Source organism: Diadema setosum, chromosome 19 (genome assembly GCF_964275005.1).
Source record: "Diadema setosum chromosome 19, eeDiaSeto1, whole genome shotgun sequence".
In the NCBI taxonomy this organism is placed as follows: Eukaryota; Metazoa; Echinodermata; class Echinoidea; order Diadematoida; family Diadematidae; genus Diadema; species Diadema setosum.
The window spans coordinates 30585117-30707012 of NC_092703.1; the positions used below are offsets into that span (position 1 = coordinate 30585117).

The 121896-nt window shown below is 38.6% G+C and overlaps 4 protein-coding genes across 5 annotated transcripts; all 4 read right to left on the reverse strand.

Annotated features, from left to right (window-relative positions):
* Positions 1-11200: 11200 nt before the first annotated feature.
* LOC140242417 (myophilin-like) lies at positions 11201-17805 on the reverse strand. The gene is made up of 4 exons (XM_072322154.1): positions 17792-17805; positions 13996-14062; positions 13105-13242; positions 11201-12468 (listed from the first exon to the last, which is right to left on the reverse strand). Exons 1-4 carry the CDS (start codon positions 17803-17805, stop codon positions 12274-12276), a joined length of 414 nt encoding a protein of 137 aa, XP_072178255.1. The 3' UTR covers positions 11201-12273.
* LOC140242600 (myophilin-like) lies at positions 17742-38141 on the reverse strand. 2 transcript variants are annotated; one of them, XM_072322351.1, is made up of 5 exons: positions 37888-38141; positions 24399-24514; positions 23120-23189; positions 19416-19553; positions 17742-19050 (listed from the first exon to the last, which is right to left on the reverse strand). In XM_072322351.1, exons 1-5 carry the CDS (start codon positions 37936-37938, stop codon positions 18856-18858), a joined length of 570 nt encoding a protein of 189 aa, XP_072178452.1. In that variant the 5' UTR covers positions 37939-38141; the 3' UTR covers positions 17742-18855. The 2 variants fall into 2 exon arrangements, with proteins under 2 accessions (XP_072178452.1, XP_072178453.1); XM_072322352.1 differs by lacking the exon at positions 23120-23189 and adding an exon at positions 21572-21638 and having other exon boundaries at positions 37888-38126.
* Positions 38142-77576: 39435 nt separating this feature from the next.
* On the reverse strand, positions 77577-79145 carry LOC140243021 (high-affinity lysophosphatidic acid receptor-like). Its single transcript, XM_072322762.1, has one exon. It carries the CDS (start codon positions 78798-78800, stop codon positions 77577-77579), a length of 1224 nt encoding a protein of 407 aa, XP_072178863.1. The 5' UTR covers positions 78801-79145.
* Positions 79146-98550: 19405 nt separating this feature from the next.
* Positions 98551-121464, reverse strand: LOC140242804 (T-complex protein 1 subunit theta-like). Its single transcript, XM_072322560.1, has 14 exons — positions 121402-121464; positions 113824-113994; positions 112892-113023; positions 112239-112308; positions 111141-111269; positions 110523-110584; positions 109960-110097; positions 109321-109392; positions 107180-107353; positions 105867-105954; positions 105130-105245; positions 104432-104668; positions 103212-103331; positions 98551-102583 (listed from the first exon to the last, which is right to left on the reverse strand). Exons 1-14 carry the CDS (start codon positions 121459-121461, stop codon positions 102512-102514), a joined length of 1641 nt encoding a protein of 546 aa, XP_072178661.1. The 5' UTR covers positions 121462-121464; the 3' UTR covers positions 98551-102511.
* Between the last annotated feature and the right edge of the window lie 432 nt (positions 121465-121896).

A 121896-nucleotide genomic window follows, 5' to 3' on the forward strand; every position in this document is an offset into this window, starting at 1 on the left:
AAAATGTGGAATTGTGCCTAATTTGTACACATATATTTTTACACTCCAGCGACAACACCTGTCAAGTTGGGTGAAAATCTGAGCAGATGTTTTCAAGAAGAAAATGAAAAAAGAGAAAACTAGGCCCCAACAAAGAACCTTTATTTATTTATTTATTTATTATTATTATTTTTTTGGGGGGACACGACTTTGTTATTTTTTTTTGTGAAATTTTACGTCGCAGTAACGTTACAACTGACCCCATTTCCATTCATTCATTCATTCATTCATTCATTCATTCATTCAGTCAGTCAGTCAGTCATTTGTTTCCATTTAAAGCAGAAACATATAGATAATAAATACAGGAATTGAATACTTAATTACATCACAATACATAATAAAATAAAAAAAGTTTACAGAATATAAGTCTGCGGAAATGCTGGAAATAGGAAGAAATGCTAAAAAGCGATGCTTGTAGGGTGCACCCCCCCCCCCCCCCACACACACGTTAATACAACAAATCATATGATTGATATACATGGGAAGCAGAATTACAAAATGTATTTACAAAATGTTTATGTATACACATGAATATGCATGTACAACCCGAAAAAAAAAAAAAAAACACCCTAGACAAATCCCTGGATCGTGTTCAATAGATTGTAAATTTGTTTGGAAATGTCTTACGATCTTTTTTTCTCCAATAATTATGAAGTCACTCATACCATAAGTCCAATAACAGCAATAAGTTGGGGGCAAACACGATGCGAGTACGTGCAAGGTTATATCCCTTTGATACTATATAAGCAGCTACATGATTAAACAAGGAATTATGAATACTTCCTTTTAATATAAGAAACACTTTTGTTTTTTGTGGTCAATTATCTATGGGTATGAAACAGGAATACTCTAAAGTCATGATTTTTCCCAGGTACTGATATTAAAAAAGGGTCTATTTGTCTGTGAATGTACTGCAACATGATTTATCATTCACATTATTCGCTTTTCGCAATATTGAATTTAGGAGATTCCTCATATCAACTGATTTACCGAAATTCATGCACAATAAAAGTCTGTTAAAGTTCACTTCTAACTCTTTACCAGCTATTATGAGAGATTGTCGTATTGTCTCTCCTCTTTACATAGTAATCTCTTTTGACTCGTATGTGTTATCGAATCAAAGGGCCCCTGAAATCCAAATGCATGTTGGTTTGTGTTGATTTATGATACCGTCAACATCACTTTTGTGCTGAAACGAATATCTAGAAGCATTCCCTTTATTTTTAACGATTTTTTTTTCATATATTTTTCTTCAGATTACTTGGGAACGCCCACAAAGAATCCTTCCAAACCAATATTCCTCAGATGACCTCATCTGTCAATCATTGCTATAGTGCTGAAATGTTTAACAAAAGATATTGGAATGCACCTTCCCCTCGACTAAACATAGCTTGCATGTTTCTGTGATATTAATGTGACTAACAAAAGACATGGTGAGGGAACATGCAAGTTATGCTGAGTCGAGGGGAAGGTGCATTCCAGTGTCTTTTGTTAAACATTTTAGTACTTTAGCAATGATTGACAGATGAGGTCATCTGAGGAATATTGGTTTGGAAGGATTTTTTTGTTGTTGTTTTGTTTGTGGGCGTTCCCAAGTAATCTGAAGAAAAATAGAAGAAAAAAACATCGTAAAAAATATATGGAATGTTTCTAGATATTCGTTTCACCGCATAAGTGATGTTGAGAGTATAACAAATCAACACAAATCAACATGCATTTGGATTTCAGGGCCCCTTTAAACTTTAAAGGACAAGTTCACCTTCATAAACATAAGGATTGAGAGAATGCAGCAATATCAGTAGAACACATCAGTGAAAGTTTGAGGAAAATTGCACAATCGATGCAAAAGTTATGAATTTTTAAAATGTTTGTGTTGGAACTGCTGGATGAGGAGACTACTACAGCTTGTGATGTCATATGCGTACAACAGTATAAAGAAAATGTAAAGACAATTCAACATATTTTCACTTTTTTTGCATAATAAAAGAGCACTTGACTTGCCTCTTTCTAAAGGCAGGGGGAATAATATTACCAATAACATAATGTCAGTAACAAGTCAAGGGAATGTGTGCTTTTTTCAAAAGATGAAATTTTGTGAAATTCTCTTTATATTTTCCTTATATTGTTGTACTCAAGTGACATCATACGCTGCAGTAGTCTTCTCATCCAGCGGTGACTGCATAAAAACTTCAAAAATTCATAATTTTTGAACGGATTGTCTGATTTTCCTCAAACTTTCAATGATATGTTCTACTAATATGTTGAATATTGCTACATTCTCTCAATCCTTATGTTTATGAAGGTGAACTTAAAAAGTGCGTGCATTAGTGCTATCGCTGGCTTTCAGGAGGTTCATGCACATTTTCAGGCACTATGCAATCGGTTGAAAACCGACAGTCAAAATGGACAGAAAGAGTTTCTATAAACGGTGTAAAACGCACTATCGAAACCTTCTACTTCCAAGCTTCATGAAAAATAGCCAAAACAGAACATGAACATTACTGGACCCAGAACACACATTTTAGATAAAATAGCTCATGGTTCTGATCATTAATCACAATCCATAGGTAATAAACTATATATTCTTAAACCTTTCGCTGACAGAAAGCAATTCTGACCATGCATCTTAAAAAAATCAGCGACTTTATGTAATTTTTTAAGATGCATGGTCAGAATTTCTTTCTGTCAACAGGGCAGATCCTGAACCAAAATCAAAACAAACCAAATCAAAAGGGGTGCACGTCACGAGACCGACAACCACGAGCCATACAGCTCAGAAGTCATACAGCCCATGAGCTATACAACTCACGAGTCATACAGCCCATTAGTTCGACACTAAGCTAACAAGGCCCACGAGACCGACACATTAAGCCCCGTGCTTTATCTGTCGAACTCGTGGGCTGTTTTTACCTAGTGTCGAACTCATGGGCTTTATTTGCCTAGCGTCGAATTAATGGGCTGTATGACTCGTGAGCTGTATGACTAATGGACCTGTTTTCAATGTCGAACTCGTGGGCTGTATGACTCGTGGGTGTCGGTCTAGCCGGATGACCCCATCAAAAGGCATGTGACATTTTGTTCTTAAAAGAAGTTATAACACGATGACAAAACAAACAGTAAATTTAAGAACTTTTGAATTAAAGATGGGAACAATGATTATTATCTCTCGTGCATAGTCGAGTAGATCGATGATTGGACAGTAAGAAAAAAAATGATCATGTGCCAATAATACTTGGTAAAAATTATCATCAGAAATCAAGATTTTATGTTTGGTTAATCACGACTTTATTCAAGTTCAAGGCAATGTGAGTGGAACATAATATACAAAAACCAGGTCCAACGTAATTCATTCAAAACGAATGGCAGGCTAAAACACGAATGCAAGTACTGTCCGTGCTATGCTTTCAGCAAAGACATATTTTTTAACAATAACAAGGATACTATTCATTGTGCGTTAAATGAAGCATCTTTTTTGAATACAGTATTCTTTGATTTTTTATCATGAAGAAACTACTCACCGACACAGGGCATAAAAAGCGAGGAACACAACGCAGTAAACGTGATAAAGGTGACACAGGACGTCCATCGTCCACTTTCTGCCAAGCTCACGGATTCGAAAGCCGGCATTTTGAAAAACTTTGATGCTGGTATTATTTTCAATCGAAAGAGCAACGATCCAACAAGTGACGCGCGCAACGAAAGGCAATATGTCTGAAGAGTTTGACCATTTGTTTTCAGTTTTATATCCTTGTTTTGTAATAAACAATGTTCGTCAGCTTCAAGTTCGAAGCAGAGAGTGCGAGTATTTTTTTTTTTAATGAGGAAAGATATTGAGAGCTCACTACTCACAAAGAAGAGTAGGCTGAGGAAAAGGGCTTTGCGATAGCATTAAAGGCATAATTCACCATTTGCAGGTGAAACAAAAACCCAGATTTAGTGCTTCAAAATAGTTCTAAAATGTGAGATAGACATAGAAAAAACATTGTAAAAATATTAATCAGGATAATAAATGTTCAGTATGGTTAAATATACAAAATGTGATCAATAGTAATAATAAAATTGTTTCTAGACGAAACCATCTACAGTATGGTTTAATAAGCAACACAGTAATATCTCCCTACATTTTAGGGTTTCTTGCAAAATTTGTATATAATAGGATTTTTGTGTTACAACTCGGATATTTCAGTTTACCTTTGGGAACAGTGATTTTAAAAAAATTCAAGTTATCACATTTGATGCATATATGTAGGTCAGTTGTATCACAGAACATCCTATCATATAAAAAATTTGCAATAAAACCTAAAATATAGGGAGATATCCCTGTGTTTCTCATCAAACCATAACTGTAGACGGTTTAGTCTAGAAACAATTTTATTATAACTATTGTTCACATTTAGTATATTTAACTATAATTAACATTGATTATACTGCTTCAAATTTTTACATTGGTTGTTTCTATCCCTAATGCACATTTACGAACTATTTTGAAGCACTAAAGCTGGGTTTTTGTTTCATCTGCAAAAGGTAAATTATGCCTTTAAGTGTATGTAGTCTTTGAAAGAAATGTTTAGTGAAAGAAGACCCTTAGAAAGAGGAGAGTGAAGGGCCTAGCCTTTTGACAAGGCTCGTGGCTGAAAAAAGACTGACTTCGAGGAAATGTCGCGTTCACTGTTGCTGCTGTTGTTGTTGTTGTTGCCTCAAACACAACAACAACATCAACAACAGTGAATGCGATATGGCAAGCCAAACGGTTCACAGCGTCAGGACACGTTAAGTGCTTTAAAATGCCTATACGTACGCTATCTATAGCCTGACTCGGCGTAATGCGCGCCCATAGGTAACGTAACTTCACGCTTTGACTGTAACGGCTTGGCATAGTATCACGAAACCTCACGTCACGTAACGTAAAATAACGTAACGTAACGTGGCGTGTGGGAACCCGTTACGCCCGTCAGGCTCGTGTATTCGTCATCGAGTACTGCGAGGAATGGGTGAAAGCGAGACCGAGTTGCGTATAGCCACGAGGCCTTTTCAAACTTTTTTTTTTTTCCTGCCACTTCGCAACGTACGCTAGCATGATTGTTTATGTACTCATGAGTCAATCCGCCTCGGTTCAAATTCAATTCATGTCAGGTCAAAAAGATTGATCTTAGTTTGCAGGCACAAAAACCCGAGTCGGTCGTAAAGGAGTCTGCGCTGAAAAGACTACATTCACCACGAACACTGTCTCATAGGCCGTGTACTGTAGCTGCTACGGGAGAGTGCTCTGGCACAGACTCTTTCACGATCGACAAGGGTTTGTGCCCAGCAGCGCCGAAACAGCCCAAAGCTGGGCTACTTTGAATGAATGAATGAATGAATGAATGAATGAATGAATGAACGAACGAATGAATGAATGAATGAATGAATGAATTTGTATTTATTATCCAGTGCAATGTCATAGTCATAGAACATGTTTACGTCACATGTACGTGACTAATGCAGTCAAATGGAATAAAGCAATGATAATAAGGAACCAGAAAATAGCATAACTGCTAATCGAGTCTGGCCCCTTGCAGTTAAGGAAGTTACAGAGTAGTATTATTTTTTTTAAACTGTGCAGTAATATGTTACCACGGTTACTAGTTATCAGTAAGATATTCTAGTGCTATTAAAAGGAAAATTATAAAATGAATAATTCATTACGTGATGAATAAAGGCATATTGATAAATGTAATATAAGTTTGTCATACACGATGTCTCGTTGTAGCTTTAGTTTTTTTTTTTCTAATAATGTTTAATATTTTGTATTATTATCCATACAGAGGATTTTGGAGCCCGAATACAAGTGTTATTTTGTCGACCCACCTCATAACCTCCGACCCACTTAGAAAGTTTGTTGAACTCGACCAATATTTTTTTGCCGAGGCGACCAATATTTAAAATATTGGACGGCAAGAGGGGGATTCCCCAAAGTTTTTATAAACTGCACCGTGATTGGCTGAGATATATACGAGATGACCTGAAATATGAAGTAAAAACGTCTCTGATTGGTCAATCACGAATTAACTAGAATATCGTTTCTTCTAAAATTCTGTGTTTATACAAACAAATTTCATATATCAATTAGTTAAAATTGTTTTGCATACAATTTTTCAAAATTTCACTTTCATACCAGGAAATAAGATTTAGGTTTGATGAAAACAAGTTGCATTTTTTTTTTGTGCAGGCCGGCGACGATTGATCAGCTCAGCGCTACTGCTAGATAGCCCGCGCGCGATATACAAATACATGTAGCCGGCCGCCGCCGCTTGCATTTACATGCATAATGTGTTATTACTAAGTACAGTAGGCCATAGAACTACAGTACTACTGAAGTAAATCTTTCACGATCTACGGTAGATGTGACGTGAATTGTGTCTCAGATCTCGGATACAAGAACATCTAATTCTGGTCTAAATTAGCTATTGATAGATCTCGGCCTAACAGTAACATGACGACTACCATGGATACATATAGATCACTGTTTTATCAGGGAATGAAGTAGAAGAGTGTACCGGTACCATACCCCATGTCAAGATCAAGTACAGTAGGAGACCATACAGCACTCGGAGACAGAAAGGGTAAGTGAAAATATCCTTTGCTAAAATCCTCTGTAGGATAATAATGATAATATTGGATGTCCTATTTTCGATTAATACAAGGAAATATTGGACTCGCTAAGCAAAATATTGGACTCGTCTTCGACTCGTCCAATATTTGTGCATAGCTCGTCCACTATTTCCTTGTATTAATCTCAAGGCCATCCAATATTATATAAATATTGTTTTTTTTTTCCTATTCTGTTGCCAGATACGCGTGTTGTCATTTTTCAGTATATGATTTCCTTGGGGAAAAAAAAATGTAGCAATAAAATCGAACTGAACTGAACTGAACTGAACAAAAACAGAAAGTATTCACATTAAAGGAAAAATATAGTATTATGTCAACGATATCTCATGACCATGTATACTTTCTGTTTAAAAAAAAATTCTACGACAGCTTTATGAAAACTTGATCTTAATATTTTCTTCCTAATTTTGACTGGCAGGTCATTCCAAGATGTTGTACCTTGGTAACAAAAACACCTCCCCCCAGCTCGTCTTAAACTTTTGGTATAAAAAGATTCTCATCTTCTTTTTTGCCTTTCATAAACTAAAACTTTTACGACTTAGCTCGGTCCTGGCCCTCACCAGTGAGTTACTGAAAGGGAGTATAAGATACTCGGACACTAGTCTGGACAAAGGGTTCGTACTCAGATTAGAGACTTGGTCGAGATTGGTCCAGTCCGCTCAAGAACCAGTTGAACCAGGAGTCGTATTATAAGAGCGTAGCATGAATCGTTGTGTCTTTTAAAGACATAATTCACCATTTGCAGATGAAACAAAAACCCAGCATTAGTGCTTTAAAATGGTTCTAAAATGTGAGTTAGGGATAGAAACTACCACTGTAAAAATTTGAATCCATGTAATCGACGTTAAGTAACGTTAAATACACAAAATGTAAACAATAGTTATAATAAGAATGCTTCTACACTAAACCGTCTATACAGTTATGGTTTATTGAGAAAAATACTGATATCTCCTTATATTTAGGCTTTATTGCAAAACGTTTATATGTAGGATGTTTTGTGATACAACAGACCTACACATATGCATCATATGCGATATCTTGAACATGTTTAAAATCACTGCTCCCAAAGGTAAACTGGACCTTTAAGTGTCGCGATGTAAAGACCGAACTCTCTGAGGAATAAAGTGCTGCTTCAACCTGAACTGAATCCTTGTCCGTGATTTTTCTTCGCCACGCTACCCGAGAACGACTGCATGAGAATGTTGATGATTGAATGTTGTGACACTGTATTGTAGGTCCCAATCACCCATATAATGACGTATAATTAGCATAAAATCATATCAAGATTTATCATAATATCTTTATGTATGAATAAATACTAATGACACGTTTGTAGTATCACTACATTAGAGTTGCAAAATATCTATTCGGTAAATGTTTCAGTACACACAGGGATCAAGGTGCCTAGAGAACAAATAACAGCCTAGGAAGAAAAGAGGGTCATCCCACGAGACCGACACCCACGAGTCATACGAAAAGTACTAAACTCCTCTGACTTGCTGTCATCATTCCTTTCTCCCTCCCTCTCTCTCTCTCTTTCACACACACACACACACACACACACACACACAAACACACACACACTGTTTTGGTTTGTTTTTTTTATTGTCTGTCGATTTTATATATACTTGTACGTCAAGATATTTAGGCTTCTACCAATAATGGTACAAGAGTTCGGAAAATAAAACACAGTGAAAAATCCAAAAGATCTGATGCCTCATCAATGTCCCATCAATAAAATTTGCTCCGTAAGTTGCAACTTTAGATCTTATCTACTGAAGTCTATTTAAATGACTATCATAACATGTACAAGTATATCTGCTTATCGTGTTTTAAGCGTGTAAATCACTATTTTTGTGGATGATAGCAAAATTTCACTACTGTTTCCTCCTGCATTTTCTGCATCGGACAGTTGATATAACCTGTGATATTGATATTTCACTATGTTTATACTCACAGTTTTCTAAATCAAAATTACAATAAACAGTTATTTGTAATATTTCGTCTATTATTTTCTAAGAAGAATAATGTGTATGAGGTTTATTTTTTACTGTTTATGATAATCGTCAACATTCTATTCTAAAATACTGTGATTTTGGGAGTGTGTGTGTGTGTGTTTGTTTGTTTGTGTGTGTCTGTGTGTGTGTGTGTGTGTTAAATTCTAGATTTGACAATGAGGACAGTAGGCGTGAATGGTTGCAGTGTTCCACGACCTACAAGCTTGGCTTTTTAGTGGAACACTCTTTTCCATCATGATTACTTTTTTTATTTGTTACCATGACATCAAACTTCATATTGTACAAACATTTTAAAAATTTTACACAGACATACCAACCCACTCACACACAAGCACTTTTCGACAGTTTACAACGAAATGAAAATTAATACATGAACAGGTTATATCAAAAAATGTAGTAAAATGTATAAACATCAGCGACATGATAACAACACAATAAAAAATTTCTCTTCCCAAATTCACATTTTGTTAAATATTTCCCTTTTACATAATACTTTGAAACTTGACAAATTTGAGCATGCTCTTACATTCTCCCAGTCACTCCATATGTTTATTCCTGGGTAGCGTAATGATTTCAGTGCTTGAGTTGTATGTACTATTAGTTTATGTAACAATATTTTCTGCCTTGTATTATAAGTATGAAGAGATGAGTTACACTTAAATGTGTTATAGAATTATAAAGTAATCTTAAAATATTTCGAGGAAGTGTATATTCGATTATGGACAATGCTCCGATACTTCTTGAAATCTTCAATGATATGTTTGTTTGATATGGGCCTTCCAGCCAATGATTTCATCTATTGCAACACCAAGAAATTGAATTGTCTTCACACACTGGAGAATTATATTATTTTATTTATATCATTAAGACTGGACATGTCTTTTTCCTCATGCTCTTCCAAGTGAAACGAAATGGAAAATTTCAGGATCATTGAGGCTACGATTCGGTTTATCTGTTATACATATCAAACATGAAACATATCGAAATCCTGCGGCTGCTGTACTGGTTTTATAATGTGTGTTTTTCTTTGAGAAAAAAAAAGTATGTTTTTATAAAACCTTTGTCACACGTATCTATGGGAAATTATATACAGAAGAAAGATCATAAATTCGGATACATATAAAAGCATGAAATAATACTCGCAAACGCACAGAACCACAACACAGATACACACGCTCACACACACACACACACACACATACACACAAAGCGACTCCTTCATACGAGTGAAAACAGAGCTCCAGATCATTTGATTCTTCACACACACTTTTCATGCAATATCCGTAAATCTATCCAGATTCTTCTTGCTTGCCCCATACTTTTAATAAAATTGAACTTTAATTTAACTATCTAAGCCCACTATTACTACCTGTAATTATGCATTCATGTAGTACCTCATGTAACCTCATCTTTATTGCGCAGAATAGTACCTCGTTTTCACTAAGATGACATTCGAGAATATTGTAGTGATGAAAATGTATCGCAAGACATAATTTCATTGTAAGCTGCAGGTGTTTCAGAAAAGTGGTGTCTGTTAGAAACGAGTTTTATTGACATGTGATGTTATGATGTTCAGAGGCACGACAGTTCAGTTGCTGAAAATGGGATGTTAAGACGTGTATTTGTTTGGACAAATGTTTTACGCATATGCCTGTGATATTGAATAATAGATATTTCAGTGGGAGATATGCCAGTGGATAGTTATTCCAGTGGGAGAGGAAAAAAAATATGCACAATGTGATACACTCAAATGTAACAATCCATCCTTTCTTATTAGCAGTACATTCAACAACGATTTCAAACTAAGATGACGTGATTTTGTTATCACCAAACAAGTCTCGCATTGACACAACTTTTCATGATTTCTTTTAACATGAATAAAAATCATGAATTTTATCAACTGTGTAGTTTGATTGTAAAGTTGGAAACCGTCCGAAATCGTCTACAGCAGGCGCCTAGACTGAGGACCCTGTAAGTGGTTTGCAGCTCATGTTGTAAGTGTCAAAAATAATGGGAATAGTTAAATCGTCACGAATTTGACGAGCAATTCGGGGAAATAGAAATTAAAATCTCGATCCTCTTTCTTATTGCCTGCTTCTTGTATTCTACATTAGTTCTATGATGACATGAATCCCTACCCATAAATGTACTTGCTCCAAGACCATGAGGTACAAATGAAGTGAGTGTCTTTGAGGGATGATTTGGAAGGTATTTTCAAATGGAGTTTACCTGAGTATACTCGAGAAGACCAAAATAGTAAGGCTTTGTGAAAGAGCACTACCAAACAAGATGTTCCATTTTCCTATCAACATGCCTCCACCCATCATTCAACTCACACCCCATCTCAACAGCCAAAGGTTAGGTTGACCAGAAGAAAACGATGACCTCAGAAGTGGAATAGAGGAGTGTGACGTTTATTCATGATCAATGCTATGGTGATAAACGAACATTCAGTTACAGCATTATGCCCTTTAACGGCGTACTTTCACTGCGCATGCTCCCTCCCATCTCTCGCTATCACTGAGCTGATGAACAACAGCAAAAGGCCACAGAATGTTCAATTTCGATGTAATTTGTGCAAACGATAGTCATTACCTCTGTCATCAGTGTACCGTGCTGTAGTTCAACCCATTTTGTTACATTCCTTAGCTTTATTCTGGGGGTGACAGTAGAAACTCGGACCATTTTTAAAAAACGACAAGTTTTTCGAAGAGTAAAGTTATAGAACACACGAACCGTGCCAATGAGTAAAGTTTGAAGATGGAGATTCAAAGTGAATTAACATTACGGCCTATCTCGTCTTCGATGAGACCTTACGGATGGATGTTTCTTTTTTGATGGCGCTGGGATCTTTAGTACTACCAAAATATGTCACACTTTTAGCTCATGAAACAATGTTGTAAATCGTCATACGTTACCATGGTTACTATTACGAAATAGTAGTAGTATGGCATGGTTACATAACATCATGTAAGCAAAGAAAAATAATCCTGCCCAAAAACCAAAAAACAAAACTAAGAATATCAAAAGCTTGGATAATGCAAACTACATTGGAATACCTCAATGGAGAGGCAAAAGGTATGTAGAAATAAGATTACAAATCATGTTCGCCCTAAGATAAAACCCGAAGTACTTTTTTTTTTCTCCTGCCTTAGATGAATGGTGCTCCTTCTCCGTTTTTTACAACCATGCACTTAGGTAAAATAATGACTAAATACAACGCGATAAATGTGTGTTTTTTCCTCTCACGTCTGCGCCGATGGCCACAGGGGGAATCCTTCGTTTCTCTAGCTCCATGTCCGTCAAGACGTTGATGGTAAGAAATATTTAACAAGCAAATTTGTCAAAAAATCAGAAAAAAAAACCCAAAATAGTCAGAACTAATGATATCTGCGAATTGTCATGTGAAAATTTTCTCAAGCAGAAGAAAATATGGATGATAAGTCACTTTGCTTTCCCCAGCTACACTGTGTCCCAGCACTCCTTCCCTGTCAACCACCGAGGTCGCAGACGATGATCAGCGTGTCGTTCCGCCTGTCGTCGTCGTCTTGGTCGACGTCGCTGTTTATTTGAAGTCCTGGTGGACCTGGCGGGGTCTGCCGAAGTCGCCGCCGGCCTGTGAGGCGCCCTTGTTGGAACCCATCTGGAGACCGATCATGTGTTTGCCGGCGTCGAGCTGGTCTTGGGTGAACTCTCGGACGTTCCCTTCCGACTGCTTGGGTCCGAGGATGGGGCCGTTGTAGTCGGGCTGTGATTGGGCCTGATGATAGACACGGAGTTCACATGTAGTTCAGGGCGATGTTGAAGGAAGAAAGGGGGGGGGGGGTAGAGAAATTATGTTTATTAATAGGGAAGACAAAAATGCAAGCAATTAGTCATTAGGCTTTTTATAGCAACATGCTCCCCGTCACACGGACGCTGACAGCACAGAACATTGGTAGTAAAGTATGCCATATACAGCTCGCGAGAGTCATTTTCATACAAAAAAAAAATAATAATCGCATTAAAGATGTTTAAACACGTGTGGCAAAATGAATCTAGAAAAAAATTAGCATTTGTATTGAAGATTTTATTGCAGAATCAATGTAGATTGATAGATTGATAACTTATGCACAAAATGTCTTCGCTCATTGTATTATTTTGTAATGTGTGAAAATTGGGTCCCTCCGTTTTTCACACAATGCATACTGATAATTATTTCAATTTCGTTACCTCAGCAACCATTTTGTAATGTATTCCTACTGTAAGTTTTCAATTATTGTTTTCTTTGTACAAATTTACATGCATTATTTTTGTGTCACTGAAGAAAATGAGATTTATGTTTATATGTTATTCTAGTTTGAAAATCGAAATAAATTTGAACTGAACTGAACTGAAGATGACGTCGTATACTTACATAGCGGGCAAGGGCGATGATACACTGGGTGAACTGTGGCAGGTTCTTGGTTTCGAAAAGGTCGTTGACCTGGAAGACTTCCTGGTCCTTGAGCCCGAATGTCTTGCATCCTTGGATGAAGGACTCGAGGTTCGCCCTCTGACCGCAGTCACGTGAACGCGAGAAAGAAGAAGAAGAAGAAGGAGAGGAAGAAGAAGAAAAAGAAGAAAAAGAAGAAGAAAGAAAGACAGAAAGAAAGAAAAATTCAATTTTCAGTTCATATGATTTTATTTCCAAGATTACAAAGTAATACAAGGTAATAAATATAACGCTCACATGAGTAAAGAAAGTAAGAACACAAAGAAGAAGAAGAAAAATAAGAGGAGGAGGAGGATGAGGAGGATAATGAGAAGATTGTGAATTAGCATTACAACGTGATGGTACGGAAATCATAGAACCGCAAATTGATAATAACATATGATGAACACTTAGCCACAAGAGGGTACTCGATAAGGGTTCACGAGTCATACAGCCCACGAGTCATAAAGCCCACGAGTCATGCAGCCCATGAGTTTGACACTAAGAAACGAGGCCCATGGGACCGGCACATTGAGCCTCGTACTGTAATGTCGAATATGGGTTGTTTTACCTAGTGTCAAACTTTTAGGCCTTATTTACCTAGCGTCGAACTCATGGGCTGTATGATTCGTGGGCTGTATGACTCATGGACAATTTTTCATTGTTAAACTCATGGGTTGTATGACTCGTGGGTGTCGGTTTCGTGTAAAAGAAAAGTGCAATATAGTATACATGATTCAAGTCGTTGTTACAACTTTAAACGATAATGACGACGAAAATACATGTCCTGAGAAGTAAAGGTGTACAGAGAAAAAATTCAGTCTCCTCCTCTACCTGTTTGAATACTGCGGATGATGTTTCGATCTTCCTTACGGCTCCTTCACAGAATTTGTTGACGAGTCTAAAGTGGAATAAAAGCAGTCAAAACAACAACGTTTCAAGGATAGGGTCCAAATCAGAGTTTAACTGGTTGAACTACATTTGAACTACTAAATTATCATACATTCCGTCCAATTCCGATGTTCCGGTGAGTAAAGGAAGTACTGACAGGTGTATATTGAAGACGTCACAGTGGATACAAGAGACGTCATAATAAAAGGAAGAAGACTTCTGTCTTCTCATGGTCATGCTGATTTTTTTTTCCCTGCCCATATAATATAGTATAACTATCATAGATGCGGTTAATAACAGTCACAACGATCAGAAAGCAATCGTCAGGAGTGGCTGCATGGTATAGTACTCATGGCCGGCGCCGCGTTTTCAAAAGAGGCTGGTGCCACTTCCGGCTTTCACCAGCTAACAAGCAACAAACAAACAAACAAACAAACGATCATATATGCTGTAAAAAAGTCATAACGATCAGCAAGCAATCGTCAGGCGTGGCTGGGAGTACTTATTTACGATTGGAAATCGGACAGGTCGACTGAGGGCCACCGCACACTATACGACTTTCGGTCGCACGACTAAGCGACCTTGGATCTGAAATAAACAAGCGTGTTTATTCTAAGACTGATGTGTTTTATTTCGGATCCATAGTCTGTCAGTCGTGCGACCGAGAGCAGCATAGTGTGCGGGAGCTTCACATGCGTACTGGAGTCCTTCGGGAAACTTCCCAAAGGAACCTTGTCCCTACAAAGACATGATGCACAAACATAATTGTCTTCTGACACTAACCACTAGATATCCTGTACTCTTACAGTTTTATGACAACCAGCCTTCTAACGGAAAGTCGTCAGAAGTCGATTGTAAATTGACGAATGGCAGTCACCAGCAGGCGAATTAAGTACACCTTTTTGATTTTAGAAGAACAAATAAATCTCATTTCTTCTGAAATGGATGACGGCAAACATGAATGCATGGACGACCGTATCAACATTTCGGATTTTGTGAACAGTGATAGATTTGGATGTAATGCCGTGACAGCTATGTGGCCACGATTCTGTGAAAGATATGAAAAAGGTACGACATATGAACACGAAGTTTGAATGAACGCTGCATGATTCTTTCATTTTTAAATAGATCACACAGTGAAAATGAAGTTTGTTGCACCAACATGCACCTTGGGAATGCGTCATTAGTGGATAAAACGTTGACTTGAAATTCATATGTCATGATAATCTATCTATCGCTGGCATTTTCACCTTCAAAAACTTTTTCCAAGAAAATAAAATTTAATGTGCAAGTTGAAAAGTAACTTGATAGAATAATCATGCAAACCCAGTATTGAAGATAAAGGGAAATGAATAGGACTTACACCTGCTAAGATCTGATTCTATCGAGAAAAAAACAATGAAAGACAAACAAACCACGAAGGACAACCGATGAAAAGAGATGAAAAGAAGAGGGCAGTCACAACGATGAATAGCTGGGTCATGTTTCGCAGAGACGATGTAGATGAAGAAGTGGAAGGGGGCGTGGCTTGATCCGTATAGGCGTGATCCGCGGACCTCTCGTTGTTCAGGAACAGTCCAGGGGAGGGACTTTCATCGGCGTGCCGTCAGGGGGGCGTGTCGGAAGAGTGGTAGTTATGCTTGTCGCATGACATGAGTCTTAGATGGCGTAAATTCTAAACCTGCGTGACCTTTGACCCAACTTTCATGCCATCCATGTACGTGTATTCATGTGAAACGCCAAGTTTTCGTGAGAAACACTAAAAAAATGATTGCTTTCAATGATTTTCATAACAGTGATATTACTCAGATTTCGTGGATGATTTTTGCGTTTAATGCGATGGATGCATGTCTTCGCTCATGTCAAAATGACTAAATTGAAGATGGGTGACATTTCTCTAAGTGACAAGCAGCAATTTCTTTGACAAGTGGATCTCCCTTCCTCTCCCTCCTCTCTGAGCTCCATCTCCATCTTTCTTTCTCTCTCTCTCTCTCTCTCTCTCACTCTGTCTGTACCTTGTGAGGAAATCACACAAAAGTGAATCTATGGCAAATATGCTATACAGTGCACTCCCGTCGGTTACTACAAACTAAAAATGCGGGCCGTATCATATAATCCGCGCTTTTTTTTTTCGTGTTTTTGTTCGGTTATAACGAAATTTCGATATAAATGAAAGAAAACTGTCGGTCCCGAGGACTTCGTTGTAACGGGAGTCCACTGTAATTTGTGATAAAGTAAAAAGAACATACTTGCATGACTGGAAAATTGATCGCATGATGAGACATGACTGCGCTTATGGCCGGTGACTAATGAAAATCTTTAAAAAAAAAAGGATGTCAGAATTGTCATTGGTGGTTTTTTTTTTTCTAACAGACAGATCAGAGTGCTACAGGCAATGCAGTAACATGCAAATGATGTTCAACCAGTCTTACGATTCTTTGACATTGCTGTATCATTGCAGTCACACGTCATGCCCGTGATTCATTTTATAAGAACAGCAACAGCATCAAAACGATAAATTTACTGAGACCTACGACACAAGAGAATCTTTCAGAGCAGACTGAATTTGTTGTGGTGGTGATCAAGTCAGCACCATGGACAGTACGTGTAGCGCGTGGGCGCGCGAAAAGGCCGTCTCTTTTCATCTCCGTCGAGCAATAATATTAGCGTAAGTCCCATAGCTTGCAAATTTTAGTGTGTTCTACGTAGGCCTATGTATTAATTTCTTTTGTGTGAATACACAACTTCTTCGCTCTCAGTCTCGTTCTCATTTTCACACGATATAACCTTCACAGGGTTGCTGTCAAAGTACTGATGTCAAAACTATGTGCTGCCATGAATGCAATTAATACATGTGTATTTCATTAGATGAATGTGTGAGTGTGTGTGTATGTGTGTGTGGGTTTGTGGGACACTCAAAGAAAGCATTGTGAATTTTTGATTTCCAAGTGCCGAAATGCTCCATGCTAAAGGCACTCTTCCTTTTGTGGACGATGTACAGTAATACCAAATTGACTGCTGTTTCCTTATTGTTTGAACTGAAGTGAATAAATACACGTGCTATGTGAAAAAAAAAAATGTGATTTCAGTCTTATGAGACACTAACATGACGAGATGACTCAATTCTTAAGACATGCAATTATTATGCTATCATACATCGATGATATAAAATAATATGTCGAACTCTACTGACTGAGTGGCAAACTTAAGCTTCTAGAGAATCAACAGTTAAGCATACAAAGGTTTTGAAAAGCTATCAAGACATTTATAAACACACATGTCCGTTTCCCAACACCATTTATCTTTGGAAAAGTGTCTATTGTGATAAGCAGATCATTCATGTGTATTTTTGCTTATTTGAAGCATTTTAAGATCAGTTTCAAACACATCATTATTTTATATTCAAGTAGCTTCTTTTTACACAATATCAGAGATTTTGATTACTGTAGAAATAATGCATTCATATACCGCAGATTTGTCAAACCTGTAATACGTCGAGAATTTCACCCGGCAAGTTTGCAAGAAAAGTAAAAAATGTAATTCTGAGTTTCCCTTATAATTTAACTGCAGGTGCTTGTGTGTGAGCGTGTGTGTGTGTTTGGGCGTGTGGTGTGTTTATCATTTTTCTTTCTTTCTTTTTTGACAATTTGACACGAAGTACGTCACAAAGAAGGGCATACACTGCTTGATTTGATCTAAACACTTTATTCGCTTCTGCGCTATGCAGCTAGAAACTCACATAAAACCCGACATAGCCCGTTAGCACAAGGGAAGATTAAAAAGTAGTACTTTCAGGATCGGAAGACCATGTCAAAAAGGGGGGTAGAGATCATTCTAGAGTGAAAACAGATAGTCGACACAACCCTTCTCTATTTCTTTTTTCTTCTTCAGAACGTGCCCAGCAGGAAAGGAAAGAAAAATACCTTTACAAATATACATGCAAGTATATAAAATTATGAACAATGGAAATATTGCAAATTATAATCGTACATATTTTTTTTTTCTACCTCATAGCTTCCCTACATTCCTTTAACGGCAGAGTCAACCAAGCATAACCACAGACGCAACAAAGAAGAATAGACCATTCATGTGCGTATGCAGTCCCCCTTTTTTAAGAGTGTTCAATGTGCAACGAATGCAAATAGATTGTAATAGCATAAAGCGCATTTTATGATACATTATGTTCAGCATGATAGATTTATCCTCTTTGAAAAGTGTGTTTGCTTGTTTTATCGCTGTATCACTGTCCCCTAATTCCCGCAAAGATCACAATAAGTTGCAGAGAAATGTAGTATGCACATAAACATCCGAATCTAACGCAGTACAATATCAAAACATAGAATTCTTAACGAAAGAGCTACACTACGATGATTGAGATAAACATTATTCGACCGGTACTACACCTGCTTACAGACGTCTAATTAACTCGTAAAAGTAGGTGGAAAATTTTTTTATCCATATATTACAATTCTTAGCATTTTTTTCAAAGTCTTTGAACGATTAAACACCGTCAGATTGAGTAGCGTAAAGTATAATTGTATGGAACAATGTAAGCAGAATGCTTTTTTTTATTATAGCTTTGACTGTGTTACAAACGATATGAGCGTATGATATCGAAGGCAATGAAATGGTGGTAAATATAAACTTCTGAAAGGATAGTATATCACGCTATTGGTGAAATTCGTTCCCCCTCATTGGTTTTGCGTTCTTCTTCCTCTTTCTCTCCCCTATCTCTCCTTTATACATTCTTGCGATTACAAACGATGACGGACGAGTCGTGGTGTGCGTCGTCGACGTCGTCGTCTATTTGAATTCCTGGTGGACCTGGCGGGGTCTGCCGAAGTCGCCGCCGGCCTGTGAGGCGCCCTTGTTGGAACCCATCTGGAGACCGATCATGTGTTTGCCGGCGTCGAGCTGGTCTTGGGTGAACTCTCGGATGTTCTCTTCCGACTGTTTGGGTCCGAGGATGGGGCCGTTGTAGCCGGGTTGTGATTGGGCCTGTCATGAACACACACATACATACACGGATGACGTAATCTTGAACAGATTTTTCTAGAAATAGTAAAAGACATCTCTCCAAAATCTGTAAAATGACTAAATATTTTTTCGGAGAAATTTCCGCCTCAAAGTTGGTGAACTTAAGGGGAGATCAGACCGGTAGGAAGAAAAATAAAACTTCAGAGAAAATACTGAAATACTGTAAAATAAGAACGCTTTTAACTCCCTACGATGTCGTGCCCTGCACGAGAGGTTACAGTCCTCCATGTACACGCATTAAAACTCGGTACAACTTGTTCGTTTATTGCATTAAGTGTGACGTGTTAGGTGTAACGTGTAACGTGTAATGTGTAATGTGTACTCACATAGCGGGCAAGGGCGATGATACACTGGGTGAACTGTGGCAGGTTCTTGCTCTCGAAAAGGTCGTTGACCTGGAAGACTTCCTGGTCCTTGAGGCCGAAAACCTTACACCCGTTGATGAAAGCTTCTAAGTTTGCTCTCTGTTATGAACACATTGAGAAGAGATGGGGGACAGATGAAAATAAAACAACAACAGAAATTAACTAAATAAGAAAACCTTGAGCACATGAGCATGAAGTTCGAAGGCAATATCATAATTTGTATTTAGCTGTTAAGTATGCGATAAACATAATCATTTAGTTGAAAATTATTATCTGCATCCTATTAAACATTGGAAAATGAAGGCCATAACAACTTCTTCAGATAGTGGTTTGTTTATTTATCAATTTATCAATCTATTTATTTATTTATTCATTCATTCATTTATTCATTCTAGATTTGACTCACCATGTTATTGTGCTATACTCAGGAAAATGCTCTAAACAAAATCACTTTTCCTATAGTACATGTGTAGTGATGTTTAAGTCGGGAAGCCGATCAAAATTGCAAAACGGTACATGCATTTTGCGCGTTTGTGAAGAAATAAACATTTCCCTAAGTTTACGTTGCCGAACGATCTCAGGACAGAAAAGATCTGCTTGATGATTTATCTAAATTGTTATCATGGCATCTGAGAATAATAGATATGCTGACATCATTTACTATGTTTATTGATAAATCAAATTCATCCCAGTTTTACAATAACTTTAGATAAATCGGAGAGAGAACAGTTGTATGGTCTTGATCTAAATTCAAACATAATTTCGAAAATGTTTTACGAGACTTCTTAACAGCGTGTAAATTGAAACGGTGTTCTCTTAGTCAATTTTGATGAAAATATCTGCGGCTACAAGATTTAGAAATACTCCTAAATTCCTTTTCAGTTAATAAGTTTCGTTATTCCGATGGCTCGTTAATCCGAAAACGACCCCCCCCCCCCCACAAAGTTCGTAATGTGGAAGATTAATTTATTAGTAGGCACCCTCTATTCATTTTCGGATTAACGAACTTCCGGTATAACGCATAATCGGAATAAAGCCACAAAATGGTTGGATTCACGAATTTTTTCATTTTCGGATAAATGAACGTCTAGGTAAAGGGAACTTGTGTGTTTTAGGATAACACGTTTTATTTCATATTCGGAGTTAACGAACCTCCGGAATAACGAACATCATTTCTGAATTTTAGGTCCCATTCAATGAACCCTTCATCATTTCGCTTGTCTGATCTCACTCTATTCATTAAGGTCCAATATTTTAGTAACAGGAAGTCAGGTGCATGCAGGGAGTCAGGGTCAAGGGGCAATATTAGGCCAACATTATGGTACGCTTTCACATTTTTTTTTTTTGAGAGGGGGAATATCAAAAAGGAGAGGTGACTTGACAGAGAAGCATGCTATAACTAAAACAAAACGTACGTGTACTACCTAATGCTAGAGAAAAGTTGCAGAAACACGGAATGAAGGGTCTGATCGCAAATCAACATAACTCCATTCTTGTTAAGTTGAGCTATTTTGAATTTAAAGGGGATGGCTAGTATAACTGATCAGTGGGAATCAGTGGGAATGCTGGGGGATGATCTTCCAATTCTTGTGGGATTCATTTCAGAGTACATTATATATCTATTGTTGTGTGAAAATTATTTGCTTCAGAATGGTCTCATTAACGATCGCCCCGTCACTGTACAGGCATGCTAACCTGGAACCATTGAACTGCACATTACTTGAGTATGAGACCATTCTGAAGCAAATAATTTTCACACAACAATAGATATATAATGTACTCTTGAATGAATCCCACAAGGATTGGAACAATCATCCCCCAGCATTTCCACTGATTCCCACTTATCAGTTACTAGCCATCTCCTTTAAAGCTGCTAAAAAGCGAAGAAAATAATAAGAGCATATGGGATATTTTTAATCATAACTTCACAAATATCCCTTGTTATATGTTACAAGTGAGGTATCACAGGAAAGGTCTTCATTTGCTCTATGTGATGATAAGCTTACTTTAAAATGGTGCTTAGCCATTCTTTTTTTTGCGATCGAACTCTTGACTTATTACATTTGACGCAAAAAAAAAAAAAAAAAAAATCCGTTCGTAAATGTTAAGTGTCTTACCTGCTTGAAAACAGCACTGGAGGCCTCACACTTTTTCACAGCTCCGGGGCAGAATGTGTTAATGAGTCTAAATAAAGACATACAGACGTACGCATGTATGCATAGTGTGTGTACGGGTCAACACTATAATAGGGCAGAGGGGTAGGTTTGAGGTTGAGTACAGCTAATGTCTCGAGTTTTCTCGAAGACGGGGGGTGATGGGGGGGGGGGGGAGGAGCGTGGTTGCAGGACTAGGGGTAAAGTTTTCTGGTAATCAATAGATTCCGCGCCTTCCTTTCTTTGTTTCTCAAATAAATCTCTTTCTAAGCATATACCTACTTTGCACGTAAGAGGTATGTTATGTATTGTGTAACTCTAAACGTGTTTCTTTCATACTATGAATTAAAATCTAGATTGCGAAAACTTCAGTGCATCATTACAGAAAAATCATCATTTTGGTCCGCATATCGTGTTTTTTTTTTTTCGCTTTCTCATGAAAGGAGTGACAATAATCTGTAGTAATTTGGTATTGGTAAGGCCTTTGTACCCTTCAGATTCTTTTTTAACGAAAAAAAAAGGAATTTAATACTACAACTGTAAAATAGATGTCACATCTAGCAGCAGATCCTTTGAAAGTAATTTGCGGCTAGTGTCTACTTAAGTAAATAAAAAATAAAATTTGATGATTATGATAATGGAAATCTTTTTCTTTGATGATACATAGGGCCTAATGATGCAGTCGACTAAATAGCTATCTGTTCATTCTTTCGTAAAGTTGTTATCTCTTTGAAGAAGAATTATCCCTTTGATAGTGTTTTGTCACTGAAAGCACAAAAGTATTCGTAATGTATATCAAGATATTTTGTATTTAGGACAGGCTGAGTCTATTTCTAACGGAAAACTCTTAACATCCATGCAAGGATATTGTTGCTATCATTTTCATGATTATTATCACTAAATTGTTATCATCAAAACACCCTCATGGTAAACAACGGATAATTAAAAAAAACACAGGAAATGTGACAACTGGGTAAACATGACGAAAGATAAAAAAAAAACCACAACGGTACAAATGAATACAAAATAGAAGGGTAAAAACACGTGGGCATAGGACTCACTAAAGTTCTGTCATGACTATTGTCCCGAAGCTTGTGACAACATTATATTTCACTGATAGAATCGATGGTAATGTAATCATCAAAATTTTAAGGAACAAAAAGTAAAAATGGACTGATATTCATAATATTCAAGAAGTAAAAGACTATTTACCGGCACGATATACTTTCTGCGCGGTGCTTCTATGTGTGTTATTCCATGCATGCTGTGTAAAGGAAGGATCCGGTCAGCACAATATGGGTAGCAGAGCCTGCTTCCGGGCGTTAGTGCGGTTATACGAACAATTATTTATGAGTTGCCGAAGTGGACAAAGGGACACACAGACAATATTATTACAGCAAAAGCAGTCTACGCGTGGACTTTCACGGCTACTCTACGGTCTACGCACGCTGATTCTGCTTGAGTACGTCACACCGTTATACACTGAGCATGCATTGTGTCAATAACACTTACCCTTGCAAATGGATTTTTTGTGGCATTCTCGATTTTCGTCACTGCACCAGGTTTAAATTTGTTTACTAACCTGTGAAAAATAATTAAACGATCGATGCATGCCAACATATCAAATCAAAAGAGACATTGTGAACAACAAACACAAGAACGAACCATTAAAAAAAGAAAAAACAACAACCAAGAGCATAGAAAAGGCGAGCGTTATTTAATTGTTGAAAACCAATTCGGTTCACAGTCTCAAGAAGCGCAGAAGTGTTGAAAATATGATAAACATGCCATGACTTTTGCCCTCGTACTTTAAATGTGAAAATGTATTGTAAAGAGCAGTTAACACGTATATATGATTCGTCAGTTCATCAGTTTTCTTGACTATATGCCAAAAAATGGAATAGAAATTGCTTCTTTCACAAACACAAAATGTCACGTTCTCATCTCTTGTGACTTCGCACTTCCTCCATATTTGGGATAAACCAGCCTCACCTCAACGTCAATATGAGTAGATCTTGCAAAAGGTAGTAAATGTTTCCATAAAAATTTCGTGAAATCAAAGTTATCTCGAAACAACCTTATGCCGTCCTTTCTTTGAGCGGTTGAAGAAAGAACAAACAAACAGGTGATTAAACCCCAATTTTAACATGTTACTTTATGTTACACACGAGGCAAGATCAAAATCAAACGTGCATACATTCTGCATGCTTCAAACTGTTGTTAGTGTCACGAAGACCGTAACGAAAAATTCCATGAAAAGTGAGGATGAAAAAACAACGGCAAACAATCAGATCAGTGTTTGCATTTCGAAACGCAGCTTTCATTCAGTATGAGATGAAAATAAACATTTAGGCACATTTGGCTCTCCATAAGATTTTCTGTCACTATCGTGGTAAATTCACTGCAATCGTGAAAAATCTGATCGATCAAATCATGTGGCGATCGCAGGTTCGTCAATCTGTAACCTTGAACCTTGACGGGTGTCGTTTTGGTGAAAATGCATTTAAGGACGTATGATAGGAAAACAACTCTCATATTCGTTGGTATGGATGAATGACTTACAGTTTATAAGTGTATGAATACTCGTAAATGCTTTATGATGGTGGAATATGAAATTTCGGTACACCGAGAAACACGAGATTCACAGACAAACCTTGTAAATATGATTATGATACATTGAAACAATCTTGATAAGTAAACATCCGCCATAATTGCATTGTTCCATACACTATTATCATATCTATTATATCGAACTTGTAGACTTCGGACTTTGTTCACTGCAAAGACTTACTTGCACAGAATGACACCGTTCTTCAGATCGTCGTATGTGTTTACTTTTTCACCAGTGTGGAATTCGATGAACTCGCAGACCTGCTTTTCTAGTTCCGGGTCACGTTTGCTCTCGATCTGTCGGGGGAGGTCAAAGAAAGAAAAGAGCACCAATACAGTAAAAGTCATCAAAGGAAAAGTATTGTCACTAAAGCAAATATTGACTTCGTTAGTATTATTACCATTCCGATAACCATTGTTGCTTCTACATTCATCTCTCAGACGGAATACCTTTCAACTGATACATATGACAGAAACATCTGCATTATGAGCAGAAACTTATAGTAATGTTGTTGTTGTTTTTATAGGGGGTGTCGAAAGTTGTAAAGGTAAGGGGAAAATGATGTGATTACTTATTACATAATGGTTTCCGTAATAGTTTTTTTTTTCCTTACTTGAAGGGGGCATAGTCTGTCGTTCTGTCGAGTCCCTGGAATCATGGTTTGTTTATCATAGTTATCGTGGTTTTGTTTATGTTTTATCTGTTGTAACTAATCTCATGTATTATCTACTCGTGTATTGCATTTGCCTATTCATTTGTTTCGCATGTGTTTATTCTAAGCTATGATATAGATGAATTATTATTTGAGTGAATTTAAATAAATCACACTGAATTACAGATGACGGCCTACTTCTAAGTTATACATTATTACGGACCTTTATTTCTCATCTGCTTTACACCTTTTTCACTTCTATTTCCACCAGTACGCTACCAATTTTGATTTAATCGCTGAACCGCGACAGTCGTTCAAACCGTACGGTTCTGCCACATGCTAAGTGTGTACGACATCGACACTACACTGACGGGGACAACGGTGCTGAGAGACTTTTAACCACGTTAGAAACGTCAAGGGCTTCTGCTGGCCCCGGGGTGCTTGCCCGCAATTATGTCCTGTGTGGCTTTCCATAGGTTTGTGGTTGGTCACAGTTTTGCGTTGCAACCAACAAAGAGATTGTATACAATCTCTTGACTCAAGACACTTGGTAGCGGGCGCCATATTTAGTCATTTAAGCTCTTCGAAGAAGAAGATGTTTGGGGTTGGGCGGGGAGAGGGAAGGGTTAAAGGCTAGAGGGAAAGGATCGACAGGCACTTATACATGCATGAAAAATCAGACTACAATGGAGATGGTTGCTTACCCCCCCCCCCTCCCCCCTCCCCCCCCCCCTTTCCTTCTCCCTGCACCTTCCAGAGTCGAATCCAGGTCATGGAGAGTTTTAGTGTGGCCTCCAGTTGAAGGCAGAGTGCGTGAAAAGATGGTGACATTATCTTTAGATGTTCGTTCGTTTTCTTTCTATAGGAGAATATTAAAGTACTGTATCCACAGTCAACGTTTTCCCCTACAATATATATATATATATATATATGTATATATATATATATATATATATATATATATATATATATATATATATAATCCTACTTTCCCTTTTTCATGTTGATCTGGCACTAGGCCAACGAACGAAGGAATTTAAGCTCTCGATTACAATCTATATATGTACTAAGAATTGCTCTTTTCGGCAAATTAACAGAAGCGTGCAGAGTCAAAATCATGTTTTCTCATATCTATTCGGAATTCTCTTCTTTACAATCCAATCGCATCAAATCTTCTCCATTCTCATCTTATACTTATAGCTTTTTTCCTTTTTTTTTCTTTTATCATAAACGCTGTCTCTTCTTACTCCTGCGACCGAGACTTCCGTCAACCAAACACGCCACATGGAAACATGCGGGGTGACGTTCACTGCGACTGCCAACTGATTAGCCCTGCCCGTGTGGGATCGACGTGTTATGGCTGGCAGAGATTTCGACGGACTTCTAAAAATGGCAGTCGACGTCGGGGCAAACCGCGTGCTTGGCATTCCTCAGGCATTCGGGGTCATGGATGTCCTCTCGGGGGTGGGGTGGGGTGAGGGTGGGATGAGGGGCAAACAACGCGCAGAGTGGATGGTAATAGAATTGGAGGAGGAGGAGGAGGAGGTTGGAATGGGGAAGATGGTTTTCCTTGCTTCCACAGGAGAGGAAATTCTAGTGGAGGGCAGCTGAGGGGGGATGGTGAGATACCAGTATGGGGTGGGATGCGGAAAGACTGCCTGATGAGGGAGAAAGGGGAGGATATACTCCTTGACTTAACCGGTTGCCCGCCAGATATAATCATTCAGGGCGTGCTCCTCACAAACACTCCTCCACAACCACTTTTCCAGATGCGTCACTCTGCGTCTCCATTCCTATGGCAATGTTTACTTTTATGTCTGGGTCACTTTGGTCCAGAAAAAGTGTCTTGAAAAAAAGAAAAGAAAACGAGAGAAAAAAAAAAAAACTTCTGAGGGTCATGTACAATATCTCGGACGACGGCTTGTAAAAAAAAAAAAAGATAGCAAATAAAGTAAAGCAAAGCTACTTAGGAACTTCACTCAGACGGGACTTAAACTGACAAATAAAAATGCCTTTGTTCAGCTAGATGTTATCTTAGTATGTGATATGGCGACTGTAGTATCAGAACAGTAGAAACAATTTCCGTTGACTTGATCTTCAGAAGACCATTCAGTGTGCCATGACGTGCCTATCAACACCAGAGTGTTTTTACTGCAGAGATCACCATCATGTCGCCAAAAGATTGGCATCCTGAACATTTCTGCATATATCATATGTCATTGTATTGTAGACTAAATAGATGTGGAACTGGTAACTTCTACACATCTGCACAAAATCAAAAAGAGATTCACAACAAAATCGCCAATTTGAGAGCAGAGAGGAACTTTAGTCTTCAAAAATGTCCTGCCAATTAATGATCCATAATATATATATATACCAAAAAAAGGGGGGGGGGCGTTCACTTTGGATGCTTATATCAGCTGATACAACTGTAATATTCCGTATACACTCTGCGCAGTGCAGGCTATAATAATCATATCTAGTGTCAGGATCGGTATCATCTATACCTTTCATGATTGCCAGTATTGATGTGCTGCTAGAATAACGAGCTTATCACGGGACCGGGCATTGATCGTTGATATTGACCGGTAACCAGGAGGTCACGAACTCTTAGTACAAGTACTTAATGAGTAGTCGGGATAAGATGTCTAAATATCCTTCGGCAGTTCACAGCATGACGTCACAGATTTCGCGAGTGCGCGCTGCGTGCTGCATGCTGATACAACACCGGAGGCTACGGGACGCACGTTTTTACTCGCTTGCGCGCGCATTCCTACGTGCAGCAGTTATATTGTGTGCTTGTGTGGTGGTGGTGGTGGGGGGGGGGGGGGCTGGGTAGAGTCTACGTGGTGAAGATTGGGGTAATGGACTCATACTGATTCACCAACATTTTTTTTTTCAACAAAGTGACAACTCCAACGTGACATCGTTGGCAATGAATGGGGCCTATACCTTGGGATTTTATGGGCTGGACACCTTATCAGCAGAATGCCCCCTCGTACACACACATTGAACATTGAATGATGTATCTTATTCAAAGTACATGGCAGTGTAGGCCTACTTATTGCTTGATGCCTTTTTTCGGTACTTGGAGATTTAATGTCATAAATCAGGTATCAATCTTCAGATTCAAGTCTTATCTCATCAGAAAACCCAAACAGTAGGATATGGGCCCTATGTTTTTATGCAGAACTTAATTTCACATTACAATCAGAAAAAAAAACAAGCAAACATTAATCACACCCCTCCTCCACTTGTAAGGCAAACATATCATAAAAGTAGAGAAAATTAAGAGGGACAAATAGCGACAAACAAGGTGTATATACAACTCCTTCCAGGGTTATTTAATCAGAACAACGACACACCGTCTTTCTTTCTCTTTAATGTGCAATAATGATCGATGATTGCCAATGACAATATTATAGTGCTTAGCACAAAATTCTCGTTGACAAGGCGACGTGATTAAAGCCATAATTTGTTGTTCTGCCGGACGTAATTTTTATCATGACGAGGAAAATGAGTCTGTCGCTATGAGTTTATCTGTCCGTTTGTCGTTCCGTTATTTTTCTACCTCTTTTCCGAGGAAGGAAATCCGGACCACGCGAGGAATGTCCCTCCCCCTCCATCCCCTCCCTGGCCTCCCCCCCCCCCTTCCTCATCTGAGGCATTCCCTATAACAACTGATGTGCTCATTGCAGAATTCAAAACAGGGAGTTGGAATTTGGAAGGGACCTCTGGGTTAACCAGGATAAGATTGGTCCCATTTTCGGCGTTGTGCAGTCCCCAGCTAATGCACGCTCTGCCACAAAAACAGGATCGGGGTATGGTGGTATATAATATCCTCGTAACGCGTGTTAAAATTTGTCGATTTGGTTGCTTTTTTCTTAAGGCGTCGACCACAGTTTGAAAAATCACGTGCATATTTCTTTAATATGCAATCATTATACGTGTATAACTTTTTTAAGTAGTACGGTCATGTAATGAGTTAACTATTTTTGATCCCATTTCCACAATTTTTGTTGAATCCAGATCTACATATGTTGGTTTATATATAATAAAGAGAAACATTCTTTTTTTTATCTCAAGTTCTTTTTTCTGTGTATCTGTCTTTTTGGCTCAAACGTCTCTGCTGCGATTTAAAAACTAAATTCTTTCAGTGATCTAGGACTTAGTGCAGATAATCACATTCAATCCAATTCAAGTGAATTCATTGTAGGTCCTAGACTGCATGTTTTAGTACTCAAGGCAAGATTTAGATAAATTCCATATAGTGAAAGCATTTACCCCCCCCCCAAAAAAAAAGAAGCGTAAAAAGGGGTGCAGACGATTGTAGAGGAGGGTATACTTATATTTAGAAAAAAAAAACCCATGCTGTCCTGAATTCTTTTAGTGTTTTCTCTCGTCTTACCTTTCTAAGTTCAACTTACGGTTTAGTGTTTACTGAGAAAAGATATGATTCGTTTGAGGTATGCGGAAAATGTCCTATCATCTCCCTTTTCCCCCTTCACTACCTTCTCGCCGGTGAAACTGAAAGTTGCTTCAGACGTATAAGAATTACCCCCGAAATTACCAGACGATCGTCAAGCCATGGCCTATCCTCGCGCACCCGTATAAGGAGATGAAGAACCAGTCGTCTGCCGCAAAATATTTGTGACTTGGTACAGCACAGTTTGCTCCACTTTCTTTCATTCTTTGCTTGAACTTTCCCTCTTAGAAATCTTCTTTTCTTATCCGTCTGTTTCTCTGTGAAGAAATTTTGCCTCCATAAACGACAAAGTACTGAATTGTACAGCTAGTTAGTAGATGCTAATAGTTATAGATAAATGAAGAGAATAAAGCCATAAAAACAGCAGAAGTTTAAGACTACTTCATTAGTAGGCTTGACACATCGAGTCCAATAATGCCCATTTCCGGGGTTTGCTGTGATTCTTTATCGATAAGAGGTTTTTTTTTCCTTTTTAGTAAAATATTCATTTTGTAAGCGTTTCATTTACATTATAAATCCTCATTCATTCGAGTCTTTTGTCGTTCACATGTAAGTGTTTGTTTCTTTTGAGAATAATTGTTCACAAGCCTCTCAACTGTTAAAGTTGCAACTGTTTCTTAAAAGGACTATACATTGATTTTTAGAAGTTACACCAATTGGCCTTTTTCTTCTCAAAATCTTCTTTTTGAACATCACAGGCTCTTGTAAACATTATGGGAAGAATTCAAGGAAATCTATCTGATCTTACTTTGACGTAAAAGTGACGTGCAGTGAAAATTCAGTGTTGCCAATTTAATCATGAGAAGATGACGCTTTCTGCAAGGAAAAAAAAAAAACAATTCCCCAGACTGACTCGAGCGGTCAAAATAAGAGGTCAGTCACGTATTCAGATTTCAGTGATGTTCTCATCTCATTTAGAGTGGTGAAGAAACACATCCTTCATGGATGTTGAGTCACATCACCAACATCCCCTTCCCCTCCTTCTAATGTCATGTACGCCATTAATATGCATCAATAAAATTAATAACATCAATGCATTCACCGATGCAGTCATGTCAAACGTTGACATCAGTGCTTGAGGTTAGACTAACAAACGTCCATAGAGAAGGGACAGCCTTGTATAGTGTTTCCTTTACTTGACTGAAAAAGTTTTGTAATCATGAGGTGTTAGTTCGCAAAAAATATCAGAGTTAAATGTGGAAGTATTTCCCCAATACTAGTACACAGTTTCAGTTCAGTTGAACTGAACTGAACATAAATATCGCGCCAATTAATCCAGTTAAGGCTCCTGTCTCCCATCTTTTCCTCACGTTCAATGGCATCCAATTTGCATTGCGTTATTGTACAACCACAATTTGATACTTGTCGTCGAACGCACTTTCTTGAAAAAAAAAAATATATGCAGGATTCCGTAGACGACAGGCCGACGGGTATAAATTTATTGGAAGGCTAAGGGAAGAGATGATGTTATGTATTAAGTAAAAGTTTGTGTTGTACATTGCCAACATCGGAATATACAAGCATGTCCCATAAGCAGGTCTCTAGCTTGAGATATACTCCAGTCGACTTTCCAAAGAATGACGGTCTTCATAAAAATACATGGCTTCAGCAATCCCACGACCAAGACCCACGCTGCACCATGCATAATCATCGTTTACATGTATCGTATATTGTTATACAAGTTGAGAAAGGGGGAGGGGTTGTGGGAGAGATAGACATTATACCGCAGATAGTATTCATGATCATATAAAATGACAACTAAATACACAGAACGAATGTATACCACATAATCTCACCTTCATCATTCGATATCGCATGTCTCCGTAAGCAGGTCCCTTGTTTGCTTCGCCCATGTTTGATAACTATGTGGGTCTAGGTCTCCGTTCAAATAAAATCCAAATATAATAGGTATAACCAAGAAGATAGTAGAGCCGTCCCTTCGTGTCTAAAAGAGGAGCACTTTGAAAATATTCTGGCGAATCTTAACAGAAACAAGATATCTGCATCAACGACGGATAGATGTGACCCGTCTTTGTGCACACGTACAGCTCAGTCAACTTCGGAGGAGTATACTTAGTATGTTGGACCAGCGACAAAAAGTTATGCCCCGAAAAAAATGCGTCTCGATAAGTGAGTAAGCCAGTGACGTTAGCGAGAGTTCGAGATTCTGGGTCGGATTGGATCAAATTCTTCCCTCGGCGGTTGGTCAGACGGAGGTGTAAGAGGGGGCGAAGGCGAATGGGGGGCAAAATGAAGCCGATGTCTCGACGGCGGTGAGAAGTTGGTGCAAAATGTCGACTAGGGGAGGGAATTCCTCTGTTTTATATACTCCGAGTTACCCGCCTCACGGAGCCGATATCAGAGGGGCGAAGATTGGTGGTGGTAGATTACTTGGTCAGGCGGGGTGCGTTGTCCATTATGCCATTTCATACTCTAACCCCTTGATTAATTTGATGAGCTTTCCAGTTGGGTTGTTCTCTTTCCCTCCTTTCTCTCACCCTGCCTAGCATCTCCCTCCTCCTCCCCCTCTTAATTCGGACATTTATATGAATTCAAGGTCAGTCAATGTCAGTTACACGATGCATTCTTTGGAGGATGGGGGAGGGGGGGGGGACAGCAAAGGATCTGGAGACCCCCTCCGCGCATCTGAACAAACTTTGAACCACGGATGCGTCCAGAAGGAATGTCTTCTAAACAGCAGTTATGTCACAATATCAACAGGGGATCTTTTCTCTGCAGCCATTCATCGAATGCTTAGAATAACGAGCATTGTGATCACTCCGTTTTCTAAAAACAAACTTGTTTCTCTCTCATATATGATTTATATACTTCTTTGGTTGCGATGAGAAGAATGACTTACTTTAGACTCCCCACAATTTTCCCCATCTTCTTATAGTGACTTTATCCAAGTTTAAACTAATACCTTTCTCTCTAAGTGTACTAATTGGTTCATTTAAGTTTTGTTGGGAAATGTCTCCTTTTTTCCTTCCCTTTCTAATTCTACTTCTGCTTCTTACTCTAGTCTACTTCTTTTTCTTTTTCTTCATCTTCTTCCCTTTCTTCTTCATTTTCCTCTTCAAATTCTTCTTCTTCTCCCTCTTCTTCTACCTCTTCTTTTCCTCCTCCTCTCTCCTCCTCCTTCTTCTACTACATCTCCTATTCCTTCTTCTTCTCATCCTCCTCCTTCTTCTTCTACTTCTCATTCTCCTTCCTCTTCTACTTCTTCTTTTTCATTCTCCTCCACCTCTTCCTTTTCCTAATTCTCCTTCTCCTTCTTCTTCTTCTTCTTCTTCTTCTTCTTCTACTTCTTCTTTTTCATTCTCCTCCACCTCTTCCTTTTCCTAATTCTCCTTCTCCTTCTTCTTCTTCTTCTTCTTCTTCTTCTTCTACTGTTTCTTTTTCATTCTCCTCCACCTCTTCCTTTTCCTAATTCTCCTTCTCCTTCTTCTTCTTCTTCTTCTTCTTCTTCTTCTTCTTCTTCTACTTCTTCTTTTTCATTCTCCTCCACCTCTTCCTTTTCCTAATTCTCCTTCTCCTTCTTCTTCTCATTCTCCTTCTTCTTCTACTTCTTCTTTTTCATTCTCCTCCACCTCTTCCTTTTCCTAATTCTCCTTCTCCATCTTCTTCTTCTTCTTCTTCTCCTCCAACTCCTCCTCCTTCTTTCTCTTCTCCTTCTTTCTCGGGCATGAACCTACACGATGTAACTTCCGGCTTTGCCATTTTTCTACAAGTTATAAAATACTAAGTTGCTGGAATTAATGAAGAAATTTTACAAAGGCGTCATGACAATGGGGAGACGGAACTCAAAAAACGGACCTCAACGAACAGCATAATACATTATAGTTTACATCTTTCAGCCTCATCATGTAAGCCTCATTATGTAATTATCATTTTGTGTATCACAACGTTGTTAATTTCTAGGACCCCTCTGGAAAACAGCTGTGTTATGACATGCATTTTATGCATTATTTTGTATATGCAATGATTATATGTAATGTGACTTTTTAACGGAAAATAAATTCAAATCAAATCAAAATCATCATATCTATACAGTATACTTTCAAGTAGCCTACTTAGTAGAGCAGGTAATCATACCAAGGTATGAGAGAAAAATGCTCCTAGTCATTCTCCCCCCCCCCTCCTTTTGTGGGTCACTGAGGTATTACGATATGACATTATATAACTTTTGGACACTGTAATTACGAGGGGAATCTAAAGAAGATGTGATTCACCCATCGAATTCTAAAGTATGCAGATACTGACACGAAGTGGATCACATTTCATTTCGGGTTGCTTTTTTCCATAGTAAAATATAGGTTTCAACTGGTCGTGTCATCATTAACCTCATTATTACACTCTTCGCTCTCCATGCCCAAACGTGCGAAATTTCAGGGGTGAAAAGGACAGCTGCGAAATGGACAAAGGCTGACTTTAATTGTAACCTCATACCATTGACCTAGAGTAGCAACTACGAAAGAGGAGCAGCGATCTCGAGTGAAGTTAGATCCCCGAGGAACAAGGGCATGGCCCTGTTTAGAAATTCTTACGTTTCACCGCGCCCCGCTGCGTCGTGAGCAATCATTTTTTTTTTTTTTCGAACGAACGCCAGCTCCAACTTACGTTTGTTTGCCAACTTCATTATTCCATCTTTTTATTCGTGTGATTGCAACTCTGCGTCGATTGGTTTTCATGTTCTCATTCTAATGGAGTTTCAGGGTGCTCTTAGAGGTATGAAAAGAGGTGGCAGTTTAAATTTTTGTTTTGTTTTGTTTAAGGTGCAAATCATTTCAATAGGCCATATAAAATGAAAGCTTCAGAACAATCTACAGATTTTGGAAAATAATAACCAGAATGTATATACAATTGTATGTATGTATGCATGTTTGTATGTATATGTATGTTTGATATGTGTGTGTATTTTTAAATCAGTTCCAAATTTTATAACGCTGCCCAATACTTTGATTAATTTTTATCTTTAATGCTGTATGCAAAATTGAAGCAGAAAATCCTAATGTTTGTAAACAACCGATCATATAGGACGTACCATAGAAAAGACGAAATGTCACTCCATATCCTATAGACATGGCTCGACACTAACTTTTTTGTTTGGTGGCCCGATGTATGGGGCCACCAAAATCATAAATTTCTTATTTTTGGTGGCCCGAGAGAAAAATTTGGTGTCCCGAAAAAAAAACCCAATAAAAACATTAACAGTCCTTTTTTTTTAATGAGTCAAATATTTAAGATTTATGATAGTAAGAATTAGAAGTTGGACATATCTACTCATAAAACTTGCAACATTCACTCTCAGGCATTCATTCAGTCCTTTTCATCCATCCTTTGAACAAATTTAACTGCTATTTTTCGGCGCAAAAAGTTACGAATTTATTGACATATTTTTCAAAAAATTTTGGTGGCCCGAGGCGGGCCACCAAATTTGCCCGTTTTTGAAATTTGGTGGCCCGACTTTCATTTTTGGTGGCCCCGGGCCACGGGGCCACCGTTAGTGTCGAGCCCTGCTATAGAGCTTTATGTTTTGTTTATTCATAGCGTTACTGCGAGCGTATACCGATTCATTAAAATCAGTGTCTTTTTTTTTTAAAGTTTGTAGCTTACCCCGACGAGCGCGAATAGATAAACTTACAAGTTATATATTTTGTATGACTTTTTTTTTTTTATTTATAGCAGCGCTGTCCAATCAGAACCGAGATGATGGCTTTGGAGAAAAGAAATATACAAAGTTCCATCCAGCATTGGTAGAATGTTCAACAGCTGTCGTAAGAATGGCCCTGCCCCTTTTATGGAAACCAAACATTTAGGTTTAATACAGTAACACTGAATGTAATGACATTTGAAGAGAAAGATTAGGTTGTTATGCGCCACACACATACTCCCCATGGAACTAGGAGGACGCGCATGCGCAGTAAGCTTGAGATGGTTTCGCTGGCGTCGCCGCCTTGGGGACCAGCGAATTTACGGCTTTGCTTTCACGAGGGAAAACGAGGAATCAATTTCTGGACATACCGATGTCACTGTGCATTTACATCCAAAAACAGCTGGCGTAGGAGACGGTCAATGAATCCGAACACGATAGAGAGTGTGTGTGTGTGTGAGAGAGAGAGAGAGGGAGAGAGGGGGGGGGGGGGGGGACATGTTGACATAGTTGGACTGAAATGAAATGAAAAACGTTGGCCGTGATTGGCGTGAATCATTTTGATGCAGATAATTAATTGCGAATGTGATCATTAGCTTCCTTACTTCCTTCAAAGACAGATAGATAAATAGATAGATAATAGATAGATAGATAGATAGATAGATAGATAGATAGATAGATAGATACATGTAGATAGGGAGATAGATAGATAGATAGATAGATAGATAGATAGATAGATAGATAGATAAAGATATATATTGGAGAAAGAGTAATAGAATTTTCCTAATATCTTTTTTTTTTTTGTCTTACGGTGTGTTTTTACTTTGCAAATGATAAAATGAAATGAGGGAACAACGTAATGTGCCCGAGGGACAGAATTACCAACTGGTAGTCTTTTTCCCATGAATACCATGTGGAATATAAGTATGCTTGCACACACCCACAAACACACACACACGTGTACGCAAATAAATCAAGACGCGCGAACTAAACCTTAATGAAAAGAATGTTTTCCATTTGTCAAAAACCCTAGAAAAATATGACGTTGCTGAGACAACAAAATGTTTACAGAAGCTACAGTGAATATATTTAACCGTATGGACTCAAATTATAACAGAGAGGAATATCTACACAGCCCTGGTAGGCAACCTCCCTCATAAACTGACGTCAGAAGTACGGCGTGGCTGTTCAAAATAAATGATCAAATTAATCGCATTCCATCTGGTAAAACAACTCGAAGCCAGTTTGGTCGTGTTGGCGCTATGGCATAGTTTGACAACTCCGCCACAACCGCCCTATCTCCCCCTCCCTCCTCTCTCTCTCTGCATGTCGGTCTTTATTTCTGGGTATTTCTATCTCTCTGTCTATCTCTCTATCCTTGTAAACTGTCAGCGAAAGTTAGGTGGCGCTGTCGACAACAATGGCTGGGCTGGGTGTGTCCTGCCCTGCCTGCCTCCATCTATCGCTGTGCATTCTGGGAGAAGTAACTGAAACCATGAGAATGCGTATGGAATGCTTGGAGCGGAGGGGAGGATGGGGTGGGGGGAGGGATACCTTTCCCCCCCTTTGGCATCTGTTGCGCCACGACATGGGCAGAGAGTCAACGTCACCATCCTCCGACCATGTTAGCAATTATGGTAAGTTATGCGACGGTGTCACTGCCACGAGCGCGTTCGCTTCCAGACCAAACATACCGAACATCTTTTCCGAAAGCTCAACGGCAGCACCTCGACTGGAGGCTATTATAGAGATGAGTGAAACAATGTCTGCTGCCACCACGACCGGAAGTTCACTGAAGGGGTGCAAAGGAAATACCCCGTTCCTACTGTGCCATGAATTTTCAGTTTCGCATTGATGAAATCAAACTACAAACGTTTGCGATTACATAAGATAAACTTTTGCAGTATCTACATCATCTGTAGTACATGACAATCAAACAAAATAAACAAACAAAGATTAAAGTCGGGAGGGGTGGGGTAATTGTCCCGTGACGTGTTGATTGGGTGCGGTCATGTCCAGAGTTATTAACGTCATGTCAAGTGATTAACTTACAGTGTAGATTGCCTGTTGCTTGGAAAAACATCTACCTCGTCTACAGAACAGACACCTTCCTCTTTTGTTTCTTTTTTTTAACCTTTTGCTTTTGTTTCAATAAGCAAGGAAGAAAATGTGATAAGGAAGAGGTCAGTAATCACAAAGTCAGCTAAATATTCGGGTCTTTTCCTTTATCATAATAAACTTAATTGTGTGATGCGAGGGTTTGGATATCTGTGCTTGGCGTCGTGCACACAGTATAGAAGAATGAGAAGTTATTGAGTTTCGATATCCAGACAAAACTATTCAAAATCATTTTGTCTCTATCTGAGAAATAGCAAAATACAGTCTTTGCCTTCAACAAGATGAAAATAAAGAATGAAACCATAAATGATTAAATCAACGGGGTTATAATTGTCGAAATGGCAGCCACGTGCCATCGATTAAACTTTTGAGGAAAGAAGTCGAAGCAGCGTAAAAGGGTGACGTTTAGTCGCGTGGTCCCAAAGATTGGAAAAAAAAATGTCGGCTTTAGAGGCAAGATTGCGAATCAAGTTTAAGGTGTCATGTGGTTATCGCGAAAGCAGAAGTGGCTTATCACGTGATGCGAAAAAAAAACAACAAACAAAACAAAACAAAATGTGACTCGCGAGATCGCTCATGGTGAAGTCCGTGTGTAATTTGCATACCGCCCCCTCCCATTCTTCTCCTGGTGAGTGCGAAAAGGCCACTAAGATGGCCATAGCATAGAATATATCACTCTAATTAGTCCTGACCAATTAACGCTTTTTGCTTTGCCTTGCTTTGCTTAGCTTTGCCTGGAGATGGCGTCGCCGAGCCTTACCTTCATCGCCGTCTTGCGGGCATCGCCCATAGGTGCCGCCTGAACAGCCATTGTGGAAAGCTTCGTTTAATTCCTGAACGAGCTGTGGAAATGGAAGTGATGTGGGCAGGAGCACCAGCCTGGCGTGTATGGTTCCGATCAGCGACCGCGACAGAACTGACTCGCTCGATCACCAGGAAAAGACCGCCTCAAAACGCAAACAAGAGCCGGATGGGTGACAATATTTAAAGATTGTCTTTCGGGTGTGCGAACAAGACCTAGAGGGTGTAGATATGGGATTAGGATAGACAGTTGGTGTGCGCTGGTGTCCGTTGCTAGGAAGCGGGGCGACGTGATTGGATGGTTAAGGATGAGCATTTGTCGAAGAGCGCGCGCGCGGAGCGCAAGAAATCTTCGTTAATAGGTAAGAAGGGCGGAAAGAGGACGGGGCGGGTCACGATTTTGCGGGCGAGAGGATATCCGTGTAGGATATCTCATATCCTTGCAAGGAATTTCGACGTCTCGGAATGCAAAGACCTTTTAAGGGGCTACCAGAAGGCAATGAGATGGTGAAGCGATCAGTAAGGAGGAAGGGGGGGGGGTGGACGAAGGGTAAGCGGGCATTTGGAGCTAAATTTAGAACCAAAGGATGGCTGTTTAGCTCTTTCTCCTTTCTATGGTCCCCAAATAAAAACGTATAGAGTCTAGAGCAGTCTACAACGTCTGAACGTTCCGAGCAGCAATCGCTCATCGCAATGGCATCTCGCTCTGGGCGCGGAACGTGGGCCTGCCTGACTCCAGAGGAAATATCAGTCCTTCCAACTCCGTGCCAGAGAGAGGCGATCCTGCAATGCACATACAGCCACTACAACGCCATCCACAACACACCTGATATAGGCTTGCTACTCATAGACGACATAAAAACAATCGGATATGACTTTGGCGCCTTATATCTTGTCTCCCGTCGACACTACCTTCCTTCAGTGCGCAGACTCACTTGAAGTTTTCTTCCGGGTTACTTGAATAACATTTCTTTCACAAAATCAGTCGGTTTGCTGGCCTTGTAAGGGATGTTACAGCGAATTCCTGACATTGCCTTAGTAGAGGTTGTATTTCACTTATCTAAAACGAGGTTTCCAATGGAATATCCCGTAAAATATCACGATATCGAAAACTGATTCCTTGGTTAATATTGACACCATTTTTCATGTATTTCACATCGAATAACAAGTTGTTCACAAAATCAATAAAATTGAAAATCTATTACATTACAATGGGTCCCTATATGGATACAGCAAATCATATGCTATTATGCAGTTGTTGTTGTTTTTTTACACAGAAAACCCCCGGAAAAAAACAATAGTTGACTGTTGAGAATCTCAGTATTCGGAAAAAAAGTAAAGGTAAGAGAAAGTCATTGTGTTTTCAGATGCATTCTCATACAACATGAAACTTTACAAGAAAATAACATAGCCACGAGTGTCTAAACCGACAGATAATGGTAGATAGTATCTGGCGTGTGATGGGTTAAATCTTATCGAAGAGAAAGAATGACAAAGAGCAACAGACAGAACGGGTACGGTAGAGAGATATGGTGGGGGGGGGGGAGAAGTGTCTGCCACCCCGTATTCTTCAAGTACAGAGCGAGTCACTCTACACTTCTCTAAGGTATGTGATCGGAGTTTAACCTTCAGAGAACCACGACACCTACAGACACCGTGAAGACACTAATCATACAAGCACAGTGTCAATGCATGTTAATGTCAGGAATAAACGACAATGTCAACTTACGAAATATCGATAAGAACGTCACAGGGAGACTTTAATAGCATTCCAAGAGACTCGTGAATGAGGATGGACATGCTATTGTGTGTTTGTTTCTTCCGTCAAACCAAGCAAGCAACCTCAACTGAGATTATTATCATGGTGGCGCATGTCTTGTCGTCCACTGCCACTCACTTACAGATGTAAACCTGCTTCATGGCGGGCGGGGGTCGCTGCTATGGTGCGAGGATGGGTATAAAATAACGTCATGCAGAGATGTCCTTGGAAGGTTTTGACCCTCGCTGACAATTCGGCATTTTAATTTCCTATATAATTTTTGCTTAAACTATAAGTATGATTATAAACTCGGTATTAAGTGTGGTCTTCCACTATTGCTTTGCTGTATATCGCATAATATATATATATATATATATATATATATATATATATATATATATATATATATATGAGATTTCACAACATAATAATCGGAGGATATTCTCGGCAGTATTTATGATACCTTTTTTTTTTAACATGAGAGCAAATATCAAGAAATACAAATCACCTTTAAAATTCAATACATTTAGAATCTTATCAAGTATAGAAAAAAAAAAGACCCCAAAATGCACGTCTTTGGTGTTATCTTTGAAATAATTGCAAGCTTGAGGCTTAACGGATGTGCAGGAAAAATGTCGAAGCATCGAATCATTCCCTTGAATTCTGCGCTATATGTTTTATAATATGTGAAATTTTATATACATTTCAATTTTCTTTGAATGTAGGAAACATGTTTCATCCACAGAGAGGTAAAGGGATAACACGGTTTGAACAAAATGTTGAGCTGAACAGTGATCTAAACCGTAAACGTGACGGCTGTGTTAATCCAGGGAGGTGTTTTGTCTCACCTGCCTGGTTTATCGGGGCGGCCGGTAATGACATATTCGAACTATAAATGTCACAGTTGCTTGTCAGCAATTATTTCCCCAAGTGAGACAAACTACTTTTTAATTTCGTATATCAATATCGCTATCGTTCTTTTCTGGACCGTTAAGTATTCAAATGGGCTTATTATGTCCTTTATTTGTGTATGTGCGCATTATGTGGCCGGAAATATGCCAGATTTTCCTTGTTAGAAATAAGCTTAATTCACACTGCGTCGTGGGAATTCCTGCGTGCCAATAGGTAAGCACTATACCTTTACTGTTAAGCTTCATGACATAATATGTCGGTATACTGTCCTAAAATTACTTATGAACTGATGAAGGCAATTTCTAATTATAGACGAATGAGATCTTCATTTCACAACGATGATCACTGCGTATCAAATAAGGAAAATAAGGCGTTACTAGGAACTATACCTCGTCTAAGTAATTTTGTTAAACATCTAACGCATCACTGTCATGCATTTACCTATAAGTCATTACGGAAAACCCCTTGTCCCTTATAGGAACTTGTCAACTTTTGATCTTTCAAAGACAGGCCTACGGCCAAATGCCCGTTGTCATGGAAACTAGATACACCTCCCTAGTTAGTCTTACCTTTGAAGTGATATAACGGGTATCTCCCATTGGCCGAACCTGATTCGCCATGTTGCCTTGTTTTGCGTGTACGCGCGCTAATATTTATCCAGGAAAAAATAGTATTGTGCGGCCTCCTGCAACCCGAGCAGACGACACGGAAACCCCTTTCGCGCAAAATCTAGATAGGGAAGTGATACAATCGGAGCTCTAAAATGTCTTTTTACCATGATGATGCGATATGGGGTTGGTGGTCAGAGTACGCATGCGTGGAGTAAAAGTATTAAACAAACAAAGGTGAATGTAGCCGGTCGGTTTCGCTGTCCACGTTCAAAGCTACACTGCGTCTGTGAAGGTATGGAGAGTGGGCGGTGGGGAGCTGGGGAGGGTGGGGGGCTCGGAGATTGAAACTAACCCAAAAGTATGTGCACATTATAAAATTTTCATACATGAAGTATTGGTTATTTGGTTTGATTAAGGGGTGAGCCGACATGTGGAATGCAGAATGTAGAATAAGACAAGGCCTATGCAGTTTAATGTAGATAAATATTCCCTAAATGTACAATTTTATATGATTGTATTTGTGTGTGCGTGTGTGCGCGCGTGTTCGTGTTCGTGTGATGCTTTCTGAGTCCATAAAAAAATTGAAATTAGTAATTTGTCAGGTACAATAAATCCGCCACAGCTTATCACGCCGTAAATTGTGGACCGCGCGCTCACCAGCAATCGACCGCTTTAAACCCCCCCCCCTCCGTCGTGGCATTTTCCTCATGCCACCCCATCTAGGGAAGTGGTCAATGAAAGAACCAATCACGCAGGCCACCAATTAACCCATTTAACAGGTTATCAGTTCGCCAGCGACATTAGATCATCTAATCGCAATGCGTCTATACGCCTTTTGTTTTACTTAAAAATATTCGATCACGCTTTACATTACTGGCAAACACACACGTACAGACACGCACGCACACACACACACACACACACACACACACACACACACACACCTCACACACATACATGAGTAGATAGATACACACACGCTCTCTAACCCCCTGTATTTCTTTCTGTCTGTGCTTCACTGCTGTTTAACATGCTTATCTTGACTGTTTTTCCATGCCAGCGGGACCTCATCAGGAGCGTGCCCTCAGAATGCCCCACCCTCGATCACTCCTCCTATCAGTGGTCCGATATGCCACTGATATAGCAACACGAGCCTATCATGTGGTCCACGTTCCATCCACGTGGACATGCTCAGAGCCAACTATCCATTGGTCGTGACTACGTGACGAATTCTAGACATAAATGCCGCAACTATATTTGAAATCCCTACACAAATCCCGTCCAGAGTAGATGTGAAATCAGTATGATTACAGAAGTCCGGCTACGTTAAGGCCCCCCGCCCTCGACATGAAATAATCATGACACCTTTTGGGTATTCCTACTTAGTTCGATACCCAGAGAGAATTTAAGCGACGAATCTTGGTCTATAATGATTTTACTAAATAGTATTGGCTATTTCCCTCGTAAGAAGCCGAATGCTTATGAAAATCTGTGTTGTGCCGCTGTACTTCAGTCCGAGGTAAATAATAAAACATGGCATATCAGGTAGCACAATGACAGAAATACATTCAGTTTTCTACCAGCTCACAACGTCATAATTTCAGCTCTAAAATATGTCTTTATGAAAATAATTCATACAGGTATTTTTTTTTTCATAATATCTTGCTATTACTTAAGCATTTTCCATTTCTAATATGCTTACCGGTTCTTTCCCTCAACCATTCGCTCTTTACTATCCATTGCTGGAAAAAAAAAAACTGTCAATAATATTCAAAGGAAAATGAAAGGACGATGTAGGTGCAAGGAATCCCCAATCACATAAACGTCAGAGGTATCTTATGCCTTTGTTGGGCAGGTAAAAACAAACAAACAAACAAACAAAAGCTATGACAGATTATGTATGTAATATATATATGCAGTATACAAAACTAAAAACTCTCCTATCATCTATTATCCACAAAACTAAACTAAAAAACTCTCCTATTATCTATTATCTATTAGTGTTTTCAAACTTCTTTCGAATACAGGGAAGGTTGTAAGGCAGATTCTGACCGTAGAAATACAAAAGGCGTACATGCATACATGTACTTTAGTACTCCATGATGTTTAACGGTTACAAAGCTTATATACCTACACAATGATAACACAATACCCATGCAGCCTAAACAGTGCGAGCGCGTCCGAACACATGCACACACGCACATGCACACACACAAACACACACGCAGAGAAACACGCACGAACTCACGTACACACACACACACACACATACACACACACCGAGAGAATAGTCAAACCCCTCATACAAGAGTAACAAGTTGCATAGGAAATGACGTAAAAACCTTAACAGGTCACAGGGAATGACGTAAAACGCTCGTCTTATAAAAGGATTACTAGTAGTTGGAAACTAGATTTAGAATACGGTCAAACTTGTCTTAGCTGTCATCTGTCCAGGGCGACCATCTGTCGTATATACTAGTATGCGGCCACTGAAAAATCCTCCTGAGAAGAAAGTCCTCTTAAAGAACCTGTGCGTAGCGGCCACCTGTCTAACTTTTCAACTTTAATCTCTTTGCAGTTATTTCTAGTCTTGCTTAAAAGTAATCAATCGATATTATCTCCATTTTGCCCTGTTTCAACATCATGGCAAGTACACTTGTCATGTACAATTAATTTTGGAGAGAAGGCTGAAGGAAAGGAAAGGGGATCACAGGCATGACTGTGATTTTGAGTGATACATTATGTAGGATCACTTAGATACATCGAGTTGATAAGGAGCACTCCGAACTGAAGACAAAGGTATGCACAATGATAGTTAATGAGTGAGATTCATTTCTCCAAGCATATCTAATACAAGGAAGAACTGCAGGTAGGCCTATCATGTGCAAAGTCATTGGGTTTCAACCACTGCGGTATCCCGTCATGCTTATGTCCTGCCCGCAAAAGGGGCATGCGCGCGGCGCTCGACGCATGCACAAGAATGTTGTCGGCCCGCGCGGTGTCAGCCACCGACGTTATGCGGACGAAGAATGGGCACACCCAAAAGACCACTTTGTACCTGAGCCTAGCAGTAGTTGGAAATGATATTCCAGCACAAATTAGAAAAGTAAGGACAACCTTATTATTACGGCTTTTCCTCATCTAATCGAAGGCGAACTTTTCAGCAACATGTTAACAGCGACAGATGAAAAATAGTGTTTAGTGGATAAGAGCATACGCTAATATTACTAAACTCGCGACAAACAACGAGCTTATACTGAACATAAGGGGATCAGACAACGAAAATAACGCGAACCGTTTCACATCTGATAGTTATCCCATGTCAGAAAAATAGCTAGGATAAATTCCTGGATAAATATACTTTGGATCACTGCTCAAACTATCACTGAATACAATGTTGCAAACCTCATAGAAGCAGAATTTGAACAGAAACGAGAAAATGTAGCTACAGTACTTTACACGCAATTTTCCATCCTGTCATTTTGTTCTGGCTCAAAAGACGGCAGTAACTGAACTGCAGGATTTTTTTCTCTCTCTCTTCTTTCACAAGGCTTAGGGTTCGTGACGACATTTTAAGTGCTATAACAAAGATAAACTTTCTAGAAAAAAAATCAGGCTTCATTTTTGATAGGTGGAACACCTGTAAATTTGGAAATCCTTCAAGGTTTCAAAGACAGGATCTGAAATCATCTAAAAAAACTTCTAAATAACCAATTATAACCCTCCTAAAAAGTTTGATGAATATAAGGTTAGAATTATTAAATATTAACTCACAGGTACACTACATAGCAGATATTGAACAAGGAAGCTGTGAAAATTCTGAGAGATATACTAGTTGTAGAAACGTGAAATGCTTTGTCGAGCAAATGGAATTCAACCGAAGCTAATCTTACTGCAGCGTAGTATTGCTTCAAACGCGCGATATAAACAGTTTTGATTTGAGTTATATTTTTGAAGGGAAGATCCTTTTCTCGAACACGAACATATCGCTTCTTCGAGGATTTCTTCGTCTTAAAGCTTGCCAGAAGCGTATCCAGCTGATTAACATAATGATACAACATCGCTCTCATGGCAAGACAGAAAAGTGCACGATGTGATTGATAGACGTGAAATAACAGAAGTTAAAAGAATGTACACGTTTGATGGACTGAACTACAAGACGGAGCATGATCAAAATCATAAGTACCAGTGGTTTGTAGAGGCTAAAATATGTTTTTCGATAACCTCCGTAATCCTTACCTTCTGGTAAATCTGCCTCCACATGCCAAGCTGTGGTCCGCGGTTCGCCCTGTTCAAACTCAGAGACATGATGGCGGTTTATTTGGAAATAGGTTATCCGTATGAAACCGGAAATTTGGAAGAGTTTGTTTTTTGGCGGTGTGTGGTACCGATCCCGCTTTCGCTGCGCAAGCCGATATAATCTACATTCAAGAAGTTCCTCTCCGATCAAAATTCTATCTGGAGGGAGTATTCCTCTTAAAGGGTGAATCCACACGAATTTCGTGGCAGATTAAACCAGTTGGCGCTTACCGGCTGGGTGGAACCTAAAAAAGTGGGACCTAGTGGTGCTGATTTATTTTTCCGCTGTCATGAGCAATAAGGGAGAAGGACGAACAGAAGCCAGATTAGCCTATAGAAACGTGTTAAGGCCCAGCTCAGGCGGCCAGGGGTGTCACTTTCACCTCTGTGCACCATGATGGCACCGGGCCTCCTCGGCGGACTCCGGGCCAGGGGTGTGGATATCAGGTGGAATAATTTTCAACGAAAATATCGCTGGTGTGAAATAAAACTCGCCGGCGATTGGGGGGGGGGGGCGGGGGCGAATGGATGACTGGACGAGCCTATCTACCCGTACTTATATCATGTGCTATGCATGTGCTTTGGAAACAAAAAATAAAGACATTTCTTTGTAGAGCATATTGAACGGGAATGGAGTAATCTTCTCGAACACTGGCTCTCCTAGACCAGTTTTAAACATTACCCCACTGTGATTGCAATTTACAAGCGATTGCAGAAGTAGTACTTTTCTAAAAATAGGTTAGGTGACGACTCGAGCCAGCAGTGAAGATGGTCCTTCCACTTGGGAAATGGAAATGTACAGTAAGAACATTTTAAGAGGACAGCTCAGACATGAACAGCGACAAATTTACCAAGAACCCAGGCGTTTTGAATTTTTAATTCAGATTGTAATGTTCTACTTTTATACACATGTTGTTTCTTCGTCATTAGAGCTGAATTACGAAAATATATTATTTTGTTGATAGCATTGTATTTCCTCATATTAGTCTTTCGTTATGTGATTTAAAACCATGAATATCACAGAGATTAATGTTATGGGTAGTGAAAATATAAGAATGATATTCAGGACATGACCCCCCCCCCCCTTGGTTGTTTGTGATACTTTTGTGTGCATATATACCCTGTTATGACAATGTCGTTGAAGTGATTACAAGCTTGGAGTGACATTAAATAAAGACGAGAATGAAGGCACAGAAAATCAAGAATTGAGAAATAGAAAGAGCATAAAAATGAGACAGATAGACAGTGAGAGAAACCGAGAGACAGAGAATGAAGGGAAAGAAGCAGAAAAGAAAAGAGAGAAAGAGAGAGAGAGAGAAAGAGAGAGAGAGGGGGGGGGGGGAGGGAGAGCCACCTGATCCGCAATCTTCTACTATACCATTCAAGTGTGTGAACCCTATACGTGTGTGATGCCTTTTTGATGTAAGGTACACAGTGTAAGCAGAAGCTGCCTGAGCATCACGCTAGTCAACAAACTATCGCCTTGCTTGAGAAAACGTTGCTCAAGCCGAAGGCAAATGCCGTGACGACTTGACGAGCCTACAGAAACATCTTTAAAGGTGAAGTGTGCTTTTCGTCGAGAACGGTCGATTTTTTAGATATTTTTTTCTCTTCTTTAATAACGCCAACTACACATCCAAAGGCAATTACATGCAGGCTCCAATGAGCAGACCTTTCAGAGTTAAATGGGAAGAAATCTTTTTTAGGCACCACTTACCTTTAATTTAAATGATCAAATGCTATCAACAATGATTGAAAAGTGATTCTTTTTTATTCCTTTACAATGGCGCTTGTGGAGGACGCTCTTTGAGAACATTGCTTATACGTCTGAGTTGACATGTATCGGTGATTACAAATAAATTTAAGACTCAAGTAAGTTTTCTTTTTATTCATATAGGTATTACAGCACAAATTTAGTCAACTTTTCTTACAGCTAATTAAATTGGGATTCTTGACCAGTTAAAAGTTTGTCTGAAAAGAAACAGAAAAAAAAATTATCACCACATCAGTAAAACTTCAATCAAAATCGGATAAAGATGAGAAGTTATGAGATTCTGAATGTTCGATAAGTTTTGCCAAGCAATTCTCTAACACTTTATTAATATGCAAATGAGTGAGCTTATTAATGGTGTCATCTTATTGTGTCCAAATAAAAAAGAAATAACGAAAATGTCCTTTTTTCTCTTTCAATGCAAGTGTAAAATGACTTCAAAATTGTTGATAAGTCAAATACGTTAGGATTGAGACCGGACATTACTCCATTTTAGCATGCTAAAATGTACGTTATGCATAACGTACAGGAAATTCATAGATTTTGTGTGCAAATCATTTGGAAAGTTGTGAGGCAATGGCATTATCGACCCACTCATTTGCATTTCATATTGACTGTTCAAGAAGTATTTTTTTGAAAATGGATAAAACTTCACAATATCATGATTTTCTAAGCCTTTATCTGATTTTGAAAAATTATCCTCTTTCATATCAGAATTCCCCATTGACAAAGAAAAACACATATATCAAATTAAAAAAAAAAATATATATATACGTATGTATAATATATATGTACATGTATGTACATGCAGTCATCATTTGTTTCTTTTTAGATTTAAAAGCAACTGACCTATGATTCGAGAGTATACTATACATATTTTATCTATATTATTGGAGTCTAAACAGATCATCCATACATCTATCTACTTTGCAATATATTAAAAAGGTGCACACAAAAGTACGTATAGATGAAAGCAAACAAAAATAATAAATGAAAGCGGTGTGAATGCTGAACAGCTCTACTCGAAAATGTCGAAGGCAGAAACGTTTGATTTTTTTTTTTGAGAGAGAAAAGTCTAATTACGTACAAAAATGACGGTTATCGAAAATAAAGTCTCTGACGTATGAACATTATATTACACATAATAAAGTATAGTGAATAAATAAAAGTGCCATGTCTAAATATGTCAAATAAAATAAGTACTGCAAGTTATCTACAGTACTATGAGGACATAACCATTACGTGCATACTGTGGAAGAATTGCACGCGGCAATTTTATCATATACATAATTTTTGTATAACAAAGGAGCAGCAGTTATGTAGTGATCATATCGATTCCATATCTTATGGAAAGATCATTAATTTCATTCAATTTATTTATTTTCCCTTTCCAACAAAGAGAGGCTAAACATTTCAATTACGTAGCATTTTATAGATATACAAGAATCAAGGGACTTTAAGAAGATTGTGGTGCCTGATGTTCATAATAATGCAGGATAAAGACACACATTTTTTCAATATTTTTTAAAATCTTACATAGTAAAATCATGTAAAAGTAGATAAACTCGGGTTTTTATTTTGTTTAAATGTACAGAACGAAAATGAATCACTCATCTAATGTCTATCACATCAAGACGAAACACTAATTGAAGTATAGCTGTAAACAAACATATTATGAATATGTATAAATACATCTGAATAACGTAGGTATTTTATACACACATATGTATGTATGTATGTATGTATGAATTATATATATATATATATATATATATATATATGGTATTACGAACGTTATTATGATATGATATAAGATATGATATGATCCACATTCAAATAACATGTAATAAAATGATTTTTTTTTTTTACCATAAGAACTATGGTAGAATTGGAAGAGGAACACACTCTTTTCACTCTGAAGCTATTAATGTGTACGTGCTAGTATACGTGAGGAACGTTCTTCTCGTGCGACAAAAAAAAAAAAAAATAAGCAAGACGTCGAAAGGGCAGCGTAGAGGACACGCAATGGGACGCCACCTTGGCCTAATTAAGCCACTCAGAGCCCTGCAAACACAAGCACACACACACACACACACACACACATACACACACGTATACGTACAGTGAGACGCACACTCACACACGCACGCACATACACACACACATTCTCTGACACGCTATTGTTGGAGTCTTAGCACATGATATCATAACACACTTTCGCGCCAGCTCCACGTGATTTGGGCAGCACCCTGCACACTTCATTAATTCACAGATTCCAAACTTCATAGATCGACCATTATGTTTTATATATTTGCAATACTAGTATTCTATGTATGTCTCCAGCTGGATATCATGTATTTCATTTAATTTTGTTATATTTGATATATTTTTTTCATCAAGAAATATGAAAATAAATTGAAATTGAAATTGAAATTGAAATAATAGCCAATAGCGTCGTGTAGATTTTTCTTTGTTTCATTAACTTATACGATATCTTTTTCGATGTGTATGAATTATCTTACTATTTTCCTTTCTTTGGACAATCCTAAAATCTTTGTTTCCCTTTTTATTCCTGTACACCTGTATCTTGTTATCACAGCTATTTTAACCATTTTTTTGAACAAAATAAACCGTACAATTTCTGTCGCTTTGTAATCGTGTCCTTAATTGTTATTGCATTTAATCTTCGTATATTCTATACAATTGTGTTTCTTTACATTTACTGAGTAATTTTCCCGTTTAATGACATAATCATATATATAGATATATATATAATAAAATATATATATACATAAGTATTATATATATATATATACACATATATATATACATATTATACATTCAAGTGTATGTATATAATATTTATTATCTCATTATATTCTGAAAAAACCATCTGTTTTTATTTTTGTACAGTTCCTCCTTTAGTTATATCATTTGAGTGAGCATTGACATATTAACATGTGTGTTTCCGTGTGTACTATGCATACAGACACACGCCGGCACCATCGAAACTCCTCGATATTAGTCTAGCTAGAGGTACGATAGGTTGCTGCAGTGAGGCCCGAGTATAATAGTAATTGACACTACAGGTCTGGCCTTGCAATTCGATTCTCACAATACGGTTCCCCGACAGACCACTGGGAAAGTGATCAGCCCCTCTCTCCCCATTACTACCGCATGTCTGATTCACTTGTTACATGCATGCACAGTCAAAAGTCTTGCCTATATACATTCTTCAAAATACTACAGGCGTAGCGTAGACGTATATATATTATGTACATTGATACGAGTGCTTAACAAAATAATAAGGTATGGCTTTGTTTATTATAAAAGTAGAAGAATTGCATTGTACAAATCATGATATCATAACGTCTACAAACTATAGAAGTAAAACTTATAATACACTGAGGGATAAGACGGCATAAGGAGTGATGGAATATGAAATTGATGTTTCATTACCCAAATTCTTTTATGTAAAATGAAGAATAAAGAAATAGCTACTGCTTACATGCTTCAAGCATGCGGTTGTCATTACTTCAGTCCATGTTATTAGCAAGTGACATTGATTACCGAGCATGGTAATCATGTGAACTTCCTCGATGGCTTGAGATGGGAAATTATCATCCTAATTGATATCATTATTATCATACATATTGTCATCATGTATTGCTATGATCAACATTGTGATTGTTGTTTTATTCGAGTGCTGCCACCATCTTTATCATTCTCGCTCCATGAAACTAATGCCATATATATTTTATGAATTAAGATGTAAAAATTACTGCCATGTACAAGGAACATATTGTTTAAGCGAAATTTCGGTAGGAAGCCTATGTGACGCTTTGTAGTCGAAAACTTCACACGAATACTGTTTTCATATCTTCTAAAGAAAGCACACAAACTATTTTTAATCTAGAGTATGAAATACTCATGTTAGTATGTATGAAAATGTTTTAATGAATATGTTAAATAAATATATGAAACATAAATGGACAAACTACAGGAATCCCCATAAAATTTGTTTTTCTAGTTGAAAAACTGAAAAACTGGAGAAAAAATAGAGATACTACACTCAGTATACTTCATCCACAAGGTAACTATATAGCTACGAACAGATTACACGCGTTAACCATTGCCCAATATGATTACATTTTAATTAAAAAAAAAAAGAGAGAAAAAACCTATGTTTAATTTTTTTGGATATAAGTGCCAAAGACGAAATAGTGCACCAGGACTTTGATATCATGGGAGAGTGGGTTTCTTCTGTAACGAGAATGGCATTCTGAAACAATTATGGTAAGACTGCACAGCAGTAGGGTTCAAAATGGTGTCGGTCAGCATAACTCCCTCGAGATTAAGTTCATTGAGGTCGCCTATCTACAACGCCACGGTCTAGTGCATATACATACCGAGATTGACTTAAGTGCGATGACCCGTTATCTTTTTTTATCGCAATGATGTTAATATCGAAAATAGACCAAAGAACAAAATGGCTGACTTACCTTTGCCCTGATGGCTCTAGACAGGCCGTAAGAAGGACCCTGGTTAGCCATACGCATCGCCATGCCCAGGAATTTCTTCTATTTTGGTCACGCCTCCTTGCACACACCCCCAGGAATTTGCCTTTAGTTATGTCCACAAGTAATATTTTTGTTAGTGGTCTTCTGGTGTGATAGAAATCGCATGCACACTTGTGGCGCTTCTTTACTTGGTCAATATCGGTCGCTTGTTATTTCACCGGGGGCCCCTCAGACCGCTACCACACGCGGCGCAAGTGAATGATATCGTCGCTTGGGGGCCAATAAACATGAGAGGGAGGATCTGATTGGCTAATTAGACATCTATGGGATAATAGGGTTACGCGTGTAATCAAGAACTAAGATAGGAGTCCCGCGATTGGACAACAGTAACCAGTCATAAACATTCCAGCGATGTGGAACGTGTACTGTACTGAGAAGCTCAGAAGCTTCGTGAACGCACTCATTGTCTCATTCTACCCGTGACTGTGGGCCTGGAACCTTCATCAAACTGATGTAAAGATCACTCCCATTTATTACTCCGTCTCACCTTGACGAGATAGCGAATTTTGTCAGCTTCCTCTACACGTTCTGCGGACTTACGCTGGTATTATACAGTGCAGTGAAGATAAGCAACGGCGTATTCTTCCAGCATATTGGTTGCACCACAACATGTTTTACATTCTGATATTGTAACATTCCGGTAATGCCATACTGGCCTCCCTAAGTTAGGCTGCAACGTTACAAAAGATTTCCCCTAATCCCCGTCAAAGTAGGGTAGGATGTTTGCAAAAATGACAATGATGCCAGCAGAAGAGGAACCATGGGAGGGATATACAGCCTTCAGTTGCCATAAATGTTATACGGTCATCCGGTCTCGTGTTCGTGTGTGAACGCGCCAAAATATGTGCCTGAATACACAAACTGGTCATACAGCAGCCGGCAAGGTATTCGGTAATGTTGCCGACTATCACCCTGGAGAATGCACGTTTACCTTGGGTCATTAACCTCTGATAAAAAGGCACGAGTGTTCACATCCATTCCTTTTAAGGGCATGTAAAGCCCGCTTTTCTCTGAGGGCATTTTATACAAGCATTGGCACAGCTGCGGTTTACATCATGTATCATGCCAGACAGTTTGATGGCATATCATTCTACTTTCCAAACCAAGAAACATTTTGTTCTTGACTCTCCCCCCCCCCCCATTTCGAATAGAAACAACACAGGAAAATATGCAAACGAATGATAAAAAACACCCCTTTAAAACACACTTCAAACTGAGAGTCGGGAGGGTCATAACATCTTTAGAAGTCTGGTATCCTACATCCTAATCATTGAAAAAAATGTTTTTGGATTGTGATGGAAATATCATATTTTCACATGTCGAGCATTGCTGAGTAAACACTTTATTGAGCTCCTCAAGAGAGGTTAATGGCTGAGGTGGAGAAGGCATAGTGGATTTCCACATGGCCATACTGTGAAAAGCTACTGAAAAAATGCTTCAGGACAAAATGTTATGCAGAAACATATCTGAGATCTTATTAATTAATTAATTCATTCATTCATTCATTCATTCATTCATTCATTCATTCATACATAATTCATGCAAAAGATCATTTAATTTTCATTATCAAACAAAGAACAAAGCGATCAACAATCAAGACGTGTTTATAGTCGTTACTTTTTTATTATTATTCTTGTTCCATATTCCACATTTCGTACAAGTTTCATGTTGCATTTGATTAAAAAAAAATATGTTTAACACAACAGTCAATTTGAGATAGAATTGCACAAATATATAAGGATAGATGTGAAATATGAGGAATCTACTCAAAAGTAAAGCTTGTAGGATGTAGGTTCCAAAGTTATAAGAATTATAAGCTTATAATATACTATAGAGTTATGATATAATTTGTTTATACATTAAACGAATTATTATTTGTTATGAACGCATTAATGGATACTGTATATATATATATATATATATTATATATATATATATATATATAATATATAGTTTTATATAATATATATATATATATAATATATAGTTTTATATAATATATATATATAATACATATGAAGAGTTTGTTTGCAAAAACCGATAAGTCCATATTTGCCAAACTGAGATATTTGTGATTAAAGGTCAAGAAAAATAAAGAGAATAATAAGAAAATTTTTGCTTCTTTTGACCACAACTTTAAAAATGTACCTTTATATTTAGTGACCAATATATCATTTTAAAGGTATTATTTTGTACTTTATGACAGAGACCATACTTCAAAATCTTAAAAATTGGACTTATCGGTTTTTGCGAACAAACTCTTCATATATATATATATACTTACATATATATATATATAATATATATAAAGAGGGAGAGAGGGGGACAGATGGAGATACATACATACATACATACATACATACATAGAGAGAGAGAGAGAGAGAGAGGGAGGAAGGGGGGGGGGAGAGAATTCGGCCATTTATATCGAGCCACATTCTGCCTAATTACAGATTACACGTGGCGCCTGCTGTAAATGGACTGACTATTAATACTGCAGTGGAATGTTGGCAGTGTGGCAGTGTTGTTAAATGTAATTAGACATTCTTAAAAGGTAACATGTCTGTCGTGACTCAAACTTGGGCTATGAAATTAGCTCGCGACTTGCAGGAAGTGTATTCCAGATCAGAGCACCGGTAGCTATGAGAAGGTTTCCAGTGGGTGTGGTGAATAATCAAGAGGGTACCCGTTCGAGTGGTCGATGAAAGTGCATGATTGCGCCTAACTCAAGTAAATTTACCACTCTGTACATTCATCCTTTCACTTTGTATATTGTGCCTCTTTCTTTCCTTTTTAATTCCCCCACTCAGATTCTCCCTTTATTGATTCCATTAAGTTCACTCAAAACGATTCAATATTTGATTCAAATCAAATTTTGTTTTTAGTGTCACGTTATGTTTTGTCTTCGATACAACTTCAAGAAAAACAAAGGAACGATGTGTGACAGCAATATATAAATATATAATGAAACTATTCGTTCAAGATGACTGTATTATCTTAAAACAGAGGCTTAGGAAGAAAAAAAGATTGAAGAGATCACTCAAACAGGTTATAATAGGCAAAGTGCCCGATTCCTATGTGTGTGCATTTGCGCCCGATCGTAAATGTTTTCAGCATTCTTTATGATATACATTATGTATCACTGAACAAAGAACAATGTAAAAATGCAAAGCCTTTGCTGATCATTGACTGTGTGTAAAAAAAAATACCAGACGAATATTATTCAACACAATACCTTGATCTGTTGATTCTTGATAGACAAATAGCATACGAAATGTCAAAGACCTTACAGCCAAACTAACGTGGACATAGTACGTTGAGGTATAGTTGTACAAGCAGGTGAGCAAATTCCAAATTTATTGTGCATCAATTTAAAAATTCATGCCCTTCTATATAACCTATCATCAATTATTAACACTGACATCAACACCAATACCAATACCAGTACCAATACCAATACCAATACCAATACAAAAAAAAAACCCAAAACAAAACCAATATATACCAATACCAACGAGAGGATACTCGGATCACCTAATTCCAATACCAACACCAACACCAACTCCGATACCAATACCAATACCATTACTAATACCAATACCAATACCAATACCAATACCAATACCAATACCAATACCAATACCAATACAAATTCCTATACCAATACCAATACCAATACCAATACCAATACCAATACCAATACCAATACCAATACCAACACATATATATCCAGTGCCGCAAGAACTGCTGCCCTCGGTACTGGCTTCTGCTACCATAGCTATACAGCTGCAGCTACCCACTAGTGCGACAACTATAATTGCTAGAACCTGTTTTGTTTTTTGTTTTTTCTTTTAAATTCTGGTTCTACTTCCGATTTCTTCCTTGACTGCCACCATCTACGTGTATTACTTTTAAGTGTAACTTTTACTGTTCCTGCCTCCACATACTGTACTACGTCTCATGCAATAACATTTATGGTGCATGTCATGGTACACAGATATACAATGATCATGTCATTATATTCTTCAAGCAAATGAAAGTCAGGTCACAATCTTGGTTCATCTTTAATTGATATTGTATAGATATAGTTCTTTTTTAATTGTCAAAGTACAAGGATATGTATAATTTTTCAGTGCAACCCGATATGAAAAATATGAAATACATGGAATTGTATTGAAAATTGAATTGGTGGTGGAACATTGTACACGATGCTCTCACTGGCATGAATGCATTCAATAGGACAAAAGCTTTATTCTCAGGATTAAAACCCCTTCGAAGCTTCGTTAGCTATATACATGTATATACCTTGATGTAAGTATCTTCTCCTGTGATGATTATTACTTGCTTACACCTCGCATGTACCTCACTGTATAGCATCTGTTCGACTTTGCTTTGTCATGCTGTAATTTTTGTGTGCGTCCTTAAATCTCCTATACCTATGGAGCAGAGCAAATTATGCCACGTGTAATATTCTTCTCTTTCATTATTATCCACTTATCATCCCTCCCTCCTTCATTCTGCGCATACCACACCTGTCATCTGGTCTCGTCACGTGCTGCCAGCCTTCCCCCCTTTTCACCCATTCCACACCCCTCCCTCCTAAATGTTTACCCCCCATCCTTGCTGCATTCGTGCGGATGGTTGGGTGCCGTGCCTGTCACGCTGCCAAAGAGCAGGCCCAACGATCTACCGAAGATGAAATGCCTTGCATTTCGCAGTTCCGTTTGCTGGGGGAGAGCTTTTAACTCGACTTCAGGCAAGGCTCAAGGGGCAACACGGGATGTATGTATAATAGTTAATATGACTACTGACATGATTCCACAGCTGATAGCCGCAAGTGAGGGGAATAGTATAGGGTAGTACGTGATGCAGAGAGGGGAAAGAGGGGGGGGGGGGGAGGGGAGAAGAAAAAGAAGGGATAGGGAAAAGTAGACCGGATTGCGATCATGCACACAGAAAGAAAATGAAAGAAGATTATTAAGGAAAGACAAACAAATGACAAACACCGCTCGAGTGAAAAATTGAATATATATATATAAATTATATATATATATATATATATATATATATATATATATATATATATATATATATATATATATATATGTAATTATAGAGCCGGAGTCTAAATTGGGAAAATGACACTATGTTCGATAAAGGTGTTAATACTCACAAAAGAAAAAAAAAAAAAAGAAGGAAAAGCTGAAAGACGTGAAAGCAGGAAACGAAGAAAGGGAAGTCATTCAAAGTTCCTTAAAATATTATGTACTCATGTAAGCGTTATGTATGTTGCTTTATTTTTATACTTTATGTGGAAATAAAATCATTTGAATTAAAATTGAATTGAAAGGAGAGGGACAAGGAAGAAGAAACGAGTCGCCAGGATGAGAAATACAGAACAACCAGGTAGTGGATCTATAGGAGAATGATAGAAGTATAATTGTGAAGAATAACAAAACACGAAAGAAGATTGAGAAAAAGGAAGAGAAAACAGACATGGGGAAAAAAAAAGGTAATGAGAACAGAACAATGGAGAAGAATAAGAAGAATAAGTGCTCTCTTCCCCCTCCCGGAACTTTAAAATAAAAAATAAAATACGGGGAGGGGAGGGATGGCCGACGGCTTCAAAGGAGACTCGGCCAGAGGGGTGTTTACGCCAACTAGACGAGGTTGCAAACTTGCAGAAGATTTGGCCCCGCGTGTTTTCCACACTCCCCTGGACATGGGCCCACTGGATGAAACGCGAGCGTGGGATTGCTTTCGCCATTTATGTCTATCGTGTTCCCCTGTTAGCTGCACTGTACTCAGCATGTGTCGCGCGGTATTACTTGCTTTTTTGTTTTCCATGCTGTGTTTGAATTTTCCGGAAGAGATGTTCCTCCCAAATATTCCAGTATTCAGCAACTTAAACAACAGTCTCTAACAGCCGTCTCAACTAAATTTTGTAAACTCTCCGATAAAAATCGTTAGAATTTGTTCTAATGGTAAGCACTTATCCTCCCTGGCACTTAATATTTCACAGAATGAAATGTTCTCTTTGTTTTTCTCCGAGTGGGGTAGGGCTACCAAAGAAAAAAGTCCACATGCGAGTGAAATTGGGTGCACGTTACGAGCCCGACAACCACGAGTCATACAGCCCACGAGCCATACAACCCACGAGTCATACAACCCACGAGTCATATACATAAGTTATGCAGCCCATAAGTCATGCAACACACGGGGGGGGGGGGGGTCGATCCTGAGATGTGGGGGGGGGGCCACCATCTTGATATAATTTCGTACCTTTACCTTTTGATTGAAAAAAAATCGAAATATTTTACTTAAAGTGTGCACCAGATCAGTTTATTACATGTTATATGAAAATGCAAATTTCCGTCGTGTTGGAGAGAAATCTTCCAAGTTTTGCCCCCCCCCCCCCCCATCATGAAAAGGGATCGATGCCACTGCAGCTCACAAGTTAGACACTACGTGAACAAGGCCCATGAGCTCGACATCAAGTTAAATAGGTCCACGAGATATGCATTCCACCAGCTCGACACAAGGCAAATAAGGCCAATGAGTTTGACACGAAGCAAACAAGGCCCACGAACACAACACTAGGCAAAGAAGGCCTACGGGATCAGCATCGATCGCTTAATGTATTACGCAGTGTTGGTCTCACGGGTTTTTTTGTGTCGAGCTTGTGGACCTTATTTGCCTGGTGTCGGTCTCGTCGGCCATACGTTCCTAGTGTCGAGCTCATATTATGGGCTGTCTGAGTCATGGATTTTTTTTTTTCAATGTCGATCTCGTGGGCTGTATTGCTCGTGGATGTCAAGTTCATGGGATGACCCCGTAAAATTGGACGTAAAGATGAACTTTATTTTTTTTTTTCAATTCAACACTCTTAAATTCTATTTTTTAGTTGACTACTTAACAGGAATGCTACAATAAAGAAAAAAAAACCCTTGTTTCTCATGTTAGTTTCAGTCTGAAATCCCCCTAGTTGGCTAATAGTTTTTGTTAGTTGCCATATTCCGCTTCGAGTGTGAAGTAAGCGAAGTTGGAATAGATGACAACAGGAATGTAAGATATGTTTACTCATAATATGTATATATATATATATATATATATATATATACATATATATGTGTGTGTGCGTGTGTGTGTATACATATATATATATATATACATATAACACATGCCCACAAACACACAACACACACACAAACACAAGCGCACACATACATACATTACATTTGACATGTTGGAGTATAAGTACGTTATGTTTGTGCATGTAGACTTGGTGTAGAATAAAGGTCGTTTTCTTCTCCGTCTCAATGCAGAGATACATGTGATATTCTAAGGGCAGCTGTCTCGGTATTCAATCAGTGGCGACTAAAGACCCCCCCCCCCCTTATAAACAAGTCTTGAAAACAAAACACAGAAAGATCTAACAAAGCACCCCACAGGCTCAATACCATGACGACGACTATCCTTTATGCTCCCACTCTGGACTGGCATTCTACAAATGGCAAGGGCGACCCCAGCGGTCATGAGATGAAATGGAGAATGTCATCCAATCTAAACCATGTGTCTCCGAGCAATTCCAAATATTTTCGACAGTCTGGCATGCCCATCATTCAAATCCATGTACCCCGTATACCAGCACACATATACTGCCGCTAATAAAGCTAACATGCCGACCGGTGTCGAAGTAATGCATGGCTGTGTGCTATTGATAAAACAAACACTGCAGTGCCCTATGCATCTTCGTGCGTGGTAATGGCTGATAAGACTTACTGTCGAGCATTTTGATTCTGTTTCATCCAGTCTGTCGAAAATGTATTTCTATAAGGAGACTGAATCATGACAAGACGGCAGTAGAGGCGAGTGTCTCCCCTCACGACGTACATCATGTTCAATCTTTCTTCACATGAACATTAGACGGAATGCTTTCACAGAGAGAGACACACACACAAAGCAAAGTAAAACAAACAAAGCAAAGCAAAGCAAAGCAAAGCAATCCTTGCAAAGCAAAGTAAAGGAAAGCAATCCTTGCAAAACAAAGTAAAGGAAAGCAATCCTTGCAAAGCAAACTGCAAAGCAAAGCAAAGCAAATTCAGTCAACGATTTTCAAGTATGAAGTATACTTGATTTAACCTTTATGTACCAGTCTTGCTTAGTGTGGTAATCATAACGAGTTGAACGATCTAAGCCTTAATTATGTTCTGAAGTCGTCAATAAAGCTGTTTCTCACTTTTTTTATAAATATTTTATCTTATTGCTGAATTTTTTTTTCATGCACAAATGAAATACAAAGTCAATTGAACGAACTAATTGAGCACAGTATGATTTGAATCTGACAATTAAAACAAACAAAACTGATTAAATCAAATATCCAACATTTTTTCTAACACAATACAAAATGAAAACAAACATGCATTATTTTATGCATATATTTATGCAATCATATAGGATCCCATGTATCTGCTGTTCAAAGACAAATTAAGCAACTTTTGTTGTAACAGAAATATAGGAGACCATCATCATAGGCAAACGCTTGACGAGGACAATGGCCTCAGAAATGATTGTCTAAACAATACGACAAAGGAACAATTAAATATTCAAGTTACCACTCGCTGAGTGGCAATAAAGAGAGAGAAGAGAATGAGGGGGGAAAAATTGTGTTATGGCACATCAGCGCATTGAACTTCTTACAAAAATATTCGCTCCAGTATGGCTATTCGTTGTGGGAGTAGCAATCGCGACATCATGGGAGTTGACCAAACATCTATTTATAGGCCCACAGCTTCAGAACTGTCAAAGGTTAAAGGGACTGTACAGTACTGGTTGAGGTGGGGATTCGTGTTTTGAACATTCCTAAGTGAGATAATGAGAAACCTCTTATGAAATATGAAAGAGCATGTAATATTAAGAAGGATTTAATGTTTATTTGATGAAAATTGGTTTTCAGATGGCTGATATCCAAAAAAGTGATAATAATAAAAGGCGACAGGCCACGCCTTTTATTAGGATCTCTTTGTTTCACCTTGTTTTTGGATATCTCAGCCATTTCAAAACCGATTTTCATCAAATAAACTTTTGATATCCCTTAAAATTGCATGCTTTTTGTCATCTCATAGAGTGGTTTTTGAATATCTTGCAAAACGTTAAAAGCTAACTCCTCACCTCAACCAGAACTGTACAAATTATCAAAATAACCCATTCGCTATATGCGAAGTACAACAGAAATCAATAATCGCTAAGGAGTTGTTGAAAATGGTTTAAAAAGACATGATCTCTCAATTGTGCATTCCATGAGAGGAAGTTATGACTAGTTTATCAGAGCAACGGGATAGATTACAAAAATTCATTTTATATGTAACGCCCCGTTATCTTCTGGTTTGCTTTATCTATATCTTTGTGTCATACATGATAAATAATATATATATATATATATATATATATATATATATATATATACATATATATATATATATATATATATATATATATATATATATATATATATATACAGAGAGAGAGAGAAATATAGATAGATCAATATAGAGATATAGAAAAATTATATATGTGATCTTAGATAATATGATAATAATAATAATAATAATAATCATAGTGATAATGATGATGATAATACTGGTTAATTGCGTACAGCGCACAGGTCCACTTTTCGGTGCTCATGGCGCTTCAACAAAATGAAAAGATAGATATATATACATACATGTACAAATATGACAACAGGGAAGATAATTTATTGCAAACAACAAACAAACAGATGTCAGATAAAGAACACAATATTGTTTCGAACACTATAGATTGCATTAAGTATTCAGTGTGAAAAGAACTGATACATTTTAAGTTTGGATTTCAATGTTTCTGTATATAGATGACAGTTGCCTTAACTGAATAGGTAACTGATTCCACAATATTTGGTCCAATAACGGAGAAAGCACGATCTCTCCATCCATGTCTTATTTTGGATGTTTGGAGTAACAATGCATCTGATGACGAATGTAGACTTTGTGTCGGATTGTATTTGGGAAATAGAGTCACGTGGGTATACGGGGAAAAAAAGAATGAACTAAATGATGTACGGCCTACTAATAACAGAATCTTAAAAATAACCCCCTTTTCTACAGGCAGCCAATGTAAAGAACGGAGAATACACTATACTTAACTGTTTAGCCATAGGGAACGGAGTTTTAACAGAGGTCGACGGCCGTGTGGAGAGCTGGAATTCAGTGAGCGTTGATTATGCATTCGAAGTGTGTATTACAAAGCATGCATTGAGTAACATAATTCATGATCCTGAATGTGATACCCATGAGCAAACATAAACATGTACATGACATTACACAAGCACATACCGTCTCCCTCTCCATCTCTCTCTCTCTCTCTCTCTCTCTCTCTCTCTCTCTCTCTATATATATATATATATATATATATATATATATATTACATTATATTATATACATTATTATAAACATACCTACATGTTATACATCATATACTATACATGATGCAAATATTAAGCATGTGATACTGTATAAAATATGGATATAATACAGGAATCATTAATGGACATTAACTTCCATTCTTTCTTTAGATTCGTCAGGAGTAGATATTAAGTTATTAAGATATTAAGTACAACCCTGACATTCCTATAACCTATCGTGAAAATGTCAATGCTGCTTTGATGCAAGTGTAATAGATATTCTTAATATTGCCCCGTGCCCACAAAAACAAGCAGACACAACAAGTACAATATGCACAAAATAATCTCCTCCGGTGGGCCCCTCCCCTATTCTACCATAATGACTGGCATACGACCCGGAGCCCATGTAAAATTAATATACAGTGCATAACGAGTTCGGAACGTAACGAGGAGCACTCGCTCGTTAATCTCAGAGAAGAATGTGACACTGCCACTGATCACATTATAACACAGGCATGATCCTCGTAATCCGTTTCCACGCGTACGGGAATTTGACATATTCCAAAAATTCCACGAAGCGCGTCACGGCTCTCGTATTTGTCGAGAGAGCGCCACCTACAGACTTCCTGTGCTATCACCACCTAGTCTTAACGCTTCGGACTGCATCCTTGAGTTGTTAAATTTCTGACATCATGGGCATAACTTGTATGTTCAATGCAATGAACGTTGTCCGCACCCGTTTGGAAGGGGCGGGGGGGGGGGTTCCAAGGTATCAAGGTCATAGTTCTCCCCGCTCAGACGGGAAGAATCAAAGGAGAGAACCTTTGGAAATCTTTGGGTGTTGCGATTTTTTCCCCAGTTTTTTTTCTTTCTTTTTTTCTTTTTAAACGACTGCAAAACGGGGGGGGGGGGGTGGAGTCCCCCTGTTCCCCGACCACTGTGGACTATCCTTCCAATATATTCTTACCGAATTAAAGCTTTAAATTTTACGGCTTCCCCCCCAGAATTTGTTGCTAATCCCGTTGTGTCCTCAGTATCTGATTTTAAAGAAGCTAACGTTTGTTGGACTTAGGCTTATATCTTAATGACGTCATGAATGGAAATATAGGCTATGTCCTATCCAGCGATGACGGCACCGACACTTAAAGCATTCAAAACTTTTGAATCGATTGTCCGATTTTCCTCAAACTTTCACTAACGTGTTCTACTAATAATGCTGCTTTCACTCAATCCCAAACTTGTATTTGGGTTTTAGTTCCCTTTTAAAGGTCGACTTGATTCCAAGGCAAAAAAGTATAAATTTATTTACTCCTTCTCAGCGTTACTATTATTTCTTCCATTAATATCATAATCGTTCCTACCTATTATAATAATCCAATCATTTGCATTGTATCATGTACAGTATGATCCATGTATGTTCAAGATTATGTCTAATTTTGATTTCGACTCGAAGTCAAAGAGCGCTATCATGAGGTTGGTTTGACCAATCAAAATAATGACGAGCTAACGGAAGATGCTGATTACAGGAGAAATTTGACGGAGTGGAGCATTTTGGTGATGACAGAAAAACAAGACACGTAATACAGACACATGCTTTGCGTCATACTTTTCCTTGTTAACCCCTACACGTTCACGTATAATCACGTACCAGCAATGCTTGTGTTTGTAAGCTTGCCTGTTATTATTCCACGTGAAATTTCCAATTCAGTTTACACAGCAATGTACTTAAAGTGGTGTACGTTTAGATATGGTGCCATCTAATCGAAAAACATGCCACATCATTATCTGTAAACCTATATCACGATTGCGAGTTAGCTTAACAACAGTCTCTACAGCAGTGGCTTCGGATCAGTATTAGTGTGTATAGGTACCAGTCCTATGACTGTGTGACATGGTGTGTCGTGGCTCGTCCCGGTGAAGCGGGGGTTGATTGTGTCCCAAAATATCTCTGACACAATCCTCGAAGACCATGGGTTTTCTTGTATTCTAATTGTTCCATCTTGATTTATTTTTTTTTGTTCTTTTAGCTATCCCCCTCACCCGCCTCTGTTGCAACATTATTGAACATGATATCAGAGGAGATAGAAAAAGAAGAAGAAAAAGGGGGAAATGACACGAATAACATAAATGTGTCTGTTATTTTTGCCATCATAAAAATGCCCCTCCCCCGTTCTCCTCCTTCAGATTGTTCCTGGATCCTCGGCATCTTCCATTAGCTCGTTAAGGGGAAAATTTATTAGTAACCAATCCGGCATTGGCGTGCCTTCGACGCCAAGCCGAACTCGTCGCTGCGAAAGACTCCCCATCATTGAGTTTGATCAGGGGGAGCGTCCTTCATGCCTCCGTCCATAATTGCGAAGCACGGGTCCTGGCTCTGCCGCAGTGCAGCGGCTGCATTCCACGGCCTTTCCGCGGCATTCTTGGCGCGACATTGTGGTGAGCTGTCCTCCCCCGAGGGTGGCGGGTTGCTGCGTGTTCCAGATTCCGTACCTTCCAGAATATACTCCGAGAAACCTCCCCGTATGGCGGACGGATGATGGGCAGCGCATGGTCTAGACTAGCTTGCAACCTTTCTGCACAATCTCACGTGGACACGAGAGGCGTAGTCATGGGAAATGGATTTTAATCTCAAGTCTTAATCACAATCATAACGACTTTTAAAATCAAAACGTCATTTTCATACCAAACACACTCCGTAAAGGCAAAGGCTTCTTATTGCAGTGGCGGATCCAGAGGTGGTGCACCGGGCGCGCGTCCCCTCTTTATTTTGTGTTATTTTAGAAAGAAAAAATGGGGGGGGGGGAGGCACTTGCGCCCCTTTAATTTTGTAAAGGCACCTCCCCTTACGGAATTTCAAATATACAGTCGTATGTGTGACAAACGCAACTAAAATTGACAATTGAGCGCACAAAATCCGGTTTGGTTTCACAGACACACCGGTGTCTGTTTATATGTTAGTCTGCTTTGTTTTATTACATGCATAGCTGGGTTTCGTCACGTGGTGCAGGTGCATTAGCGGAGCCCTTCCTTGACAACTGGTGCTACATCTGTTTGTGTATTTTATTTTATGAATGTCTCTCTCTAAACGATTAACGAACACCAAAGGAAACACGCCAGCAGCGTTCAGAGGGTGTACAAACTTTGGGTAAACTCATAACGTCTTCCAGATCGCTTCGGGTACGGCTGCTACAAGGGAAAACGTGTATGCTTAATCAGACATGACGTGTCATATTTCACTTGTAATAACCACTTCCTTACCCCACTCTTCGTCAACACGCTTTCAGGAAACGACCACTAGATGGCGCTAAGCATGTACTAGTGTGGCTCTGAACACTTAGGTCTCGCTGACTCTTACCCCTGTAATAATATATTAATCTCATTTACACCAAAGCTTCATTGTCTTGCGTGTTTCATTTTATTATGTGGACTTGTTTTATTCGAGTCCTGAAATGTACGTTTTTTATGTTTGTTTGCTCCAACTCATCTTAAATGTGCTTATAGAAAGGATATGGTTTACCAATCATCATTTTCACGTATAAATCTGCACCGAAACCAATGCAGTACTCCCGGATAGTATAATGTACCCCCCCCCCCCCTACAAAAAGAAAAAAGAAAAGAAAGTGTTAAATCTGAAAGAAAGCGTATCCTGCCTCAAAATATATAAGGTACATTTTGGACAGGGAATCGCCCTTATCAGCCACATCCAATTTGTCTTTAACAGGCATGTAGTGCTGATGACTTACTTTCTAAGTAGATTATTTACAGACCTATTTCAGTATCTTTCGTAAAAAGAGAGAGAGAGAAAAAAAAAGTAATGTGACTCGGGCTGTTCCACTTTTACTAATATTTGCAGGTATCAGACCTACACAGCGACCATGCACTTTCCATTCATGTCATCAAGCCGAGTGGTGTAACAGCAAAAAGCTTGTAATAAGTAGGCAGTGATAAAAATCATTTTCAGTTACAGTCACATAGCAGTCACACTAGAGGTCATAACACTGATCTTTATCTTATCTGTAATAGAGAACAGTGGCTTATACATTGTGCGGTTTATGGAAACTGAGGGCGCCCTGATTGAATCATGTAGGCGCAGCATTGTGGACAGGACCACAGAACTCTTCTGTGGACAGGACAGCAGTAGAGACCTCTGACAGTCAGTCCGCAGCACCCGATAATTCGCTCGTATTTATTCAACTCGTATGCAAGCCCGCTCTAGGCTTGCATACGTAATGAGGTGCGTAAGGGGATTTTGTCCTTGGGCTTTCGACAACAAAAATACACCTTATGTTCACAAATTTGGTATCAAATTCAAGGAAAATGTGTAAACTATCGTCACATGTGACTCAAATTATTGTAAATGAAAAATATCATAGCGTAATTTGAGCTTGAAAACTGATGAAAAAAGTAATTCGTGCAGTACACGTTCAAAACGTCAAAAGAAATACCAAATTCACCTTGCGTCTCACTGAAAATGCTTTATTTGGTAGTCCATCTCCTAATCTTTGTATCCATGTAAAAATCATGACAATTTGTTGCTTAATCCGGTCAGGAACCAGTAAAGTATACATCGATGTCAGTGCTGATCAGCATGAAACCGTGCAATCTCAAGAGTAAGTTCTCTCATTGGACAGCGCTTGCATTCAGCGCTTGCATTACGCGATTACGCTGCTACATAACGGTTTCATGCCACTTGCGGTTTCTTGGCACGCGTGCAGTTCAAGCGCTGAATGCAAGCACTGTCCAATGAGAGAGCTCTTTCGCACCACCGTAGGACCCCTACACTTTGTGTGGAGCATACTTCCGGCTTAGGAGTGAATTTTACAGACATTTCAAAACGGAAAAACTAGTATAAATCATGCTTGCCTCTCCTTGACTCCAATATGATTAGCATCTAAGTTTCCTCTCTACGAAAAAGCCAAAATCAGAAACAACAGTTTCTTAATCCGGTCAGGAACCAAAAAAAGAACTTTAGACGACAAAATCTTCCGTGAAAAGCAGGTAAAATCTACGCAAATTCAACTGATTATATAGTCATGATAAGATCCGACATTATACGCAAATTTAGTATCAAAATAAAGATTAAAGTCTGGAGAACAATTTACCGTGACTTGTAGCCATGACGAATGTATGTACAAGTCGCTACACTGTGAAAACCATAGCCCTATCAAAGTCTCGCAAAATCTCGCACGACGAGACACCTTTCGAACGCAAAGATCGTCAACGAGAGTGCTGAATAAATCTTGCCGGATCGGCTCATTAGCATACGTGCTTCGGACTGACTGCTGAGGTCCGTGCAATTTGTAGGCCCCTACAAACTGTTGCATGCATAAAAAGTTCTAATACAAAACAGATAACCGCCACCGACGTGCATAAGGATAAGGAAATAGAATAATTTGTCATGAGTTCTCCTACAGACTGATGTGGTGTTTCTTTCGATGTAGGGCAATCTATCTATCAGTGCCAATAAAAAAAGAAAATAGAACCTAGAATGTCATGAATTTGAAGATAACCGTCGAAACAAAACAGAATGTTTCAATAACAAAACGCTCATTACTTTTATAGAAATATTTTTGAAGATGTTATGAAAATTATTACAAATAGTTTATTTTCTTTGTATTTCAGTAGATTCAATATCTTGACCTATTGATATTGACCCCCTGGTCAAGCGGCAGTCCCCCCCCCCCCCCCATGTTCTGCAGCCCGTGTCTGCAAGCAGGAACCACATAGAAGGTCACAAAACTCATTGATTGCCCCATTAGTGTTATGTGCACCATCAAACACAAACGGGTAACTTTCTGATAAAGAAAAACAAACAAACTTTAGACATTTGAGAATCCACATGTCATATTGATGGCTTTAAGTTCCCAGAACTTGTCACGTCACTATTATAAAGACTTTGTTTTCAGCTATAGTACATGAAGTGGTGTTTGTGTGTGTTTGTGTTTGTGTGTAGTGTGTATGTGTGTTCCTGCGTTCATCTGATTGTGTGATTTGGTTTGGTATCAATTCTTCAATTTTCTAGACTGATGTCAAATTATATATGTATGTATATGTATGTGTGTATGTATATATATATATATATATATATATATATATATATATATATATATATATATATATATATATAAACGCGCACATGCAAACTGCGCGGTTACCATGCACTGTGGCAACAACTAACTACCACCAGTTTAGACGCATTCCATCACAAGCAGGTTAGTTTTGAAATCCGTCCGACCAGGAGCAGACGTATACCCTTGTGTGTATGTTCTGCTTCAGAAACGGATTTTTAATCTAACATCACATCGCATCCTGGTCGCTGATGAAGAATGCGATGACTAACCTGTTTGGTGTCTTGTTTCAAAAACATGCGCTTTCCTCACCAGGATAAAGCGTTTTAATGCCATTTTAGGTTTTAATCTCATATATATATGTATATATATATATATATATATATATATATATATATATATATATATATATATATATATATATATATATTAGTTAGATTGGATATTTGTATTGAATTGAATGATTGATTTGTGTATATAAAGGAAATGATTTAGAAGATTGGTAATATATGAAATTGCATTATATATTATATGACACAGCAGGTTATTCATAGTAATATGAATTCTGTTGGTAGGTCCTGACGAAGGTCTAATGACAGGCCGAAAGCTTGACAAATAAAAGGGAGACTAAGATATATATATATATATATATATATATATATATATATATATATATATATATATACATATATACATACACATATATACATATACATATCATATACAGAGCTCAACATTAGTGGTGGCCCAGTGGCAGAGGGCCACTAGAAATTAGTGTCAGGCCACCAGATTTATCTTTCAGTGGCATTCAAACTGGATTGTTAATTTGCTTTAAACTTTTGGCCACTACATACATCGAGTCTTTTTCATGCCACCAAAATTTCAGATCCAAAGGTTTCAGAGTGGACAAATAAAGTTAGTGTCAAGGCCTTATGCACACACACACACACACACACACACACACACACAAGCACAAACATATACATATATATATATATATATATATATATATATATATATATATATATATATATATATACATATATATAAATATATTCAGCCGAAACAGACTGTCCAGCTAAGCAACGCCTGCATATATATATACATGTATATATATATGCACGCGTTGCTTAGCTGGACAGTCTGTTTTGGCTGAATATATATATATATACTTGAGGCAGACGTTGCTCTCTGTCTTGTTCTTCCTTTTAATCGAGCTTTCAGCCTGTCATCAGGCCTTCATTAGGATCTACCAAGAGAACAATAATACCGTATTATCAAGTCTATCTTTCACTATATGCTACCCACAATGAGGCACCGTGTACATTTGGGAAGGGAACTATCTCTCGCACTATATGTATACATATATATATATATATAATATATATATATATATATATATATATATATATATATATATATATATATAATATGAATATAATATATATATATATATATATATATATATATATATATATATATACGGTGTGTGTGTGTGTGAGTGACAGAGGACACAGAGAACTATGTAGAACCTTTACAATGTGTTTTGTATTTGATTTCATGTCTGAATGCACCAATCTGCATTTGCCTTCTACGTCTCAAGTAACATTTTTGACTATGCAAACATGACAAAAGAAAAAAATAAAACATGGACTCTACAAGAATATTCACATTTGTTTCTTTACTTCAAAAGACATTTATTCATAATCTTTCAAGATGAATACATGGCATTTACAACATCAATGAAATTTGCAAGGTGTGATATCATTGTACCTAACAGCGAACTTGGACAAATTCATGGCTCCAGTTTCTCCATAGAAATATTAATTTTGTGGAAAAATACCTTCCAAAACCAATAAATATTTGCATATATGTATATATCTGATTATATCTGACTGCCTCTACAAAACACATATTATACTGATTACTATATATCGCAATAATAACAAATGCTGACTAAAGAACATTATTCTCAATAGAGACACAGGAGGACGCTGCGAACATTACACAATACACTAATACAAGTAGTTAACATTTATTAAACAAATAACACAAACAAGAAAAAAAAACCCAAAAAAACTCTGGTTCAATAATTGCAGTTATCAGAGTTGGCACACAATTACATGTTAGGTTAGAAGCAGAAGGGCTTTAATGCTGGCTGGCATGGTCCTGTGGAGGCAGTTCCTTCTGCTTCTCAAATGGCATCTCTAGAAGCAGAATCACTCACAATTGAGATCGTCCCTTTTTTCTATGCATTACATTTCTTTCTATCTACATTGTGTTAGTTTCAGTGTGCTGTGACCTGCTGCCTGTACTGTTCTCGAAACAGTGGGTATACTTATTTAATGTACCTATGCCCTGTCACTAGAGGGGCCGCAGAACTGGGGGGAGGGCTGCTGCACTTTTGGCTCATCAAAAAAAACAACAACAAAATCAGGAAAAAAAATCACAAGACCCATGAATTTTAATTTCCAAAGATTCTACCCTCAGATTCTTCCCGTCTAAGCAGGGAGTTTGACCTCGACAACCCCTCCCGGTCCCGCAGACCCCCACACTGAAAAACGTTCCGCACCCCTTAAATACACAGTTCCCCCTCAGCATAGTACCCAAGGGTACACAAAACTTGGATACCAGGATCCATAGTCATGGAACGTTTTGTTGGCTTTGCCAAATCATCATTAAGAAAATCGATATGTGAAAAACACCATCCCATTATTCGAAAAACACCATCCCATGTAAATCTGTAGTTTTTTGTTTTTTTTTTTTACATTTCTATGCTCTATTTCTACTATGTCCAAAACCAAAACTAAGCTCCAGTAGGGCCTATATCTCTGCAAATTCTTACGAATAGCCAATGAATACATAGAACGTCAAACATATCACAAACTACTCCAGGATCAGCAACGGATGCGAATGTATCTCCAAAATATGAAATTTGTCGGGCAGGCATTGTCTCGTTAAGCTCTTGTGTGAAAGGGCTTTCAGCCTCCCCTACTTCACATCAAATTTGTGCAGTCTTACCTGGGATAATTCACACAATCCTTCATAAATATATTCCTCTCATATGCATATTCATGAGATCGATGAGAACTGCATCGATTGGCTGATGATGACATCATCAGCTCCTAGTGGGTGTGTCCACAATTAGCAGGTGCAGTGTGTATCCTAATTTCATTGGTCCACAGTAGGAGGAGGCAATAGCAACTGCACTGACACAAACATACCATAAACATTGCACATTCATCAGCAACACAAATATACGATAAGCTGGCAACTTTTGATGACAAAAATAAACATTTACGAGTTGTACTCCTCACAGAGGCAGAGTCATCAGCCAAAATTCAGTCATGTTCATAGTAATTTAAGCCTGAAAAGAACAGCTTTCATACATCAAAAACTTTAAAAACGTTCATGTAGAATTTACATCCACATGAGCAAGGGAATGACTGAGGCTTTTACACTCTTTCTGTCCACTCTCTTGACTGGCAATGTTTTGAAGAAAATACTGCTCAAATTCTATTTATCCCACAGCACACATCATTGTATTGCAGTTTGTCCCAATGGATAATTTGAGGTCTTCAAAAAGGAGAGAAAAAAACAACAACATGTTATCTCTTTAGTTCAGAAGAAGCAGAATGCAAAATAGAAAGCTCAATATCATATAACACATCTCTGTTGAAACTCTTTAAAAAATACTTACATCTGCCCAAGAAAAAAAAAATCACTAAAGTTGGCCAAGTGCAAGGACCTTCTTTTTTTCTTTTTTTTTAAACAGGGTTTCCATAGTTACAATAACTAATTACACTTCATCTCCAGGTGTCAATTGGCATAACCAGGCAAAATGTCACGATAAAGATTTCAACATAATCTTCTCGATGTGACAAAAACATCTGACCAACTACAATTTGCAATTTTCAAATTGACCTTCTTAGTTTCAAACTAACACATGAAAACTTATTCATTCATCTGTGTACTGCATTTTAAGTTGTTATTTTTGCGTACAGATATTTTTGCAAATGAAGAGGTCAAGGACATATTTGCAAGATGTTATTTTTGCGATTTTGATACCTCCGCTATAATATGTGCACTAATGCCCGTCAGTATTTTTTTTTTTGTGTGTGTGTGTGTGTGGTTAAATTTGAGGTCCAACAGTGATTTGCGAAATTCAAGAAAATCAAACCCTTGCAAAAATAACAGCTTATACAGTGCTCTCTCTTTTTCGGGGGGGGGGGGGGGGTAAGCTTTTGCAAACCAAGTGTAATCAAATATAATGTTAAAATTGAGAGCTGTGAGTCAGGATAATTCAAAGACAACCAAATTGAGAAAATCAATGTTTAGTGACTTTATCATACATTTCATTGCAAAAAGGCTGGTGAATGACATGCAATAGCACGTCACAATGCAACACTCACTAAATTTAACACTATAACGATATGTATCTACTTTCTTTTTTTTTTTCAAGGTGGCTGCAAGAAGCTGTAGTCTGCTGACAATGACTTGATCTATATATATATATGCATACATATATATAAATTCATCCCAGCTGTTACACATTTGTACTCCAACCATGACATATTCATGGCTAGCACTGAGAAGGCTACAGTCATCATTATAGACATATCCAAGGATATCACTGGGCTGAACTACTTTTGTCTAAACTCACACCGCAGAGACAGCAGGTGGTGTAAGAGGTAAGTAGACACATATCATTCTGATTTCTGATACTAAATGCCATCCAAATATGAATATCATTATATTACAATGAGGTCTCTAATGAGAGGGAAAAGCTAAAAATAGAGGCTGGTTCTGTGAAAAGCTATGGATTAGGAGGGAGGTTTGAGATGGACTTATGAAGATGGGGACAGGATTAAAAAGAGTGTGACTATTTGTGGAGGCACCATGCATAACATGGATTTGAAAAATTTGTCGCCTTTTATTTATATATACCCAGCCACTATGATAATCTGTGTAAGTCACAGAGCATTAATTTTTAAATACAAACTGTACCACACATTTTTCTTTTTCTTCTCTGAAAATCCTCCTGACTCCATACTTTCCAATAATGTATCAAATGTCCCAATTATATATACAAGAATTAATAAATGAATGATAGAATCTACCACAGTCGTGGTCAGATAGCTCTAGCCATCAGGATAGACACAGTTTGGAGAATACTGGCTTTAAAATTCAGATGCAGTCAAGCATAGCAGAAGTTAGATACATTTCAAAATTAAATGTGCTATGAAAACCAAATTTCAAATTTTTCATTGGCTTTATAACTATAAACCTAATTTCAAAATATTTTTAGGCTTTGAAAACACAATTTCAAAACATTCCTAGGCTTTGAAATTCAGGCAAGATGTAGTTAACACTGAAATTGATTTTTCTGAACAGACGCCAAAATTCTCTACTTCACATTTTACTTCACTTTCTACTTCACTTTCTACGACTGTATCAGGGTATTATGACAATGGGTCATAAAATTTAATACTGCATAAAGATTGAGATGAATGTGAATAGCACACAAATTCTATAACCTTTGTTAGCAGCCTAAATGAGAATTTGGCTGTTTCATCACACAAACTGCAGAAAACAGTCTGTCTGTTGATAACAATGTTCATAAATATTTCCCCCTCTCCCTTTTACTGTTGTGCTTTTGTATGGCTTCAAAACAAAGAGTGGGCATGTCCGTGGAGTATGGAATGAAGTCAATTTGTGCTTTAATAAAGACACAGTGTATCATCTCAACAGCTATGAATGAAACAATTTGGAAAAATGGGATTCCTCAGCATGCATATCACAATGACATTGTCATAACTGGACCCTGTTTTATGAAGAGTTATAATTGATTATATAGTTGATTACTATGGTAAATCTATGGCAGCGTGTGTGGCAAGGACATTTATAATCTATTACTGTAAAAGTAGAAATTTTCGACTTGTTGAAAATTTGGTGCATTTTGCGCAACCGGAAACTAGCGCAAAAATAAAAGCATGCAAATATTTCTGCTTGTCATATGTTCCAGTAGTTGACGTCTTGATTCTGCAAAATTAAAAACACACATAACTCTTCTAACCCTATTGAGCATGAAAAATCAGTCGCACGAAAATATCCACTTTTACAGTATATCTTTTAATAATGGGGCCCTGGTGTAAGCATTTACTGTGTATGTAGGGCACATGAAGCAAAAAAAAAAAAAAAAAAGTGCAAGTAAATCCCATGATAACAGGCAACTACAATGTCTATGGTTGACTCCACGTAACAACATCAAAACAAACTCTAACAACATTAATAAGGTACACATCTGAATATGACTGTATGAAAGTAACCAGGTGGAAGGTGATTATCAACAATAGACACTAATCACTAGCCAAAATCCTTGACTGTTTGGGCTTGTCTCTCATTTTATCATATATACAGTCATAAAAAAAAAAAAAAAAAAAAACCTCATAAGTAATTGTGTAATGATATCTGCCTACCTGAATATGATCATGGATATTCTAAAATGAAGTTAAAGCTACATCAGTTTCAGGAACAGATCCCTCTGGCACCCCATGGGGTGGTGACATAAAAACAAGAACAAGGGCTATAAAAGTTCATCTTCGCATGTTACTGCCGCTACAGCAAGCCACCACACAAATGCAGTGTGGTGGATTGCCTCTTCCAAAACTCGTCTCTTTTATGTTCATGGTGTACAGATACACTTTTAAGATGAGCTAACGGTAAAGTCAGACACATCTAGCTTATTTGATGAATCAATGTGTATCTTTTCTAACGAGATTTGTTTATTTGTACCATGCATAAACAATAAATAAAGTGAAATGAAAAAAAAAGAAGAAATTCGGAATGCATTTTTTTGGACAAGAGAGGATTTATCAATTCAGGAATGCAGAAGAAGATGACAAAATATGAAGTGAAATGATGCACATTCAAATTGGTCCCAAATAACATGCAAAATTGGTCAGAGGTGTGCTGTAATCTTATGTAGTACTTCATACTTTGCAGCAAAACATATACATTGTAACACAGAGTAAACAGTGGCTGAACAGAGCTTATCACACAGAAAAGATGTATCAATCATGGCATAAAACAAAAAATTACACAACAAAGACATTTTTCCACCTTTAACAAAAGGGTATTATTTTGACAGTGAGTGAATAATCTGTTCCAAAAGCTAAAACTGAAAGACAGCAATTATCAGAAAATACCAACAAAATCAGAGCAATGGCACGAAGTAGCTGAAGAAGCCCAATTACGATATCTTGTGCCATATCTTCATTCAAGAAGAAATGTGATATCATCGTTTATTTTTCATTGTTACTTTTTCTATCAATTGGTTTTCAAATGCTCTGTGCATTTTACCTCTCATATTAGGGGAGGGGATGAGGGGGGGGGGGGACGAGGATAGGGGAGGGGAAGGGGGGAGGGACGGGGGAGGGAGGGGAGAGGGAAAAATATTAATTTATACAGACGGAAATGTAACACCATCATTTTTTCTTCTTTCTGTACTTTTTTTTTTTTGCCTCTCATTACAAAAAGTGTGGTGACATCCTCCATAGGAAACGAGCGTTTTTAAATGCACCGCGCAGAGCGCACAATCAGGTATAGGACATTTACACGGACTCTCGACTTTACGAACTCATACCTCCCAGAATATGTCTTTTCGTTTAAATGCACTTGGTTTTTATGAAAATCTAGATTTCAAGCTTGCTCTATATACCTCATTTGTAGAGTTTTGTGAAAATTCTACATCGGTACCTTTCGAGTTGAAAATTAGGTGCCATTTCTCACTCAAACGCAATCAGCTCTACGACAACACGCAATTTTACATTGACAGTGCGGTGTGCCAACTGTGAGCCTGAAGGCCATTTTGGGAGGGTTATTTTACTGCCATACCTGTTGTATTTGTACAATGCACCTGCCTAGTAAGTTGCAGCAAATACTCACGTGTATTCATACTGAGTTTGGAGAAATTTCGTGAAACTTCGCCATCGGTACCTTTTCAATATTCATAAACCATGTCAGTTTAGCCCCGAGTGAATAACCCACCAATATGTTCATACACTAAAGCAATTGCCTGCTTCTCACTTGAATACGCTATGCTGATTGGCTAAATGTCATTGGCCTTACGAGGTTGCATCGGGTCAATGCGTGATCGTGACTTAGCGCGTATGCAAATTCATGACGTGACAATAGGTGCGCGTGTCGTTATTACTATTTAGATTTAATCAATAAATTAATATATTTGCTCAACGTAGCATTTGTGGCGCGTGCTTGCATCATGAATATGTATTATTCTTTAACGCTCAACGCACTGTGACAGGTGGTATGCAAATGACGGATCTACGTCATAGCTCATTATCTGTTTGTCACCGTTCGCGTGTAGACTTTTTGTAATGGTGCTACTTGCTAATCTCAGTACACCACATTGATGAGGTTTGAACAGGGAACCTTGTGATTTACATGTACATGACTGTTGGTCATAGAACCACAACATTACTTCACAAAATACACTCAATATTGGTGTTCTGAACATTTAAACAATTTGCACACAGCTCTGTCAGCATGAAATAGTATGTACAGTACTGTAGATAGTGTATAAAGGTGTTAACACAGAAGCTTGGGTGTGCACCTGTACACTGTTACAATAGAATCTGGAAGTGAACATTGTACAAAATTGTACGTACATGCAAGGTAGCTTGTGTCCCTTGTTCAAAGGTAGCACACAGGATTTAATATGACCCAATAATTAAAACTTCATTCAATTGCATACTTGTTTTCATCTTTGGGCCAACTTAGCTTTAGAATGGAGTCTTCGTATTCCAGACATTTATATATGTTTATATGTACGGGTGCTAATCTAACATAGATCTATACCAAATCACTCTTGCAAATTTGCAAGACATAACAAGGCTGAATAACATTAACTTGATTGGCACGCACTTATGTGAGTAAGAGAGGTTGAAAATATTTCTTGTCTATGAGTTGCAATTACATTTGAGCACACTGCACATGGGTACACTTCTAGAAAACTAACAGTTGCATTCTGACTTCGATTAAAGCACATCTACACAAACTATATCATTGACAGACATCAAACTTTCCAGCTTAAAAACTAGACTACCTACTTTGGTATTGGATTTAGATCATTGTGCCTCGTGGAACATTAATACTTAACACGTACACAAGTACACTTTCAGTCACTGCTTTTGGTCAAACTGACGACTGTTGATTACACTCGTACATTGCACTTGGCCGTATTCGGCGCCTGGTCCGGCCAGGTAAATGCGGCAAGAGTTTGAACGTCTTCGGCGCGAGCTCACGGCATGCCTCGCGAAACTTTTTGATGCGCCAGCAGTATATAATAGGATTGAACGCAGAGTTCAGGTACGTCAGCCAGAGGATAATCGTGTGCATGACGACAGTTCCTTTGTTCTCAGAAAAGTGGTACACAAGTCCACTGATGGCGTAGGGCGCCCAACATATGACAAACACAATAAATAACAACAGTATAGTGGTGAAGGCTCGCGTCTTAAAACTCATGTCCACATTGACACGTGAGGGTCTATGAAGTCCAGCGAGCCCCAGCTTCGTGGCCTGGCTAATGCTCAGCGACTCCGGGTGATTCTGAATCCGCAGCGAGTTCCGCCTGACGGTGTTGAGGATGAAGAAGTATGAGAAGAGCATGGCGGTAAATGGAATGAAGAACACCGCCAGCATTAGGAATATGTAGTACACCTTATCAGCTGGTCCGTCAGTTTCAATCCAGCACTGCGGAGGTCCAGGACCTTTCGGATAGGCGAACTGCCCCCACCCGACGATAGGCGGAAAGGCCACCAAAAAGCTGCACAACCAGGAAAGGAGGATTAGGACCTTTGCCCGATTGGGGTTCAGTTTGTCCTTGCGGTGGACGATGATAAAGTAGCGGTCCACAGATATCGTGGCAAGAATAAGCGTGGACTCGATGACAAAGAAAAAGTAGAGGAGGGCGGTGATCTTACACATGACGTTCTCGAATATCCATTCGCCATTAATCAGCGAGATGAAAGTGAAGGGCATGCATGTGACGGCGACCATGATGTCTGCGAAGGCCAGGTTTGCCAGGAGCAGGTTGATGGCAGATCTCATGGCCGGCTTCTGGTAGACGATTAGGCACACAATGCTGTTACCCAGCACTGCAAAGAAGATCATGGTTACCATCAAAATGCCCAGTGGCACCACTGCCCCCAGTCCCATAGGAGGATGGTCTGAGGGTGATGTCTGATTGGACACATTGCTAACAGACATCCTCCACTCCTCCGCTACTTCAAATGTGCCCCTCGTCATCAGTGATATCGCAAACGTGGTTGAATGTGTGCTCATTTCCATGGCATGCAGCGGAACTGATCTTCCGACAGGGCTCTCACCAGGGAATAGGCTGTCGCAAATCTGGCTCATTCCTTTGCAATCATTGGACGCAGCGGCAAGAACTACATGGCTTCACACCAATTCATCTGGCAAAACACGGCAGTGTTAGGCTCTACCCTGGTGTACATCACTTATCTTGAGTTGCATGGGAGTTGCAGCATTATCACTTGAGTTGTAATCAGCGTCATTACGTGGTGTCACATTGCACAAACGTACGCTTCAGCATCGGAGACGTCAAATAAAGCAGAGGATCCTCCTCGGTGCTGCTGGTGATGTAAGAGTGGGCATCTCCCTTGATTTGTTTGAAAACTATGATGAAAACTGCACGACTTTCTCAGCAGACATCTTGATCACGAGTGGGCAAGGTAGGATGCGCACAGCCCAGTGTCTGCATCAAGTAAAAACCCTTCATGAACACTTCCACACTCCTCTGCGACAAATCAACAAAGATAACGAGATCATGGCACAGCCCATCATGACTCAAGTGCTCTTCACTTGCATAACGCACAGTGCTCATGGGCCTGTCCTCAGACTCTAGTCATCTTTCACACATGTATTTTACATGCACCTTCTTCTTGCACAACCTCCTCAGCACTTTGTGCGTCGCTGTTACAAACCTGTGCTGTTACTAACTCTGTGCTATATATCTCGCTGAAAATATCACTGCACAGTATGCCAGTACTGACACAATCAATACTGTACAAATGCTGAGTTGACAAGCTATGTTTTTGCTCATATTTAGCTCTGAATTCTGGCATACACCTGGATTGGCCCTAAATCAATACCGCCTCAGCTAACCTAAATGGCGGACCGAGGTGCTTAGCACAAGAAGGCATTTGTGAATTACATAAACCAATTCTATGTATAGTTTGATGAAATGATACAGGAGCACACAAAAAAATTTATAGTGTTAGAGCAGGCAAAACCTCAGTCTATTTGACGTTGCATGATGTATACCTTCCTACGACAACAACAGCAATAACAATTTCTATAGGTTGGAAAATATCAGAGTTGTTTTTCAATAAGACATTGTGGCATGATTCTCTCTTCCCCATGATACCAAGGTTGGTGCACAATAGATTTTCATCAATTTGCCAAACACAATGGACACATCTGATTGCCTGTTTACCGTATTAAAGATTTTACATATCTGCAGTAAAAAAACACAACACTTATTTGGCTGAAGTGAAAATCTAGCCCACTCTTAATGACAAGGACTAACCAGGCGTTGCCTAATCGTGTGCCATTTGCTTTTTACTTTTCCTGCTCTCTAATTTGCTACAGAGAGGATGAAGCTCAGAGTTGCTTAGAAAGCAAAAGAAAAAAAAAAAGGAAAAGAAAAGGGTCTAATTATCTGGAATGACTCCAATGTAAAAAAACCCAATGTAACATCATACAAAGGCATGTGCAATAACGCTTGCTAATTAGCGTCAACACATCACTGAGTATAATGTGACATTGAAAAACAACCACCAAAAAAACAAACAAACAAACCCAACAACAGCAGCTTGTGCATTAGACTAGAGTTAGTCAGGTACAGGGGAAATTATCATTTGTTGGGTGTGATGTAACAAGGACAATTTATGGTTGTAAACAAGTTTGACAATATTCCATTATTTTTTCCAGTGAAAGGCTTTCTTTTTTTTTTTTCCTTCTGAGGAGAGAAAAACATGTGCTTGTCTTCAGCATTCCTTGTGTAACACTAAAAAGCAAAAATCTGCAGGATATATTTTTTGAGAAGAAAGTTTTGAGAACAACAACAAATACATGCTGGCTCTCCAAAGTGATGCATATTAAAAATGGGCAACATATTTTGACTCTGCCTCCGTATTTTACTGGTTAATGATATGTCAGTACATTATGTTGCCATGCACTACACAAACTGGTCTCTTTATTTTCTCTCCGTCTCTAAACTTGCATCCTACAACTAGCTGTAACACATAGAAAGAAAGCCAAAGCATTCAGCAGGTCATTTTTTGGTGGTGTTGGCAAAATTCATAGTGATGGCTATATTTGGTTGGACAGCATATCATACATGTCTTGGAATGCATGATGAAATACAACAGGGCATACACATGTGTGTGTCTATTCTTTACTTCTAACAAGCCATTACATTATAGTTTACTCATCACGTTGAAAATGATTCAAGCTACATGTAAAACCTGTTCATCTTCACTTGTTTTCAAAAAAGTTCCTGTTTCTTATGATCTCTACAAAAGCCTCTCCTTAATGAAACTTGCAAAAATGCTGTGCCATCAATGGCTTCTCGCCGTAATCACTGCACACGTGCCCACAACTGACGAACTTGGTGTAACAATTACTAAGCTGTCTGCCCACACATTCAAAATGTAGGACAAGGCATTATATTGCTTCAGTGTCCAGTTGCAGGAGAAGGTGCACAGAATTATGTGTGAATATAGGATGTTCCTTGTAGTTCTGCAGGACAAGGTTATTGTGGGGTGCTGACATCAGCTCACTGAAATTGTAAATCATTTGATCTCTTGAAGCGCATTATCCTTAGTCACAGTAAAAATGCTTTCACCAGAGCAGAGGATTTCAACGAGCCACCATCTCACGGTTTGCTCTATGCGCCACCTTTCTCTTCCTCCACAGGTGTTATCACACTACTGTTCTCTCGGCGAGATGCTGGGAATCTGCGATGATCTCAGGGAATTATCCAGGATCCCGCAAGCAGGCACCTGTAGGATGGCACAGCCAATTAAGGATGCTACAGGTATCTTAGAGCCAGCACAATGAGCTCTATTTTTTCTGTTGTTTTCTGGTCTCCGCCCCTCTTTTCTCGGCACGAATATGTGGTGTCACTGAGATGAAATCTCCAGATAGATGCAGGCCCGGTCATGTGACGCTGATGATGAACCCAGGATGGTTGACAGTCTGTGGTCACTGCTAATTGGTTCCATGTGTATAGATGCATGTACGTACATGTACATTTACCACCTTTCTCCAAGCATGCTACAAGTGGAGACATGAAGAAACAAAAATAGGAGATAAGTCATGAACGATGGGACAACACGACAACTATAATGTATTTATGATCATTTGATATGAATGTAAATGTTATTGAAACAATGCTTGATATCATAAACTGCCCCTAGGATGATATGTTACAATGCAAATTACTTTATCAATGATTCCAACAATCAAAATTTCTTAAATTACAGGTAGGTCAGTTTTCACTTTAATTCTATTTTCACTCCCTGCACAATCAGTTTCAGAAATTTGCCCCCCAAAAACAACAACAAAAAACCCAAAACAGAACCAATAACCATTTAAAATAAACAATGAACCACAAATGGGAATACCACACAGCATCATACTCTTGTTTCATTGACATTTATTATACTGTATGAAACTCTGCACTTGTACAATACAGTTGTATATGAAAACTATGATAGAGCAAATATGAAAATGTATACAGACGGTTTCTTCATCAGCTGCAGTGTGTGTGTGTGTGTGTGTGTGTGTGTGTATGTTGTAGGAGGGTGTGTGGATAATATACTCATGTGGATAGTAAGACCGACATAGCAGAAACGGCTTTAAGAGACAGGGTCAAGTTAGAGAGGAAGCAGCTTCAATATCCCTTGAGGAGAGATTATGAAATAAGCACGATGGAGGCATGGAGTGTCAAATTTCACAAAGAGTGGTGGGGGAAAAACATCCAAAATAATGTGGCAAAGCTATGATTACAACACCATCACCTGAAAGGGGCATCAAATGACTTGCCTCAGGACAAGGTCCACAACTACAAGCGTACACTGTAAGTAGGTAGGAAAACTGCATTACGACTACAAATTGACAACTGCTCACAATTTTCAATTGCAACTATCACATTTTGGTCATAGTTTGTGGCTTACGCCGTCTGCAGAAAGAGTAGGGCCTAAAGCTGAATATTTCCAGTTCATGAAGTCAAGAATCACGGTGATTTTGGGTTAAAATTGGACATAAATTACCAGTAGAAGAACTTTGGTGGCTTCTCTAGTGCCTCAGTATTGTGCAACCACCGGAACTGTTACTGTAATACAACAAATTTTCGCCAATTTCGTAAGCAGCCAAGATTCACAAAAAACAAAATGCACACAACAGTTCTTGTTTACATTTTTCATAGATATGAATTAATATGCCAGTGGCATTTTGTGAAAACTTCGTGCCTTTAATATTTCTGATTTTACTGTAATTGGGCAATAGAAGCTACAGCTTGTAGATGGCAAGTCTGACTAAGGTATAGAGCTAAACATATCCAGCATACACTTCAAAAGAGATATAAACATTATACTGTAAATATAAGTACAGCACATGTACAGTATAACATAATTTCTGGCTGGTCTCAAATGCACCACATAAAATTATGATACAATTAGTCATTAACATACATACTGTACATGTATGTACCTTGTATGAAGGGGTTTAAAAAAGACAATATAGGTAAAACATTCAATTGTAGTCTTATTCTTTTCATGTAGGGCTCTACAGATGAAAAAAACTCACACAAATGCCCAACGGGATGTGGTAGAAGTGGAGGTGGTGTCTCAATACCGATATGTCTAGAAAGCACTATTTACACGACGACATTTGACATTCATGATCAGCTTTTTGACACACTGTGGGTGTCTCAAAGGTTCAGTAAGTATGGAAGACAGATTGTGTGACTACACATATTTTGTCTTCCTTTTAAAGTTTGTGTGTCCCTTTTGCAACCTTGAAAATTAGATTCCTTTCATCTACTGGTACATTGTAGAGGTTGGTACAATGTACATTGTACATGTAAATTCAGATCTTTCCTCAGAAAAATAGAACTGGAAACATCCCTATGATGTAAAGGGGAAGCAATACTATAGATTTCCAGAGAATTTATTCAGACTACAAAAAAAAAAAAAAAATTCCAACCCTAATTCTTGGAACAAAAAAGGAGTGTATTCACGATTGACATAGAGTTAGTTTTTCAGTTGTTTTCTTACATATTTTGGCGAGTCTCAATGTGTCTGATTTTTCTCAAAATTTTCAGCAATCTACTTCTCTAATTTGTCTGTTTTCATACAATGTAGTATCAGGATGAACTTTCCCTTTAAATGCCTTCTACTGTAACTCATCCTCAGGTGATAAGGGATTGAGAAAGCAGATGTCTGTTAATATTTGGTTGCTGTAACTGCAAGATTTCAATTTGTGTCTAACCAGAACTCATATCAAAATGCAGCTGATCCGTACAGTGCCAATCTCAAGGATTGCCAAATTTCTCACAAACACTACCAGGGCAATCGAAACTTTTCCTGAAGATAATCTGAACAGGTGAAGCGTGCTACATTCAAGGTTGACTGTATGCAATACATGAAGCTTTAAAAGCACATCACAACTGCCGTACAGTATGTATGCTTTTATTTCATATTCCTTATATCCATTGTCATAACACATGATTTGGTACACTTCTTGTGATGCTCTTTCGCTAAATTTGTGATGTCACCTCCAGACATGTGGGCCCGAATTCACAAAGGTGGTATAAATGAAACCATGGTTTAAACCATGGACAAAAACCATGGGAGCGCCAAGTGTCGCATGGAATATGTCGTTATGAAATCAGTCATTTCGTCGATGAAATGATTATTGTGTAACGAAATGACATTTTGTAACTAAATGAACATTTCGTCCACGAAATGATAATTTTGTTAACGAGACGGTCATTTTGTCGACGAAATGACCAATTTTGTAACGAAATATTCCGTGCGACAGGTCCAGCTAGATGATTTTTTAATAAAACCTGTCATGAGAGAGAGAGAGAGACCAAGATCTTCAAATGAATTACTGCACACTGAATCCCGTACATGTTGGTACCAAGGGTTCAGCCCATTAAAAATGAACACCCTTCCCAAGAGATGGCATACAAGCAATTATCTCCTCTCTTTCCTAGTCAATCAAACTTCTAAACAAACAGCATCCACTGAAAACACAGACGTACGTCACCTTACATAACCAAACATTGGGGCAGTGTCGTGTGCCATCTGAAACGTTTGCCGTGCAAATTGCACTTTACACATTGGCACACACACATAGACTGTGTGCCGGCCAAGTGCATTTAAACGAGAGTAGAGGAAAGATGACATGCTGACAGCATTTAAACGTGAACATGACACGTGTAATGAATATTCTGAAAATCAATATTATTCAGATCTCTTATTGAAATATATTATTTGTTGGTGGCTGCTTGGTACACCTTGTGTACTTGTGCTGAGTTCTAAAAGGAAGTGAATTCTGCACGTATGGCTTTTCAAATAATAGGAAGAAACTAAAAATAAATGACAAAACTCAAGCATGTGTATATTTATATAAGATACCATCTCACCATGCTGCAAGAACCAACCTTCAATAACACACATCAAATTCTCTGTCCTCTCCTCTTCTGCTATCTCTCAAGTCTGTCTGGCTAGCCAACAAAATAAATCTATTTAGATCTTTCCACGTGAATGACCTTCATTCAATTTAACTTTTCATGTTAAATGTCACTCACGCAGTCATGTCAGTTTCCTGATCGAGGCTAGAGAAATTGCGCTGCAACGTGATACAAATTACATGCACTGTATGGCTATTAAACTCATTTTCTTTCATGGACCACTTCACCACTTCTCACATTTCAAGCGCTTTGTATTTCTTGGTGTAACACCAACCCAATGCTTTGAGTACTTGCAACTCCTCAAATTCTCAAACACTGGAATATTACCAATACACTTTGTGCATGTGGGTTGACATGTAACATTGAATAATCAGCTGTTTTTGTAAACATGGCGCAATATCTGATGGCAGGTAATTTCTTATGCATGCCGACTCACACATATTATAAATTTGAACTTTGGTCAAAATTGTCAATATTGTATCAAAATTTTGTATCAAATTGTATCAAAATTTTCCTTTGCTTTTGATATACATGATGTATGTTTCGCCCATTTTCTTTTTTCTTCTCTTTTTAAGGCTGTCTTATCTTGAAGATATGCTTACTTGACAACAGTCTTCTGCATTCACACTCCCAATACATGTGCCATAATTCAGTCAGATCATTTGATTCACTATATCCTGAGAGGTTCCCAATTAACGTGTTCTCTTTTATTATTTTCTTCAATCTGTACACGTATATCTCAATTATGTTCAGATGTACACACTGTATGTCTTATTGTCTTGAAAATAAAAAGAAATGACTGTATTTTTCATTTGTAATAATAAATATATATATAATATTCAATGCAGAAAATTCCTAATAAATTCATTTGAGTTGAAAAAAGAAATGTCAAAATGGTATCAAGCTGCCGCTATCTTATGCAGAGAGCTCATGAAATACATTATGTACAGAGCAGTCATTTTAACTTGAAGCAATACTTCCTGAACAAAATTAACCCGTTCCTTATGGGAACCTGGTATACCAGGTTCCCATGGGAGCAACTGATATACGGGAACCTGGTATACATATACCAGGTTCCCAAGATGAAGATAAGAGTGTCTACTTTCGGGGGCCTAAATTCATGTTTCTTTGTGTTGTAATGCCCAGTAAAATGGGTTTGATAAAAAGATAAGAGTTCATTCTATCACCATATGTTCTCTTTCTTTTGGAAAAATGTGTATATCACAGCATTTCCTTTTTTTTTTTAGTTTGCGCCTGCTTTGCTATAAAACTCGTATGAACATGTACATAGCAATCGAAGTTGAGCTCGAGTAGATTTTTGTGTTTGCTGACCCCAAGTCATCCCATTCAAGTGCCCATTTTTTGTAGAACAAAAGAGTCTGTGAGCCCATCAGCGCACGCTCTATTCATACCTTGCACTCAATCAATGTTTTCATTGTTCACTGGCACATGTAGTTGACCGTGGAAAGGGAATACATGCACCGCCTGACTGCTTTCACTCAGGTGGATTACCAACCTGTCCATTCTCTGTCGACGGGCAAAAAAGAATCTCGTTTGGGAGCATTTAAGACACTCAAAGAATTGCGGAAGGAACGGGTTAACTGCATCAGTCTGAATGATTGCCTCAGACAATGTTCACGTGTACACCATCTTAAAGGGAAAATTTTCTGGTGGGAAGTGACATTTTCTTGTAATTCATTAAAATGAACAATGTATCATTGAAACATTTATAATCTTTAATGATTTGTATTCATTCCTAACATCTATATTCATAACAATTTGGTCGCAAGTTTAATTCATTATCAACTGGAAAACTAATACAATATGATGTTTCAATCTATGCTGCTTTAGCAGGAATATTAAACTGCAGCAAAACCTACAATGTATGATATAGATCTATTTGAATGAAAGTGATCAATTCAACGTTCCACAAACAGTAAGTCTACATCTACCTCAGATATACTCACAGTCTCTCAAAATGCAGTCCAACCAAAGTACCCTAGATTTCTGTATTAGAGTGTAAACACACTGATGCAATCTCATATATTGCCATTCACTAGATCTTGATTTTCCTGTCCACATGTATGTGTGTACAGTACATAAATTAGCATTTGAATACAACAGGAAATATTCACACTTCATGTTTCTGCTGATGACAACATAACTTCAATTAGGGAGTCTCTATCCCTCACTCTCTCTCCCTCTCTCTCTTTCTCACTCTCTCTCTCTCTCTCCCTCTATCTGCATGGTATCTGTTTATCTCTTGTGGAAAACTAGGTGGTTCACATCCATATTGTACCTCCTCTACCAATCTTCACACCAGTATAAGATCACAGTATACACTGTGTACAGTATGCACCTACAGTATTGTAGGTATATTGTAAATTGAAGTAGTGTTCCATCTTCATCTACTGTACTATGGGCATTCAAAGCCACACAGAGCAACCAGATTTACATGTTATTTGTACACGTGCATGCATGCCTTGCTTTATAATCTATAGTAGATGAAGACTTATTTTTTTCTTCTCTTTCTTTAGTGGTGATCTGACAGGGTCACTGCAGCATACTCCCTTAATCAAACATTCCTTGCACGTACAGGACTGTAATTTGCTAACCACTTTGTTTACTCGTTTAAAAAAGGACAAATATTAGTTCGCTTCCCTCTACAGATGCTGTCCATGCATCAAGGCTAACAATTCATTCCCTTGCAATCCAATCTCCCTTTTAACTCTTTGTGTAGTGATGATTGGCAGAGAAAACCACATAGCATTGTACACACTGTCCAACGTCCTTGGCAATGTGGTCTATTCTACGTTGTAGCTAACACACTGTGAGGTATAGCAATGATTACCGGTACTGCAGCATTGTTAGGTCTATCACAAAAGAAAGGGGGATGAATACACACAGGTACACACATTATTACAGCATTCTGGTGTACAATAGATCCATAGAGACATGCCAAGTTCAGAGAGCAGTTAAGTGTGAGATGTTTGCATTTTTAAGCTGTGAATCATTCTATCTGGTGCATACTTCAAATAATATTCTGACTTATTCTGATTAAAAAACAAATGCCTCAAATTGTTACTGTTTGTGGTGGTTCAAAATCCATGCTGCTTGTGTGTGTGTGTGTGTGTGTGTGTGTGTGTGTGTCTTTACTTATTTGTGAGGCATGGGAAAACAAACATCACATAGGAATTTCTGATTATTTTTTTAAATAAATCAGTACAACATCACATATAAAGTGTATGAGAAAACTCTTTGTAAGGCAAAATGTGTTTTACTATTTGCAGTTTAAATGTAGTATTTCTGCATTTGAACAGGAGTTGACATGTGTACATTCTCATACTGAGTCACACAAAATGCATAAGTTTGTATAGACTGTACGTACATGTGTTAAAGGAGACCTCCGGATGATTTTCAAATTTTTACATTTGAACATATGTAAATTACTTATACTGGGTACAGAGTTTCAGGACTTGACTGGGATGAAAAATAAGAATGTTTTCGAAGTTTATAACAAATTGCAATGAACAAGGATGATGACATGGCAGCCTCACCATAAGAATGCATGAGATGTGGCTCAAGGAAGCAGCACAAAAGAAGAAGGCATGCATAGATTACACACAGGTGAGCTTGCAAGCATGCGGTATTGTAATGGAATGACACTGCTACATTTCTGAGATATGTGAGGCTCCTATGTCATCATCTTTGTTCAGTGTAATTTGTTTAAGGTTTTTGAAAGTACTGTTTCTCTGCTCAAGAACCACAATAAATTCTACAAATCTATACATGAAGCTGTTGATTTATGTACTACATGATGTGAAATTATGAAAATCGTCCGGAATGCCCCTTTAATCACATATACATACATGTAATTTGAATAATGCAACATTCATAATTTATACAACTTTAGCTAATATGCTGGTGACTGGCAAAATCACAATCTCAGAAATATTGTCTCCAGTAACAGAAATGCTGTCTTTCAATATAATTTGATTTGATTTGATTTGACTCACTTTTGTTTCCGTGACCATTAAGGAAGCTACAGGTACATGTATGAATGCTTACATACGTATGAAGCAAGTAACCATGGGTCTGATGACAATAAGATATTAGATTTAAAAGTGCTTTGCCAAGCGGCAAAGCCATTGCAGCCATGGGCTTTGGATCAGGGACTTTGTGAGCAGGGAGGTGGACCTTCCCGTCGTGACTCTTGTGAGTGACAGTTGATAGTCTTATCCACAGAACCACAACAGCTATTGACAAGCAGAAGTAAAGGTACAGCACCTTAATAAATTGTTTCTTCACAGATTCTCCATGATCATATACAGTACTGCAACACAAGACTGTAGAAGCTTCTTTAGTAGCAGTCAGTGAATGAGGTTTAGTACTTTGTACAGACATATTGAGTGATTGTGACAGAGCAAGTGGATCAATCCAGTGTCACACATTCACTACAAATTGATGATACTGAATATCGGCCATTTGAAAGGATGACATTTAATTGTACAGCATAGTTAGTGCATCAATACTGCAGCCGCCATATTGGCTCTATGGTATAAAAGGTGATCATTCAGCAGAAAACTGTCTTCCCCTTTGCAAACCATAATATAAAGAGATCGTACAAAGAAAATGTTGAGTTCGCAAACCATTATATACAGTGTAAAGAAATACAAAGAAAATGTTGAGTCTTCGGAAATTTGTGGAAAGTTTCGGCTGTTTCCCCAGTACAAACTGTTACAAATAAATATGTAAGAAATGTTGAGTCTGGGGAAACTTATGGAAAGTTTTGGGGAGGATGCTAGTCCCGGAGAGGAGGGAGAAACACCACACATTTAACTCATCTATGGGATTTTCCATCATGACCAGCCAGGTGGTAGTGGACAGTCACTAAGACAAAGTAGAGTGTAGTCTAGTGGTCAGCCTGATGGTCACTTTTGAACAGGCATGATCATGGCCTACTGCCATGTAACCGACAACTGATTGGATGATGGTTTGCATAAATTATTAAGGGGTGGAGCATGTAAATGCTATTATATTCATTATGTTGTTGCTAGGTGTTGCTAGGTGGTGGTAGACAAAATTTTCCATAGCACCATGTGCTGCACCCTCAGAATCATTATAGATAGAATGATCTTGTTCTTTGAAGTTAGTTGATTCGAGCATTCATGTATTCATTGGTCACTCATTGAGTGGGAGATACCCACTCTCTTACACCGCACCGGAAGACTTGTGAACTTCATTTACAAGACAATAAACGACCATCTTTGTACATTGTACATCACTGTCTGCTTTGGAGTTCTTCAAAGTGTCATCGTGTGGTTGTTGAGCGTGAAAGGTACGCCAGTGTGCTGAGAATGCGGCATTGCTGAAAACCATCCAGTTACAGTGATCGATATCAATATCACATAATGATAGAGTACAGATTTAAAAAATGCATAAAAAATGACTGATACATGGCTCAATTAGGTTTTTCTGCTATTCTATGTGTTAGTGTTTTATGTATTCACCATTATACAGTACTTTATTTCACTTACAATGTAGTATGAACTATAAACAAGGTGAATATTGACATATCTGAGTATTTCCCAAAAGATGCACAATGAAGAGCATGCAAACCATGAACTATCCTCCCATGCGTGCGCAAGCTCACTCTGAATATCTCACAACACGCTGTCTGCACTTCCACAAAAAGTGCCCCAAGGCTGGTAGACAGCGGAATTCACAAAGAAAGTAAAACCACAATACCTACAAAGTGATTAGTTTGCAGAAAAATTTCAGTACCCACCTACGGTACTCTATCAGTGAGGAATATTAATATATGCACAAAATCAGGTTAGGAACTGATTTTATTTTTAGATTTTTAGATTTTTAGATTTTTGATTTTATTTTACGTCAGACCTCAGTTTTCATGGGCTGATTTGTGCGTGGAGAAGCAACAGCCACAGAAAAAAGCACAGAAAATTCGAGTTGGATCAGGCCCACAGGTGCGGTAGCATTTTAGTGAACCTGCTGGTGACCGTGCTTCAGTGGGTCGCTGCACATTTATGAACTTGATTTTTGTCAAAATGCATTAACAAATTTTTTCTTCTTTTTATCATGGAAAGTGGAGATGTGTACAGAAACAAGGCAAGTGCCAAATTGTGTCTCGCCCATTCGCGTACAAGGAATTAATATTTTTTATAACTCCCAGAAGTTGATTGACCTGCTTATGACCTTTGACCTTGTGGTGACCTTCAACACCCCAAGGGACATTTACTATCCAAGTTTGGACACAAACGGACAAAGGGATCAAAAGTAATGAGCCATAATCGAAACGTGCCATAAAAACATAACATTGGGCCCTAAAAATTTGTTGACCCCTTTCTGTGACCTTTGACCTTGTGATGACCTTTAACTCCCCAAGGGACATCTATCATCCAAGTTTGGTCACAGACGGACATAGGGATCAAAAGTTATGAGCCACAATCAAAACGCGCCCTAAAAACATAACATTGGGCCCTAAAAGTTTGTTGACCCCTGTCTGTGAGCTTTGTCCATGTGACGACCTTTACCTCCCCAAGGGACATCTTCCATCCAAGTTTGGTCACAAACGGACAAAGGGATCAAAAGTTATGAGCCATAAACGAAATGCGCCCTAAAAACTTAACATTGGGCCCTAAAAGTTCGTTGCGCCGTCTGTGACCTTTGACCTTGTGGTTACCTTCAACTTCCCAAGAGACATCTACCATCACCCAAGTTTGATTGCCATTGTAGCAACATGTGCTGAGTTACGTGTGATAAGAGAGTCTTGCAAGTAAACTTTAACGTATGACCTCAAATGACCTTTGACCTTATCATGTGACCTCTTACGGCACCATAACATGACAGTACCCCCAGTGCATCCATCACCCAAGTTTGATTGCCATTGTATCAACATGTGTCGAGTTACGTGTGATAAGAGAGTCTTGCAAGTAAACTTTAAATGTATGACCTCAAATGACCTTTGACCTTATCCTGTGACCTCCAACGGCACCATAACATGAAGGTACCCCCAGTGCATCCATGGGTGCGTTCGAGCGCTCTCCTAAAGCGAACTGTACCGTACCGTACCCGTGCCAGAGGAGCATTCGAACGCTCCTAAAGTGTACCGTACCTTACTGTACCGAGCCAAAAGTGGACCACTTCCCGATGTGCTCCAAAAGCGTACCAAAGCATACCAAAAGTTCGTTGTAAAGCATGCGCGTATCATGCGCATACGTCACAATGCAAAAACATCATTCTCTTTGTTCTGGACAGCTATAAGTAGTTCAAGCGCCAGGGGTGAATGACATTCTTGCTACAAACAAGCGTGACCTTTCTCGTGAGTACGCTTTCTCCACAGAGCGCTCGAACGCTCCAAAATTGGCATGGTACGGTACGGTACGCTTTAGTTCAGTTCGCTTTGGTTCGCTTTAGAGCGCTCGAACGCACCCTATGACCCAAGTTAGGTTGTAATCCAAGCAACTTATGTGAAGTTATTTGTCAAAAGAGAGTCTTGCAGGTAAACTTTAACATAGAAAAGAGAGTCTTGCACATACTCTTTAATATATGCCCTCAAATGACCTTTGACATCATCACATGACCTCCGACAACACCATAACATGAAGATACCCCTAGTGCTTCTATCACCCAAGTTTGGCTGCCATTGCTGTAACAGTTGCCAAGTTATGCATCATAAGAGAGTCTTGCAGGTAAACTTTAACATTTGTGACGGACGACGGACGGACTGACGACGGACGACGGACGGACGGACGACAGACGGACGACATTTGGATCCCTTAGTCTCGCCTTCACCTCCAGTGGGCGAGACAAAAATAAAATGTGACCACGCATCATAAAACCAACAAAAAGTCGCACCCTTTGATTTCACAACAGCACTCAAAAAGGGTGAATTTTGAGTTTTCTGTATTTTCTGAAAAACCTATTCCTCTTCTACATTAGTCATAAGTTTGGGATCATAAAATGAATGGGAAAGTGGGTATTCAGCTGTTTTTCTACAACCAACAGGCATCAGACAAAATTGATAGTAGACCAAATGAGTTTAGCTGTACAACTGGGCAGTAGAGCATCTGATAGTAGGCAAAGTGGCAATATATAATAGTGCTCTTGGATCTCGGATGAGTTCGATCAAAAGATAAGTCTGTATCTGGACGTCAGGGATATGTTCTGCGGAGACTGCGTCTGGCTTCACAGATCCCCTCCTATACAGACCGAAGGTTGTCCTACAGGTTACTGTAGGGAGATACTTTAGCACAGTAACAGATTCGCCAGTGATCAGTTGTCACCAAAATGCATAGAAGTGCACATGCACATACAGTGCCTGCGCAATATCCTTTGTTTATCACCATGTATGTTAGCGGGTTTCAAATTTGCGCGAGGGATGCTCTAGCATGGAAACCGATTTGGCCACGCTCAGTTATCCCCAAAGAGTACAGAAGTGTACGCAATGCATGCACAAGAGGGCCTATACCTTTCGTTATTATCGTCTGTTGGTGTATGGATACCGGGTATACAAAATGTATTTATTAGCGAGTCGACGAGCTGGGCGCTGTGTCCTTTACCATGAAAATGCCACTCAAGTCTTTAATATGTGACCCGCTACAAGAAAAGGATCCGAAAGTAGGGGGAGGACAATCTTCTGAAAATGACATGATATTATTCCCTTGCTCTTCCACTTTAATTTCATATATAACATGACTCATGAAAGTACTCTGTTGCGGAGATATCAATGATTTTATTAGCGCATATCGAGTGGTTTAGGAAATCAGCGTTTGGAGAAAAACGCCTTCAAAGTTTTTCTTCTGACGCTATTATGATCAAGGGGAGGCAAGACAGTTTTCACCGCTTTAAACAGTAGAAGGTATGCTCTTAGCAACCTCTACGATGTTCATTCAAGCTTAGCGCCAGCGGTCTACACAAGACCAATCAGTAACCAGGATGCCACACACTGACCAATAAGATCACTCCCTCGTTGCTAGGGGCGGAGCCTAGCTGCAGTTCCAAATCAAAATCTTCAGACACGTTTCTGTTTTGTTGAAAGTCGGAAAATCATGGCCCAGAAAAACGCTATTTTCTTGCCTTTCCTTTGGCCATCTAGCTTCGAAATTTCGGCAGATGATAGATGATACATTGGACTACTAAATTATGCAAAACTTCAGAAAACCTATAGTTTTGATTGATTAACAATTTTGATGATTTGACTTCAAACTCGATTTTCTCGGCTCAGCCATCAGTGACTTTAGGATCCTTTTGTTGTAGCGGGTAACATATTTGCTGCAAACAACTGGTGAGCGCATTGTATTCATGAAATGTTAATTTTACTATACAAATTTAAATTTGCCAAGCTAGGGCTATGAATTAGATGCAATTGAGAAGGATGAGGTACATAACCCAATTCTCCAAAGGAACAGTAGTGGTTAAGACTAATAAGGGTCTCACTACAGCGATGTACGGGACTCGATTCCGTCGGTCTATCTACCGAGGAGAGCCGATAATGTCAAAAAATGAAAGACTCCTCCACCCTCTAGCTCTGGACAGACGGATCTTTCTGTTTCGGATGAGTAGACCTCCCAAACATCTCTTGAGTCTTAACTGGAGTTTGCGTAGAGGGTGGACTTTCAGAAGAGGGATGAGAAGAAAGGGTCTTCAAATAGAACACGTTTAAACTTGTGGGGGGGGGGGGTCATTTTGGGAAATGGCAGATGAAGGAGCTCTAAAACCTTTTTGGCTAGTTCTACCCACAGTTTCAGAGTTGAACTCTTCACTTTTAACTCCTTTAGTACCGGTACTTAGAGTCACATTTTATCTGGAAGAATTCTCACCGACACTGTTGAATCTCAACCATGTCCATGTCATGGAGTCTTCTTAATTTCTAATCTTAGCCATGGCATAAGTTGAGCCAGCGCCAGATTCTAGATTTTCACAAACATCAAAACAGTTTGACTACCCCCCCCCCCCCCCAAATCCAGATGATGCCAGTTGATTATGGGAAATACGAAGTAATACCATGGAAACCTCTCATCGTCCGGATTTTATATTTAGGCATGACTCAATACTTTATCTAGCAGTCCTAACGTTTCTCCCACCCACCAGTTACCAGCTCCCGACATAACTAGATTCGTGAAGATGTTGCTTATGAATACGCCAATTTTACGGGGCGGGGTAAACTTACCAGCAGCAGTTCATCAAATCACCATCTGTTCTGTGGCCAGTCGATCTACAACTTGACACTAAATGACGGATGAAAGTTCAAAAATGATTTCATCTGCTGAAGAGTCGATCTTCTCGGTCACGTCAGCTGTGACAGCAGGCAACCACCACTTGTGTAAACTGCATGCAACATCCACTGCATGCGCGATAAAGCGATGGATCCTGGATGGCTGGCTGGCGCTGTGTGTACCCGTAGATAGCCTCCGCATTGTTTGTACGGGTGTGTGTTTATCATGCAGCCGATGCACAGAGCAAGCATCACGAAACCGGTGGTCTGTGTGGTCGTCTAGCCCAATCTCCTGGCTAAACAAGCCAAAAGGTGTGAGCCTTCGGAAAAAGCATGCCCAATCTACATGCACAACTCGTGTATATTGTGAGATACCATGGCTTACACAGACTGAAAAGTGGGCGATTTATAAGTAGTCATCACCATGCAAACGATGTCAGCTGTAAGTTTGTTTACATGACCCCAGCTGCCCTTTTGCAGCAAGCTGTTGCGCTCTCATATGCACCATCGAGAAAATATAGAAGTTACGATCGAGAAAATATAGAAGTTACGATAGTCAGTATCTGGCCCGTCTCGGTAATAATATTTTGGTACTAAGTACAATTTTGTATGTCGAGCTTTCATCAAATGTTGCGAAGATGTGATTATGCAGCGAAAGTTATGATGCAGTTGTTTGTATATTTTTATCGAATGGTGCATATTTTTTATCGAATGGTGTGTATGAAGATATGATAATGAAATGAAAGTTGTGACATATAGGGACCTATATCTTTTTAGGTCAAGGGCTCAAAATATGTTAACAGCTTTTTACCTAAAATCAAAGAAGGTCAAGGAAACAGTAAAAACATCAAAAGCTGTCATTTTCTTTCTTTCTTTCTTTTTTCTTTTTTTCTTTTTTTTTTCTTTCTCTCTTTCACAGATCATGTTCTTTTTCTCTTTGACAGTGATATGACCATCTGACTGGTCTAATTTTCATATTCAGTGAATTGATTCATCTCCACATGGGCACATGAATATTCACATATGTCACAGGGAGTTTCTGAACTAAAGCAGGACTTTCACTGAGCACCTGGGAAATATTTCAGCATGTCATCCGTGGACAACTTTCCAAAAGGCACTATTCATGAAACATTACTAAATTTAATATTTACCAAAGAGTAAAGAAACAAGAAATAGACAAAAGAAAACATGGGAGTATAAAGTTATATCTTTCAGAGTAACAATAGACTGGGATGAATTTTGCATATATACTTGAATTGAAATTTTCAATATGTGTGTTTTTTGGTTGTTTTTTTTTTTTTTTTTTTTTTTTTTGCTTTTGGCATGAATTTGTATGAACTCAATGCATGTACGAATTACAGTCTGTATATGATCAAGCAGCATAAAAGTGAGAGGACTACTATTTGCCGTTTGTGTGTGTGTGCGTGTGTGTGTGTGTGTGTGCATTTGTTTCATTGTGGATGTGATATTGACATTATTGAACAAAATTTGAATAAAGAATACAGTGCATTCCCATTATAAGAAACGAGGTTACAACAAAACTCTCATTTCAACAAAGCACAGTGTATAAAGTCAGATTCCAAAATTAGTATTAATAGCTAGGATATCTCTACATATGTTATTGTCTGGCTACAACAAAACTTTGATATAACAAAAGAAAACTGCCCATTCCAAGGACTTCATTATAATGGGAGTCACCAGCACATAACAAGTTAAAAGTGTGTGTGTGTGTGTGTGTGTGTGTGTGTGTGTGTGTGTGTGTGTGTGTGTGTGTGTGTGTGTGTGTTTTGTTAACTGATCATCCTAAAAAGTTTCACCTCTGTTGATTACTGCTGGACATCTCGACCAACCTAGCTGTCATGATCTCTTTTAGGTAGGTAAGCTTGCAAATCATCATCTCATACTTTCTCGGCAATCTTATTCTTCGTCTTCTTTTTCTTTTTCTTCTTCTTCTTCAATTAAGTGCAGCTTCATGCTTGAAGATTACACGCTGTATTCATCGCACAAGATTCAGTAAAGGGCGACATGCATTATCAAAGGATCAGGAAATTTCATGCTAAACACATGCTACCAGTGACAATTAAAGGGATCGTATAGTTTTGGTTGAGACTTAACTTCAGGTATTTATCATTTTTGTTGAGATAGTGAGAAACCTCTCATGAAATATGAATGAGCATGTAATTCCAAGAGTGATTCAATGTTTATTTGATGAAAATTGGTTTTGAAATGGGCGAGATATCCAAAACAGAGCGATCCTAATAAAGTGTGGGACCCACATATTATTACGATTGTTTTGTTTTACCTTGTTTTTTTTTATGTTTCAACTATTCCAAACCCAATTTTTATCAAATAAACATTGAATTCCTCTTAAAATGGTATGCTCTGCACTATTTCATAAGTGTTTTCTTGGTATCTCGCAAAAAAAGTTAGAGCCCAATTTTCATCTCCGCCAATACTGTACTATCCCTTTAATGGATGTTAGCACAATATTTTCCTATTTGTTCATGCACAAAATCATGTTATTGGTCATATGCGTAACAACCACATACAACCCCTTTTCCTATTTGTAAGTCGTGGCTAGGTAATTACAAGTTGACACACCCACACAATTTTCCTTCTAAAATGTCATTCAAAGAAAAGGTTGAAATCTAGTCAATTTGTGTGCATGTCAACAACAGACTTGTGACGTAATGGCATTATGCATCACCTCATCAAATTTGCATATCATCAGCCGAGAACCAGAAGGGTGATATTGCATTTTAAGATTTGAGCGTAAACAAAAGTTATCATGAAACAAAAACTTTATTTAATCGAAAGTGGATAGATTTATAAGCATTGTTCCAAATATAGGGTAAAAAAAGTGCCCTCGTAGTTTTAATTTTCAACATTTTACTGAAAACAAACATGATTTGAAATTGACACCTTAAGATGAATGTCCTGTGATTTGTGCTTATGTTTATGTTTGACGTTTCTGTATTATTTGTAAGACTTGAAGTGAAAGGAATTTCCAAATGGACAACACAGATGAAATTTATATTCCTTGAATTGAAACACACACACACACACACACACACACAGCCACTTGCAGAAATACACGAATTCTCTAACATAATACAAAATGGCTCGGCAGCAGACATCAGAAGTCATCTTTTGATCACAAGCTAATGTGAATTTACTGACACTCTTGGTACTTTTCTTCTTGTTTTTCTCTCACTTTTTTCTTTGTGATACAGGTACAGAAAGCAGACACAATACACAATTCAAACACTTCACTCTATTAATACAAAAATTCAAATTGCATCACAATATCACTTATTGTACATACATACAATATGCCACAGAGTACCAAAGTGTGATGTCATAGCCATTCATCGCCATGGAAACTGGTTCTAAACAAGCTCACCTGACCAGAATATGTGCGAACACTATTGTTGCTAACCATGTTCACATCAGCAGGGGCCCGTTGCATAAAAGTTACTATTATGGTAACTTTGCCATCCAATGGTAACTTCCATGGAATTCTTGATTTTGATTGGCTGTTGAGTATTGTTGCCATGGTAGTTACCATTGGATGGCAAAGTTACCATAATTGTAACTTTTATGCAACGGGCCCCTGGTTCCAACCACAAAAGACTGTGACATCATCACTTCAGTCCTCTGTACCCCATGCCTCCTGAAACTTTCATCCAGTTTCTACCTTCTCTAAAAGACAATGACAACTTCTTCCTCGCCTCTTTTAAAGAACTTGAGCTTGCGCACAACTGTACATAGATTCAATTTTAACAACCTCGGTTCATCACGGTGATATGTTAACATAATACTTGGATCCATTCAGTTCTTTTCCATTTCAAGTGATAATTCCAGAAGAATTGGTAAACCTGCGGTGAAGCATGTGGACTTTAAAAGAATACTGTAAGTATCTACTCTAGTTGGACAATATGACCCTCGACATTTAAGATGACTCTTAGCATCTAAAACTACTTTTCATGTAAAGTTAGATACAGCCTTTTCCCCTGGTGTGACTGAAATGAACCATCATTTACAATGCACATGTGGGACTACATGTTTATCATGCATTTCTTACACTTGGTACATAATGAAATACTTTATGGGGTTGCTCTGATATTGATAGGCTGACAAGGGTAGAAAACTTTGCATCACAAAATCTGCATGTGATCACAAAGCTTTGAACATGGCATTTTGTGCTAAAAATTCTGTAAAGTCTGCTTTATGGCCATTGCAGATCAGAAAGACTTCTCAGACATTCACACCCCCTTCACCATCCCGATCTAACAAAGAATTATTTGGTCACCTCTCTTTGTGGTAATGCATGCAACTTTTTCAACACGTGTAGGGAGGGGCATACATGGGCCAAAAGTGTCCTCTACTTGGGTGGCTTCGTGAGGTAGACATACGACTGTAGTCAACACATGGTTACAATACAAAATATTGATAGAGTGGGCCTTTCAAGACTATCTGGACACACCAGACAGGTGTTCTAAATATTCAAAGATTTTTAAAGGGAAGTCCAGAATGCTCTCTTTCAGAACTTCAGATACAGAGAGTCTGAGTTATATATTGACACAAAGTTTGCTTCCTATGGCACGATGATAACTTCTGGAATATCTGCAGGAAATTACATGTGATTGAGAGTGATGGCTCCTGCTGCTACGATATGACTTTTATGACCCACAGATGTTGTGGATTACTGCATGGGGATGAATTATTGAATTTGAAGGGATAATATAGTTTTGGTCCAGATGGGGCTTCAGGTTTCCAACATTTTTTGTTTTTGTTTTGTAACATAATGAGAAATGTCTTATGAAATATGAAAGAGCAAAAAAATTCTTAAAGAGGAATACAAAGTTTATTTGATGAAAATTGCTTTTGAAATTGCAGAGATATCCAAATCAAATCGAGCCTAATAAAAGGTGGGACCCACCTTTTAAAAGGATTGCTTTGTTTTACTTCTTTTTTGGATACCTCAGCCATTTCAAAACCGATTTTCATCAAATAAACTTTGAATTCCTCTTAGAATTGTATGTTCTTTAATATTTCACAAGTGTTGTCTAAATATTTCACAAAAAAGTTAAAAGGTGAATCCCAATCTCAACCAAAACCGTGACATCCATTCGAAGTATGACTAATATGCATGATACCCTCAACCTCCAGAAATGATGTCATGACAATGTTCCAACTGACACGCAGAGCGAATGTAATTCAGCATTATCATAATGTCAGACTCACGGGTCTGAGAGACACAAATCTCTCATTACAATGTTTGGGGAGATTCCACAAAAACTGAAGTTCACAGCTCTTATCTTCCCCCACTACTACTGTTTTTGAGTGAGAAAACGTTGCTATTAAAATAACTGGTAAAGAAACTTCAAAAAGAACAGATGTACAAAATCATGCATAAAAGAATTCTTGTCTGGTAGAAAAAGCAAATTTGATTATGTACAACAAATTTCATGTGAGTGCTGAAAAGAAAAAAATAAATATATCATAGGTGTTAAAAGGAAACCACGACAAAGAACAACACAGTCAGGAGAAAAAATTAACCTCAATGTCTTTAAGATACACTTAATTTTGATCTTTGAAATGAAAGGCAGAGGCAACAGAAAACTAACATCAAAAGTTTGCTTCAGTATTGAATCAGCAACCTAATGGAGTGTAAAAAAGGCCAGCCAAACTGCATTCTGCTGACTTTGCGTACTAGAACACAGTATTTCACTAGCTTTTGATATAGTCATTTTGCATTGCTGCTCCTCATGAGTGAAACCAACTCCATAGATTAGCTGCTCCAGTGCCCATCTCTCTACGCCACTGAGAAACATTTATAATGCCACATTTTAAATCTAGCCTTATCATCTAGGATATATCACATGCATGTCTCATGTTGCGGTGAGAGATATCGGCAAAACTCATATCTCACATTTTATTCCAGGAGTGATCAGTCAGAAGACACAGATAATATGTACCACGACGCATCTTAGCCTATCACAAATTGACAGTGCATAAGAAGCAGACTGGAAAATCAAGGAAACTACCAATACTTTTGCATCAGATAGATTGCCAAAATCCGTCAATGTTCTTGAAGAAGGGGAGGCAGACACCGTGCATAAAATAGAGATATATGGTGCTCTTAAGTGCGAGGTTGTTTGTCACAACTTTTTACCACAAAATGATTTGTCATATGGCAGACCTAGCAGGCGTACCCATTCAACAAAATAATTGTGGATGTGCTAGGTATGGGTATTGTGCTTTGAGACACTAACGCATCAAAATAGCGTCGGGAATGGCATGTCTGATAAAACACTTTGCACATCTTCCGAGTATGCATTGACTACTCGCGAGATCACAACTGGTAATGTTTCAAACTTAGTGATCTGTCACGACCCATTACATGGGCAGTATTAGACAATGCATGACACAGATAATTATTTAGTACACGTGAATCGATTAGAAATTTATGCTCTTCACGTCGGGAAGGGGTCACACATCGCCACGTCAGAATTATTTCTAAATTTTGGAAGTTGATGCAAAACAAGAACAGAGGAAATATGCCAAAATTTTACCCTCAAAATCTTGAATTCCCCATCAAATGTGGACCTTATTGCTATGCCATTGACATCAGTGGTCCAACAAAAATATTGTCTGCTGTACACACGCATGCGTGCCATACGAAAACAGAAATAGATACATACGTAGCATGTATACACTACTATAAAAGCTGTTATTCTCACTACAGTACCATTGAATCTTCGTGAATTTCGCGAATCACTGTTGGGCCGCAAATGTAACAACACACGAAAATATTGCCACCTGATCTTGATGGCATTAAATTTACCGACAGACACGAGTGCACATGCGATAGCCTCGGTGTCAAATCACGAAAATAACATCTCGTGAAAATGTCTGGGACCTCCTCATTCGCAAAAGTATCTGTGTGTTAAAATAACAGCTTTTACAGTAATCCTCCCCCATCCCTTTTCATCAGCACAAACCAAGGAGAAATTTGTGACAGAAAGAATACTGAGGTGGGGCGGGCTAAGACTTTCCTTCAAAAGAGACATATGGGAAATTGTTCTGCGTTCCTTGTTGTTAGTCATCGTCATTATCTGCTCCTCCTGGCTGTCTGACCTTTGGACCTCCGGCAGGCTTGGCCATGATGATCTGGAAATAAAATGTGACAAGAAAGTAAAACAAATACTTTCAAAAATGCTCCAATCCGATTCTAACTCTCTTAGTTGTGTATGCAAATATTGGTTGAACCCATCCATTACAAAAATTATTTTGACTGCTTGTCAATGCCAACTTGAAAATATTTTGATGATAGAATGTTATTTACTTCCTTCTAAACCTCAGAAAGAAAAACAAGGTGACATACATGTATCTGTATGAATATGAATGTGAGAAATATACCACAAATTTATGCATTCAGATGTCTTTTATGTGATCTGAACAATCAGGGGCATTTAATTCTGAAACTCTTGTCAAGGCATAAAGTATACAATATGCTGCAGATGGTCAGGGGGCATTTCATGAAGCATTCTGTCAGATTTTTTTTTTTCTTCTTTCTGACAAAGTGCTATAAGCTATTGAAATCCTCGCATCTGATTGGGTGAGAGCAAATTTGTCTGACAAATTTGTTGGACAGAACGTTTCATGAAATGCCCCCCTGACTTGCAGGCAGAGATATAAAAAGGACAGATCAACAGATCATAGCCTGACACACAGACAGACAGACAGACCGCAGTACATCTAAGCAACAGAAAATGTTACGATCAAGTCAGCCCTTTACCTGGTCCACCCTGAGGACAGTGATGGCTGCATTGGTGGCCAACTTGATGGCCCAGTACTTGGTAAGGAAGGCATCCCAGATACCCGCCTCCACCACATCCTTCACCTCGGCCCCTTCAGCCTGTAACAAAGATTACAATCATATTGAAAAGCATAAAATCAGCAGCATTAAATCCTACTCTTAGTAATACTGTTACCATGCTTTTAAAACTCTGTAAATGCTTATGGTGTTACTTAGAGAATTAAGTTGTGACAGACTCATTCTTTTTTTGATTTTAATGCTTTGAATGGACATTTTGGGACAAGTCCCTGTCATGTTGAGAATTTCTGGAAATACTGCTCGAATGAAATCAGTCAGTGCTGTACTTATACACATCAAATCAGCAGCATTCATTTGTACTCATACTAGTACTGTTTTTAAAACTGTAATGCTTAGCATGGTGCTACTCAAGAATAAGGTTGTGACAGACTCATCTATTTTAATGCTTTGAATGGACATTTTGGGACGAGTTCAGGCCATATTAAGAATTTTTGGACATACTGTTTAAATGAAATCAGCCCATGTTGTACTCATAAACATCCAAAGAGGGCTTGCTCCACACATGTGACTCGCAAACTAATAGGAGCCAGATAATTGCACTGAATTGAACTGAACTCGATTACACTGAATTGGACTAAGCTAAACTGAACTCTTTGAATGCTATACATTTGCATTGAATTGAACTGAACTGAATGACTATTGAATGAAGCTGTCTTGCAGTGAACAGAATCTAGACTTTCGTTGTGCACTGTGGAAGTCATTCCATTTCATCGTCAGTTGAATATGACGAAAAGAAGCTGTGAAAATCCAAATATATCGCATTGAATTGAACTGAATTGAATGACTATTGAATGAAGCTCTCTACTAGTGAACAGAATCTAGTATTTCGCTGTGCAATGTGAAAGTCATTCCATTTCATTGCCAGTTGAATGTAAAGAAAAGAAGCGGTGAAAATCCAGATAATTATTTGACCACAATTATTCCTGTACAGCAGACTCCAGTTATAAAGAAGCCCTCCAGACCGGCACTTTTCTTTCACTATTTCGAAATTTTGTTACAACTGAACAAATAAACAATAAATATACATAGAACCGATAATGTTTTGACCTGAATTTTAATTTTGTTGCAACCGAAATTTTGTTATAACCGTGCTCATTAAAATGGGATTGCACTATACTCACATCAATGTCAAAGCCGACTCCCTTCTGTCCATCTTGGTGGGCAGCGTACAGCTTGGACAACACTTCTGTTGCCTTGACACCAGCGTTGTCGGCCAGCGCACGGGGTAACGCCTCGAAGGCCTGGGCATACTGTTTAACAGCATACTGGGCCAGGCCAGGGATGGTCTCGCTGTACGAGGACAGCCGGTGGGCAAGCTCTATTTCAGTTGCCCCAGCTCCTGGCACAAATCGCTTGTCCTTTGGAATAGGGGACAAATATGAGGCACATGTTTAAAACATAAAGAAATTACTATTCTTTTTTTTTCCCCCCAACTCTTTTTATCTTGGACAAATATTCAGCTCTTAAATTTATTTCAAATTAGCTACTTGAAATACTTTTTTTAAATGAGCATCAAAGCATGTTTAATAGGCTTCTTCAGCAAATTAATCCAGAAAATGCAAATCTTTGTGATATTGATGTACAATCATATTTAGAAGTGAATGGAGCCCATCAGACTAGATTCAGGAAATATTAGAGTAGCTGTCATAATGGAATAATATAAAATTAACAATATTCACAGCATGAGACTTTCGCAAATTGTCACTGGCGTTCATTGCATTGCGTAGAGAAACACTTTTGCATATCTTGGCTCCTCACAAAATTCGTGAAAGTTTCATGCACGCAAAAAATTTCTGGTTTTATAGTATTGAGGAGTCACCTTTGTCAGGGCTTTGAATGTATTAACACCATCATCAACGGCCCTCTCAATGTCGTCCATGATGTTGTCTGTTGACCCACGGATGACCACAGTTGAGATGGCATTCTCTTCAGACTCTGGGTTGGGAGGACAATGCAATGCTGGACAATAAAACTTTGGGGATTTTTTTTTTTTTTTTTTTTGGTAAGGTGGGCAATTTTCAATTTCGACATACACATTTCTAACAAAGCTACAGCATGAATACATCCTTCAAATGGGCATGTGCTGCATGTTGTATCCATGGTGAAGACACTGACCTCGGGGTGAGAAATTACAAAATTTAAAGCCAGACATGGACTGGCTTACTGGTGTATTCAAATTTCTTTGCATTTTTGTTACGAAGAAGTTGCAACTAGTCATTTTATTTGGCAGTTACTACTAAGTACATTTACAAAGTAAAATCAAATTTGCATGCATATGCAAAAACATATGCAAATTATGCATATATGTTGATTTCTTGTGTATCAAATATACAGCAATGAACTTCGCTGCAAAGGAGCAACCTTTGTTACATAGGCGTTGATATTACGCGAGTGAAATTGTCTATTCACTCAACATCCATTGTCAAATGGCCAACATTTCAAATTTACAGTTATCAGTTATCAAATTCACACTCTCAAATAGGGGAATTTTACCTGCGATACCATCCAAGAATGCACAAATATACTAGTAACCAACAGCATGTTATGGACACTGACCTTGCTTGAAAATGATGACAGGCGTGTCGCCGACTTCATCCATGAAGACATTGTCACAGTTACCCATCTCTTGTGATGTCGGTGGGGTCTGCAAAGATTTGGGAGAGGGAAAGACAAGAGCGAGCAAAAGTTTAGTCTCAGCTCTGATTACAACTTGCAAGCCACCTACGACTTTTGTATCAACACATGGAGAATGTAACAACAATGTAAGTGTAGTGCAACAAGGGCAAAATGGACTTTCATACTCAAAATCTTTTGAACTAACAATGTCAGTACCAACACATAAGGCTACGATGTGCAAGTTTATCATACATTGTATTTCGGTGACACAAATTCACCATAGCGAAAAGATATGCTTGAAAATGCACAACTCTGGTAAATGACTAATGCATTTACAACATTCAGTTACAGCTCTTCCTGTGGACTGCATGGTAGAGAGTATTCCATTATTTGTTGCTTTCATAGTTACATCAACCATCCAAGTGTACAGACATCACTGGCATACTAGTTTTTTTTTTTCCTTAGTAACTTGAAAATATCTTATTCAATTACGCAGTAAACGAAGCACACCAAATCATGTTTTATGCATTCATATCAAAGTTGGTTTTACATATACCATAATTTATGAAATCGAAATATGATTCAGAATGGCAATCTCCCATCAGACACTGCTGTGTTAACACTACTGTGTAAACTATCCAATATGTGCCTTTGAATGTTTCTAGAACAGATACATGTATATGGCGCTATACAAATGCTGTGGATCATCATCATCATCATCATCATCATCATCATCATCATCATCATCATCATCATCATGTGTTCACTTCTCCGTTAGACATTCACGACATCAGCTACCCATACAATAGGGACATTCCTCTTACAGCGTATGCACTTGATTGAGAATCTACCAGCAAAAATGATTACAGTCACATTGACGATATCACAAGCACAAGCCTAACAGAATGGTACAGCACCTCGCACAAATTTTCTAAGTTTCTTTCCACTGGCCACACAGCAGGAATCCCGTACAATAAAAGTGGAAATTTTTGCAGCAGGGGAAATTTTCATGCATTTTGCTCAACCAGAAACTAGCATGAAAGTAAAAGATGTAAGCAAATATTTATGCTTGCTACCTGTACCACTGACTGTGTAATGTCTTGATTCTGCAGAATTACACACACACAAAATTCATCTCACATGTCTGACGTGAAATATTACTCACACGAAAATAGCCACTTTTATAGTACCCTTTCTATTAAAGCCGCGAAATGCTCTCCCTGAGAATACAACACGAAGGGGAAATGGCTTACCATGCGGGGGAGTACGGTTGCTCCCACTGTCCTGGCCAGGCGTCGCACATCCCACTTGGAGTTGAGTCGGACCACCATCAGGTTGTGCTTGTTGAGGAAATGGAGAGCCATGTCACCTACTTTCCCTCCTGACACCACAACATTCACCCCGGTATCTGCAATGGCTTTGATTTGCTGTAGGAAGAGATGATGGGGGGGGGGGGGGGGGGAGGTATTCAAAGTACAGTGAAACTACAGGTAGGCTGGTATACAAATAAATACATGTTAAACTGTGTTTTTGAAGAAAAAAAAATTAGCCTAATATCAACTTCAGGATAGTCACAACCCTATGTGTTGGAATATTCATAAGTTATAGAAGGTGGATAATTTTACTGATGCCCGGCCATGTAAAATTAATTATCTGTTTAACAAAAAGTGACATGATTTAAATTCCATCGCAGACATTTTCACAAGATTCCTAAAGGCCAGTACAGCTCCAAGTACAATGAACTGCACCCACAAACAATTGCAATGCATTTGTAATGCACAGGATCTGCAGCTGAGCGCAGATGACAGGTCTTTAGTATTAGTCGTCACTAGTGTCTTGAGAAGAGTAAAGCTGGGCCTTTAGGCAAAATAAAAGACTGGTCACATGATGCCTCTCATTAAATCGTTCCACTATGATCTATATCACCATTTTTATGCCTCCGCCAACGAAGTGGCCGGAGGCATTATGTTTTCGGGTCGTCCGTCCGTCCGTCCGTCCGTACGTCCGTCCGTCCGTACGTACGTCTGTACGTCCGTCCGTCCCGTTTTGTTTTTTGTCGATATCTCAAGAACCGTGTGGTGGTTTTGCATCAAACTTGGTATGAGGGTATATCCTTGGGGGATGATACTTTGTGTGGATTTTAGGGTCACAGGGTCAAAGGTCAAAGGTCACAGGTTATTTTGTGAAAAAAAAATTGAAATTTCATGTTTTTCTCCATATCTTGCAAATGGTTCAAGGTATCTTCATGGAACTTAGTATATATGCTTGTACCGATGGGCAGTGATTATCTAGGGAAGTTTGGGGTCATGGGTCAAAGGTCAGGGGTCAAAGGTCAAGGTCAACTCCTCAAAATATAACTACTTTCCTTATATTTATGCAATGCCTGAAGGATTTTTTTAAAACTTGATGTATGCATGTATAACCCAATATATATTCTGTGGGAAGTTTCTTGCCAAAAGGTCAAAGGTCAAAAGGTCAAAGGTCAAGTGAAAGTGCTAAATTGCACTTTTTCCTCCATATCTCAAAAATAACTCAAGGTATTGTCATGAAACTTACATATTTATGCATGTTCTACCTAACAGTGATTCTCTTTGGAACTGTGGGGTCAAAGGTCAAAGGCCAGGTTTCGATAATACTATTTTACCATTTCATACTGAAATTATACTTTTTCTCAATACCTTGAAAATTACTCAATGCATAAACTTGTAAAAGGGTCCAAAGTCAAGTGAAAATCATCAGTTCCCCCAAATACCTGCACTCTGACGTTTTAATCATTCATCCAATTGAACCTAGTTCTAGGAAAGTGAACATTCAGCACATTTGTGGCAAACCTGTCATTTTGATATTTTGCCAATTGTGTGAAACTGTCATCACACATTGTCAAGACATTGTACTATAGACCTATTAGGAGAACCATGTATTATGGCGGAGGCATACATCAGTCGCCGTAGCGACATTTCTAGTTTAATCATGTGACAATGGAAATCAAGGGTCACTGAACCTTCGAAACCACTTCTTCCTCATACCACGGAGATTTGAGTAAAACAACACTGCATCTCTCATTTTTTTTCTCTCATTCAAATGAAGACAGCCAAGTAGTAATGCATTCTTTTGTAGACATTGGTTTCTACTAGCTCACTTATAATATCAAAGTTGCAATCTGAATACCTCAACTTGAAGCTCAACTTGCATTTTGTAATTTACTGCTTGATAAATTGTAATGGGATGAAAGAACGGAAGTGAAACAAATTGTGTCGCTTCAAATCAACATCTTTCTTCGGATGTTGGAAGGTATAAACATGTGAACTTATGGCTATGAACTTCTCCACCCTGAGCAAAATGAAGCCAACTGATGAAGGTGACACTCAAATACATCAGAATTTGTCATACTCACATTTTCCAGAGCATTTTCCTCTCCTTTACTGTAATTCATCAGCTCAGCAGCAGACTTTATTAACACTGTCCCCTGGAAAAAGAGTACACGAAGATCAAATGATGAACATGATATTAACATAACAGGTTATAAAGAACTTGTGCCTACATTTTCATACTATTATAGTCGATTCCAGGAAAGTAGCATCATAATTGTTACACAAATTTTTGTTTTGTTTTTTCATCGAAGTGACTACAGGGGTAATTCACACATTTACCCCGAGACACATATCTTAAATGGTCATACAATAATTTGGAAATTCAGCTGACAAATACCACATCCTTGTTTCTGTGTTGCTGATAGCAGAGGTGGGATTATTTGGAGAGCAATGCTCAGATATTTATACATGAAAGCAGGTCTGTTTGAATGACAGAATACATCAAAGCAGTAACAACAAAACATTTTGGTGTTTTAGCACATGACATTGCTATCATTTCAGTAAGACTAGTAACGGCCAATTTGAAACACACAAAATCATGTAAAGCAAGCTGTTGGTTCTGTGCCAAGCTACTAGGATTATATCCTCCAAAATTGACCACTATATGACCAGCATGACCACTGCAAGTAGTATGTCTGTAAAGGCTTTCAAGATCTCCCCACCTTGGTTTCTGTGTGTGAGGAGTCTACAGGGCAGGAGTAGACAGCAATCTTGGCCTTCTCGACCCGGTTGATGGATCCCTCGACATTCTTCTTGAAGACCATCCCCTGAAGGACTGATGACCCGAGGATTCCCGAGCCCTGCAGTGGCAGAAGTAGAGAAATTGACCAACAGGCTCACGCTATTCAAACACGACATAGCCAATGCACTGTCTGGACCACTGGCAGAATAGCACTGTGACTAACAAAATTGTTGTATTTGCAGAGGAATTCAAACTTTTATACAAGAGTGTGAGAGAAGTAGGCCAAATGGAGTTTACGTACATAAATGACATGCACCAATAATATCTACACAGCATGGAGCAAAGGGTGTTTTGTATCACATATGTTAAATAGGTGAACAATGTTTCTCCCATTTTTACAACTCTCACATCAAACTGGTAGGAGAAAATCTGTTCATTAGCACAGATACAATCACCAAACACCCTTAAAGTTAATAACAATGGGAGAAAAATAAACTGTTTACAAAGTAGAATAGCAGTATAGTATTTGACTCGTGAACTCACCAAAATTTTTGTGACACGGACATTGTCGACATTGAAGGTTGCCGTCTTTGACAGTACTGATGCTGAAGGAAGAGAAATGCAGATAATGCACTTAGTTTAGCTCAGTGTGGGGCTTATTTATATAGCCTAAAGGTGTGATTTTCTTTTTTTTTTAAATCACACCTGTATAGATTGCTGTCATTATTTGCACCAAAATTACATCAAACACTTCGCAAATAAGAGGAACTTTAACAAACTTTAGGATTTGACTATAACCACTGATAATCACATAATCGCTTCTAAATTGAAGAGTCTGCTGCCCCATCATGGGTTATAGCTTTGTTAAGAATGAGTTTGATAAAAGGTTAGCTAGAGCCTTGACATTTTAACACTATAAGCCCAAATTCAATCAGTTCATCTGTGATGGACATACCTACATGTACATATATCAGGTTTCAGGCTCCATACAGATACCCTTTCTTATTCTGAAGCTGCCAAGGTAATTAATAAGAAATGATCAAACACAGATGGACACAAGGAACAGACTGAAGATTGAAACGATTCTTGAATTTACTCCACAGTATAGGCCCTAGGAAGAGAAGGAAAACAACTATGTGTGTGTTCATGTTGCCCACTTACAACAGGCCTGGGAAATAAGCTTAGCAAGGAAGTCTTCGTTGCCGTACTGCTTGCTCATGACAGCTGTGCGGATTGCCTGGGTGACTTCTTCTAGGTTCTTCATGTCCTTCATGGACCCACACACGAGGTCTGTACAGAAGCATAGAAAACAGGATGAAAATTGAAAGCGCTAATAAAATGATTATGATAAACATATCACATTCAATTCTTCTATAGCACCTGTATCAATTATATGGAGTAGTTCCGCATTCAGGTAGAACTTAGAAAATGTGATACATATATTTTTCCAAAGCAATATTTTGAAATATGCATTGCATATGTGCCTACACCAAGAGTGTACAGACTATGTGTGCTCTTGTGTGAAGTTTCATGCAGACGACTTCATGAATTGTGGATTGAATAAAATACAACTGAAGGAGCTTTTCAACCCATACATATGTCGCAGACAGACAGTACTTTTCTTTATTCTTTCCCTGTCTGTACACATTATCTTTATCATTTACATTTGGCAATCTATCTTTTTTTTTTCAATTTCAATCATATCATTCATCACAGACACATTAAAAATATTGTTATATCCATAAACTCTAGCAAATGATAATTCCCACTATACTGTAACTGGTTACCAGGTATACAAGCAATTGAAACCATAATCATATGTTATCTACCTATCCATAGCTTTTCATATTTACAATGTAAGTCTGATTTTCACTACATTACTTTTTTATTATTTTTTTAACATTGCTAGGAGAATGAATTTCTGGACTCTAATCTAGACCCTGCAACATTGGACATAATGACTCCAAATCTGCCTGTGTAATCTGCGTATGCTTTCATATACAAGCATATTAATTCACACACTGTGTGTAGGCAAGTTCCATTTTGATACATCTAGCTGTTTTCTAGTTGTTGCAGTTACAAAAGCTAAATTTTCAGTGATCACATGGACAGAAACACCAAGATGTAGATTGCTACCCCCCCCCCCCCCAGCACCATCTGAGGGAAGGCAACAGTAAAGAAGGTGCTTTGCAACTGCAAATAAAGACTGAACACTAAAGACATGAATGGGTCACTGTATAAAAGCAGACTTGTTCTCACCTGGTAGGATTTCTAGAGTCTTTTTGAGAGCGACCTCATAGCCTTCAATCACCTCTGTTGGTGAGAGACCCTGAAAAGAAAAGGGAGAAAAACATATGGGCTTTACAATTTGTCAAGTTCTTTAAAGATGGAAATTTAATGACATTCCCATGAAGTCAGCTTCATGCTTTCAGTAGTTTGTGAATATGTATTGCTGAATTGTGGGCATTGCACCATTCATTTCATACATTTACAAGAGGATGAACTCGGAGTCATTAATTATTCCCATATTCTTTTCTAGTACAATAAGCAATGGATGAGTAGAGAATGAGTCAATTATGTAACATGAATTTGGAGAACTTATCACATTCACCGTTGTTAGAGTCTCCATTTGAAATTAAGGATATTCATTATTTCTTACTTCAAATGGGTGTTAGAGTACTTGCAGAAAAAAGTTTGAAAAACATCAGAAACTCACAACAATAAATCTGAAGTGCATTAATTAAACTGAACATTTCAATGCCTTAAAATTGTCACAAAAAAAAGAAGAAGTTTAATTTCAGATTAAACTCTGAACACTAACATCCCTGTTCAAATGATTCTGTAAATATGAAACCGGATAATCATGTTCTTGTGTTTTACTTAGTTTTGTTCTGTCTAAGTAATTCACAAACCATTCTAAGGATGTCCTCGGCATACTCCAGGAGAGCCCCTGCAAAGACCATGACAAAGTTTGTGCCATCGCCAACTTCCTGCTCCATCTGTTGAGAAGCAAGCACAAGCATCTTGGCTGCCGGATGTTGGACCTGTATCAGAAAAGCAAGGAGGTAAAATGAAGAGGAAGCAGATTAGGATGAGTAAGAAGTGTGCCTGTAAAATGTTACACATCAAAAGCATATCACAGAATTAAAAAAACAAACAAACAAACCAAAAACAATGTGCCTCTATATCATCAATGTCTGTAGCTTTTACAAGAAAAACGTTCAGACAATTTACCACTGGAGAAAGGCACTGAGATGCTGAGTTAATGAGCTTGCATGCAAGTTTGGTTATAGACATCATCAATAAAATAATATTATTATATTCATCAATACAAACATCGTTACTTTGATTACAAGCTCATGATTATAATCACCTTTCCTTCTTTTCCTTGATCTGCAACTTGATCTGCAGTATCAAAACTTACTTCCCTTCTATTCTAAGAACTTTGTCATCACTTTGTCATCACTGCTACAACTTTGGATATAAACATTACTACCTGAATCATCACCCTAAAAGGTTCTAGACATTTTGCTTGTTGAGCAGCTACTTCTTACAAAATAAAAGGGATTAACATCTGGGTCCTGTTTCATACAACTTGTTATCAGTGACAACTGCCACATTTCTATGACAAGTTTGCTCTTAGCCAATCAGATGCAAGGATTTCAGTAGCTTATAACAACTATGACAACTTGTCACTGATAACAAGTTTTTATGAAATGGGGCCCTGATCTCAAAGAAATGCTTTTTTTTTTTTTTTTTTGGCCATGATATAGTATCCTGGTTGATTTTAAGAAATATGCACACGCCTTACTTGGAAAATATATCTAAACTATTTTCTCCTCACCTCCAATTCCTTGAGGATTGTGGCAGCATCGTTTGTGACAAAGAGCTTCTCAATGTGATTGATAACCATCTTGTTCATGCCATTGGGGCCATATGCAGACCGCGTCGTCTCCGCCAGCTCCTTGCAAGCACTGATATTGCGGTAGATCGCTTCTTCCAGACCTTGGTAGTTCTACATGAGAAATGAAGAGGTGAATCACAAGTTAAAGGTACAGTTTACCATTGGGAGCAGAGATTTTAAAATGTTAGAGATATCACATTTGATGCATATGTGTAGGTCAGTTGTATCACAAAACATCCTCCCACATGAAAATTTCATAATAAAGCCTAAAATACAAGGAGATGTCACTATTTTCCCGACTAAACCATAACGGTAAACCGTGTAGTCTGACATCATCTTTATTATAACTTTTTGTTCACATTTTGTATATTCACAATACTTAACATTGATTCTACCGATTTAGATTTTTACATTGGTTGTTTATATCCTTAACTCACATTTTAGAACTACAGTTTGAAGCACTATAGCTGGGTTTTTGTTTACAACTTGCGTTGGGCAAAATCCTAACTGGATTCAATTTGTCGTTGAATGTACTGCTTCATCTGCCCAAGGTACTTAGTGGTGGCATAATTTTATATTGAGAACAGTGATGCATACAGGCTGTACTGCCTTTATATTTGAGGGACCTTTGGTATTCAACATAAAAAAATTTCAGCTCGTAACGTTACAGTAGATTCTAATAGGTGTCCAAAACATTGACAGTAGATAGGCTCTACTGTACATTGAAACCATCACCCCTCTATTCACAGCCTTGTGTGTAAAGAGCGAACTTTCATGCATGAGACTACGCGCAGTGGTTTTGCATTCTTCACTGGGGATTTGATGTTAAAATATTACTGAAAAAACGTTAATAAACAAGATCAACACCAAAACAATGATACCAAATTAAATGTCACATAGGAAAAGCATTACGTGCCAATAGAGGGTAGGGGTGTTGGTTAACACAACTGAGCGCGTCAAAAGAACCCATAAGTAGGGTGTCTGATCGCACACTGCTAACCCTCGACCAAAACGCGCCCCTATCTTATAACACGCATGTCCCATAGAATGCAATGGAGCCGCGCGCCTACGCTGTTTTGACCCAGCATTTTTGAGCCAAATTTCGCCTTTATTGCCAAATCCCCAGACCATGCCATTAACGAATCCTGACAAATTTGGTATCATAAGAGGAAGTTTTTCTCCATTAGAACGGCGGTACATGAATCCGACGATAAATTGATGTAAAAATCGATAGAAGCACATCTATCCCCATATCTCAGCGTCTGCTTCGGTATTTGTATCGCCGTGAGACATGATAGTAGTTGAGGACATGCTGAATCCGTTGGTGCCGCTAGTTTTTCGCTAGCTCCACGCCTAGGTGTGGGGATATCGCCTTGAAGATACCCCTTGCAATAATTTTTTGGTCACAGCGATCGTTTTAGGCGGGGCTTTGTATGCAAGAATCCATAGTAACTTCCGCGCGAAGGGGCTATAATGCATATGTAAATTTGATTACGCATCGCCGTCTACCACCACATGGCCTCTGCGGTGTGTGGGGATGGATCAAGTGTGCATGCGGCGCGTGCCAGATGCTGCCAGCAAAGATCAGAGCTACCTCTGTGTGTGTGTCACTACGTGTGTATGTGTATGTGTTGTGTATGATGTGCATATCACCAGGCAGGAAACTGGGCTGTCGCTTGCGATAGCTCCTACAACACGCATCACATTAGCATGCACTCTGTACTGTACATATCGGATACAGTCACACTTACAAATCACGTACGTCTTGCAAAACAACCATACTCTATTGAATTTCTGTCTATTATTATTAGTTTACTTGTGGATTGGTTATGATCTTATCGTTGTTCATTTATATTTCGAAAGTGCACCCGCGATGCTCGAGTCACTGGCACTATTAAAGCCGAGAAGTCGGTTGTGAATACAATCATGTCCGCTTAGCCAAGTGCGAACGAAGTAGGCCTTAACTAACATTACTGTGGTGGTAGCGGCAGCGGTGTATTACGAACACCCGATCGACAAAAAGGGCGTGCAAAAGATTTCGGAAGACTCATATTTGGCCATTTTTGCATGTACGAATAGTGGTAATGTGGCATCAATTCCAAGCCTGTGGCTGTAGAGGTTGTAGCTTGTACATTTCACGCGAGCTGCGTGCACCTGCTCTCGACAATCGACTGCATATTTCTTCGAACCATGCTCGCCATGCCGGCTGCCCTGGCCTACAATCGCGATGCTCTCCGCTCGCTCGATCGGCTCCCCGAATTTTACCGGCGGGGCTGCTAGCTGCTGCTAGCTAGCTGCGCCTGCATGTACGCGGGGTTCGTACGTACCGTGTTGTAGGGCGCTCAATACGGTACATGTGAATCGAATGTAAACTGAATACCGAGCACGTACGTACGCATGCAGCGCACACAGGGTATGACAACACATAGGGGGAGTGGCTTCTGCGCTTGTTAACGCGTATTTTCTAACCGCTGTACGCTCATTATCTGATCGCTGGAGATCCACACGCGAATGCAGCTTTTCGGCGTTGTTTGCAAACATGATTTGGGTCACATTTTCATGCGTGCTCGTAAAAAAAGGGGGTGATATTGCTGTGATTTCAAAGTTAAATTTCTCAAGATAGAAACATCATTTCGCCATGAAATTTGAAATATGTCTTAATGTAGGGTGTCTGGTAGATTTTTGCAAATGGAGAAATACAAGTCATTTCACACTAAAACATACATATCCATAATGTCCATAGTTAACATAATACATGTGCAAAATTTCTCACCATAATCATGAATAATGGTGAAGTTATGAGCAAATAAAAACAGGGTATTTTTCATCCTCACGCTGTCAAAACCTTGGCTAAAAAGTGGGTCGCGAGCGTAATGAAATTCACTGTCAAGCGCACTCCAGTGGGCGGTGCTATTCACTGCGTTTATCACATTCAAAGCGCGCGTGTAGCGCCGTAACCACGAGTCATGGCGTGTAACTACGTGTCTAGACTTGTAGGCCCCGCCTCGCTTAGTTCGCTGATGCTGTTACTATGCTGACAAGGGTATCTTAATCGCTATTTCGCGGGTTTATCCTGGGGAATAAGCGAAAAACCAATGCTATTTTTGGATTCAGCACCATTGAATCCTCCTACACAGGTATGGCCAGTTTCACAGTCGGACGGAACAGCCGAATTATAGCGATGTTTAGGCTTAAATCTGAATTTAGGTAGCAATACGTCTTGATATCTAAACTCGGCGTAGGACGAGAAGAATGAGACCACCACAAGCTTTCATATGATACCAAATTTATGCAGCTGTCATTTGTATGACGCACCTCTTGACCCCCGGGAAATGTGCGTCATGGTCGCGTCAAGTACCACCAATTTGATGACGCGTGGTGCCGTCACGGGAGCAAAATGTCCGTCACAATACTGACCCATTATGTGCGTCATAGTCGGTCATTTAACCAGTGTGTCAAAAGGTTCGTTAATGGGACCGTCATGTAATTTTGCGAGGCTTCTTGCATGGGGCATGGTATCCCTCCGTAACAGAATAAAACAAACTCGCGATCGCGAGTCGGCCGAATTCACCGGCTCCTGGAAACGCGAAAATGACACAATTTTCAATCAGTTTTATTATAACATACTGATACTCACTTCATTCTCGTATGTCTTCTTTTTCTATCTGATGTCAGACTAAAGGTCTTTTCAGAAAGTTTGAGTACAAATTTGCTCCAAAACCACACTACCAAACACGATTTGTGATTAAAATCATCACATACAGCCCGCGGCATCGCGAAGCTCGCTATCCTTCAATCGCATTCACTGTAGTGTAGCATCGACCGTCGACCGTGGAACCTGCAGCAAAACCACGTGCGTGATGTCGACCATGTGGTACATGTATGTACATACAGTACACGCGTACATACGTATACAGAAGGCGAGGCATGGCAGAGGCCAGGCCCCAAAACACATACAAACGATTATGGAACTATAAACATTACTGAGAGTCTATTAAAACCTGCATTAACTTAAAATAGTAAATTCTATTTAAACACTAGCCATATAAACCATGTACCTAACTTGGGTTTAATAAGGTTCGTGTTTAAATAGGCAGGGGCTTCAATCAAGCTGTTTTCGAATCGGGGAAGGGGAGGCGGGAGGTTACGGAAAAAATTACTGTGGCCAGGCCGTAGTTTCGCGAAACTAGATAGTTTGCCATAGCAACGTGTATATCAAAACACGCGTTTCTATGGGATGTCCATGAACTAGGGAACGGTTTAGAGAAATTCGAAGTCATTCGAGGTTGAAGTGGTTTTTTCCTACGCATTTTTGTTGTTGTTGTTGTTGTTGTTCATATCTAAAAAATTCGATTTCTTAATTTTTTTCAACTGGTATTTGGGAGTCTTGTAATATATTTAAAATGTTGATAGAAATTTCTGAATATATTCAGAAAGTACGCCTAGGCGCCTACTGTTTGGATAAACGGTAAATATGCAGTCTACGTTCGATACGAAGAAATCATTACGTCTTTCACGAGGAAAAACATACAAAACAAACAAAAAACACCTACGAACGAATGTTGATAGCCAAAACTTTGATAAGTAATAAGCAGTTATCATGAGCGTGAACTGAAATTAATTGTCATGATTTTGTTGTCTAACCAGGTGATGACTGCATCTCATTGAACCTACTCGTAGTGAATTTCTCTGGGCATACGAGACCTTTTAAGTATTTCTAGTTCAGTTGCATTTTTAATTGACTGATTAATTGATCTTTTTTTTATTGTTCAGGGAACATAAGATATTCGATCAAGTACATTGTATTCGACTGTTTGATGTTTCCTACTATGCGCCAAAAGAAAGGCTATAGAATCACGATATCTTTGCAATGATTCCTTTAATTTAACTAATGAGCTGGTTCTTCGATCGATATTTCCATGATATTTACACGCTGTTTATTCCAGTGCGCGCATTCTTCCGTCTGGCACGCACCTGGGTGTGGCACATGCTTTTGTGGAAATTTCCACAAGGGGAGAGGGGTGGGGTGTCAAGTTTCTTCGAGCCGAAGAGACTGCATGTAAAACAATCTCTTCGCTCTAATTTATTGTCATTCGTGCTTTCCCCTTATTCTTTGCTGATATTGAACATTTAGATTTAACTTTACGAAGGTTGGTAGCACGTGGTTCTATTTTGTTGTGAGGTGTATGTAATTTCTTTTTTTTTATCATTCTTGGAAAGGAAAAGAAGAGTAAGGGGGAAAGAATAAGAGGGAAAGTAAAATGGAACGAACGGCACGTACGCTCAGCATTCACAGTAAGCCGTCTTTTTACACCAGCATAGTTATCATCATCACCATCAGACATCACTCAGACCATTTTAGCCTTTTCCTATCAACATTAAGAAAAATAAATAACAAATACAAAGTATCAACACCTCCCAACAACACAAATATTTAGAAAAGACAACACACGGCACACTACAGCGGCTGGTATCAAACTTCGTCGCTTCGATTCGAAAAAGTATTGCAGCAAAGCGGAGAAATCGCCGTTACGAAAATAGCAGTGCGAGACACTTGAAAGAATTACGTCAAATACTTCAAAGTATAAAGGGAACGGATAAAGTGATATAAAATGGAAGAAATGGTACCAAACGATGTGTGAGAAACGACAGTGGAGAACGGTAAGTTTAGTAGTAGGCTTAGGCCCTAGCAACGGTTTACAGCACCGAAAGCTACGCGAAAATAAGGTGAAAATAAATACACATTGGAAACTCGGTATTGCGACAAGATCCTTAGGATCAAGTCAATAAACGATACAAAACAAAGGAAATCAATTCATTTTGACCGGAAAATAGTTTGTTATAAGTATTCTGTTGTATGAGATCTCCTTTGATAGGCCGAGAAATACATCGAGCTCCCACGATACTCGGGAAAGACAGTTCGAACGCTTTTCACCTGCACATACTGCAGTGCACATCAATACACGAACAGAAACTCACCTCTTCCTTGCAGAAAAATGATGCAATAACGTTACAAAAAACACACACAACACTCTAAAAATCATTTCATACTTGGGAGGCAAGGGACAAGCGGATGAAGAAGAAGAGAAAAAGAAGCAGACATTGCACAACGGAACGCTTCTACCCCGATTCGAATCGAAACAGGGTACTGAAGTGTAGTGGCAGCTGGCTACAGTGTGCAGCTAAGCTACTATACTAACGCTCCCCAGCCGCCCACACTACATGGGGATACAGTACCACGGCGATCGAAGTAAACATCCAGGGTCCGTAGGCGACAGGGATTCACGCGGGCGAAGTTCCGTTCGGTGTACACAGTTCGCAGGCAGCGAATTGCGTGAGCGCACACAGAGCTCTGCAGCATTCCAGTCTGGCACGTACTGCGAATAACATGTGCGTCAAGGGTCAGTCATTTTCACGAAAAGGTGCGTCACCATTTTGACTGGTTAATGCGTCAATGTCTCATAGAGGTGGGTCACTTTTTGTGACGGAGGGTACGTCATGGTACCTAAAAGGTATGACGCACATTGGTACTTTGACGCACCTATCCCGGGGGTCAAGAGGTGCGTCATACAAATGACAGCTGCATTATGGAGATTTGTTCCCGGGATAAACCCGCGAAAATGCCTGAAAGGTGATTTTAAGCCAAAATTGTGGGTCCACTTTTTGACCGAACGCGCGCCCTACGTTTGCCCATTGCCCAACACGCACTGAACGTATCTGGTAGTCGTAAGTTTATTTGAAAATGCTAGCGCTTTTGCATTCAAAATGTGACTTTCGTGATATTATTTAGTTTCGAAGATAATATGATAGATTTCTCTTATTGTAAAAAATGTTTTGAAGTAGTTTTATGTTCTGTAGATGCATATAGAAAGACCTAGAAAATCTAGGTCAAAGATGACTCGTGAACTGGCGACTTTTGCGTGAATTTCGAAGGGGATGACAAAGTGCATCGCGCTACCGACACCCTACTTAATGATGTAATTCTCTTTCATATGAAATAATTCACGATTCGTTTCTCACAGAATTTCAAAAGTTACAAAAATGCTCCAGACACCCTACCATGAGTTCGAAGAAGTTATCTTGGAGCATTTTCAATAGCGCGCTTTTGAATTCAGAGTTTTTTCTTTAATTTACATGTGAGTAAAATTTCAGGCAAATTGTGAGACATTTTAAGCTAAGTATCTACTGAAAGAAAAACATTAGGGTGTCGATGTGTGGACACCCAACTATACACTCGGCTAGCTAGCAAGCCACTCTCTTTCGATACACGTAACATTACACTATCGACTATCGCAATAAGTATACGGTCACCCACAGCCCAGTGACAGTGTGCTGCAGTGACATGTAGCATGCATGTGCATAATGCGAGCGATACTCCCGGCCTGGCAACGGCACAAAGCCGTCGACTTTCAGAGCGTATATCATATCTCCTTAAAACATCATTTAAAGATTCCCTTAGACAAAAAATGTGGACCACGATGTTAACGCCATGATTCTCATTCAAACAAAACGACTCACCTTAGCTCCTTCTTTCAGCATTTGGGCAAAGCCCGGGGCACGAGGTATATTCATCGCCATCTTGGCCGTGTGATGATCGCATGCATGCATGCATCAAGCATGCAGTTGTCTGAAATAGATTTTGGTCGAGTCGTTTGGGGATTTTTTTCTTCGCGCGCGTGTATCCCCGTCTATGTTGTTGAATAGACTTTCGAGCGAGTCATGGCAACAATCAGCCACTTCGACTGGAGGCAACGGTTAGCTCAGCCTCCTGTTCAACACGTGAAGGTTCGAGAAAATAAATGACTCATGTTGGTAGTTATCATAAAATGGGGGCATTGATATGCATGTTACTACAAATTACCAACAATTATTATTCATAATACGTCTTTTTTTACGGAGAAAATGGGATAAATTTTTCCTTCCTTTCTTCTTCTTTCTTTTCTAATTTTTCCCGTAGCGCTTACAGACATTTCATGTGATAATGCGCTATAATGTTGTGAATTATTATTGTCA

Coding starts and splice junctions, on each gene's coding strand:
- LOC140242804 (XM_072322560.1), bottom strand. CDS start 121,461: ATGGCGATGAATATACCTCGTGCCCCGGGCTTTGCCCAAATGCTGAAA. Junction 105,246..105,866: donor TGTCATCATTTTCAAGCAAG/GTCAGTGTCCAT, acceptor CTCCCAACCCAG/AGTCTGAAGAGAATGCCATC. Junction 103,332..104,431: donor GAGTCGGCTTTGACATTGAT/GTGAGTATAGTG, acceptor TCTTTGTTACAG/GCTGAAGGGGCCGAGGTGAA.
- LOC140243021 (XM_072322762.1), bottom strand. CDS start 78,800: ATGAGCCAGATTTGCGACAGCCTATTCCCTGGTGAGAGCCCTGTCGGA.
- LOC140242417 (XM_072322154.1), bottom strand. Junction 13,243..13,995: donor CATCCGCAGTATTCAAACAG/GTAGAGGAGGAG, acceptor GACTGCGGTCAG/AGGGCGAACCTCGAGTCCTT. Junction 12,469..13,104: donor TCATCGCCCTTGCCCGCTAT/GTAAGTATACGA, acceptor GTCTATCATCAG/GCCCAATCACAGCCCGACTA.
- LOC140242600 (XM_072322351.1), bottom strand. CDS start 37,938: ATGGCTGTTCAGGCGGCACCTATGGGCGATGCCCGCAAGACGGCGATG. Junction 23,190..24,398: donor AACGGTGTCATTCTGTGCAA/GTAAGTCTTTGC, acceptor TATTTTTCACAG/GTTAGTAAACAAATTTAAAC. Junction 19,554..23,119: donor CAAAAAATCCATTTGCAAGG/GTAAGTGTTATT, acceptor TGTTCATAACAG/AGAGCAAACTTAGAAGCTTT.